At 37.9% G+C, this 121896-nt stretch overlaps 2 protein-coding genes across 2 annotated transcripts in view; both read right to left on the bottom strand.

The window, feature by feature from the left end:
• Positions 1-453: 453 nt before the first annotated feature.
• FANCC (FA complementation group C) lies at positions 454-66418 on the bottom strand. Its single transcript, XM_008505886.2, has 15 exons — positions 66375-66418; positions 62007-62180; positions 60308-60392; positions 53690-53784; positions 30083-30202; positions 29203-29267; positions 26775-26939; positions 21592-21748; positions 16034-16086; positions 12985-13084; positions 8982-9057; positions 8087-8168; positions 4811-4982; positions 1767-1967; positions 454-597 (listed from the first exon to the last, which is right to left on the bottom strand). The coding sequence occupies exons 2-15, from the start codon at positions 62169-62171 to the stop codon at positions 454-456; spliced, it is 1680 nt and encodes a 559-aa protein (XP_008504108.1). The 5' UTR covers positions 62172-62180; positions 66375-66418.
• Positions 66419-102871: 36453 nt separating this feature from the next.
• The window catches only part of PTCH1 (patched 1), a 62159-nt gene continuing 43134 nt past the window's right edge, over positions 102872-121896 (bottom strand). The window contains exons 16-24 of the mRNA XM_030467650.1: positions 118740-118882; positions 116503-116686; positions 114741-115021; positions 113061-113198; positions 110621-110763; positions 107561-107660; positions 105962-106216; positions 104499-105018; positions 102872-102998 (exon numbers count right to left, since the gene is read on the bottom strand). Coding sequence (XP_030323510.1) covers positions 104500-105018; positions 105962-106216; positions 107561-107660; positions 110621-110763; positions 113061-113198; positions 114741-115021; positions 116503-116686; positions 118740-118882 — 1763 coding nt within the window. The 3' untranslated portion in view covers positions 102872-102998; position 104499. The remainder of the gene's footprint in view (positions 102999-104498; positions 105019-105961; positions 106217-107560; positions 107661-110620; positions 110764-113060; positions 113199-114740; positions 115022-116502; positions 116687-118739; positions 118883-121896) is intronic.

Here is a 121896-nt window from a genome sequence, read left to right as displayed (position 1 = left end):
TTCCTGAGAACATAGAGTGCACTAACCATGAATCATTCTCACTTGAGACCATCATTACTTTCACAAAACCAGAATTATAGAACTACCAACCAAGCAATTGGGTACAATTTGCTAAAAAAAAAATGTGCAGTTTGGAAGGAAAGCTCGTCCTCAGCCAGATAACTAACGAGGAGATGAGTGAACTGCTTTAAATCACATAGGTCTCTTGACAAAGCAGGTACTCATAACAAAATTTTCAACCATCTTCAATATTTACTCTTATGTTCTAAAAGGTTAATATTTTAAAACAAAAGTTTATTTGCATAAATATACAACGGAATACAAATTTGAGGGATATCCTTAAGTAGGTGTTTTTCTACCCTGGGTAACCTGCAATGCAAGACTTAATTAAAGTCTGACACCTGGATAAGGATCTGATTTATTGTCTTGACAAATAGATAGCATTAAAAAAATCTAATTTTTCAGAGTTACTTTTTGAAGAAGTTCATTCAGCAGCTTCACAGTCCTTTGGTTTTCTTCTCCATTACGGTTAATTCTGTATGCTGTACGGATAAGAAGACTACTAACTTCTTTGTTTGTACCAGTTGCTTCAATAATCTGAAGGCAAACAGAGAAGATAGGAAATAATGTAACTATGTTGGAAAGTGCTAAGAATCCTCCACTAATGCCTGTAATAAAACCACAGTTCTGTCCCTCACACTGAATTCAAAAGCAACTTCTGCCCAAAGTGCTTCTTTTCATACATCTTAGCGGAACTGAGCAATTTTGAGATTTCTAATGTTCTCTCAAATTTAAGTGAAAAAAATATATAAAGTATAAAAAGTTTTGTAAGGAAACACATGCTAGAGTGCTCTTGGCTCTTCTTATGTTGAAAAATGTTATGTCTATTTGGTCTGCCAGAAGGAATAAGCTAAGGCCAGAAGGAATAAACTAAGACAGGTTTCCAGTTCCCTGTGTCATAAAATTGGAGATAATAAAAGAACACATTGCTGTTGAAAGGAAGAAGCTCTGAAATGCAAAGACCACACACTAGCCCTAGGTCTGCCTTCACAGGAGGTTTGCACTTCTTAAAACAGCATGGTTTCATAGTTAGAGATGAATAAACTCCTAATATCATACTCAGTATTTAGTATTTAGTACTCAAGTATTTAGCTTGAGAGATGCAAAAACATTTTACTGTTTGCATCAGTGTATGTCAGGGGTCTCATCAACAGCAGCTTGATCCTGTAGCACACTTTCAACATTTTACTTTCCTCCCCTTCTGCTTTTTTCACATGCCATGTGATATTCTATCAGGTCTTCATTCTTTTTTTGTTTGTTTGTTTTTCTTACTTATCACACCGTTTTCCTAGCTGGCTTTGCTCTTCCTCATTAATGCTAATGTTTAATGACTACCTGTTTTACAGAGACTGTTCCATTATCTCTGCAGCAGCTCCATAATTAAGGGAGTGATTTATAACTGGGAATTGCAAAATGCTATCTATGCCAGGTGTAAATGTACAGAAGGCATACTTTAAGTTACTACTCAAACTATTTCTGCAGCTGCATAATCAGGGTAGCAGTCTTTTCATTGTGATCTTGTCAAGAGGGAAAATATTTTGACTGTAGGTGAAATAGATATGTTGGTAATAAAGTATAGTTGCTGTAGTTATGGTTTTCTTTAATTTTCTGTTTATTAAGAGGTAGGAACTTAAATCCAAAATAGTAAGTAAATAAATACATAAATAAATGTTTTACTTACAATGAAAAAAAGAAGAAATACTTACATGGTAAATAAATGCCTGGGCAATCGTATGTCCACCAGAAGAAAAGAGCAAAAAGTTGGTAAGAAGATGTGTTATAAGATGTGGGTTACAGCACTGCTCTATATTGGTTACACTGTGTACAGCAGCCTCCAGGTCTTTAACAGAAAGGACTTCACAATTGAAGAGCATCATTAGATGACTATAGACTGCTTGAGCTTCTACCTGTAGGAAACAGTTTGAAAGGGTGCAAAGGTCATACCTAGGGTACTTTTCCTTTGGATTTATTCACTAACAGGAAACTGAATCCTTGGTGGAAACTACCCAAACATGAAAAGAACTTGAATTTAAGCGGCAGGGAGAACAGGGAAGGAAGGGCTGTACACATTTCTTTTATAGTGATTCACAAAGACAGGAGTGGACAGAAGAGATTTTTTTTTACCTTTTTTTGGTCTTGCAAATTAACCAGGCAGGGCACCAAGCCAGGATTTGAAAATTTTTAATAATAAAAGGAAATGGAGAAAGTTCCTCAGCAGAACATGGTCAGATTTTTGCATTGTGGGAAAAAGAACAGACACTCCTCAAGGGCTCATTTCGGTGGTGCTGCTAGAAATCAATTAAATCCCCTTGCAATCTGACCTCAGCTGATAAAATGTTCTGATAAGAATGCAGTTTTTTCCTTCTTCCTGTGTTGTTTGCAACTTGCGTTTCTACCTTTTGCACTAGCCAATAAAAACTAATTTTTACTGGGAGTAGAAAACAGAAGATTTTGGCACCTAAACAATGGAAAAAGAACTATAAGCAATGACTGCAAAATATCCTAACAATAATTCTGTTCACTATACTAAAAATAAACTAAACAAACACATAGAAAAAACCCTAAGTGAGTAAGTGCAGGAACAATAGAAAAATATGCCACTGCAGACCCAAAGGAAAAGGAGACCCACCCATTTCTCAATTATGTTCATTAGTACAATCTGTATCACTCATTTGCCTGACCTTGCTTTTCTCCTCTATGCCCAACAATGCCACATAAAATAACCTGAAAAAGCTGCTATTCTTGAATTATGTCCACAATTACATTTGAGGCAAAAAATGGTCCCAGAACCCAAAGAACAGTAACTAGAATTCTGCAAGATTCTTTATCCCTGTGTGTATCCTATTCTTGCTGTGCCTCCATCCCATGTGCCAGAGAGTGGAGACTGATAGCAGCAGGATCTGTTCTGTCAGCTCACATACCTCAGGAGGCTCATTGTTAGTGCCCAATTTACTATGGCCAGCCTTCATGTTTTGTTTCTCCAGCATTTATAATTCTAAAGGTATGGAAGGAGTCCAACAAATTAATAACTATTGAAAAGAACATTGAGTCCTGCACATTGGAGTGAAGTCTAGTCAATAGCAAAATTATCGGTTTTTCCTCTTCAAATCAATCTAAGTCTATGTTTTCCACTCTTGCTGATACCTAAAGTGAGTAGCAGGGAGACAAAATCTTAAATCATCAATACATGTCTTTCCATACAAAAATATGCTGAATGAAAATCCCTCCAGCTTGGTATCTCCCAGAAGTTCCTTTCTCATCTAAATTCTTTACTGTGAGAAAGGTAGAGAGGTTAAGGTAGAAACCCTTCCATTTGACAGAGCTGAAAGCTAACCTGCCAAAGGACAAATTCAAAAGAAAAAGCAAGTATCTAACCAAAAGCAGAAACTTTGCTTGAACTGTGGAAATGCTTCTAAAGTAGCCTGAGCTGTGGGTAAAAAAAAGAGTTTTACTTGAACTAAAGAAAAGAATCATAGTGAACTGAAGTACTGGAGCTCTGGGAACAGATGAGCAACTGCATGGGCTGTCAGTCAAAAAGGTTTTTTCTCACTTAAATTTGACATGTTATAGCAGAGTAACAAACGCTGAGAACAGAAGACACACAGGCAGATTATTTTATATATGGGACAATGTGATTTCATTCTATGGCACTCAAGTTTGAACAATGTTTGATATATGGATCTGCACCTATAGTCTTTCAGTTTCAGTCACTCGTGTTTATTGGTTGGGTACTGCCTTCTTTCCAAAACTGAATTCTAAAACCCCCACTGCTTTCTTTACTCCACTACAACTCTAATGTAACTTTGCTTAGCTAACATCCCAACTCTGCTCCTAGACTCTAAGAAATGAAAGAAGAAAAAAATTTAAAAGTGATTGGGATGTGACTTTGCATTTGTAGTGCCACCTGGGTTGCAGAAAGTGAACAGAAGGCAATAAAATATTATACAACACAGTCATACGTAGTCCATTAGATATAAAACAAAGCCATGAAACAAAGCCATGATATTTTTCTAGCATGGTGTACTGAGCTGCATTTTGAAATCAACCAGAATCAGTTTTCAAATTAATGATAACTAGAGATGCTGCAGCCAGATTTTGAATCTGGGCTTTGTAGGCTTTTGGAGGGCTAGTTCAACCTTGTATAGAAGGTCTTAACTAAGGGCTTTCCATTTGCAGGCATACACAGACACACAGGACTACTCATGAAGTTCATTGCATGAGATTAGAACACCGCTCCCTTCTGTCAGAAACCTGGGCATGTGGGAACATAACAGACTTGTTACAATCCCCAAAATCAGAACAGGTATGTAAGAGAAACCAGGATAGGCAAAGTTAGGATTCACGACTCTGTCTGACAAGTATCTTTACTGTTCCAATTGCTCTTTTGATTTCTCTTGTATTTCCTTCTCAGAAGATGCCATAACAGAGGGATGCCACACAGTGATCTAAAAATTAGCATTCCTAGAGCTGCTTTACTCCTGATTAAAAGCACTCAAGTTATAGAAAGATAAGAAGGTGCTAATATATGTGATATGTTTTAAAAAAGGGAAAAATGTTTTCTAATTGTTATGAACAAAATCCACAAAACTTATTTTTCAAGTTCTCCACAGCAACACAATGACAAGGAGATGCAATACCTTCTCCAGTGTAGATCTTTCATTTCTCTGATCTGCACTATTTGTTTTATAGCAATATGATATAAATGGACTATTGACTGCTTACTGCTGCTTAGTATCACTACATTACCCACCATTGTTTGAGTTCTTTGTTGATTTTCATTCTGAGGACAGTAGTAAAATGCCAGCAGCCACAGCAAAGCCTTTTGGTCTACAGCAGCCTTCAGTAGTTGCTCTGCTGCAGTATCAATCCATTCTCCAAAACAAGTAACCAAAAACCAGATTTCAAAAAGGTCAGCAAGGGAACTGGAAAATAACAAAAATGCAGTTAAATATTTCTTGTCATTTAGCATTTTAAAATGTCTTAACAGCGAAGATTGCTGGCATGAAACTAAGTATTTTTAAGCTACTCTTAAAAACATAATGTCTCACTTGCTAAGCATACAGGCAGGTACTACTATATGTAGTCGTGATTAAATGAGGCACACCCAGTGCTACTGGCAGAATCATTTTGTCAGCAGAACAGATTATGTGTAACACTAGTTTTAAACAGTGACCAAAAAAAGATATTTAAAAATAATATCATAAAATGAAGTCATTGCTTATACTTTCCAGTTTCAGGATTCTCAAAACTTTAAATCATACCTCAAGTGTTATATATAAGGCATACTGTTGTCTTCTATTGTCTTCCAGTTTCTCTCAGTTGTTTTCCAGGGTTATTTACTGGTTTTGGCTAATTCATGATGCATATGTTTTTTGGTAAATCATGAGGACTTACATTTAAGAGAACAAAATATAAAGTTTTTAAAGATACCTATCTCCTGACTTTCAAAGTACAGGTCTCTTCTACTAAAAATCTGAAGAGTATTTACAAGTGGATTACAGCAGTAAGAAAAGAGAAAGCTGAGGAAGTACCATGGCTCATCTCTACACTTTTGCACATGTACTCTTCTAATGTTAGATAAGACTAAAGAAAAGAGAAATAATGGGAAATGCAAACTAATAGCAAGCATCTCTGAAGCAAAAAGGAAACTGAGCACAGGAGGACAGACAGAAGTACAGCTTGAAGGAGATTAAGAACCAGGAAAAAAATATTCATATTATATCTGGCAAAAAGTTTGAAGAATAAGAGATTTTTCTTGTGTTTTATTCCTGGGGATTCCAAGAGCTGCTGTGCCGCCCTTCCCAAGAAACTCCTAAGAGATCTTACATACTCCAGGAGTTGAAGTTGTCTGATACCATCATGTCATCTTGGGAACATGATAAGGTCATAGCTGGAATAAACTACTTTATCTTTAAGACTTTCTGCAGAAACAGGAGGTAGAATTTTATGGATGAAGGTGTAATGTCTGCAGATGATATTCTATGTTTGGAGGACACTGGTGATTCATGTTTTCTACAGGTGGTCCTGTAAATTATATTCTTATTATATGCCATACAATCTCAGGGTCTCAAAATCTGTTCCTATTTGTGTTGGACACAAATCCACCACACCAGTATTTTTGGAAAAGAGTGACCACTGACATTAGACATAAGAGGCTGACATAAAGTCATAGAGAGAAAATAGAGTACTGACATGACTGCTGTAAGTCACTGTTGTTGATACTTCACAGCTTTTGGAGGGGCACCAGCATGGCTCAGTGCTGTGACAATATAAGTGGCTAGCTCTGAAACCCAGTGACGAAGAATAAAAGATTAAATTTAGTTAAGAGTTAATTAGTGAGAAAATATAATTAAGAGCAATATTGGCAGTATTTATGACTGGAAGTGCTTGTAGTTCAAAGGGTAAATTCAAGTCCTTAAACTTTAAGCATTAAACTGATTTTAACAAGTGCTTAGTAGAACAGAATTAAATTATTGCCTGGGGAGCTTAGATACCACTGCATTTACACCTCACTGTAACTTTCCTGTACTATCACAGTGCCTGGTTTGAACTCATGTTCCTTCCACTGCTGTACTCACTGCCCCATCTCTAGTGGTACTTCTGTCAATTGCTTCACAGTCATTGCAAGAAGTGTCCCTTTGCTGTTCTAGGGACTACCAGTCCCCAAAGAATGTACATCACTTTATTTCTGTTGTTAAATGTCACATAACATTTATTGTTCACTGAGATGACTACATGTAATAATAAATAACAGCACAGAGGCAACCTGTTGACTGAAAGAACACAGCACCTTGCTATAAGATTTTCATTTGGTGTAAAATAAAACCATTCAAGCTATACACACAGAGGGCACTGACTATAAAAACCAAGAGCATATGCTGTATAGTAGTATTTTTTGCTCCTCTGTTAATCTTATTAAGTAGAAAGTATACATAACCAGGAATAAAGCAGTAAAAGAAAACTGAATACAGATCTTCAAGAACATTAGAATTTTAAAACTTTAGCCAGATCCATTTTCTCTGTAACTGACAGGAGTCTGGTAGAAACACAGCTATTGCATGAGCTCCAAAGAAACTAAAATGATATTCTGGCAAGTACAAAACTACTTAAACTAACATACTAACAAAGCAAAGGGTGAAAAAAAATATATAGCAAGAAAGGGCTAGGCAACAAAAGGACAACAGACATGTTTCTATTATTGTAATACATTGGGATGGATTATATTTGTTTTATTTGTTTGCTCTAAGTTTGAGATATGTGTTTCTTTAAGAAGCCTGGGTCAGCTACTGGGCATATGACAAGGGTAGAAAGGTTTGGAAGACTTCTGGGATGAACAGGAGAGACATAGCACTGAACTGCAGCTCATACAGAAAGTAAGAAGCAGACAGCTCAGTCTGGGACAGAACAACAAAAAGTATTTTTCTGCCACACAACTACAAGACATGAGGCCTACACAGGTTAACTGAAACTAGGTGTGGATACAAATATCCACCTTGCAGGGCACAGGGAGATGGTTGGGTATCCTCTGCTTCAAGTCTGCCTGGCCTAGGCATTTTGTATTTCTGCTTAAATAGTTCAAGTTTAAATTTAAAATTAAACTGGTTTCTTTGAATTTAAAAGCTGTCCAATATCCTTTGGATAGCTTGCTCTCTGAGCAGATCTAAGCAGAATCATATCCAAACTCCAGCCAAGCCTGGTCTCATCACAGACCTCTTAAAAAAGAATAACAGGGGAAAAGCAAAGAAAGATTTATCTTTTTTTTGTACTTTTCATATAGCCCTAAAGCATCTGCTACCAAAACAGAATTCATGTAGACAGACACTGTAATTCATGATAGCAACTGTCTGGACAACAAAAGCTAAGGGTAAAAGGTCAGAAACCTGGGATATCAGCTCAAGCAGCAATAAACTGATACTTCAGTTTAGAGAAAATTATGAAATGTGGCCAATAAAGCCTTACAGGATGGGTTTTTTCACAAAGTATCATGTGCAAAGGATAGAAAGGTAGAAAATATAATATTACTTACCTATTGTTTGTATCCTCTACTAGTGCTCTGAGCATATCTGAAATATGATTCAAGTGTTGACACCAGAGTGCAGTTGGCAGTTCTGAGAAGGGAGGATAAAAAGAAAATTCCTAGAAGTATAATCCATCCAAGTAAAACCAATCAGTGAAATTAAATTAACCATATTAAGCTAGCATGAAAGATTTTGCAATTTGATTCAGTTATCATAAAGCATTTTAAGATTAATTTTTTTAGGCTTTCAACAATACCTGTTGCTTAGAACAAAGCCCATGTTTCTTAGAATAATTAATCGACAAAAATCTTTAAGAATGTACCACTAGGCATACTCATATGAGGCTGTGTAGCCTCGTGTAAATCCTACTTCAATATTAGTATACAGTCAATGGAGTAAAAGTCTCAGAGGCCCTTTCAATGAGCCAAAATTATTGCTGATGAAAAACTATTGGGAGGTTGTTTCTTTATCTATAAAAACAGGAAACCTAACAAAAATACTAGGTTTCCAGTCTGAGAGATCAGCACAATTCAAGCTTCAGAGACAAAGAGTGAGGCTATTCCTCACAATATAGAGAGAAAAATTTTCATAATAACAATTACTAATATTGTAAGATTAGTATTTTTACAATCTCAGTAACTTCTAGTCCCTCCAAAATGATGCACTCTTTCTTTGTTATGCACTTCTGGTTTAGTTTTTTTGAGCTACATCTGCATTATTGTTGCATAAGAATTAGATGTTTGTGCAAAAAAATACATTAGGAGAATATTCTGAAAATTGCTAAGTCAGCATACCCTATTTAGGAAATGGCAACATTTTGTCTTCCTACTTTCAAGTTATTTTAATACAAATATAGATCATGCGGGTTGGCTAATGCTGCAAATAGTTAATTAAAAAACTTACCAAAAGGATGTTTGAGTAAAGCTGTTACAAGAGGCTGGTGATGGCAAGAGAAGTAGGCCTTCAGTGGGAATTTATGCTAAGATACAAAATAATTATTTTAAGAGCTTTCTCGTCAGTTTTCAGAATAAACCCACACTGAACCATCTCATCTAAGTTAGTAATTAACAACACAGAGTGAAGCAACAGAACACAAAACGCTGCACTTAGTCTTAAATGTTGCATAAAGAAAGAATAGGGATATTTAGGAGAAGCCTGCTTAACAAAGTAGCTATTCATAGATTTCTAAAGAAAATGCATGAAAAAATATTGAGAGTATGAAAAAAATGACATCTTAAGAATACTAAACTTTTGAGATGCTAATTAGCTCAATTTCAGTTTCCAGTCTGTGGAATCCAGGTTCTACGTTCATGTATTGTATTAAATTAGGAAATAATAACAAGTAAAAAATCAGAGGGTGTGATGTAGATTATTGCCTTATGTTCAAAAATAGAAACCCTAAAATTCTTAGGCTATGATTCAACATCATGTAGGGTAGACATAGATAATTGGTCTTCTTCTATTGATCTGGAAAAATGTGATTTGTGTACTGTGAATGCTACTGCTTGTTTAACTGAGACTAGCAGCAGCATACCTTTTATCTTTCTGTCCTGCAAACATCTACTACAGGCATCTCTAATCCACAGCACACCTGTGCAAATGTAACATGAACACCATTTGAGGTGGAATTGTCAACTGCCTGAACGTCCAGGTCCAGAGGGTGCTGATCACTGACTCAAAGTCTAGCTGGAGGCCACTACCCAGTGGTGTCAGTACTCAGGACAGTCCTGTTCAACATCTTCATCAATAATCTGGATAAAGAAGCAGTGAGTTCCTTCAGCAAGTTTGCTGATGACACCTAAATGGGAAGAGGGGCTGATACAACAGAGGGTTGTGCTGCCATCCAGAGGGACCTTCACAACCTGAATAAATGAGCTGACGGGAGCCCCATGAACTTCAGCAAGGATAAAGTATAAAGTCCTGTACCTGGGAAAGAACACCAGACACCAGTTCATGCTGCGAGCCAACCTGCTGGAAAGCAGCTTTGCTGAAAATGGCCCACTGGTCCTGGTGGACACCAAGGTGAACATAAGCAAGCACTATGCCCTTGCCACCAAGGCAGCAAATCCTATCTTGAGCTGCAGTAGGCAAAGCATTGGCAGCATGTCCAAGGAGGTGAATTCTTCCCCTTTCCTCAGAACAGATGAGCAGCCACTCCAGCAGCCAAACCTGGAGTGCTGTGCTTGGTTTTAGGCTCCTTAGTACTAAAGACATGGACATACTGGAGAGTTAAACAAAAGGCCACAAGGACAATTAAAGGATTGGAGCATCCCTCCTATGAGTAAAGGCTGAGAGAACCTGGAGAAGAGAAGGCTCAAGGAGGATTTTATCAATGTATACCTGGAGGAAGGGTGTAAAGAAAATGAAGCCAAGCTCTCTTCAGTGGTGCCCAGTAACAGGACCAGAAGCAATGGGCACAAGAGGAAAAAAAAAATTTGAGGGTAACCAAGTGCTGGTACAGGTTGCCCTGAGGGGTTGTAGTCTCTTCAGTTCTTGGAGATACTCAAAAGTCACCTGGATGTGGTCCTGGGCAACTGACCCTGCTTGAGCTGCAGGTTGGACAAGATAACTTTAAGGGGTACCTTAAATTTCTTTTAATTTTCTTTCATTTCAGCCTTCAAGTCTACATACCAAGACCTTAGAATTTTTCTTTCTCCTTTCTTTAGGAATAAGAGTCTATACAGTAAATAGATCATTTCTTGAAACACAGACTGGGAATACAGATTCTAAATAACGTGAATACATTTCTAAATCCAATTAAGAGTAAATTTAGTAACTCATTTCTTTTGGGATATACATGCATGGATCTTATAAACAAATGGAATGACATATTCTCATGATGGTTTTTCTCCTGTAAGTAACAGCTAACTGAAACTGCAGCACACTAATATATACAGTATTCTCAAAGAGTCTATGTATCACTAGTATGTGATCTAAAAGTCTACTTCCCACATGGAATTAGGTTAATTAAAAATTAATAAATAAAGCATGCATGTAGGCAATTAGCTTGCACTGAAAATCGCCACAAAAAAGCAGCCCTTAGGCACAGTTGGTAGTAGACAAGATGACCCACAGCATGAGTTACATATGAAAATAGTATTGAACAGTGGAAAACAGTTTTTAGCATACTGTTTAAGCAAAAAAAAAAAAAAAAAAAAAAGCTTCCTATCATACCAACACAGCATTTTAGGCAGTTCTTTCTTACATAAGCCATCTCAAAGTACAAAAGGTACAAAGAGGCAGAACAAGTTTGGACATTATAATAGTTGCTATGATATATAAGAGGAAATTAAACTTGAACACTTCCTTTAAATATTTATCCAATTATTTGAAACAACATTCCCAGGTCAAAATCACTGACAATTCTGAAATTATCGAGGGAAAATAATGCTGGAGGAGCTTATAATTTCCATCAAATAAACCCATGAACTTTCAGCTCATAAATTTACTAGTGTGACCCGAATATCCTTAGTTCACCTTTCACTTACTATCACAGACTTAAAGGAAATCTGCTTGTACAAAACATGGAAAGGATTATCCCAACAGTGATCACAGTACACCCATTCTTATATTTCTTATTCAATAACTACACAAATGGTTTTTTTCCCCGAGTAGGTCTAAACCCCATGTTCCATTTAAACCTTCTTCAGGTTTAAACCTTAGAGAAAACCCAGCAGCAGTGTTTTTTCACTCTTCATGTTTTTTTCTGCCCAACCATGCTCCCTGTGAGTGGTTTACACAGTTATTAGAAAAGGCAGCTATTTCCAACAGATGCCACACTGCACTACAGAATCATTTTCCTATCTTGCAGCTGCCAAACATGACCTGGTTATTTGGAAAACGTTGTAGATACAGCTGTCTACCTAGACTTTTTTGAATCAGTTCTACTATAAATTTCTGAGGTATCAGGGGACCCAGCAAGAATCCTCTCTATCCTCAGTCATTAATGGGTTTACCATTACTCTATGGAATGCTAGTGGAGTAGTGGAGCACATTATGTCATATCAATTTAATCTAGATACCACAAAGAAGGATGCCTTGTGAATATATGTAATGTAGGTATAACAAAAAAAAAATACAATCTGACTGATTTAATCAAAGTTTAGGAAGTTTTCTGTGTTGTCATTTTTGTATGCCAACTGTTAGTTAACATTGTAGTTGACTTAAATGTGAAACAAGGGATTTTAATTTCTGATATTGAAGATATTTTAATTAGAGTCTCATGAATTAAACTGTATACAAGTTAAAGAGAGCAAACCTAACATTTAAAACCACTTCCAAAAAGTGAGCAACAGTTCGTACTGAAATGCCAGCAGGTGATGGACTTCCACCCTGAAGCAAATGCATCTTCTGCACTGTTAGTTCGTGGTTGTCTGATGAGTGTGGAATCTTTACTTGTGCTCTCCACCCAGTCACCCTCACTTGTGTCTTCTACCTTTTGAACAGAGAAATCTGACTATTTGGTGTTCTACTCCAACTATTTGAAGAGTTGGGGTTATTATGGCTGGGGTTTTTTATTATCAGAAACCCTGCTACAGCAAAAGAAAAATGCATCTACAGGTTTTTATCCCTTCTATCAAAGATGGATGATCATGATCATGTTTAGCATCCAGGCAGAAACTTCACCACAAGGGGAACTGCCTCTGTGAAAATCACAGTTTAGGTTACTGGATTACTCCAGGGTAAAGTCAGGTAAATTATTCTTACATACTGATCTCAAACTACAATGTTATTCACAGGTGAAAATGTTTCGGCTGAATTTTGGCATGTATATACAGCTGTAGAGAGATGCTATTACTAAACTTATTATATTCAGTCAGCATTCTTAGCAGAAGATTAGTCATTTTCTTGTGAATTTCATATCTTCTCACTGAAAAGAACTATTAAGAAATAAATCTTGACTAACCTGCTCGTTTTCATTTTGGTGAGCCTGTAGGAAGAGCTGCGTAAACACCTGTACTATGGTCATAACTTCTGGAGTTCCATCAGTTTCCAGCAGAGCATTCCTAAGCATTGAAAAGTCAGATTACAGCAGATCAGAAAAACAGTCTGTCCACCACACCACTGTTAACTGAAATTAGGAAAAAAAGGTACATTCTTTGTATTCTGTAGATTCAAGCTATGTCTGAGCTCATTATGCCTGTGTGGAAACTAATATATAAACTAACTTCGTAGGTTATTTTATTTTATTTTATTTTATTTTATTTTATTTTATTTTATTTTATTTTAAATTTACTTTAAAAATAAGCATTTGCAACTCCTACAAAAAAACTACATTTAGTAAATATATAAAATATACAAGCAGGCACACATAATTTACTCTAACTATAAGGGGGGAAAAGTATAAAATTAAAAAAGAGACAACCATTAGGCAAATTTGGCATTTGAACAGTCTGCCTGGTTTCAGAGCAACTATTCACACGCCTACATTTAAGCATACTTTAAAGCTTTGTGGGACTGCATCCCATGAGCCATATCAAATTAGAGAGGGAATAAAACCTAGTACAGCCTCCTAGGATATGGTACCTGGAGAAAAAAAAATATAATAATTTTGACTTAAAGTGCTAAGTGTCACATTCCTACTGGAGTCAGGTAAAAGAAAAAGACAAACTAAAATACAAGTTGATGATCAAACTTAAAAGTTACATATTTTTAAAACTACACAAGGAGATTGAACTAAATAGTACAGCTGCTTTTCTGTCACTGTGACTCAGTGATCTTTAAGCAATAAATTAGAAGTAAAACCAGAAATGAGTGTGTATCAAAGGTGTACTTGAGGTAAATAACTGCTGCATATTTATTTAGGGACCAATGCATTCCAGTGTCCTTTCAATGGTGAAATCATAAAGTCTGCTCTGGAGGTTCAGGAAGGGGAGTGCTTTAACTGGCCTTCTGTAGGACATAATATAATCTTGATCAAATGAAGTAGAAGAATACATGGGCAACATAGTATAATTTTCATTCTCTTATTTGAAAGATATATAATCATAACAAGGAAAAAATGTTCAAAGTAAACTGCCACTGAGTTACAATTTTTTAGTAGAAAATTATTTTGTTCTTCCTGTAATGATCTAAAAGATAAGAACACATTACTGTAACCAAGAAATTTCACAAATCTGCAGGCAAATATCATCACTAATATAAACACAAGAAAGAGCATGTAGAAACTCAAGACATCCTAGATGTATGGTCTTCTATATGGCCTTCTTGTTGTGCACAGCAACAAAATAACCATTAACTTTGGAAATAAAAACAATTTAATATCCCTGAGATAAAACAATTTAGCACAATCAGCCTCAAGAAAAATCATGCACATAGCAGCAAAAGTTATCCCTGAGACACAATGCTTAGATCTGTGCTTGCAGAAGAACATTAACCCCCAAACCAAGTTTATTTCAGCTGTAGAAACATAACAGAGTTTCCAATGAAGTACAAGTTATTTATCAGCAGTTCTCTTAAATCCCACATGTGACTAAATGTGGCATAGCATCTTAATGCCTGCATACCACTTGATCATAGTTGGAAAGATGTCAGAGAAATACAACAAAAACTAAAACAAAGTTGCAGAAACAAATTGGCCTACAAAAGCCAGCTAACATATACAGCTTCACTTAATACCAAGAGGACCTGAAATATAGTATTTAAAAATATATTAAGGGGAACAAATATAGTAAGTAGAAACAATGGAAAGCCAACTAGGGAGCATAAATGTAGGCTGAGCAACAGGAAAACATGATGAATTTCTAAGATGACATAGAACATTAATGCAAGTTCAAAGCTTAGTTAGGAAATACTCAGCTGGAAAAAGTCCTGCATTATCTGAGAAACAGCATTTCATCCATTTCTATTGTCTACCAAATGGAAAGAGTGCAAAAGAGTTATGTAGTCTCACATTATTTTTCGAAAATATTTTACACATCATGACCCTTAATAAGCCACGAAGCGTAAAACAATCTTGTTTCCCTATAACATCACAATATACAGTCTCCAGACATGTCTGTTTTCAGACATGATGTGCATTCAAAATGCACATCATTTTTCAAGTGCATTTTGCTTGGGGAAAGTGACTGGTCTCAAATACTCACAAAATGTGAGTACACACACTTTGGACCACAGCCACAGGAAGGACTGACACTATTAGCCACAGCTGCTGAGGGGTTCCACTCTCACAGTACAGTGGGGTCTGCAGCTCCTACAGTGAAGGCTCAGTGCCAGCACAAACCTAAACACAAACCTAAACGTGCACACAGACAAATTCCCCCCCCACACACACACGTGCACCTTGGAGCCCTTAAAAAGGGGAACACCCGATGAACAGAGAATGTCAGTCACTAAAAACATTCTTGTCCAGAAACTGTAAAACTGATCACTCCAGCAGCAGACCTAAATAAAACCAGTGTTACAATAACAAGTCAAGTGAAATGAAGAGAAAAAGACCCTGAAAACTAAGTACGAAGGACTGGTAGAGCACATGTGGTAAACAACTACTGCTTCAAAATAATCTTAAAGCTCTCAAACCCAAACTCATTATTAACAAGCAGTCAATAGTTTAATGCCATTGAGAGCACATCTGATACAACCATTATGGCTATCAATGGTAAATGCAAATGCTTTAGCTAACTTCCACCTTCATGCTGACATAAGGCAAGTCTTAGCATTTATAATTTTCACCTCAGAATCACAGTACAACCATACATCTCTACTGAAGTATTAAATAATATAATTTTCTTTTTGCTAAAATATGTGTTCAACTGTAGTGTAATTATTATGCAAAGTTAAGATTTTAACATTTTTCATTATTTGCAGTACATTGCACAGAAAGGGACACCAAGGCATGCATCTAAAGAAAGACACATTATGATATATCCCAGATTATTACACTCCTTCTCATTAAGAAAGTTTCAATGTATAAACTGATAATTTGAAATACTGCCCCCTGTAATTTCAAAACTTACTTGAAAATTTCATTAACAACTCTGAAAATGGCAGGATGACTTGCTGCTTGTGGCTATTGATTAAAAAAAAAAAGAAAAAAATCAGTCATTAACAAGAAACAACACAAACATCTGCCACTGTATAATTTTACAGCTTAAGTCCTGGTTGCTATTACACTGCAATTATTAAATTTAAATCTCAGATCAACTGTTACTAAAGCATCATATTTTCAGAATTAGGTTGTTCAAAATAATTACATCAAAGTAATGGAAGGAGATTCACAGTAATACCAAGCAGGCCAAGCAGCTGATGAATGCAATTACTCAATTGCAATTTCCCAAGCTGTTTATTAAAACAATCCCTAAAAATATTTAATAAACTATTAAAGGTGGAAGATAGGAAGAACAGGTTGTTGAATGCAATAACTTGAAGGAAAGAGAAAAGGAACAGATTTTAAAATAGCTTTTCTCTTCTCTTCACAGACAGTCCCCTTTTCATGTTTTTTGAGATTCTTGCTACACCTTCAAAATTAAATTCCAGAAATTAAATTTATTTTTATCACTTTGTCTTTTAATACTACCACACACATTTTTCTCCAAGACATTTTTCACTGTATTATCTTCTGTGAATTTCAGAATTCCCAGTACAAGGTAAATATCTCCGTGAATAAAAATCTATTTTCTAAAACTTGTGAAGTTTTTTACTATGCTAGCATGCAGAAGTTTTAAGAAAGTTATTATATTAAACATGCACTAGTAAACATACTGCTTTCTAACCCTTTATTCTTAAATTCTCAGATTTATTTGTCTTTGAAAGATCAAAAAGAATAAATAGCTACTTAGGACATTTGCCAAAGTATATTTGTCTAAGTTAAAAAATAAACTCATGATCTGTGTTTCTAAAGTTAGCACCTGATGATTTCATGAGAATATAGATCTTGAACAACCCAGTGTAACGCATGCTTAATGAATGGATTCTATAAACTTCAAGATGCATGAAATGAATAGTGTCTGTCAATGGCATTTATTGTAGCATCTTTGTGTGCCTGATGCACTATTCCAAAGAAAATTTTTATGCATTTGTTTCAACCTAAAAAGTATCAAGAAGAATAGAATTTTTTTCTTTTTCATTGCACACTGGCGGAATGAGGACTCTGTATGAGTAACTGCAGAGAACAGAGACTCTTTAGTACAAACAGTCTAGAAGAACTTGTTTCTCACGGCTGTCTTTACCATACTGGCAACATGAGGTCGCACCTCATTTTCACGTTTTACACTTCCCCTTTGCCACACGGCTGTGCCCGCGTTGCGCTGTTGAGCGTGTGCCATCTAGTGATGGAGAGCATCCACAGCCGCTGCTTTGCAAGTGTGAGAAACAGCGTACAGCTTGCTGCAAGGCTGCCTCCAAACTTCCACGAGTGGAGGGAGGTAAAAAAAAAAAAAGCAACAAACGGGCTAGAAGAGGCAAGAAAAGAGCCATGTTCGTCTCTTTTATTTGAAAGGAAAATTGGGACTAGACGGCCCCCAGAGGTGCCTGCAAACCCCAACCATTTCTGCACTTCCGTGACAACAGCAGAGCATGGCAAGCATCTTTTACAGTCCTCTGGACTAGATGGTTGAATTCAGGCATTTCTCCACTGTCTTTTCAGATATTCTGCCTACCTTTGCACACATTTTTATGATTACGTTTCAACCCACTGTTGCTTAAGACAGGTCAAGTATAAACTAGAAAGGGTCAATCAGCCTGTGGCCACACGTACCAAGCTCAAATCGCTTATTTTGAACAAGACCAAAATCGAAAGTGCTGTGTGCAGCAGTGAAAAACTCTTCAGCCTCTCCAGCCAGACAGCAGCAAAGCACAGTATTCACTACAAGAAACCACAGTTCATAGTTCCTAGTATTTAATCTGTACTGCTGAAATCAGTATGAACCTCATGACTGGTATTCAAAGGGGAAAAGAAACAAACAAAAAAACCCAAATGCCACCACTATTAGCTAATTCTTTGAGATTTTGATCAAAGGACTGGATGGAATTAATCTGCATGCACTCAATGTAGGAATGTTACCGCAGCACCAAAGCCTCCAAGGCAATATGCAGATGTGCCTGTTGAGTAGCAGGACTCAAGCAGACTTCACAGTTCTGCTGTGACCAGCAACAATTCTGTAGTTTGGGAGGGCTTACCAGTTCCAGGAGGGATTCTCACAGGTTTTTCATGTTGCTTACAATTATTTTTTTTAATAGAAAGCATTTTACATTTTAATAATGCTATCTGTGATGATGCTCTATTTTTTACAGAAAGCTCAGAAATCCTGACATGCTCTCTACCAGCAGCTTGTTCCACCACCTTTAAAACACACACAATACAGAGAGCACAACATAAACTAAACCAAAAAGATCCAGACACAGGGAACAGGAGCTGCAGCTGTGGTACCACAGTTACTCATTTTAAGAATGTGTACCTCTTCAGAAAAAAACCCATATAAAAACACTGTGAATTTTTTAAAGAAACAAATTAGAAAAGAAAAATTGTAACATAAAGTGTTAGAAACCTTATAGTACTACATTGCTTCTGCATCAGTATTAACATTACTATTTTGTAATTAAAAATCCAGAACTGAATAAAGCAAAAAGAAAAAATGCATTTGTATCTACATGTGTTTACATGAAAGTAAATGGCAGAAAGCTGAACAGACTAAAAATTTTACACTGTGTTTTATCCACATCATAGAATGCTCTCTAACAACCACGAGCAAGAGCAAAGACAGGGGAACAAACTGTGCCCAGGATCACACAAAAGATTTGAGCAACACTGCAAGTATCAGTTCTTTTGACTTCCAGGCTCACATGCAAGTAATTGGGCACAACACACCTACAATTAAACACCTTTTCCTTTAAGAAACTACCTCACTATAATACTACACTATTTTATTTCACACATCTGTATTTCTCCAATACTGAGGGAACTAATTACAATGTATGGAGAATGTATTACAACAAGGAAAAAAACGTATTATTTATTCTCTCTAGCCTTCCACCTTTCTCCCTTGTTCATTTCATTCTGCAAAACCTTCTGCAAAACAGCTTCAATTAGAGGAGCCTTGGAATACTGGTGGACAAGTTATCTGTGGGACAGCAGGGTGCTCTTGCTGTCAAGGTCAATGGTATCCTGGGATGCATTAAGAAGAGCGTGGCCAGCAGGTTGGGGATGGCTCTCCTCTTCCTCTACTCCACCCTAGAGTGACCACAACTGGGGTATTGTGCACAGTGCTGGTTCCCCCAGTCGAAGCAGGACAGGGATTTACTAGAGATAGAGTCCAGTGGAGGGCCATGAGGATGATCAGGGCACTGGAACACCTGCCATATGAGGAAAGGCTGAGAGACCTAGGGGTGCTCAGCGGGGAGAAGACTGAGAGGGAATCTTATTAGTGTTTATAAATATCTGAAGGGTAGGTGTCAAGAAGAAGGGGCCTGTCTCTTTTCAGAGGTGCTCTGTGATAGCATGAAGGGCAATGGAACTAAAATGGAACACAGGGACACGTCAACATGAAGAAGAACTTTTTTACTGTGAGGGTGATGGAACACTGGAACAGAAAGATTGTGAAGTCTCCTTCACTGGAGACTTTCAAGACCCATCCAGAGATGGAACCTCCACCACCCCTCTCAGCAGCCTGTTCTAGTACTCTATCCTCAAACCAAAGAAGTTTAATTGTTAATTTGTTAATTTGTTTCTTTAATTTGTTAATTGTTAATTTGTTTCTATTACTTCATAATAGAATTCCCAATATTAATTACAGACTAGCCCCAAGTCTACAAAACTAATAGCATATCATAAAAACCAAGCTAGTGCACCATCATACTACAATAACTTTTTGAATTAACACAAAGGGATATTGCATTATCAAGTTTCTTTCATGATAGAAGTATGGTGGTTTACAGCTACCGGGGTGCCATAGGTCTCCATGAAGTTGAGGTACAGTTTGGTTGCCATTTCAACATATTTTTTTACAGAAATGGCTCTGATACTGAAATTATGAAAGAGCTTACTGAAACCTCTTTCTTAGCATACACCATAACCAAATCACTAACAAACTTCTGCCTATTGATACTCCAGAGGTTTTCTTCCAAACAGAAAAAACCTTTTAAATCAGGCTTTGGTTCAATTTTATATTTCCATAGCCACAAAGTAAAGTGAGGTCACATCCTACAAATACCATAATCCAACTGCCAGAAAAAGCATACCCATATTCCTAAATAGTCAAATGTTTTTCAGGCAGGATAAACTAATATCCTGCCTAACTAATCCAACTATTAAACTAATAATAGTTGGATTCAGAGTCCTAACTGATACAGTAGGACACAGTTATCGTTATATTACTTTTATTGATTAAAATATCGTTATTTTAGTACTTAATTCTGGATCCAATCTTTGTCTTTTATATCACCTCTCTCATGCTTCCCATCCTGTTCTCACAAATAGGTATTCCATGTCCCATTTATGCACCCTCCCTCTTATACTGAAATTGTTTTCAAGGATCAGAATGTAAACACAAGGTAAATATGGCCATTCTTAACACACAACACTAAACGTAGTTTTAAACAAAGATTTTATTTATTTATCTATATTACCTAGGTGCTTTTATTTTTTCTTTAGCCATGTGTGGTACCGTATATTGTATTAAACTCACAATTTATCTGATAAGTAAAATTAGGCACAGACTTTGTGTATAGCCTTGCCTTCTGGAATGCCTAGATCCCCAGATGACATGTGAAGTGCTGGTGATGAGATCTGCAAATATTATAATGGATCCCTAAAGTAGAAATTTGATTGATGATTCAGTTAAAAAAGAAGAAAATATAAAGGTATTGTTCCTTTCTAAGACAGATACTCTGTAAGTGTTTTCATAGGCTGAAAATAAGTTACCATGTGCCATTTTTTAGTTCTATCCATTTAATGAAATACAGATTTTAATTATATATCACATATGTTGTTTCACATTGTAATTACCAAATTGACATTTAGTGTTGCAAATTAGCTTATTATTTTTGAAAACATATGGTGTCATGCTTTCTCATAGGAAAGTTTTTTGGTGCACTGCATTTAAAAACAAACTTTAATTACATGTTAGCAAATGTTTTGTATTAAGAATTATGTTCAGGTGTGCAAAACAAACCAACTAACCAAGTAGTCCATAATAAAATAATGTACAAGGAGTTTCAGTTGTTTAAGCTGCTGAACTCCCAAGGTACAGGGATGGAAGTAAAACCACATTCAAATATTCTCTGGCCAGTGTTTATAATTTTTCAATATTGAGGCAGTACTCGGCACCACCACCAGTCAGATTTTCATCTCTTCATTCACTCTTCAGCACTGAATGAATTTTTTTTCTCTCTTTTACAAATTCAGTGTAAAAACTAAAAAAATTTATGACATTTGTATGACTCAAGATTTACCTTTGCCTTAGCAAATTGTATGCCACAGGACAGGCATTTGCCTCAAAGATACTGAGGTGTTTGGAAACTCTCATTCACTTCTGAAGCACAAAAGAGATGTATCGGACATACTACATGTTTCACATACCAGTAACGAGTCTTTTATGACAGAAGCCACTTCTTCCAGTGAACTCAACTGAGCAGAAACCAACTGGTCTAAAAGACAAAGTGTAGCTTTTTCCAGGCTTGGTAAGTGACGAAGCCAAAGGCTGAAGATGCAAGATTCAGAGAGGGAGATCTTCTTCCTGGTTTAGAGAGAAAAATAAGTGTTTTCTCCAAGAAACTGTAAGGAAGACAAGAATGTACCTTTTTTAATTAAAAAGAAAATCAGACTGGAGGAAAAAAAGGACAAAAAAAGGTCAGTCTTCAGAAACAGAAAGAAAATCTTGTTTACATTATTCTGCATAACAGGGAATTACCATCACAGACAAATGAAACCTTACCAAATGTCTTTAAAAGCTTAAGATACCATTATGATGGATCCCAGCAGATGGAAACAGAAGGTTTAGGACTGGAGTTCCCTTCCTCTCTTGAGTAAGGTTCTGCCCCACACTTCTGCTCTTTCAGACCCAAATGCTTTCTGCACACCCATCTACACAAAGTGTCAGCAGCTGATAGACAAGCAGGAAGGTCCTGGGAAATTTTGTCACTGCCTAAATCAAAGCATTACCTGTCTGCAGAAAAATTTTTAAAAAAGCCACCAAAACCAAGGTAGAGGTAGGTAAGTGTTCGGCCCACCAAAAATGACAGGGGACTTTTAAAAGATAAACAGTTAAGAATTAATATCATCACCTGATTTTTTCAGCTATATCTCAACTGAAGTATAGTATTGTATTGGCAGGAAATAAAAGGCACAGTTTATTTTGAGACCCTAATGTATGGATCAGCACAAACCTAAATATACTAAGGTAACTACCCAAGAAGAGATATAGCACAAATCATATTGAAATATTTGTGCAGCAATCATGATAGATGCAAAATAAAAGGTTTTAAACCTAAGCAAAAACAAAAATACATAAACAACAAGAAATATGTCTTGGTTTTGAATGAATTTAAGATTAAAACATCTAAAATTAGGCTGGACAGCACAAGCAAAATAAAGCTATTGATAAAAAAGAACTGGCAGGAAGGAAGACGTAACACCATTTTAGGATCTGTTTTCAATGTATTTTACCATACATTTGTTTAAATATCAGCTTTCAGAATTTTTATTTCCATTGAAAACTCGTATTTTTCTTCTAATAATTATGCAACAGTTTATCTTAAAAGTGCACATCTGTAGACAAGAAATATATTTATGTAGAATTTAAAAACTGTAAAGCAATCTGCCATTTCAAGATGCTTTTTACTTATCACTATGAAAGCACATATGCACATCAGAGTAAATTGAGATTATTTAATTTGGCCACAATCCTCTTTTCTGTTGCTTTTGTGGTACATGGAAGTCATTACTATGCCAGGAAAAGACACCTAATAAGCTTTCATGAGGCCATTTAAACTCTGAGATTTAAAAACCATATAGGAGGTAAACTGTATGCATTAACCTTCTGTACTGAACTTGCAGATGGTCCCATGGGGACAAAGGTGAATTCTGTGGAGCACTTTAAATCTCAGTACTTAGTAAGCCTGTTTTATGGAACAGGCTTCACTCTTGTTCAGAAGGAAATCAAGTGTTTGGAGCACAACAATGGAGTTAGAGAACACAAAATTCATTGTTAAAGTGGAAGGAAAAATACAGAAGCACACTCATGTTAAGATCACCTGACCTTGAGTGACAGGCCAGGAGTTTACTATGCAAATCATGTATAAGCCTTTATGTGCTCTCAGCAAATTGATACCATTTTTTCAAGGGCACTGCAAGAGTAATTTAGTCACGAGCCATATGAACTGAATTTTTTTGCTCTTTGTCATAAAAAAGTAGCTCAAAAGTAAAGGGACGTTTATTTCAGTCAGAAGAGTAATTCATGACCATCTAAAGGATGCAGGTTCACATGATGAAGTAGCAAAAGTATGCCATGACAGACTGACCATTGTCTCACTGACATCATAGAATCATCATAGAATCATAGAATTGGCTGGGTTGGAAGGGACCTCAGAGATCATCGAGTCCAACCCTTTTACCACCGCTGCGGTTGCTAGACCATGGCACTGAGTGCCACATCCAGTCTCTTTTGAAATATCTCCAGACACGGAGAATCCACTACTTCCCTGGGCAGCCCATTCCAATGCCGGATCACTCTCTCCGTAAAGAAATTCTTTCTAATATCTAACCTAAATTTCCCCTGGCACAACTTAAGACCATGCCCTCTTGTCTTGTTGAAAGTCGTCTGGCAAAAGAGACCAACGTCCACCCGGTTACACCCTCCTTTCAGGGAGTTGTAGACAGCGATGAGGTCTCTCCCGAGCCTCCTCTTCTCCAGGCTGAACAGCCCCAGCTCTCTCAGCCTCTCCTCATAGGGTCTGTGCTCGAGTCCCTTCACCAGCCTGGTTGCCCTCCTTTGGACCTGCTCCAGGACCTCAATATCCTTCCTGAACTGGAGGGCCCAGAACTGGACACAGTACTCGAGGTGTGGCCTCACCAGCGCTGAGTACAGGGGCAGAATCACTTCCTTGGACCTGCTGGCGACGCTGTTCCGGATACAGGCCAGGATGCCATTGGCCTTTTTGGCCACCTGGGCACACGCTGGCTCATGTTCAGCTTCCTGTCAATCCAGACTCCCAGGTCCCTCTCTGCCTGGCTGCTCTCAGCCACTGTGTCCCCAGCCTGTAGCGCTGCACGGGGTTGTTGTGGCCAAAGTGCAGGACCCGGCACTTGGCCGTGTTAAACCTCATCCCGGTGGAATCAGCCCAACTCTCCAGTCTGTCCAGGTCCCTCTGCAGAGCCCTCCTGCCTTCCAGTTGATCAACACTCCCCCCCAGCTTAGTGTCGTCTGTGAATTTGCTGATGATGGACTCAATCCCCTCATCTAGATCCGGGCCCAACACTGATCCCTGTGGGACACCACTGGTGACCGGCTGCCAACTGGATGCAGCCCCATTCAGCACCACTCTCTGGGCCCGGCCCTCCAGCCAGTTCCTAACCCAGCACAGGGTGCTCCTGTCCAAGCCACGGGCTGATAGTTTTTTCAGGAGGATGCTGTGGGAGACGGTGTCAAAGGCCTTGCTGAAGTCCAGGTAGACCACATCCACAGCCTTCCCCTCATCCACCAGTCAGGTCACCTGATCATAAAAGGAGATCAGGTTGGTCAGGCATGACCTGCCCTTCCTAAACCCGTGCTGGCTGGGTCTGATCCCTTGCCCATCCTGCAGGTGCTGTGTGATTGCACTGAGGATGATCTGTTCCATGACCCTGCCAGGCCCTGAGGTCAGGCTGATGGGCCTGTAGTTTCCTGGGTCCTCTTTCCGGCCCTTTTTGTGGATTGGCGTGACATTCGCCAACTTCCAATCATCTGGGATGTCCCCAGTGAGCCAGGACTGTTGGTAGATGATAGAGAGAGGCTTGGCAAGCTCTTCTGCCAGCTCCTTCATTACCCTTGGGTGGATCCCATCTGGTCCCATAGACTTGTGGGGATCCAAGCATCTCAGTAGGTCACTGACTGTGTCCTTCAGGATTACAGGGGGGGTGTTTAGATTCATGTCACTTTCTATGAGCTCCAGAAGACATCAATCTTCAGGATAACCTGTGTTTCTGCTGAAAACTGAGGTAAAGAAGGTGTTAAATACCTCAGCCTTTTCTTCATCTTTGACAACTATATTCCCACCCGTGTCCAGTAAAGGATGGATATTTTCCTTGCCCTTTCTTTTGCCGCTGATGTATCTGTAGAAGGACTTTTTGTTATCCTTCACAGAGGTGGTGAGATTCCGTTCACATTGTGCCTTTGTCTCTCTGATTTTCTTTCGACATGACTTAACAATATTCCTTAATTCCTCCTCAGTAGTTAGCCCTTTTTTCCACAATTGGTAGGCCCTCTTCTTAACCCTAATTTCTTTCAGAGTCTCCCTGTTCAGCCAGGCCGGTCATCTTCCCCGCCGGCTCGCCTTTCGGCACACTGGAACAGCCTGCTCCTGTGCTTTCAAAACTTGTTCCTTGAAGTACGACCATCCCTCCTGTACCCCTCTGTTTTCAAGGTCTGTTTCCCAGGGTATACTCTGAACCCATCCCTGCTGTATCTGTGAACTTGCTCTGAAAGCTTTCCAAACTGCACTACTTCAGTGCATGGGACACGTTCAGTTTGAAGCCACAGAAGGTGACAAGTGAGATAGAGCTCTCTCTTTTTTGGGACACAGCTCTCACTAAAGACCTTCATATTCCCTTTTTACTTGTTTTTTTTCTGCTTCTAGTAACATTTGTACAAACTCATAACTGTGCTTTCCCATTAATTATTTATTTTTGCTGGAGCCCTCAATGGAACAATATAACAATCCACCGGAACATCTCAGAAATTATAACGTAGTGTACAGTGGAAGCAATTAGCACTTTGATTAAAAAGGAGACAAATGGATAACTGAGATAAAGTGTTCACACAGAACATTTTCTTGTACTGAAAATACCTGGTTTTAATACAGTGTCTCAGCTAAAACTTGAATAAAGCAGCTCTCAACCAAAAGCAGACTCTGGTTTCGCTGACGTCTCTCCTTCCTTGGCATAGCCAATCTTGCTGATGTTCAGTTTCACTCATCTGGTTTTCATTCACAGACTGATTTTATCAAAACTGATTTTAGTGGCAGCAAAACAAGGAACGCTGTATTTCACAAATTGCTCCTGTCAGACTAATTAAAAATGATCTGTTGAAAAGCAGGAGAATTTAAAATCTTGAGAATCAATTTCACACACAAACACACACACAGACAAACAAACCAAAAGAAGAAAAAGTATGGAACCAATCAAACACAGGATCTATCTTGTACCCAGAAAAGTAAAAATGGCTCTCAAAATGTCAAGTTGGTAATGTTGATACATTTATATGACAAGTAAATAGCATTTGTATGAAAACTGAAAAAATCTATTGAAGATTTCAACCTCCATTTTAGAAAAAAGTGCAATAAAGTTCCATCCAATATTTAAAGGTCTTATGCCACAATTTGTACATCAGCAATTTAAAATTCTGGTTTGGACAGCAATCCAAGCTCTGCTGTTCAGATGAAAGAGAAATATTTCACTCTAATGCAGGAGAGGTACAGTGCATTCAGCACACAAACTGAGAGAAAAGACATTTGCATTAAAAATCTTTATGAAAAGAGCATAAGAATAATACAGATCATGCTACTTACTTTAAAAAGGCCTCATTCACAGCCTCCAGAAACTCTGAACTAAGAATTTCTTCTGATGCACCTCCGTGGTAAAGAAGGAGAGCTTCCAGCAATGGAGCTACATCAGGCAAAGTAATGAGAGGAAGACAGAAACAGGACACAGCATTCACCCGATGGGCTGAAACACTGAGGGAAAAGTAAATACAGTTTATATTTCAGAAAAGTCAAGACTTAATTTCTAACTGACAAGGTTACAGAATGATAAATGTAAGAGATGCAGAAAAAGTATTTATTGGAGTAACTGTTGAAATGTTATTACATATTCTCTGAGGAATCTTAATGAGAAAAAATGTTGATATTTTAGTGCTCAAGGCAAACCACACGATGGGTATCAATCCAATTCTGAAGAGCAGCCATTGTGTCCCTTCCTACCTGAGAATACATTTATTTCCCCAGGGTCAGTGAAGTGCAGGTTAGGAAGACTACAGATTTCCAGCTCCCATGTAGGTTTGCTAGACCCTCACAGGAGCCCACCTAGCTGGCTTTAAGGCTTTCTGTTGTTTTCTTGACCTCTGTCCTCTCACCATGACAATTGCTATGAAGGAAATATGAATATATATGAATTTTGCTGTCTTCAAGTGCTCAGTTGAAAAATGTTTCTCTTACAGATCAACAGCTGAAGAAATATATCACACTTCTGGAGCTTAATATGCAAATCACTCACTTGACCTGCTCAGTAACACTACACACTTGGAAATCACTGAAGACAATGCAACTTGGAGCATAAACATAAAGGAAAATGGCACATAATATATAACATTTGCAAAAAAGAAATACCAAGTTTCCCTGGGTATATATAATAGTTTCCTGCATATGAAACTGCAGATGCAGTTTTGACAGGGAGACATTTATGAAGACCAAGAACGCTGAAATACTTAAAATTAAATACCAGCAAATCAAAAAGTGCTAGGTTCTTTAAAAAAGGCTTCCTTGAGTTGCTCCAAGTTTTTCTGGATTGCTTTGTTCACTAAAAGGAGTGTGTTCTTTCCAAGAACCCAAAGCAGTTTCCTTTCACAAGCTATCAATACAGGCTTTAAAGAGCTGAGACAGGAATTACACTACAGGATAAGAGAGCAAAACTTTGTAGCCCTGCAGGTATTAAAGCTACACCCAAACATGCTGCTTAATGGTCGCTGGCACATGTAGTGGCAGAAGTGCTATTATCTGTGGACAGAGGATATCATTGTGGTTTCCATAGAGACATAAAACATGACACGTTTTCCAAGATTTCTCTGTATCTAGCCAACGGTGTGTTTAAAAGTTTCTTACACTGAAATAAATTGAGAAGCAGTTTTGCTATGGGAAGTGTTTCTGTAGAAATAGTAACTCTAGTGGGCTGATACTTATCGTGTGTGGTTTTTGGGAGACAGATGTGAAGTTCATAGACCTGACACTCTATAAACCATTCTTCTTTACAAAATTCTATTTCTAATGCCTTATCCGGGATTAGCAAACTTCAGCACTTTATATTACTCTTAACTTCAGAAGGAACAACGTGCAAAGGCAGTTTTCTTCATCTTTAGAAAACAAAGCCAAAGAAGCAGGGTGGAAATATGTGCTTGGGTACACTTAGTTTAGTGTACACAGTATTGCCACAGTACTGTTCAGTACCCGATCAAGGAACTAATGGAAGGAAAATTAGAGGTTTTTAAATAAGCATGGACAAATCTCATTATTAATAATGTGCAAAGTAAGTACTATTCTGTCATAATTAACTATCACTCTTACTCAGTTACTCTCTTACAGTAACTGCCAGCTAACTTTGGTTATAAATATGCATATAGCATTCAACATTCTGATTATGGAATTCAGGAGGTTGAAGAAGACCAAGTGCAAGGTCCTGCACCTGGGTTATGGCACTCCCTGCTATCAGTACAAATTGGGGCTGAGGCGGGGTTGAGACCAGCACTGAAGAGAAGGACCTGGGGGTGTTGGCTGAGGAATAATTGGACATGAACTGGTAATGTTTTAAACTGAAGGAGAGTAGAACTAGGTAAGATACAAAAAAGAACTTCTTCGCTGTGAGAGTACTGAGACAGGGGAACAAGTTGCCTAGAGTGGTGGATGTCCCTGGAGGAGTTCAAGGTGAGGCTGGATGGGGCTTTGACCAACCTCATCTGGTGAAACATGTCCCTGCCTGCAGCAGGGGGCTTGGACTAGATGATATTTGAAGGTCACTTCCAAACCACTCTATGACTCTCAAGTATAAACTATTATGTGAAGCCCAACTTACAAGCTTCTCCATATCTGAAAATATCTACATTTATATTCCAGACTTTCCAACTGAACATAAGCTAGCCAAGACTTCAAAAGGTCCTTACTGAACTGTAATGATCCAAACTAAAATAAAAATAAAAATAAAAAAATAAAATGTTTAGGTAAGACCTACCTCCCTCGAATGTTAAGTCCATTGAACTGATATCCTCTGAGTTCCATTTCTAATGAGTGGACCATCTGTGAGTGGTAAAGTAAAATAAGATAAAAGTTAAGATTAAATAAATTATGCATGCTGCAGATAAGAGGAAATTAGTTGCATGGTTCTCTGTGTGACTGACATAAAATGGAGGCTCATAGACTTCTCTGTTCACTCAGTTTGATTTTTAAATTTTTTAATTATTGGTCCTAAATTAAAGCTGCACAGCTCACTCACTAAAATATGCTGAAAAATGTTTTTTAACACACATTATGTGCTTTCCACATTTAAAAACTGAAAAGTTAATTACTTTAGCTCTGCTGCTCCAAGAGCTGTGGCAAAACTTTCAGAAAAGATGTAATAAGAATTTTTTAAAATCCTTTTCCAATTTAGGTCAACATTTGATGAAACATTATTGCTACTATTTTTATGTATTAAATGAAAAAGACATTATTTACTAAGCTTTAGGCTTCGTCTACCATTTTAAATGCAGTGCACACAGTCAAAGAAAAGATTCCAAAAGTTATGTTTTAATATATCAAATAATTTATACACTCTAAACTTCACAAGGAAAATAATGATAGGACAGATTATTTTTTTGTTGTTGTTATAACAAAGCAGCAACAGGAATTTTGTTTTTTTGAACATCTATTATATTATAATCTAATAAAAAAAAGCCTTCTCATTTGTTCAAAGATCTCCTACTTAATTTTTTCCCTTAAAAGGCTGTGAAAGTAACGGAGGTAAGGAAAGATAAACAAAGTTAAGTTCATCCTCCTTATAAGAATGACAGATCCACGTAAGTGCTTATAAACTGGTGATTTATTATTAACAAAATCAAAATAGCACAATTTACCTCTTTAACTAAATGACAATAATAATCTGCTGATGTGTAGCCAAGACTCGATACAAATGCACTGGTTTCAGCTTCATTACTTTCCCACTTAGAAGAAGAAAGGAGATGGCACAGCAAACTCTGCAAGAGGTCAACAAAAGGACCAAAAAAAAAGTATTAGGCTACAAAAAGCTGTGTAAAAAGAACTGACTGTAATGGTACTATCTGTGGGGTAAGATCTTTTGACTGGCTGTGGCCTTTTTACACCATCAACACAGAGGAGCAGACAAGTCCCATCAATGATGAGGAAAATGCTGCAGCTGCTACAATCAAATGTAAGGTCACTCACCATGGAGACCATTTGTGTCAAAACCAGACAGATCTTTAGGTAGGTTTTGGTCTGATATCATCTGGATAGCAGCCCTCGCGTTGCTACACAGCAAAAAACTCACCTGTACTCTTGATCACCTGTATTCTTGATCATGACCAGGAAGAGAAAGGATGAAGTTAACATACACTTTCCCTTATCATTCCTTAAAGAGGCCTGGTATTTTTGGGAAGATTCAGTGTCTGGCCTCTTAATTTAATTTACTTAATTTTAGTTAGGCATTTACTTCTTGTTACTCGGTTTAATTGCTGGGAAAGTCCAGGCTGGACTCCTGGAGTCGGCAGCAGTCGGGAACTGGAGGCAGGAACACACAGATATGGGCTGGCACGGATCAGGACCACAGGCAGACGAACGGACGGGATCCTTCCAGGATGCCGTGTGAAGGAAGGGAAGCAGGAAAGGCAGGAAGGGCAGGCAACTGGAAACTGGAAGCATGACTTGGCCCTCGTGATGCCTCAAATTTATACTGAGTATGACATATATGGGATGGAATACTCTATTTGGTCAATTCTGGCGTCTATCTGGTCCGTTCCTCCCCAAAGGAGGGCTGCAGGTGGGACCTCTTTATCCTCCTGGAGGGTAAAATATTCCTCAGAGCTGAGCAGTGTCCTTGGCTCTGCATACCAGTCTCTAGCAGTAACTATAAACATCAAGTGTTATCAGTCCTAGAAGCACACACTGTCTGAGAAACTTGCTGTTAATTTCAGCAAGTGCAACTACTTACAAGAGACTTAGCTAAAAGCAAAAGTACAAGACAGAAAATCACCTTTATCCTGGCCCAAACCAGGACACTTCTCTACCAATTTCACTTGGAATGTTTTAAGTCACATTTTAAATGCAATAAAACATTTTAAATGTATCATACAAAAATCAAAAGGATCCTTTGATGATGAAGTCTGATTAACATATCTGATACACTGGTTCTGCAGGGGAGCAGAGGGAACTTGAACACAGTACTCTGTTTTCTTATATTCCCAGTTGTTAAGCACTATACTAGAGCTCTGCTGTTTTTTGGACAGATCCTACATCCCAGCACCTTTCCAACTGAACTCATTACGAAAACTGCTGTGTGAAATCAGGTTTTCCCATCCCGTTGTCATAACTCAGCAGAGGTAGATTCATATTGCTTATCAAATGATCAACTCTGACTCTGTTTTCTTCCCGTCTTGTATTGCTATGTGCTGATATAACAGTTTTGTTCCCTATTCCATATGGCATAAGTATAAAAACCTCTGTAACAGAAGGTCAGGATTAGCAAACACTGAAAAGCTCCATTTCAAAAATATGTAATGAAAAGGAAAGTTCTATGACTTCCAACATCTTAGGGGGTTTCACTCTATGCAGTCTTTTAAAAATAGGGATCTGACGAAAAAATTTTGACTAAAAAAGTTTAAAAATCAGTTAGCTCAGTTATTGCTTTCAGAAATCTAAACCAAATAATTATGTACTCTTTTGTTGAACAACACTAAGCAACTGCCTCAAAGTCCTGGAATTAGATGTATTCCATTTTTTATTAATTTGAGAAAAAAAAATACCATCAGGTAAAGGCAAACTAGAGTTCTAAGAAAATTGATAACTATTCAGAGTAAGTAACAAGCATTTGGGACGCCTTCTTTATTGTATTTTTTTTCCCAGGGTTATTTTACTACTTTGCAGACTTAAGCTAAATGCCTAAACGCCTGCCTCCTTCATTGCAAACCCTTTCCCAAAACCAAAACCGTCACTGAACAAGAGGGTTTTACCGCCATCTAGTGACTTCCCCAAAACTACGGAGGAAGGAAAATGCTGTGCCAGCGCTGAGTTTCAAGGCAGTCATTTACATGAAACATTTGTATTCTTAGGAAAAAGATATTAAAAGATGGATTTTCAAAATTTAAAAGCATCTAAATATATCAAAAGCGAGGGCTAAATTCTATTAAACTGTACAATCCTCAAACATCCCTTAATCAAATTGTTAATATGGAACCATATATGTTATTGTTCTTTGCAACAACTATTCAAGTTAAAATTTGTTTTCAGAACACCGTCAAGGGTTCAGACAAGCAGTTCCTACAGCATAGGATGGTTTGCAAAGCAGAATGAGATAAGGGATCAGACTGCAAGTTGAAAACAAAATAAAGGAGGAGTTAGCAACACCAGACTTAGGATGCCAGTTTGAAGTAAGAAAGTAAGGAAGGGGCTTGAAAAGAACACAATTTTCTTCAAAGTTTGAGTTTGTTCACCAGTTTACTTCACCAGTGAGCAGACCATAAAAATCTCTGAAAAGCATTTGACACATTGATATGGCAGCTAACCACAACTAAATGACTAAGCAGCTTAAAACCTCATATATTCAGCTGTAACACTACAAAACACATTATCTAGTGACCCCCTCTGTAACCAAAACTTTCCTCGGGATAAAACTAATCAAACACTTTCTACATGAAGACTAATTTCAAAAGTACTTCCCCCTATCCTTGTGTAACTGTCACTGTTAATCAATGTTAATCAACCAACAGAGGAAAATAGAAGACAAAATTACTACATTTCATCAGTCTGCATATGTCCTGCAAAACTTCCCTACATTTTTTTTTCTTTATCTGGTTGGTGGTTTGTTTGGTTTTCCTTTTCTGAGCACTTTACTACATCCATGCTATGACTTTACAGATCATTTGTTTTTTGAACACAAAACCCCTCTGAACTGCCAGAAGGGGGCAAGGGAAACAAGAAGAGATACTGTAGTTAAGATGAAAGGAGGTATTAGGAATGCATAAAATAAAGCTGCTATATGTTAAAGGTGAAAAACATTTAGAATTCAGCTGCCATATTTTTCATTTTACAGTTGCTATTATTGCCAGTACAAAGCCTAAAACACAGCTAAGTGCAACACAGATAAGAAACTCAGTAACAATAACTTAAAGCATTTATCTTGTAAGGTTTAAATGCTTTCACTGATCCAAAACACGACCAGAAAGCTCTTCTCTCTGGAAAACATAGCTTATTTACTGCGCATAGGTCTGGCTGTAGGTAATAATTATTTTACTAGTATATACTAAAATATACTTTCTGCATTAGCAGAAAGCTGCCTGAAGGAAAAGTAAAAACTGACAATTCATTCTTATATATGATTAACAGACTGTTAGATGGATAAGGAATTCCAAAGATTTACAGTCAATATCTCAGTGTCCAAGTGGAAAAAGTAACATGTGGTGTCCTTCAGGAGTTTGCTCTGGGACCAATACTATTTAATATCTTTATCAATGGGATAGGATTAATTGGAACAGTGGGATTAAGCACACCCTCAGCAGCTTCCCAGATGACACCAAGCTCTGTGTTGCTATTCATTCCCTAGAGGGAAGAGTGACCTTGACTGGCTTGAGACATGGACCTGTATGAAGCTCGTGAAGTTCAACAAGGCCAAGCACAAGGTCCTACACCCAAATGAGGGCAACCCCCAGTATCTATGCACACTGTTGAATGAATGGATGGAGAGCAGCCCTGCAGAGAAGGACCTGGGGATATTTGTAGATGAAAAACTGGCCAAGAGCCAGTAATGTGCATGACAGCTGACAGTCCCTTTCAACCCGCACCATTCCATGATTCTAGTACCTGTACAAGGTGATTTGTTTCTTGGAAAAACATGCTTTCAGCTATTCTATCACATAACCCTCTTTTAACAGTACACTTCTGTGTAAATACACAAATAGTGTGGAAGGGATAGTATAATGGCCAGAAATAAAGCTTATAACCAGTAAATTCCAATTAAAGACAATTTTTTTCTGATGTTTTTTTTCTGCCTCTTAGCAGGTAAACTGGATAATGGAAAAAAACTGCTGCAAGATCCAGTCAGAACATGGAAGGATATAACCAGCAACTACTCCAAGACATACTCTCTAAAGAAACAAACTGACCATGAACAAAAAGATCATCAGACAATTATTTTCCTAAGAGATTTGTCCATGCTCTTTCACCCTACAGATCATTAACTTGATTACCAAAAGTACAATGTAAGCCAGGAATGCTTAATTCTTAACTAACTGGCATTGAAAACTGCTGTTTTCACCTCAAGATTCAAAGTTCACAATGTTTAAATTCCAGTAATTTTCAGATCTAAACAGACTGTATCAGTAGTTATTTCATACCATACTGCAAAACTTTGCAAGAACCAGTTTGGAGAGCCAGTATAAAATGTTTTTTTCCTTAGATCTGAATATGTCCTTTCACTTTTGAAATCAACTGTTTCAGAAAATACTACAGAGAAATCTAGAAGATTTACAGAGATTTTCTCACAAAGGTTTTTACAGGATGCTATAGCAATAGCCAGAACTAGTAATGGGTTCTATTATTTCTCCCATAAAGCACTATGGAAATAAATAATAATTAGAAAAAAATTTATTTAGCCAGAGTGTGGATTCCTGAGGTCAGAGAGATCGCTAATTTTATTCTAATGACTTTTAAGGATCCATTTCAAATCTAGTAGAAGGTATCCAAGAACATAATGAAAAAGCTGTCAATACTAAATACCTTCTTGTACTGATGATCTCAGTCATGAATCTTAGCCTATTCCAGCAAAGTATACAATTTCAGATCTACACCATTGCTAGGTATTTCTGGCAGTAAATTACTATTCACTGTCTAATCCACTAAGGCCATATTCTACGAGCTAGAAAAAAGGCAGATTGTGACAAAAGTGCTGCTTTCAGAACAGAAAATATAAAGATGTAATGATTCTGAAAAATAACAGCAATCAGGCATATTGTGATACCAGAAATTATTTCTTTATTGATTTCCCTCAGTATTTAAAGTAGAAAGCAGGAAGAAACCACCTTTGTACTATTTGCAAGAGAACACATCCATCCTTCAGGACTTGGATTAAAGGCAACATAATCCCTTTCACCCTGAAAAGGAATTAATGGCTTCTCATAAAGCCCTCACAATACCCAGCTTCCTTGAACAACCTTGCCAGTAGCTGTATTTTACTGATGAAATTTATACTGAATAATATTCTAAGTCAATTTAAAATCCAGTGCAGCACAGAGATTTCTAATATCTTTAACAATCATATAATCTTAGGAGTATTTGCATGAAGACACAAAATTATTAATTTTATCTATCAGGTTTCATAGTGAAGGAGGCCTGTTTTAACATTTACTCCTGTGATTTAAAGATTCTGCTATGAATCTTTTTAATCCCTTTTTAATTCACTCAGAGAAAGTGGAAGGAATAAGAGCAGTCTTGAAACTAGACTTCTGAGAATACAAATGGAGAAAACTAGACATTATGCTTCCTAGTCACCACCCAAATATATATAAAGAAGACTAAGCAAACAAAAAATATTTCTGACATACTACTTTCCAATTAAACTAAGCCAAATTATTTGATAATTCTCTGCAAGTAATAAAAGCTGATTTCCATGTGCTACTACGGATTTGTGGAGTTCTTCCATGAACTTTGTTGCTCAGAAACAACCACATCTTGAACCACATGTGCCTATGAAAGTCTGGAAATTATTTTCTTGAAGTAAAATTTTCTCCTCCACTGAGATGAGCTGCACAGCTGTAGGCATATACCAACTAAGATAGTGCTCATAGTTTCAGAAAGGGGGAAGATGTACTTTAGCCATCTGATACTGGCTTTACTAAGCAGGGATTCAAAAGCTTAGAAGCCTTTTTTCCCTTCTTTCTCTAAGAGGAACTATCTTCCTGCTTATGTTGGTGGGAAAGAATATAGAAGCCTCAGCTAAAGGTGTTTCAAATTAGACATCAACACAGAAATAGCACCTGATTTTTATTACAGGACCACATGGCAAGTTTTATGCTAGTAGCTATATTCGTATAGCAACTGTCCTGGAATTTATGACACAATTTCAAAGATATCCTAGGAAACCAGATAAACCTATTTGTATCTGGAAACTTCTCAACACACTTTCTTCAAAGTATTTATGACTCTCAATGTCCTCAGAAGCATATGTGAAAATCTACACACTGCAAGGGCAGCATGTTTTGGAGAGAGATGATAAATAGTTTCACTGGGGTGAGCTATTCAAGCCTGATACTGATTATAACTTCCCAGTGACACTACTGAACTCTTTTTGTCAACTCGGACAAGTCAGTCAAAGCAACAAGTGGAGAAGGACAGAACAGAAGGATCTATAATTTATACTAAAGGAAATTTCCCTTTAGTATATTCTCCTTGAAACACAAAGTGCCCTTAATTTCTTGAGAAGAGATTATTAATGATGCTTTGCTGAAAATTATGATCAATGTGAATTTGTTGGAATCCATTCATAGGTACCCAAGAGTAAATTTCTAAAATCTGGTCAAGTATTTAGGCTTATTTCTGACCTTTCCATCTGTTTCAATGGGAACCAGATTTTCTCAGCTCTGCTAAGACAAAAAAAAAAAAAAAAAGCAAGTATAAGAAAAAGCTACATCTTATTCAGAGGATGCATTAGAAGTGCTATTTCCTCTTTGTATTTTATCAGATTTTGGAATGATTATTTCTTGTATGGCAATGATTTCAAGTATCTGTACAACAATTTTGTTCCTGGGAGTTGCTTGAACAATCAGATAGCCCATTGCTTTCAACAAACGTCTAGAAGAGAGAAGATGAGATCAAATTTTCAACCTAGCTTTAAAAACTATTTCAAAACTATGTAATCAGTTACAACATTAATGAGAAATTAGATAATGTTATTTCAAACAATTATTAAAAATATATTTCTAGTTACATATTACATAATGCATATTTTATATTATGCTATATACACAAGTACATATACTATATATATGACATAGTTTTTTAAAAGTATCTCTTTCTTTAAATAATTAGTATTCTAACACTCCAAATTACTTCCAAAATTATTTAAGTAGAGTCAGCAACAAAATGCCATCAAGTCTGGTATTTTTAGAACCTTTTTACTTGGAATAAATGGCTGTTTTTGGAGAATCATAGTGACTAAGTCTGTAACAACAAGACAGCATGCTCATTTAGAGTCTGTCTCAACACCAACTGTTTATGAAGGCAATTCTGAGACATAACACAATTCCCTGACATAACAAAATTCATATTATTTCCACAGGCTTATCCAAACATAACAAATTGCGTGAGCTTTAATTTTGTTTACAAGATCTCTTCCTGACTTGCTCCTTAGTTTCCAGAAAAGATGGAAAATTAGTTTTCCACAAACCAAACCCAAAATGTAGAAGAAATTAAGGAAGTAGAACAGCATACAGATTTAAGCATAATGTTGCTTTCAAACTACTGCTTTAGTCTAACCAACTTTTTCTCAATATTTTATAAAAATCTCAGTGTATAAACAATGAGAAATCAGATGGCGCATATTGTCAACAACTTTATTATCTGTGTACAAGAATGTGTTTTACAAGCTATTAAAAAAATCTTTAACTACTTATCATCAATAACACAATTAAAATATCCAGTGTCTGCTTCAAAATTGTATGTATACTATAATGTTTTCTCTATATGAAATGCATTTAACCACACATATTCAATATTAGCTAGTCATCGCAACCCTTCACTTAACCAAACTGAGCCTATTCCAGTAATCACTCAGAGGTTTTGCACACAGGAATTACTTCAGTTTCAACTTAACTTTAAGAAAGATCAGAATATTCTCCAGTAGTTCACTGGATGATGGCCAAAGTGCCCAAGTACAGTGTAGGGAGGGATTTTCTTCTTACATTTCTTTCTGACATTTACTGTCAAGAATTTTTTTTTTTGTTTTGGCATGGCTTATGGATACATACATTCATGGGATGGTTTTCATTAGCTAAATTCTATACCAGCACACTAAATAAAATGGTTGGCCACAATTACATGTTTAGGATTTATTGGAGCTTCTAATTTTTCTCCTTATTCACTTGGAATGGCAACCTGACATCTGCCCACATCTAAATCCCCATTGATAACCGCGAAAGTCCAGTCGATTGTAAACAAATTGTTGCTAAACACTCCTACAGAGATAGGAGTCTTGCCATTAAGGCATGTGATCAAGTTACAGAAAATCATAGAATCATAGAATGGTTTGGCTTGGAAGGGATCTTAGAGATCATCCAGTTCCAACTCCCTGCTTGGGCAGGGTCACCTCCCACTAGATCAGGTTGCTCCAGGCCCCATGCAACGTGGCCTTGAACACTTCCAGAGAGGGGGCAGCCACAACATCCTTTGGCAACCTATTCCAGTGTCTCACTTAAACTAAACTAAAATTTATGAATTACTTCCTAATGTCTAACCTGAATCTCCAAGCCTCAAACCACTGTCTCTTGTCCTCTCACTACACACCTACGTAAAAAGCCCTACCTCAGCTTTCTTGTAGGCCCCTTCAGACATTGGAAGGTTGCTATAAGGTCACCTTGAAGCCTCCTTTTCTCCAGGCTCAACAACTCCAACTTCCTCAGCCTGGTTTCATAGAAGAGGTGCTCCAGCCCTCTGATCATTTCAGTGACTTTTCTCCTGACATGTTCCAGGAGCTCTGTTTCCTTCTTATGTCGGGGACTCCGGAACCAGGATCAGTTCTCCAGGTGGGGTCTCACAGGAGCAGAGCAGAGAGGGAGAATCACCTCCCTCAGCCAGCAATATGTGCTTCTTTTGATGCATTCCAGGACACAGTTGGCTTGCTGAGTTGCAAGTGCACATTTACATGTATTCATGCATGGGATTGCCTTGACCCAGCTGTAGAACCTTGTGCTTGACCTTGTTGAACTTCATGCGGTTTGCACAAGTCCTCTTCTCAAGCCTGTGTAGGTCCCTCTGGATGGCATCCCTTCCCTCCAGTGTGTTGACTTCACCACACAGTTTGGTGTCATCAGCAAACTTGCCTAGGGTGCACTCAATTCCCCTGTCCATGTTTCCAACAAAGATGTTAAACAGCACTGGTCCAAGTACTAACCCTTGAAGAACACCACTCATCACACATCTCCAGTTAGACACTCAGCCATTGGTTGCAGCTTTTTGGGTGTGACCACCCAGCCAGTTCCTTATCCAATGAGTGATCCATCTATTGCATCCATATCATTCCAGTTTAGAGATCAGAATGTCGGGTAGGACAGTGTCAAATGCTTGTCAGACTTGATTGCTTTTCACATAGTTCCTGACAGGAAACTCATATTCTATGAAGTTCTTCACAATGCACCTGATGAAAGAGCCCTTCACGGTGTTCTGTCCCCAAAGCATATAAGCATGTTCACCTCAGTCAATGTTTGTAGTAAAATTGCTCAAGTGCTCTTACTTAGGCCAGTTTCCTTATTTTTTCTCTCATAATCACCATTGCAATTTGATTTTTACTAGAAAAAAGTACACAGAAGGACCAAGAAAACCTGGACTGAAAAAACCTCAAAAACTCCATTCAGAGAGATAATGCTTTTTCTTTAGAAACTAATGTATGCTATGAAGTACATTAATCATGCTGATAAATGTTGCTTATTATAAAGTTAAGGTTCATATTCTACCTGCTTCTTTACAATGGAAGAAAAACGCTACATACTTCAGTACAATTCAAAGTTAACCTGATTCTAATTTTCAAACAAAATGCAGGAAAGAAAATAATGGGAAGGAATAGGAGACAGAAGCTGCATTGTTTTTCCCTCACCGATTCAAGCTCAGTTAACTTCTGTGAAACTAGTATAGGAAAAGTATGTTGCACTACTGCTGTGGCTAAGACCACACAACTTCTTAATGGATGTGTTCCAAAGCCTAAGCTCCATCTGCAAATCACTAACAAAACCCTTGGAAATCATACAAAAGAGCTGAAGAGTTGTGATTTTGGCAAGCCTTGGGCTCAGACAGGAAAAGCTATTTCAAATTTCCTTCTCCTTCCTTTCTCCTGTCTCTTTAAGAAACATCCACCTATAAAGTGCTATTAATCTATATTTAAAAAGGGGAGGTTTTTGCTGCTGAAATAAAACATACATTTCCACTAACTTACAAAAGGAAATTCAATACCTTTACCACAGTCAAATATAAATATTTTCTCTTTATTTTTTTTTCAAGCCCTCTAGTTTAACTACCCAGAGAGTTAGAATTTCCCACTTCCCCCTACAATTTTCAAAGGCCAAAATGCAAAAGCTTCCCACAGAAAAATTCCTTAAATCCACACACACACACAAAAAAAAAAAAAAAAAGTGGAAAAGAGGGATGAATAAATTTAAGTTTAGAAACAGTGGATGAATCATAAAATTGTTTTGCTGCTGGTTTAAATCTGAGCTCAGTAGTTTCTAGAAAAAAAGCTAATAAAAAACTTCCGCTTTTTTCAATAAATGAAATGTAGCCAATGTCAGGTTTTCATACTTCCGATTGGTACAAATTGCAAATACCCAAAGATCAACCTACCCCAGATTTTATTCAGGAGAAATTACTTTTAATCCCTTGGTTTTAGACTTCATAAGCATCAAGTGGTTATAAGTCTTAAGGGACAAAAACATTCACTGAGCTTTTTACCAAAAAGCACAAAATGCACCTATAATGGTGGTACAACAACTGCTGGGTCACTAATTATATTAGGTTGAGCAAAAATATCTAACACTAGTAGAATTTTCTTCTTTTTCTTTGTCAGTAACAAATCATTATTCTTTACTAGAGCCAGCTGGCAATACCAAATTGCTCTAAAAAATGTCAGCTGGGTAGCAAATTGTGCCACTTGCTGTCAAAGCTCAAGCAGCCTTGCAGGAAAGCAAAATCCTTAACTCTCATTTTGTTCTTTGAGATATTTAGCTATTATTTATTTTGGCCCAGAAGCCAAGAAGTTATTTATATTCGTGTTACCTTAGTATTGTTAAAGAACTATCTATTTGAAAAAGAAGTCTGTTTTTCCCTCAGCCAATTCATATTACTCTATTCTTTTTAATTAGAAGAATATAGTAATACTTGCAGTAAATGCTGCAAATTCTCTTATATTCTACCAATGAAGTTATTTAGAGGTAACTAGAGAAGGCCCAGCTTAGAAAGTTGATTCACAAAGGGGTTATTGATTGAGAAGGCTAACTAACAAACTCAAGTTTAATCTTCAACAGCTTAGAAATGACAAAAAAGTACCACCAGTTGACTTTCAAAACTGAAAGAACAACAACAAAAATACACAATAAACTCAGTAAAATTTTAGAAATTTTAGAAATATAAGCATCAGAAATCGACTATGTGTTTTGTATGAAAACCCATCTTCATTCTTTCACAACTTTAAATAAGAGCCCTTTGTATGGCTATCTCTAAGCAATTTCAATCATCTTTCTGTCCTGTATCTATAAAATTGGTGTAGAATGAATTCTATTTGAATTCTGGAATATATACTATCACTGTAACAGCTACTTACTCATCTTTGCTTCACAGGTCAATACCAATTTTCACTACATTCCTCCCCCTGCCACAGGAGCAATACACACTATCCATACCTACAAATCTTGCTTTTTAACTTACTAAAGGCAGAACTGCATATTAACAGGATTAAGAGGCAGATATGTCACATCTTAAACTTGCATTGCTGAGCAAAGTGAGTTTCTCTGGGTGTGTACCCGGCACAGTCACACATTCTTCAACAGCACGTGGAGCTGAACAAAAATGTTAAACAATGGTTCTGAAATCACTCTGACCCACATTCTGCATATGCACAGGACATACACACCAAGGACAGGAATAAACAGGGCCCGCAGCTCTGAGGAGCTTGTTTCCCTTTCCAGTTTGGTACCTGGAACACAAATCACAAAAGGACCTGAAAAAATTCCTTTCTCACTCATTACTCCCTCAGGACACATTGCAAAGCAAGCAGACTTGGTTCTCAAAAAGGAATTTTAACAAGTAATTTAGAAGTTGACAGTTCCCATATCACACAAGGAGTTCATTAAATCACGGGGCTCTAATTAATGTTGTCTGATTTAAAAGTGTGCATGTCTCATTTAACAGTCTAATGACTGCTTTTTGTTTTGATTCAAAGGAAAACTGACTTTCAACTATCAGTTACCCAGTGAAACCTGTTTCTTTCAAGTTAATTTACATAACTATTTCCACATATGCTAAAATAGAACGAAAAAAATCCTCTAACAAAAGTTTTCCTTTCATGCTCGCACACTTATACAACAGAATTACAGTATCTGTCCTCACTGCAGCTGACTTGCAAATACTCCAAAAGGCCTGCAAGTGCTGAGTAAGTATTTGCATGACACCAAGTTTGCATGACATTTTTAGAAAATGGGAAGAATGAAAACAACAAAGACTGAAATATTTTAAAAACAATTGAAACATTTTGCAGCACTTGATACAAGTGCAGAAGTTACTTCTTATTGCCAAAAACCCTAAACATTCAGGTTTTAAACATATTTTAACAAAGCAAAACAACTTGAAGAGTCTATATATACTACATTATATAGTGTAACTTCAAGCAGAACTGATTTGGTAGGAAGCATGACCTGTAAGGCTATGGCTGTCAGAAATGAGCATCAAAATGAGGGGCATAGGGAAGCTATACTTTGTCAAAATTAAAACCCTCTGATAGTCTTTGGAATGCTGTTTACTTCAGCTCTGTTTTACAACCACTGCAGCATGGAGAAGGGATTGACTGAAATGTCTGTAGCCTGTGGCCACCCACACTATGGGAAGCACTATGATTAAAGAGACTGCTATGTTCTTGTATCTGCCCGCAAAGTCTGCTCCATGCTGTAATTATTATACTTGCAGTCTTATAATTTATTGCATCTGGTGTGGTAAGTCCTTACGTTGTCCAACAAGAAACCACTGAACATGAATAGCAAGTTGATTTTAAGGTACACAAATGTCTCGAGAATATGGATACTTCAGATACTTCTCTTTTAAGTTTATGAAAATATTTTGCTTTATGATATAGCCAGTGCCATAGTGAAAAGAGATCTACCACTAAAAATATTCACTTTAACCTACTTATCAAGATACAGTCTGACACACCACCCTTTCATCCCATATCTTTATAATGACGTGTCATTGCTTTAGATTTTTAAAGATGAAAAACTACATGAGCTGTGTATTAGACATGTACCTAAAAAGCAATAAAATACTAGTTCCATCTGTCACTGCATGAAGTGATTTTACACACATTGAACATAGAATCATAGAATCATAGAATTGGCTGGAACATTTCCAATGACTCTATGATTTAGATGCATTACAACTTCTTTTCTCTTTCAGAATGTTTAATACCTCATAGTAAGTTTTAAACATAAAATAAGCCCTAAACATTAAAATAAGTAAAAGTTCTCTCTGTAGATTTTTTTTAAAATGCTGATCTCTGCAGTAGGTTGCAAACAAGTTTAAAAGTTATATTCCATGCATTCTCCTGATGTTTGGTTCTTTTATCACCAGATTAAGCAGTTTAATGCTGTTGTTGGAAGCACAACACAAAGCTGTTATTACTCTCTTCCCAACCAAATTTATGAGGCAATCTGTACCATTTTAACAAGTTTGCCAGGAACTTGCTGCACAGATGCTTCTGTGAAAAGCACAGATTGCCTACTGGCTATAAATACGAAGCACTACACTAACCAGAGTGCCACCACCTAGCAAAGGAGGGAAGAGGGATGTACCAAGAGTTGTTGAATGAAAAATTCAGTTGGCTGAATGAAAAAAACAAGGACTGACTGGGTAAAAGTCCATTCATCTCCACCCACTCCAGGCCACTTCCTGAGGAAATGGCTTCAGACATTCTTTAATATAAAACTTCGATTACAGGCAAAGGTAAATTCTATATATAGTAACTGAGGAAAAGTGCCACGATGATTCCTGAGGGACCAAAGAAAAATACAGAAAAAATTAATAGTATAGACAAGAGACACACTTTAATCACCATCTGATGTCTATCAACTGAAGAAATACACTATTCTTTGCAGAGATCAAGGTTGCTGATTATTATTTGCACAGGTTAGAGAAGGAATAACAACTCTTCTTTTTCAAACATACCAAAAAAGCCATAAGATCCCTAAAACCACGGAAGTAAGTCTCAGAAAGTGATAAAATAACTCTGAGCTACTTTGGCCTCCAGGACTTTAACATTTTCCATTTCTCTCTTGGATGCATGCCCCCTGGAACACAGACCTCATGCTTCCCACAGCTGTGCGGGAAAGCCAGATCCCCTGGTCCCTGCCCCCGACCCTCCTTTCTCCATAAATTTGCATTCCCTTTTAATTATTTTGTATTTTATTTATGGTAAAATATTATAGTGAAATTTTTACAAAGATAAGAAATAGTTTAAAGCAACCACTGATTTATCTTAGTATGAGAGTATTACCAAAATTAGTGTTTTCCCCTTAAAAAGAAGAAACAAAAAAACAAAGTTTCAAATTTATTTGTGATAAAACCATGCCAAAACCTATGGTCTATAACACAGATTCTTTCTCCTATAACTTTCTCAATAATAAGTAGCAGGTGAAGTATGTTCATAATTTAAACTCAGATATCTCAGTTCATCTCTTAATCTCCCTCTTTCAAAGCTGTCTTAGATAAGGAAAAAACATGATTCTTGGTATGACCTCTAGCAATTCTTAAGCCTTTTAATGGACATATTACCCACATGTGTCATTATTATAATATTCTTATCTCAGAGACATCATTTCTTGTAAATCCAACATCTTAACATTTTTTTGCATCAAAAGGCCTTAGGGACCATTTGCCTTATTGGAATGACAAATGACAGATGATTAGGCACTTCCCAATTTAATACAGCAGACTGAAGAACAGATCTAGAGGTTCAGTAGAATTTGTGCCCTAAATATCTTTGCGTTACCTTAAATTCCCATCTCCAAGAAAAATGTGAGGTTGTAGATTTGCTTTTATGAAGACAAGAGAAAACTTCACAAACAAAAGAAGATAAAAGCTTTTTTTACTGTATTTGGATGATTCTTACTGTAACATGTTCAGTCCTAACAACATTTCCTGAGGTGTTTTTGCAAATAATTAGTCCTATCTGCAGTTAGTTTTTTAACCTTGAAAATGGGTGTTTACTTGGTAAACTGAGGGGTTTTCATTTTTATGAGGCATACTTATTTAATAATTGCTCTTACTTGTAACTGAGAATCAAAACTTTTGTAACATAGAACAGCTTAAGTGATCTCTCACTACTACCCCCAGTGAATGCTCATTGTCTAACAACATTATTTTATACCCATTATTTTGATTTATAAATTACATATAACTTAAAGTTGTATTTAACTTGAAGTTAATCAAGTTTAACTTCATCCTTCCTCAGAGGAGGCACTGATCTTTATCTGACATCATCATCATGACAAATTTGACAAAAGCAAGCTATTGCAGAATATTTCCTTTTTGACAAGATACACCCAGATAGAACAAGAAAAAGGCCATTGGTTTAATCCCTCATCTCAATTACCCTACTCTTTGAAAGCAGCGTGTGAGACAGCTTGTTTCTCCACATGTGTGTTTGTGTGAGGTACACCCTGGCGACCACTTCATACACAGAGTGCCATCTATTGATGCTTCCTGGTATGATTTTTAGCAAATTAACAACACTTGCAAAGCTGCTGTGCTAATGCACATTGCAAAAGGCTTACTCTTAACAAGGTACCAGAAACAAAAGAATGGATGCTTCATTGTACCTGATACTGTGGGTGGAGCCTCATGCCTACAACAAATATACTTTTGAAACCAGCAGCACTGACAAAGGAGGCAGAATAAATAATATGATGACAGACATACAAAAAAATTCTGATATACATAGATGACTTTTTGTCAAATATGCAGTGCATGCCCATACATAAATTGATCATCATGAAACCATGTAATAAGGCTTGCTTAGGGAAAAAATAGGATGACCTATAAAAAAAAACTACGCTGTTCAAAATACTACTGTGAGGAAAGAAGAGGCTGGAGGAAAGGAATAATTCTTTTTGATTCTTTTTTCTAAGTCTCTGAGCATGATGAATCTTTCATTGTAACCACTTCAGAACCAGGGCTATTTTCTAAACCATTGGTATTCAGTGTTTAATATAATAGCTCCTGGCATACAAAGCCTGCTAAGTTCTGAAAAAAAAACAAAAATATGAAGAATTACTCATCATAACACACGAAAACACAGGTAGGATCCTTCCACATCTTCAGAATTACTATGTGCAAGAAAAGAGAAAAATCAGTACAAGTAAGTGCATGCAGTGTGCATATAGGAAATAGTGAGTATCATGAAGAGTAGCCAAAAATTTCAGGAATCTTAAAACAGAACTTTCATGAGTGCAAGCATAAGTAGACAGCTAAAGCTCAAAATAATGCCCCACAACACAGGCAGCAGTGGAGCTGGCTTCCAATCTAGAAACTATTCTTAACAGAAAATTTTCATCTTCCCTTAGAATTTGTATTAGAATGCAGTGAAATTGAAAGCTGTGATCATATTAATATAAACCAAACATATATAAAACCTGAATATAACATGAAGAATTTAATCCATGGGTATGTAAGAATATACACCACTGATCATAAATCAGTAAACAGCCATAATAATAATCATAGAATCATAGAAAGTTAGGGGTTGGAAGGGACCTCAAAAGATCATCTATTCCAACCCCCCTGCCAGAGCAGGGCCACCTACAGCAGGTCACACAGGAATGTATCCAGGTGGGCTTTGAATGTCTCCAGGGAAGGAGACTCTACAACCTCCCTGGGCAGCCTCTGCCAGTGCTCTGTCACCCTCACATTGAAAAAATTCTTCCCAATATTTACACGGAACTTCCTATGCTCTGGTTTACAATCATTGCCCCTTGTCCTCTTGTTAGGATAAAAAAATAGAAATATCTTTGGTAATCCCAAGTAGAATCCAAAATAAATGGAAACATGCACATAAACAAACATTTCACACTCTCTGACCATTTCTTAACATTACTTTCAATATTTTTTCTCAGCTTTTCTTTCTTACAACTTTCTTGTAGTCCCATTAATGTCTGCTCCCTTTTTGTCTTGTAATACTAGTTCAATTTGTTTGAGATTTCTTCAGAAGTAACTAAATAGTGCTGCAAAGTCTCAGTAAAAGAATAAGCAGCTGTTCCCTGATGACAAAACAGTAAGTCCACTTACATTCTAAATTTTTATAGAACTTTCTTTACTGAACTTCTGTTTTCATATGTGCTGTTTTTCTTCTACTCCTGCATATTGCTGCCTAACCAAAATACATGTCAATAAATCAAACTGTTAAGGATGACTAATATGGTGACACCTGATCAGTCAACTGGATGGTCCAAAATACAAGTATAGAAGCCCCAGACATCCGAGAAGGAAAGGAAAACCACACACAAGTGCAAGTTTATAGTGAGAGGTAACTAAGCATTGTAACAAAGATGCATCTGTTCCAATAAGTAAATAATGAACATTTTCATTTTGACCCATCACTGAGGGATCCTTTCAATGTTAACTCATCACACTCTTAGATACATGGTTACACAGAAAACCAACACCTTAAAACCCCTGTTTGCTGAAAATTCTCATATGGATTCAGAAGTAGGGCTGAAAAGGCAGGTGTTCCATTGAGTGAAAAAACTCATTTAAAATTCCAGTTTAATTAAAAATTCAATATGAAAATGAACAAAAACAGGTCAACCAGAGAATATCACTAAAATGCTCACATATCTCGTCCTTAATTGGCAGTAAATTTCTTGATCTGGCCCACTTGAGTAGCAATCCCCAGCAAAATGCCTGATCACAAGAGACAGAGCTCCATCAAATTTCATCTAAAAGAATACAGCTTCAGGGTACATCAAAAGGCTGGCAGGCAGAGGACAGGTGTACATCTGAGTTCCATTCTTGTGGAATACAAGGCATCCATTCAAACATTTTAATGTGCTCTCCACAGGAGGCAAGTGTAACAACACTAAAGGGGACACAGGGCCTTGACATTGTTTTCAGATTTATAACTCAAATTTTAAAAAACATTCAAAAAACCACAAACAAACAAAACACATTACAAATTACCAAAAGACACCCCACAAAATGCTTTTTACCAGAAACATTCTAGCAGTGCTGCACAAGCAGGGGTTCTACTAAACATGCACCATATTAAAAAAACGGTTTTCAAACATGTTTGAAAATAACATGATATGTTATTCAAAAAATAACAAGATGACACTGAAGTTCCAGTATACCTTCTATTTCCTAAAAAAAGAAGAGAAACTCCACAAGCAAATGGTGCGGTTTTACTTCAACCATAAATTTGGCAAAATGGAAATCCTTCATCTAAAAAGACGACATTTGCATTCACAAGCAGTGAATTTTATTCATTGAGTGCTGACAGCATCCAAAAGAAATAATAATATGGTCTCTGCTTTCCATGGCATGCATTTGGAACTAACTGATATTCACCATTTGTTCAGTTTAGCAGAAAATTGAGATGTTAAAGACAAGAGGAGGAGTCAAGGACTACAGACGATAATTCAAAAGCCTGATCTTACAGCAGAAATAGCTGAGAAACATAGATAAATGATAAATAAAATTTTAAAGGCTTTTTTTTTTCTAAATCAGTTTCACTGCTTTCTTTATAGCATTATTTTTACACAGTTTTATTGAGCAACTACAAACTCACTGATGCAATAACAGGAAACTTTTCTAATTAAAAATGTTTATGTCAACTTGGCATCATGGTACCATCCTCAATTCAAAAATTGCCCAAAATTCCCAAAGTAACACTGATAAGATAAAACATGTATGAAATCTTAATGAGAAAAAAAAACCCCACAAGTTTCACTGTGTATTTTTTTAAAATATAACCAAAACCATTTTATAATTCCAGTGCTATTAAAAATTACTCTCACAGAGCACTGATTACTTTGTGGCCATTAATATAATGTGCCTTTGCACAGGGTAGAGATACCCAAAAGAGCGACATGTTTCCAGAAAGGAAAATTTGGCCAAACCCAAAAACCACCTCTAAAAACACATGCCACAGCTGATAGACCTTACACATCTATGTTTAACTTGTTATAGATAACAGTCTTATTCCTTTGAATTCTTTTAAGATAAATCAGAATATTAAAAAAACCAAAACACAACAACACAGATACAGAGAATTGTTTGAATTGGAAGGGATCATAAAGATCATCTAGTTTGATGTCAAGGGCAGGGACACCTCCCATGAGATCAGGTTGCTCAAAGCCCCATCCAACATGGCCTTGAGCACTTCCAGAAAGTGGCAGCCACAACTTCCTTGGCAACCTGTGGCAGGGTTTAACAACCATCACTCTAAAGAATTTCCTCCTAATATCTAATCAAAATATACCCTCTTGCAGTTTAAAGTCATTGTCCTCTCACCCTATCAGTACATGCCCTTGTAAAAAGCTCCTTTCCAGCTTTCCTGGAGGTTCTCTTCAGGAACTGGAAGGCCACTATAAGGTGTCACTGGAACTCCCTCCTGGCTGAAGACCCCCAATTTTCTTAGCCTGTTTTCATAGGAGAAGGTGCTACCGTTCTCTGATCATCTTTGTGGCCCTCCTCTGGACTTGCTCCAATAGCTCCATGTCCTTCTGGTGCTGGGGACTCCAGAACTGGGTTCAGTAATCCAGGTGGGGTCTCATAAGGGCACAGACACCACTGTGGTTACCAGACCATAGCACTGAGTGCCACATCAGTCGCTTCTTAAAAACCTCCAGAGATGGAGAATCCACCACCTCCATGGGCAGGCTGTTCCAATGCCTGATCACTCTCTCTGTAAAGAATTTTTTCCTAATATCCAGTCTAAACCTCCCCTGGCAGAGCTTAAGTCCATGCCCTCTTGTCTTACTGGTAGCTACTTGGGAGAAGAGACTGACCCCCCCCCTGGATCCCACCTCCTTTCAGGGAGTTGTAGAGAGTGATGAGGTCTCCCCTGAGCCTCCTTGTCACACCCCACATATCAGGGTGTGGCACTGTCACATCTCACAGAGTGAGCACAGCTCCCCAGATGTGAGGGCGAAACAAAATATCACATCCCACGGAATGGACACAGGTCGGGTTCCCCAGAGTGGGGGCCAAACCAGGGAGATTCAGACTCAGATTCAGACTGGACCCCCTTGCTTTCTAAACTCCCTCAGAGAAGAGCCTGAGGTACAGCTCAGGCTGGGCCCAGTCCTTCTCCTCCTCTAATTAATTTATTTTAACAACCCATTCGGCAAGATTAACTCTGGGAATTCTCTGTACAACTAAGATTATTACCCAAGAGGTTTGTATTAAAACACAATTTTACTTAAAAGTGAATAAGATGATAAAGCATGTGAGATTACAGCTAGCAGAATTAGAAATTATGGTACTTTCAAAGCAATGGATTACAATTTAGCAAACTTAAGAAAGTTGTCAAAAGAACAGATTACAACTGACAAAACTTATCTGCATTACACATTTCTCCTAATTCTTCCTGCAGAAGCTGAACAGCAGTTCCTATATATAAACCCCTTCCCCATGACTCCTGTGCTAGTGTGCAGACTTGACAGACAGCCCTATTCTGTGTGGTCATAGATGACTTTCCATCTGCACCATCCATAGAAAGCTTAAATACCTTGGATAACCTATGATTTCATTCCAAGTGCAGGTAAGTTTTCCATACTACTAAACGCCTTTCAATTAGAAATCAAATGTCAGAGCTTTATTTAGAACTGAGTTCTGGATTTCAATTGCCTTTACATTCCATAGCCACAAAATTACCTTCCTCTCCAACCTCAAGAATTGTGTTTCAGCTGTATATTCAGTATATAGGTCACTTTTTCCACAATGTGCCACAGTGTATTTGGCATCTTAGCATCAGAGAGGGAGTTTCTTTGCTATGAAGAGCTCCCACCATATTGCAAACAAGGCTGGGGGCAGATCAATTCACAGCAGAGTTTAGTCATCCAGTGAATAAGAGAACAACTGATGCAAGCCTCAAATTATGGCTCTTATAACAAATATATCTTGATCCCTTTTTGTAGGATCCTCTTTTGAGACATTTATGATTTGGAAAATAAAGCAATTCAGGAGGAAACAATGCTAAGCATGCACTAGGTGCATCAATAGACTTAATTGTATGTTTATTTCTTTTGAAAATATAAATCATTACCACATATGGCAAAAGAAATCCTTCAACAGAAACAAAATATCTTACTTGGATTGTTCTGTACAAACAAGCATCATAATCCTTATTATATCAAAACTGCGAGTGATAAGAATTACAGTGCTGATTAGGAAAAGGAGATAAACCCAATCTGTCTTCAAAAAGCTTTGTGATGATACACGCTGGATAATAAGAAACCACAAAGAAATTCTAATGACTGTGGAAAACAATTCATCAATATCCTGTCTTTTGATCTTCCATCTCAACTTCTGTATATTTTTGCTGCACATTTCACAACCTCCTTTACTTTTTTTTTTTTTAATTAGAAGCTTTCTAACAGGTGATTCTTTCCCTCTAATCAAAATATTAATATTAGATTTGAAATCACATTATGCTACACCCACTTTAGGCAACTGAGGAAGTGCTGAATGACGAAAATAACTAGGAGGACATGTTTGTGTTTTGAAATCCTCCATGCTCTCCTCCCTACCACTTTTATGTTAACTCTTGATTCAAACACAGTATGTGGAAAAATTCCTGCAGTCTATAGTGAGGCTTGAATCAAATGCTTTTATGTTGGTCCCAATCTAAGACAGTTTCAAGTGTCAGTGCTGCCAAAAGCAGCAGTCCCAGCCTCATCCATCCCCAGCTCTTTGTTCTTGTTTAGTTGATACTTTTTCTTGTATCAGCAACTCCATCACTTCAGTTATATCAGTCACATAATGTGATTGATCTAGACTAAAACACCTGTTATTTTCCCCTCCCAGAAACAGAAGCTACCTGTAGAAAATTGTCAGGGTACAACTCTCCCTCCCTACTTACCACCATTAACATATATGCTGCTCCTAATAACAAATAAAATTACAAATTTTGCTCTGTTTTAATAAAAAATGCATTCTATTGCACCTCTCCTATGTCATTAGGAATAATATATCTGACCAGAAAACTACATTAGAAAAGGCAGAAAAAATTTTATTTCAACACTTTACTTTGGTACTCAAGTACTGCTGCATTGTGAATTCCAGATATACTGACCTCAGGAAAAGTCCCCTAGAAAACATTAAAGAAGGAAGAAAATATGGGTGATTTTAGTTAGCACTGCATTGTTGAGAATTTCATGTGCATGGTACAACCCAGCATATTTGGTACATGCACCAAGGACGTCTGAAAGTTTCTGAGAAGCTACTACTGCTGAGAATTCCTGCAACCAGATCATCAGTACCACACAGTTAGATACACTTATTTACCAACTTAAACATCTGAAATACCATTACTATCTTATAGCAATTTGAACATCCTAGTTTTACATGCATACCAAGATAAACTGACATGTACAACATCAACTAGGAAATAAGAAATTAACTACTTAGAGAAGCCTAGAATTATCTCCAGCTTTAGCAGACACACATACATAATAATCAGGCTGCTACATTCTCACTAGTGGTAAGGAGTGTAACAAAGTTTAAAAAAAATAACATTTCCATTAATAATTTAAACTGTATTTTGATATGGACGCTCAGAGAATCCAATTACTATTCAGCAATGTAGAGCATTAAGCATCAATCTGCTGCAAGTTATTTACATGGTGATGCGCATTGCTAGGTCAGTGTGGAAATACATAAAATATGAACAGATGTGCCACACAACCCCCTAAATTTGGGATTAAAATAAAGGATTCATTATTCCCCAAATAATACATACATACATACATACAACTCCCCACATGAGCACTATCCCTTCACTCCTCCCTCGCCTTTGAATAAAGTTTGGATACAATTAAATTCTTTATAGGAAGGACATTAAACAAAAGCAAGAAAGAATAAAATTAAAGACCAAACATAAGCTGTTTAAAAACAAAACAACAACAAAAAACAACTATGGCATTTCTCCAGCTTTTTTATCTTATCCTAATTGAAATATTTACTTGCTTCTCTTCTGGCTTGTGGTCATTACTCACTATTTACAGTTACTACACTCAGCAAATCTAGTAGGTTTAAAGCTATCAAAATTAGCCACTTTAAAATGCCACATCTTTTTAATATTTCAAATGACAGACTAGCACTGACTGTTTTATAATTAGAGTGATATATTAGAGTGATATATACTTCAACACAATATGTATGCAAGTTGTGTTTGGAGCAGTTCCTTAAATGACAGTTTCTTTATACTATGGATGCTGCACCTTTAAATAATCAATTTAATTGAAAGCAGTCCTGGGAAGGATTCATTCACTTACCCGTATCCAGCTGTTGGCCTTCAATTCCACAGGGTTTTGTGGTTCACTGCTGTATAGACAACATAAGCACCACATCAGAGTCTTCTGGCTTTCATCTGTAGACAAAAAAAAAAAAAAAAAAAAAAAAAAAAAAAAAAAAAAAAAAAAAAAAAAAAAAAAAAAAAAGCAAATAAGGACATATTTAGAGGGGAAAAAAAAATAATCAAAACACATGCAGAATTACACACAACAAACCCTATCCATCCACAAAATTAAAGCTCCAAATAACAGTCTCAACTCATGTTTCTATTCTACCAAATTCACAGAACACATTTGATATTATATGAGTTCCTGTGTAATCATTTCCTTCAATAAAAACTTAAAAGGTATCAAAGAATTCAAAATACATACAACATTTCGAAGGTCTTAAGAAACATTCACTTGCATAAATAACACTTGAAGCTATCATGAAGAAACTTTCAAATCAGTATCTAAATAATATAATTAGTAATAACCAATAATAAACAGTAGTAAAATAGTTCTTACACTGTGTCCAAAGCTTGGTCACTTCTGGAAAATTTAAGTTTGTGAGATATTAAATCATTCATAACAAAACATCATTTTCAGTAAGGATATATGGACATTCTCATTGCTTAGCAAAATGACATTTCTGCAGATAGCAGAACAGCTACATGCCAATGGAGAAAACCAACTACTATGATTTTTCTGTTCAGATCAAGTTTCGTTTAATTCTAACTCTGCGTTGGAAATCATTTGCCTTCTCTTAAAAAAACCTATTAAACTGAGAAATACTGTTGTTCAGATGCACAGATATTATCAGAGAGGAACTAATTACTTGGAATAAGCAGTTAAGAGCCATTTAACTCATTATTATTTCCCAGAGCTTTGTTTGCAATAGGCTTTTTAAAAAATTGTTCTTCAGCAGATACCACAAGTCTCTACACTGCATTTCATTCCAAAATAAAACTTCATGATTCTAATAAAAATTATGTAACTTGCATATAGTATTATAGCTTTGATATAATATACAAATTAGTAAATTAAATTATTCTTCTAATACAAATACAAATTTGTTTCAGACATTATATTAGGACAAAATTTGATTATCAAGCTCAACAAATTACTTCTTTTGTTCTCTGTTCATTTGCTATCCAGAATGTAATAAATGATACTATTTAGAAGTACCTCGTTGGCAAAGCCTAAAAAAAAACAAAAGCTCCATCAAGTAATGCCTGAATTTTCACCAGGTGACCAGGGATGTGAACATTGATTTAAACCAGTATTTCCCAATAAATGTCCAAGAAGCCTGTAGGCCCTTACTGGCCTCCCACTGACTAACAAACTGCACAGAAATGGTTTCTCAAACTTTTACATTTAACTGGCTACAATTTGAGATACTCTGCCATTATGTGTGTGTGGGTTTTTTTTTCTTATATAGATTTTTACAAAGCTAATTATATACTAGGTTAAGATAGGAGTGAATGGAGACATCTTGCATACTCTTCATCAGAAATTCAAGCCTAATACTTTAATTGTAACAATATCTAGCTAGCACTGGATATCAGCACTAACAGGCAACTCAATCTCCTAAAAAAAATATTTTACCTAAACTATGATATGAAATTATACGAGAGGAAAAAATAAATTAATACCATTTCATTTCTTCAAATGACTAAGTGATAGTAATTTTCTTCTTGGAAAAAAAAGATCTTAAACATTATTGATTACAAGTACTAAAATACCATCTATTCAAAAAGCCTGGTTTATGTGAATTACAGTTATAAAAAATCAAACTATACAGAAAAAGAAAGGGGAAGGAAGAGAGAGGGGAGAAAAATCAAGTTGAAATTGCATATACTTTATTAAGTATAAATAAGTTCAAATAGTATAAATAATAAGTATAAATAGTTCAAGTATTACTACTTTTGACTCATCCTGCTTATATTATGTATCTACTGTAGGCCATTAAGTAATTTTATTTAAGTGGGAGTTTTGCTTTGATTTAAAAAATAAAGAAAAGAGGTGAAAAGAATGCATGGAACTGCTTAACTATGCTTCTGCATGAGAAGACTTTTTCCTACACAGGATGACTTTCTGTTTAATATAAAAGAAACTGCGTGTATTGTTGCCTGTCAGAAACGTAAATCAGTATGATGAAAGCTAAATTGATGAAACCAAAGCTTAGATAAATGACATAATGGCACAATTTGCCAACCTAGTGAGTCTACACAGATTTTGCTAGATAGATTCAACACTCAACCTATAGGCAACCAGATATTCCCTAAAAATAACAGGCTTGTACAGATTCACAATTTTAAGATATTTATGGCAGCTGCAGAATATAATCACATCAGAAGACCAAACACAGCAATAGAAAATGTACTCCTAGGTTTTTTCTGCCCACTTTGCTGGTAACTGTGATCCCCATGGAAAACAGACCATCACAGTATGCACTGAACACTATCAGGACACAGACGAAGGCATTCGATCTGATTATGGCATGAAAGAATGCTCTTTACCCCCCAAAATCCTCATTAATACATCCAGAGGAACACAGTTAGTAACTCGAAGATGGGAATTGTATCTCAAAAAAGGTCACCAACTATCTACTCAACTTGTTAATTAGATGATATTGTAACTTCAACAAAAAGAATGAAATTTTTCTGTATAAAAATTCAAGACAGCTCAGAAGCTGTTTTACAAAAAAAAAACCCAAAACAAAAAACAAAAACAAAAAACCCAAAGACCAGACCTTTAAAAAAGGCAAAAAAGAAAAAAAAGCAACGAAGGCAACGAAGGCAAAAAAGGCAACGAAGTAAAAAAAAAAGGCAAAAAAGGCAAAAAAGGCAAAAAGGCAAAAAAGGCAAAAAAGGCAAAAAAGGCAAAAAAGGCAAAAAAGGCAAAAAAGGCAAAAAGGCAAAAAGGGCAAAAAGGCAAAAAGGAAAAAAGGAAAAAGGGAAAAAGGGAAAAAGGGAAAAAAGGAAAAAAGGAAAAAGGAAAAAAGGGAAAAAAAGGAAAAAGGGAAAAAAGGAAAAAGAAAAAGGAAAAAAGGAAAAAAAGGAAAAAAAGGAAAAAAAGGAAAAAAAAAGGGAAAAAAAGGAAAAAAGGGAAAAGGGAAAAAGGAAAAAAAGGAAAAAGAAAAAGAGGAAAAGAGGAAAAAAGCAGGAAAAGAGGAAAAAGAGGAAAAAGAGGAAAAAGAGGAAAAAGAGGAAAAAGAGGAAAAAGAGGAAAAGAGGAAAAAGAGGAAAAAGAGGAAAAAAGAGGAAAGAGAGGAAAAAGAGGAAAAAGAGGAAAAAGAGGAAAAGGAAAAGAGGAAAAAGAGGAAAAGAAAAAAGGAAAAAAAAGGAAAAAAAGGAAAAGGAAAAAAGGAAAAAAAAGGAAAAAAAGGAAAAAAAGGAAAAAAAGGAAAAAAGGAAAAAACGGAAAAAACGGAAAAAACGGAAAAAACGGAAAAAACGGAAAAAACGGAAATAAACGGAAAAAACGGAAAAAACGGAAAAAACGGAAAAAACGGAAAAAAGAGGAAAAAACGGAAAAACGGAAAAGAGGAAAAAAGGAAAAAAAGGAAAAAAAGGAAAAAAAGGAAAAAAAAGGAAAAAAGGAAAAAGGAAAAAGGAAAAAAGGAAAAAAGGAAAAAAGGAAAAAAAGGAAAAAAGGAAAAAAAGGAAAAAGGAAAAAAAGGAAAAAAGGGAAAAAAGGGAAAAAAGGAAAAAAAGGGAAAAAGGGAAAAAAGGGAAAAAAAGGGAAAAAAGGGAAAAAAGGGAAAAAAGGGAAAAAAGGGAAAAAAAGGAAAAACAGGGAAAAACAGGGAAAAACAGGGAAAAAAGGGAAAAAAGGGAAAAAAAAAGGAAAAGAAGGAAAAAAAAGAAAAAGGAGAAAAAGGAAAAAACCCACAAACCCCACGAAAAACAAAAACCGAAAAAGAAAGGAAAAGAAAAATGTAATGTTTTCCTCATAACACAGTGTGCTGTCAATCATCCAACGATACAGTCAGTTAATAAAACCCTGTTATGAACAGTGCCATATGCAAGCAATGAATAAGAACACCCTAATCTTACTGGCAGAACTTCCATTTTAGAGCCTGTTGTAAAGTTTAGTTGGAATATATCAGAAAATATTGATTAGCTAAAACACAACTTTCTGTGGAAATGAATGTACACATAAGCATGCATGCTTACACACATACAATGACATAAAGAGCCACCAAGAAATTCCCCAACATTTATAGTATTAGTTTGGGATTCAAGTCATTTGGGCTAAAAACTCAAATCAGGAGGGTCCTACTGAGAAGATAATCCCTCAGCCCACAGAAAAAAAAAAATCATTGGAATTCCTTACCAAGACTGAATTCCTCATGTATCCCTTGTGGTTTTTGACCACAAGTACAGCCATGAGGTTTTCTTTGGTTGTGCTTCCTCCATATTAGTGTCTAATTAAGGTCACCTCCTGTTCAAGAGTGTTTATGAGATTATTTTCCCTTGGAGACCATGCTTCCTACACTGAGTGGTCAGCCACATCAGCCTCCAGCACCAACAGACATTCATCTAAGGTGACAGGTATTGTGGTTTGGCCATGATGCAAAAGTATAAGGTTTTTCCTCCACCACTTACTGGTATGAAAAATTGAATTGAGCAAAATTAATTCCTTCTACAGCAAGGGTGGCCTGGCCTCAGACACATGCTCGATTGAGCTATTTATCTAAATGAGAAACTACACAAAACCCACTTGAGAGTCAGCATTTGCTATAACCAGCACTATCTTAAACAATATCTTCAGAAGAAGTGCCAAACAAAATGAAAATCTGCTGAATCTTAAAATGCCAGCAGTGCAAGGAGCACTCCAGCGGCTTTATAAAGAGGAAGTGGTGGGAATGCATACACAGACATCCTCAGGTCTATTGATTTCAGAAAATCTCCTTGACTCATCTTTTAAGCACTGAGGTGAAGGATTCCATTATGAGCAATTAAACTTCTTGGAATCAGTTTGCTTGCAACTTTGAGACTGAAAAAAAAAAAACCAGCCCATAGTAAAACTCCATACTCTTGCAGTCTTCAGAGGTAATTATCAATTTGCAGAAAGAGTGCTTTGCTTGGTTGAGGAAATGCTGAGGGGTACCAAAGAAGAGGAAAGAAGCAAAGGAAACCAAGACCTTATTGCTGGGATTGTTGTGAAAAGGAGTCAGAACCAGAAACAGATGGCTCTCAACTTTAATCAAAAATAAGGATGAAATTACTTCCTATACCACAATATATCTCAGAAAAAAATGATCGTCTAAAGATATTCCAGACAAAAATTTACCAGAAAAGCACGTGTGTCTTTGTAAACATCAACAATTATCAATATTTTAAAAATACTAGAAATCATTGAATAATGATTAAAAAGGAAACCAATGTAAAAAAAAATTCTATAAAATATGGAAATGTTTTTCTCACAAGAAGCCACAAAAGCACACATTTCTTGCTTTGCAGCAGTGATATATGTCTAAATCTATGGGTCTTTCCCAAATTTTCCTCTCAGAGAAGAAATGCTGACATAACACACAGCTGCCATGCGCTTTGCAGGCAAGTTAATCCTGCCTGTGCTTATAGCTGACTAGAAGAACATAATGCAAAACCAGAAGACACATGATCATTTCAGCCTCGTACTGTGCTTGCATTAATAACTCCTTCCAGGGAAACACAAAAAATTGTTCTCCTATATTTCCTCCAAAGGAAGCATAAAGAAGAAAAGACAAAATGCAATTTTTTTGTAGTAGCAGAATACTGGCAAAGGAGTATTTTAAGGGGCTCACAGAGAAGCTCAGAATTAGTTTTCTGCTTGAAAGTAGATTCCAAGTCATTTATCAGCTTATCAATATCTCAGTTCCTGAAAAATGTACTGACAATGCTAGCAAGGTAGAACAAGTGATGTCTCCTTCATCACAAGAGTTTTCCTGTTCCCAGTTCCTTTTCTCTTTATTCTCACCTATAGACATATATACACTAGTAATATGATGCTTTTGGATTCTCATACCTTTTTTTGCTATGTTACCTCTTCACTGTTTTGCTTTTGCTCATATGTGCATTTTCATTTGTTTGCCAAATGGAGGAAACACACATTTGGAATAAACTCAATAAAAACAAGCACAATCATAATTTAGCAGTTTTACACCATAAAAAAAAACCCAAGACAAGTATCAGAAATATTAGTTTGTCTGTATTAGCATATTAAGTAGAATATTCAGATGCTTAACTGCAAGAAATTTCTGCTGAAAGTAATCTGAAACACTAGATCTAGTATATTTTGAGAACCTAACAAAAATGTAGTTAATTTAGTAAGAAAATAAGAAAAACAGAAATTATAATGCATATAAGCACTCACTGCATTTAAAACATATTGTTCCCAAGACAAGATTCTGTAGCTAATGAATGGAATTAGCTCCAAAAGTAAATTTAAGATTTCTCAGTGCCATATATTTTAAATATCTTGGCTAACCTTTTCCTGTCAAAATTTTACTTAAGTAAAAAAGAGTGCTGTGTTTTTATGCAAAAAAAATTAAAATACGTAACAAGTTTTATTTTCCTAACTACTATGGAATAAAGTTTACAGGGCTGATGCAGAAATATTACATGCTCTTACCATATCCTACAACAAAAGGATTCCAACAAAGCCTTCCTAGAAGCTGGCCAATTAAAGGAAATTGCTGAATTGCTACAATTGAATCCTGTTAAAACATAAAAACAAACAACAAAAAAATAAATATACTGCACATCAAAAGTAGGTTAGGAGAACTGCTAACGATACAGAATATTGTAAATTACAATCCCAAAATTTTGCTGTGAAATTCTCTGGAAGCAAAAGACCTGCAGGTATGTAATAAAAGCAGAACTTCCTGAAATTTCCTATAATGTTGTCATTCAAATAAGCAAAAGCTTAAGTAAGTCATGACCTAACCTAATACTTGAGTAGGGTAGAAAATTTGTTCATTTGCCTCACAACCAGTACTCAGAAAACAGTATTACTAACATTGCAAAAGATTTCATAAAAATAGAAATGCTATATAGAAAAACTATATTTTTGTTGATCCTCATTGCTTTAATATAGTCTCACAAGTTTTCTGAAGAAATTAATACCTACTATGCCATAAAACTAAGTATCTATTACTTTCACTTGTTTTTTTTAATTTAAATTACATAGAACTAGCCAGTGACAAACTGCAATTTAACTTCTAAACAAATAGAAAGCAGCTTCACTATAAAAGCAGTAGACAACATAGTTTATATACAATCCTGTGTAATCAGTCTTATTTTTCCATTTTTGTAGCTTTACTATCTCATAAATGAAGGCTTTTAAAAATGTTGCTGTACTGAGATAACATGCAAGAACCAAGAATGATAACCATCTCCTGCTGTTGCAATAAATTCCTTACATTTGCCCCACATTCAGGGCTAGCCCTAGACTTTCTGGGGCCATATTCACAAGGTCCATTTAAAGCAAGCCTCAGCTTACTTGAAGTAGCAAGTTGGGGTTTTTTTTCCCTCAAGAAAAAAAAAAAAGTATAAATAAGGGAAGAAACACCACTCCCTAGAAATCTTTTATTTGAAAAATAAAAGTTAAATTCAAATAAAAGTTAATTCTGTTCAGAAGAAAATAACAGCTCTGCAGTCTTCAGGTAAGAATAATATTTTAAAATAAGTATGTCTTTAAGAAGGCAGCCTCATGCCATAATAATATGTTTCTAAAGCTAATTACACTGAATACATATACTGAAAATGCAGCGATCAGAAAAACATTTACAGGGCTAAAATGAAACTAAATATTACAAAAAGCACTCTACTGAGTGCAGACAATAATTAAATTATGAAAGGGAACAGCCAGCAGCATGTGCCAATGAGCTGACCATGCTACTAGAACTCACTGTGTGTGCCACAGCACTGGGGGTAATGTGTCAACAGGCTCTCCAAGATTTAAAGGATCAGTTACAGTTTTCCATGTTAAGGCCTTTAAACAGTCAGATTTATGATCCGACAGCAAGAGTCAAATTCTTTAAAATAAAGAGTTTTTTAAAAAGGCTAAAGCACTGGCTGAGCAATCTCGCGTGACAACAACCAATCAAAAAAAAAGCTCCTTTCACAATAAATCAGGGAAACAAGAAGCACACTCCTGTTTGTATTACCTATGACTACTTCCCCAATTTGCCTCATGGATCCACCAATACTTTCGGTCAATCACACACACCTCTTTGCTACTGTCTACATCTGATTTTGTCAAAATGTGGTGTAGATTGTTTCTGATGGCATCTTCAAAACAGGTCAGTCTTCCTTTTAAAGTCACTTACCATATGTTTTAAAGTTTCATAAATCTGATGTAGAAACTCCTGGAGCTGGGGCAAATGAAGGCACACATCCTTCTGGGATTCCAGTGTGGTGGCTTGACCCCATTTAATAGCTTTATCCAACCAATATTCCAAGCTCAGTTTGGTCACTGTAGTGTCCTGGGCCATTCTTCAATCCTGAAAAAAAATATTGTAGCTCCTCATCAGGCAGCACTAAACACTGGCTTCAAACCAAGAATGAAAATAGGAAGAAGGATTTCTGCTAATTTTGTGTGTTCACCTGTGAAGGGGGATGCGGGGACGTGGTTTTGTATTTACATCTCATAAGGGTGCCAATTTTCTTTCCAGTAGCAAGAGGGTAAAATAATAACCCCATTGTGACAAAGTAGCAAAGCACAGTAATCAGTAAATTACTGTAGAATGTACCACCCAGCTGTGCCTCAGCCTTTTCTTATCTGAATTCATTGTCACCAATATTTCACTCAAAAAAAGTATTAGAAATATGTGAATGTGCATTTGTTTAGAAGGCTTCGTATGATGAAAAACTGAAAATGCCTATTTCAAAATAAACAAAAGCATAACATAGGCTGAATCAAAAAAAATGGGCCTTTGCTTGTTTTAAGTTCTACATTTGCAATTCATCATCTGTTTTAAGTCCAAAAAGAGCATTCTCCTTAAAGGAAACTAATAAATTTTCTACTTCAGCTCTTTCTTTTTACTATAATACAAAGAAGAGGGAAAAAATACGACCATATGCAGCCTCATATATAACTCGTTTCTGAATAATTGCTGTACCATACATAATGTATATCCAGTGGCATTCTTTACTGTAAAAACTGGGTTTTTGAGAAATGAGCACTGCTGCGAAGCCAGAATACTAAGATCTAACCAAATTGCCCCAGTAAAATTCAACAACAACAAAAAAAAACAAAACTTTTTTTTTTCTTTTCTGCTCCGCTCTTAATATTTTTCATTGGAAAAAGGACAGAGAATAGCACAGCAGGCACTACACCAACCTTTAAAACTCTTTGAAAGAAACACCTCATAGGCTGAAAGAGCAAACGAGTCCTTGCAGCCACTCAATTATTGTTCTTTATGTCATGACTGGAAAGACAACTGTCAATTAACACAAATGTGGTGGCAGTTTTCAGAAACAAACTGTTGCCCACTTGTAGACAAATTCAGACACTCACAGAAGCAAGAGAAATTAGCATTTACCTTTGTAAGCTACATAGAGCTACAGATTAAAAACCCAACCCAAACCTGAACCTGACATTAAGCTTGCTTTATACAGCAAACACTTACAATCACATCCCTTGTACAGCATGCTATTCTGAGCCAGATAAAACCTTGAAGATCATTAATAAACTATTTAAGTTTCTATGAGTAATAAAAAAAATATTCTATTAGTAAAAAATAAATATATAAAACTTCACTCTGACTCACAACTATTATTTGACTTTGGATCATTTCCAGCAAATAAAGGAAGGTAAAGCTGCTGGCTTGCCAGAATTCACTGCATATTTGCCCTGAACTTGCTCAAAGTAATACAAGCAAAGCCAATGCTTTCATGTTATTAGACTCCCATTTCTACCTACAACTGTTGCTGTCATCAGAACTCTTAATGGACCAGTGCAGTGTCAAGATTTTACTGATCTTTTATGAATATGAAAAACAGGCTTCAGGAATTCATCACCATAGTGACATGGGTCAAGCACCTAGCAGCAATCAGCCAAACACTCATATCATCACAGGGGCATAAAAAATACTTTAACAAATTAAAGCCAGGAATGAAATTTACACATTTAGTAAATTCGATGAGCCTCTCTGATGTTCCCAGGTAATATTAATTCTCCTGAATAAGTGAAAAATGAGTCCCCTAACAAAATCACTTCTAAAACTTTCAGAAAATGCAAAAGAAAAGAGAAAATAATGAAATTAAATTAATAAAATAAAATAAAAAAAAAGATAAAAATGAAATAACCTATACAGACACTCCAGGATTTTGGGGCAGTCAGATGAGTTGACTGACTACTAACAGAGGTGTCAAGATAAGCAAATCAAGTAGTCGTATCTCCTATACCAGCTACCTGTAACTGCTATTCCAGGATGCAGAATGGCACAGACATCACAGGCTTTTGCCAGAAGTATGAAATCTCAGCTCCACTCTAAGAAAGGTGTTTTATCTCCTTTCTTAACTACAGCCAAGTAAGCAAGATTGCTGGTCCAGAAAGACTCCTTAGCAATGCTGTAGCTGTTCCAGAGCCCTTGTCTTATACAAAAAACTGCCCAAGGCTAAGATTCACATTCTTATTTTAACTAAAGAGAAAGGAAATCCTAAAAGTAGATCTATTCTATAAGCTCCTGGCTGCAAGTATGCATTTTTTACAGTTTCTGATATATAACGCACTTAAGATACCTGTCCTGAGTATCTTGGGTATGATCTAAGCACTGTTCCATCAACATTCTTCTGTTAACCACATGAGTTATGCTCCTTCCTACATCAAGGAAATGAAGTAATTTTGTGTTCAGTGCTATTAAAAAATCATGGAGTCACAGAATCATCATGGTTGCAAGCCATCTGCAACTGAAATGCAGTGTTTTTCACTGTTGTCTTATTCCATGAAAGCAAGATCACAGAATGACAGAATGGTTTAGATTGGAAGGGACCTTTCAAGTCACCATTAATGATTCCAACCTCCCTGACGTGTGCAGACTCATCTCCCACTAGGCCAGGTTGCTCAAAGCTCTATTCAACCCAGCCCTAAACATTTCCAGGCATATATTCCATCCCATTATTAAAGTAGAATAAGAGACAAATGTATTTTTCTGTGCAATTTCTTCTCTGAAACTGCTCAAAATAGAGCAAGAAATAAGGAGCAAGTGATCTATATGGCTACAAGAACAGGTAACCCACAGTACATATCTGCACCAAACTGTGGTGTATACACTGAAAATGGAAAACTTTTAAGAGAGGCATGAATACCAAATCTTTTTTTGCACTCTTTTAGGGGGAAGGAGGCAGGGCTGAACACTTCTGTAAAGCTTTATACAAGAATTACTTTTATTAATTCAATGGTAGAAGAATCCCTTACAGCAACTATTAGGAACTGTATGTAGATTTTTTTTTAAATAATCACCACAAAAATTATTTAAGTGCTTACATTATTGTTACTTTATGTTTGGGATACAATATAATTATACTCTTCCAAAAATTATCCTGGGATCTACAAAAGAGTATATTAAAGTGACATTTTGAAGAACTGCTGCATTGTTCAGCTTCAATGCAACCTTGATCAAGAACATGCTTAATTCAATATGCATTAATATTTTGCTACATCACAATACTGCTTTTGCCTCACTAAAAGGCAAACAGAAAAAAAAAAGGGTTAATCCAAGCACCTGTTCTAGCTGCAATACCATGATTTTTAAGCTGTACTTATGCGTTTGTTTTCCTCAAAAGTCTTCAATGAAATAGCCATTTTATTCATTGCCTAGTTCAACTATAGCATCTAGTCCTGAAAAGAACAATTTTACTAATATAGTTTACTCCTGTCTTTACCTCAACATTACTGGAAAGCATCCAGTAAAGTGAATGAATGTATAAATAACACAAATAAAAAGAAGACCTAACATACTAAACCAAATATGTGCAAATATTTTACATCAAAAACTGTCACAGAATATATTGTCTAGAGAAAAATAAAATTAGTTAATTAAATGTAATTTAAACTTTCAGATCCCAGTAAGATACAGAACATAATAAAAGACTTACAGAAATTACAGATAATAGATTTGATTAATAATATGACTTGACACACTGTCAAGTATATTCCTAAAGTCTCTTTCAAGTTCATTTCTACTCTCTTCAGTTAGTTAGGACAACTTTTAATTCAGATGCCAAAAATTAAAAATAGGTTCTTATTTATGAGTATTTACTCTGCAGTACCAGGAACTCAGAAGCTGTATTTGCAATGAATAGTCTTAAGTACCCTTTACCTATAGAAAGAAAGGGAAGAAATAATCTTTAGTCCTTCTCTCTCAGAACCATTAGTCAAACACTCTTGGTCTTGTACTTTCAAGCCCAGGAACCCTGTGGAGCTCAGGCATGAGGGTACTTGTTATATCTTTCAAAAGCTGAAGGCAGCATTTCTAACAAAAAATGGATTAGCTTTATTCTGTCAAGTGACCTATCTGGATTAGTGTCTGAAATGTAACACTTTAGTCAGTAACTTTTGTTACCAGATTTTGAGGCAAAGCCCTACAGTATACCAGGGCACTCCACCTAACAACAGAGTTACTGCCACATCCTCCAGAACACACACACACAAATACCAAGCTGCTGACAGAGCCTCCCAGGGAAAGACATACCTGAATGCACCTCATCTGTAAGAGTGAAATATTTGCAAGGGTGGAAGAGACAGCATCTTCAGAAAACTTCTCATAACTACCTCCTTACCTCTACTCTGAAAATGAAATATCTGTGTATTCAGCACTTAAGGTAGTAAAAGCATGAAGATTTTTTTCTCTGGAACTGTAGAAATAAAATCTCTGTAAGTAAAACAACAAATGGAAGCAAAGTAACTTCTTTACTGTTGCAAATTCTGAAACTCAAGACTCATCCATAAATATAAGAATATGCAGTTGCTGAAACATTAAAACTCAAAACCAATTTCGCTCAGTCATAGAAAATCCAGAAACAAACTTCCATAACTTTCAGTGTCCCCAAATCTGGCTTTAATGGGTTACTAAAAATTACTAGTAAAATTCATTACTTAGTTTGTCTTCCATCTAGTAAACTCAAATGCCTTCTGTCACAGCATTCCAACCAAATGTGACAAAAACTTGCACTTAAAGTATAAAGCTTTAATTTGTATGCTTTTCCTTGAACCAGTGATAAGTAGCTCCACACTCAAAACGTTGACTTCACTTTCCATTACTCCGTCTCCTATCTCAGACTTCACCCATCAGCAACCTCAGCTTGTGAGGAAAAAAAACCACAAGGGAACAGTGAAAATACTTACATGACACCAGGATCCAAAGGCCCCAGGCAGAACAGGTCACCAACCTGAGCTAGCAAAACACACCAACAAACATTGCAAAGTCTAAATAGTTTTTAGGGTTGCTAACACTTACAAAACCAGTAAAACATTAGTTTTATGCAAACTTATTCCTCTAATAGATATGAGGAGAGTAGAACTAGGAATTAATAGGCTGGATATTAGGTAAGAAAGTCAGTATATTGTATAATCAAAAGATACTATGATTTTGACTCCTTCGTTAAGTACTGCTTGATTATGATGCAGCACAGTTGATACACAAATAGAGCAGAAGCTGTTAATTACTATTTCCATATTTTAAAGACTATAATAATCATGTCACAAATTCAGTACCTAATGGATGATATTTTGAGGTTATGCCAAGAGAAAAAATTAAGTAGCAGTTATCCACACCATGGGCGATACCTATTAATTTATTATTTTACTACATAAAGTACCTATTAGGCTTTTTCACTTTGCTCTCGCAGTGTATTTCTCATCTTCACCTCAACAACTCTCCTTTTGCTTGCCAAGGAAAAAGTAGAAGATCCAATATATAACTTATTAGGCAGCAAGATCAAAAACAATCTACTATAAAGAAAGCCTATTACAGCCACCCAAAAAGAAAGTGGAGAAACCTGTATTAGGAAAAAACAGAATAATTTTTAGCAGCTTCAGAAAGGTCCAAGAGAAGTAAAGACTGTGAAAATTAAAAACATACTTTAATCCTGTCATCCTATTTTTCACGGAGTCCATTGTTAGGAAACTAGGTTTAGAGACTCATTCCTAGTTTGGTGTTAAAACTAATCTACACTTGATGGCAGCCTAGCAGTCATGAGTATAATAGAGAACAATTCCACCCTTGATTCTGGACAGTGTGATTACACCCAGTGTTAATTAGAGTTGGTTTATTTATTTAATAATTTTTCAGATAAGAGCAAGTTTACTTTTTCTTCTGTGCCTCCACAGATATGGTACAGCAAGAACATTACAGAAAACTGCCTCTATATTTACATACTTTCCAAATTAAAACAAATTACATGCAAAACCTCCCTTCCCCTGAAAATAAAACTACAGAATAGTTTTGCCAAGAAAAGAACCAGTATTAGCTAAGCAGCATGCAAAATCTCATGAATCAAATAGCTGTGAAGCAGATGGCTGGCATTATCATACCACATTTAGACTAACAAAATCTAATCACAAACCACTGGAATTCTTGCTCCTTCAAGAAACACACCAGGTTATTTAGACTCCAGCACCATGAGTATTTTTGTAAAAGATAAATTTAAGAGGAGAAAAGAGAAAATGAGGGGAAGTACCTATATATTTGTGACAGAATAGTCTACACAGTTTGGCAATGTACCCAACTATAGCATATCCTAATTTCTAAGAATTTTACCGTCAGCAATTCAGCAAGGCTCACATAAAGCTATTCATACCACTAGGCTGCAAATTAGATGCATGTGCAAAATGGAAATTTGTTTCAAGGCAATAAAGCAAATCCCAGATCAACAGGGACTTAGAAAACAAAAGCCAGACATGAAAGAAACTGGGCTTCTGCCTTACCCTTTAACTTCTTGATTGTCCTTCCATATCTGAATTGCTTAATTCTCATCAGTAGACAGTGATCTATCACAGAAAGGTAACAAAGCCATACGACAAAATACAGCAGAAGCTAGAAATTACATACTAGGTATGGTGAACTGAAGCACAAAATACACAGCTTCCTAAACTTCTAGAAATGAGGGTGGGGAGTGGAGAGAGGAGCCATGAGGCATATGTCTTTTAAATACATTTCCTCAGTAAAGCAAAAACTTACATATTTTGTCTTGCACAATCTAAATTCCAAACCTTCCAGGATTATTTTCGGAACACTGATGCCAATGTAATGTGTCAATCTCTTTTAATGCTTGAGGGATAAAGATTTTTTTGAGATAGCTGTACTGAAGATGATTGTTAAAATATTTTTGATTCATTTTGCTGGGCTGAGCCTTTAAATTCAAATCAGTTAATTTTCTTCTGACTTCTGTGACAGTACCTGCCATAAAGGCCACACAAACAAAAATGCACCTAAGATAACAATGAAAATAGTTTAAATGCAACTCTGGAAAGAAGTATTAAGTTGATTTAGCCTCTGAACTACAGTAGGCAGAGCTGCTTTTGCAGAATATGTGCTAATATAAAAATAGAATGAACATATTTTTACACCACTGTACATGAAGTCCAATCATTGCTAACACTACCTTAGCTTCACTATTGATAGTAACATCACACATCAATTGTGCCTGATCCTCTGATACCATTTGTCTAAACACTACTTCTATAAGACCTTGTTTTGCAGGCTACAGGTAACGGAACAAAATTCTGCCACCTCTGCTTACAGCAGTGGCAAAATATTTTTAGTCTCACTGCAGCCTAAATTTCAAACGGTTCATTCAAGACACTATGAAACTTATACATGTACGACCTCACTTAGTCACTGCCTCATAAAAGTTAGACCTACCAACAATAATGGCAAATACTTGTTAGATGCAATTTGTTGTCCCCCTTTGCCTATACCAAATCTGCCAGCTAATGTGTCACTCAGTACCTTGTGTGCTACCTGACACAAAATTTATAGCCAAAGTTTTTATTATCCTTTTCTGGCAACTATAACACTCCCACATAGCTCCATGTAAGACAAAGCAAAGATGTGAAAGAATAATTACCTAAATAAAGACGCATTTTTGTACCACATACACTTTCTCAGTGAGAAAGTACTTTTCTTCTCCAAGGTAAATTTTCCTCAGTTAAACACTTACATCTGGTTATTACTGTCTTCTCCAGCTTAAATCCATTATTAGACACTCTGCTATAACTAAGGTCTACAGGGCCTTCTTCAAACTGTTTTCTATACTTGACTAAAAATAAAAGATCTGTGGGTGCTGGTGGGCATCAGGCTCACTGTGAGTCAGCCGTGTGCCCTGGCAGCCACAGGGGCAACCCACATCCTGGGGGCATCACACACAGCATGAGCAGCCAGGGGAAGAGGGGATTATCCCACTGTGCTCAGCACTGGTGCAGCCTCACCTCGAGCATCGTGTGCAACTCTGGGTCCTCAACTTTAAAAAGGATGTGAAGGTCCTTGGGTGTGTCAGAAGAGGGCAACGAAGCTGGTAAAACGGTTGGAATGCATGGGCTGTGAGGACTCTGGGTTTGCTTGTTTGGAGAAGAAGCTGAGGGGCAACCTCATTGCTCTCTGCAGCTTCCTGAGGAGGGGCAGTGGAGAGGGAGGTGCTGAGATCTTCTCCCTGGGATCCAGTGACAGGACACGTGAGAATGGTTCAAATCTGTGCCATGGTTCAAATCTGTGTAGGTTTTCTTTACTTGTGAGGGTGGTTAAGCACTGGGAGAGATTTCCTAGAGAGGTGGTCAATGCCCCAAGCCTGTCCAGCATCAATGGACAATGTCCTTAATAACATGCTTTATCTTTGTCAGCTCTGAAATGGTCAGGGAGTTGGACTGCACTGTTGGTCTAGTACCCAAATACTGGTCTACTCTATTCTGATCTGAACATAAAACCAGTTATCTAAGATTGCCTTACCATTTAGGTTTTTTCTTTTTTCTGGGTTTTGTTTTGGTTTTGTTTGGTTGGTTTGGGTTTTTTAATTGCTTTCATATAAACACTAGTGGTAGCATAAATGTAAGTAAAAATTTCAAATTTTCATTCTAGCATCAGTTGAAGCTACTGAAATTCTGACGTGTTCATATAGTCCACATATAATAAAAGCAATTTTGCACATGAAAGAATGTACTTCTCTTTGGCATTTAAAAAAACCAAACAAAAAAAAAAACCCCAAAAAGACCAGAGTCTCCTACTTTTCTCCCCTGTCTCCCTGACTGTGTACACCCAGAAATATACCAGCCACTGAATAAAATCTTCTGAAGAAAGATGGTATTTTTGGCATGTAAGTAAGTCAGACAAAGAAAATTTGATTTTTCAGAACAGTACAAATAACTTCATGATACCCACATCAGTATTTACACCTTTTCACTGTACATTATTTTAATCCACTCCCACAGACGCTTGTCTCTGGAATCCATCTACAAGGTTTTATACTACTCACAGGCATTAAATCAGGCTACTCATTCTTCGCAAACAAGAGATGTTTCCCCAGAAAAATTTAGAGCAAAGACTTTCAGTGATTCAACCAAACTCAACCTGCAGCAGCAATTAGCTCCAGTTTATACTGGAGACAGGGCACTAGCATTCACGGTGATGAAGCATTATTTTGAGATTTAGCAGTCAATTATTCCTGCCTATTCTATGTGCATGTACTTTTTAACGCATCAATAGTGGACTCTGACTTGCCAGTAAGATTTTTTTGTTACATTTGTTCATTAAAAACTCACAATTTGGCAATGCTACTCTTAGCATGAAATTAAAGCTATATACTTCTGGTATTCTATGGGTAAGGAGTTCCTTGTGAATTTGATACAGTTGATGACAGATGAGAACTTTTAATGTACAACATAGGAAAATAGTATTAGTTAGTGGTATGTCTCTTGGCCTCTTCTCCTCAGACACTCATATATGTCAATTTAATTCTATATTATGATACTTCATTATAACCATTGTTTGGAATATTTCAATACTGTCACATAGTTAATCAAGATTTATAAAATAAACATGTCTAGTGAATCTACCAGTATGGAGGAAGGACAGCCTTGCAGTTTGGCTCCACGAGTCAGAAGCCTAGGAGTCTGATTACCGCTTCTGACACATCTCACACATGACACTTGAAGAAGTAATTTAAGATTCCCAGGCCTGTCCTACTTCATCTCTACAGAATCCTGATTAGCACGGCTCTCCCTAATTTTAAATAGTACAGTGTAATTTCTTATGCCTTTTTTAAAAAAATCAGACCAAAAATACATGGCTGATAATACAAGGTTTGCTACATTTGCTAGGAAAACAAATTCCTCTCAAAGATTTATAAAGTTCCTTGTGCTATGGAAGGCTTGTGGACTTTATTTCACCAGATTACTATAGCTGACACTGTGCAGGTTACTCTTGAGCAAGTCATCTGTCTTCAGATTGTGTCCAATACTATCAGTATAATTTATATTCCTCATTACATCGCTTACCTGCAGAATTTCTATTAAAAGTTAAAAATGCAAGCAGAAGTTCTGTCTAAGAAGACTGCAAACATGTTCAAGGCTGACAGTCTAAATAATAATAACAAAAGACTCCTGCAGATAGCATAAGTTTGGTAAGAATACATCCCTTGCCATTCCACAGTTAGACTAAAAGCAGTTTTGAAAGGATGTTAAAAAAGCTGTAACTAAGACTTTCCAAATTTGGAATTCAATTTAAATTATAATTATTATATTATGATTCTTTATGTTTCTTTATTAATTTGACTATTTCTGATTAATTTTCAAGTTTAGCCTGAGTTGTAGGGAAAACTACAAGAAAGGGTTCTTCAAATACATAAATAAGTAGAAAAAGAAGGAGAATGTTGGCCCACTGTTGAACAGGAGAGATGAACCAGACACTAACAACGCTGAAACGGGAGAGATTCTCAACACTTTCTTCACCTCTATCTTTAAAACCATTGTTGGGTCCCAGGCCATGGGATCACAAATCGAGTTTGATGCACACATAGACCCAGTGCCAGTAAAGAAAGAGCTGGCATGGGAATCATTGCAGGAGGCTGACCTGTACAAATCATGGGCCTGGATGCCATCCACCCAAGGGTCTTCAGAGAACTGACTGATGCCAGTACTGTCAGGCTGCTCTCCATAATTTTCGAGAAGCCATGGAGATCAGGGGAAGTCCCAGATGACTGGAAGATGGCTGATGTCACCCCCAACTATAAGAAGGGTTCAAAGGAGGGCCCTGGTAATAACAGATCCATCAGTCTTATTTAAGTCCCTGGGATAATTATGGAACAAATTCCACCAGGGACTGTCACAACTCCAGTGAAGCACGTGATTGGCAAAAGCCAGTATAGATTCACCAGGGGCCTGATTGCCTTCTACCTGCTTGACTGATGTAGGACAAGCAGTAGATGTTGTCCACCTGGACTTCTCAGCTTGACCAGGTGCAGGACAATCTCATCTAAACCATGCTTCTGACCAGAAAGGTCAGATCAGATGATCCATGAGGTCCCTTCCAACCTGATATTCTGTGATTCTATGGTCTATTTTATGTCCATGCTTAATTACTTCATAATTAATACATTACTAATAAAAATATTTTTGTATTCAAGACACAGTGTTGAAATCATCACACACCATTTGTCATGGCCATCTAAAATTAGTACTATGTCTATAGTAAAATACATAACTAAATCTTGCTAATTTTTTAATACTTCTGCAAGACCCAGAGGCTTATTGGCACTAGCCAAGGAGAAAATATTTAACATATTCTACATTCCTATAACTTACAAAGTAGACTATGTATGGACTCAGAAGTTAATGGGATATGCCACCAAGTTTCAAGACAAAAAGGATTTCTTTAATTCCAGAGCTACATGCAAGAAAATGCAGATTTTTAATTATCATTATCATTGTCTTCATTTCAGGAACATTAATAATAATAATGGTCTTTTATGATAACCCTAACCAGAAAATTTCATCTGGGAATACCATTGTTGGTACAAGGTAAATTGTTTAACTCACGATTTTACTTTGCAAGCTCTTCTGCTATCTATATACATTACGAGAAGCTTACAACTTGGCATACTTTCATACATTTTTTAGATCAGGTTGGCACAAATTATGTTGTATTCATTTTAAAAAAAACAAAATCTGGTAAGTCAAAGACTGAAGGGTTTTATTTAGGATTTATCTCATGCAATATATGCATCTTCCTGTAAACATGAAAAATTATTCCATGTATATCAAAGGACTCTAATACTTTCTAAATTGTTGTTTCAGGAAAAAACTGTCTCACTCGTCCTTCACCCTTCACAAGATTCTTCACCCATATTTTAAAAGACATCTTTGTCAAAAACAGCACCTTCACAACTGCAGGTAAGTATACTGAAATAAATGATGAAGGGAAAAAGGCGAGCAATTATGGTTTAAAAGTACACTGAGCACACAAGCTTCTTTACCAGAACAACCATGTCTGGTACTTCATAGGTAGGTAGACAGGTATCCTTTGTTCCTTTAACTCTCCATAACATCATGCTTAAGACCCCAGCTCCCACTGGTGTCCCTTATGACACTTTCACTCATGTGATTCCATGGTTAATTTTGCAGGCATACCACCCACCTGGCTCACATGCACGTGCTGACTGGATGGAGAACTACTGACAAACAAAAAAGTGGAACAACAGTCTCTCCCTTTGACCCTGCCCTCAATTTTTAGAAAATAAAGAGGAACAGAATTGTTTTCAACCCTTTATCCTGCTTTCAGAGTTGGTTAAAACTGACTAACATGTTTAATTCTCAGTGGCCAAAGACATGGAGGTGTGGAATCATGGAGATCTCATGTCCTGAGGAAATAAGGCAAACAGCACAGAAATTATTATCCAACACCATCCATGCCCATAAGTGAAAAGAAAACCTTCAGGATGTTTCCAAAATATACAGACCCACTGCCATGTTCCCTAAAGAAAAGGCTTCACAGTGGAGCGAGCACAGTGGTGTTTATATTATCTTTACAAACCAGCTACAGGAGGACATCACAAACGTCCTGCAGGCCTGTTTCTATCCAAGAGATGGCACTCCTGAACAAACATCCACACGGAGGAGGAAGACTGCAATAGGGAAGAAAAACCGATAAACGAGAGGGCTTACCAGCAATGCTAAAGGTTTGACAGACAAAAGATTTTTTTATAGCCTGTCAGTAGCTCACAGTATAATTTGATAGTTATCTCAATTTCTCCTTCGAGTATTATATGATGATGAATTCTTAGGACAGAATTTTGAACCTTGAGCAAAAGGAATATGAAAATAAGAAGTAACACAGTGAAAGATCCATCTACCTCAGAAACTACTGAATGATGACCATAGAGAAAAGCTTTCCTTCTTTAAAATAATAATAATTAAAAAAAAAATAAATTCAGGGTTTGCACCAGGCAAATAAATAAATAAATAAGATCCTTATAATTATGTATTGGGGAAAAAAACCCATTCTTAGGATTCTCCTGGTTTTCAAAGGCCTGTCATTAGAACGTTAAATTCCATGAATTTTACCTAAAGAATTCTTCACTGTAATATAGAGGAATAACTATTACCCCACTTTAGCTAGTCGTTCACGTAAAAAAAGGCATTTGGAATTTATTTTTTTGAGAGAAGCGGAAGGCAGTGGTTTAACTACCCACATCTGTGAATGAAAAATAAAAATGGCAACATCTCACAACACTTCCAAGGCATTGGCCTTGCCTAATTAGAGCAGAGCTCCGCGAGTGACAGATTGGCACCTGTGCTAAATCAGAAACAAAGCTGCAAACTTTTAACTCTCCCTTCCTGCAAACCACTCAGGACTGTATCTACGTGTAAGAGTTGCACTGATCACACACACCGATCACAAAAGGATATTCTGTTTCCAGAGCTCCTAGGAACACAGGGAGCAGCAGGATGAAGACAGCACAGATGTGGAAGTCTCCCTCTTTCCAGATACGCGCGGAGCCTTTTGCCCGCGCCCCTCTCCCTCGCCGGCAACCACCGAGGCGAGGCCACGGAGGAACGAGGCGGGCGCGGAGAGAGCCGCTCCCCTTTCAGTCAGTGGGGAGGTCTCGGTCCCGGCCGCCGTCGCGGCTCCGGTGACCGCCCCCGGGACCCCCGCTCCCACCGGAGCCGCCACCGCCCCTCAGCCCCGGCCCCGCCCCCTCCCCAGCGCCTTACCGCGCGGCTCGCGCTACCGGTTTGGAATTTTCGCGCGCCCTGCCCAGCTCACGGCGCTCCCTGCGCCTGCGCGGAGACTGCGCCTGCGCGGAGAGGGTGCAGGGGGTGTGGCGGTGGGGGTGTGGCGGTGGAGGGGTGGGGGTAACGGGGACGCTCCCTGCGAACCGGCCTTGGGATGAGCGCATCCCACGGGGAGCTGGAACAGAAGCCTCGCTGGTCTTCACGGCTGATGGGCGCAAAGGGCTTCTAAAGGCTGGGAACCGAGATGCTTTTGTTATTTACACATTCCCAAATTTACTAGGTGAATCAGAGAGAGAGAGATAAGGCCAGTTTTGATTCCCCGTGTCCAGCTAAGGTAACAGGTGGGCAGGAAATGAAAATGGAGGTGACACTGTGGCCCTGATGAGTCTGCCAAGGACTCGGTGGTGGTGGTGGCCAGGTGGAGGTTCCAAGCCCACGACCCACCTTCCTGATCTCTGACCATAAATAAATAAAATCCTGCAAGTTTTTCCCCTTCTGGTAAGGCTAAGTGCCAAACCTGTTACACTGTTGCTTGTTTTCAGTTCTGTCAACATTAATAGCTATCTTCACTCATTTCAGGAAAAGGGGAACAGCATGGGCACAGACATACAGAAAAGAACATACATAAGAAACTTTGCTCTGAATTAACTCAGTGCTTAAAAAAATACCTGATTTCTTTAAATGAAATCGGTGCTGGTGCTAAATTGGGAAATACATGCATGGTGCACCTTGCTAGCCCTCAGCTGGGTAAACAGCATCAGTACTAAAACTAACAAGAACTGTATTCTGTCTCTTAATCACTGTTGGCATTACACAGGTTGTGGCAGGGTGACCCTGACTAGCTGCAAGGTGACAGGGGAGAGGTAACAGAACAAGGAGAGGTTGAGATAAGGACAGGGAGAGATCATGGCAATTGCCATCACTGGCAAAACAAGGAGAGGTTGAGGTAAGGACAGGGAGAGATCATGGCAATTGCCATCACTGGCAAAACAGACTCACCTGGGGAAATTAGTTTAATTTCTCACCAATCTCTCCTTTTTTTGGGCTTAACTTCCTTCCTAATTTCTCTACCTCTACACAGCAAGCAGAAATGGGGACAGGGAATGGAGGTTATGGTCAATTAACCAGCAGTTTCTTTGTTGCTCCTTCCTCCTCAACTCTCGTCTCTGGCCCCAGTGTGGGGCCCCTCCCATGTCCTGCCAGCGAGCCTCCTCCTACAGCACGGGCACCTCTCTCCACAGAGTCCCAGGTCCTACTCCAGTCTGGGCTTACCACAAGTTCCCAGCCTACTTCAGGCATCCATCTGCTCTGGTGTGGGGTCTTCCATAGGCTGCAGGTAGGTACCTGCTTCACTGTGGACTCCATGGGTGCAGGAGAACAGCTTGTCTTTACCATGGAATGAAGAGAAATCTCTGCTCAGCTTCCTGGAGCACCTCTTCACTTCCTTCTTCACAGATCTTAGCGCCCACAGAGTTGTTTCTCTCACTTAGTGTCACTCCTCTCTCTGCCTGTGGCTGCTGCTGTCCAAGTAGCTTTTTACCCATCTCCATATGTTGTCACAGAGGAGCTACCACCTTTGCTGATGTGCTTGGCCTTGGCCAGTGGTGTCTCTGGACAGACAGTGGTGCCTTGGAGACAGCTGACATGGGTGTGAGGTTCTCATCAGTGGAATTTTCTTTCCCTCAAAAGACAATTTTAAAGTGAATAAAGTTGGCTGGAGAGGAGCTCGCTAACACTGATAAGGACTGGCACCTCAAAGATGATGAGAACTGACAAGGTGGGTGGAGATCCCCTTCAAGTGGGCCTGTCTGCAGTGGCCCTCTCAATGTGGCAATTGGATCCCCTGGGAGGCAGCATTCCTGAGGGACAGGCTTCAGTGGCTCTGTCCCTGGTGGGGAGAACACCTTGCCTGATAAGCTGGGTGGAGGTTCCCTCAAATGGGCCAGTCCTCAATGGCTTTCTGAATCTGATGGGACACTGATTGACTTATGCTAATGACAGCTCTCCTCCTGGGAAGGAAAGATGGAAACAGTTCTGTGAACAAAGGAGCAGTGAATCTTTTTTTGTCTGGAACTTTGGGAATTTGGGGGCATATAAGCAACACTGAGGTCACCATTTTGTCTTCATCCTTCACCAACTGACTGTCCTGCACTGGGCCCTGTCCAGGATCAGAACACCATCTTGAACAAGAAACCTTCACCAGACACCTCTGAACCCACGGTGACTTTCTCTAACTCCCTCATTCTTTTCTTTCTTTCCCCCTTTCTCACTCTTTTCTCCCCCATCTCTTTCTCTCTCTCTCGCTCTCTCTCTTCCTTGGATCTTCTCCTTTTTCTATCTCTCTTGCCCTGAAACATATTTACCTTCACAGTGTTCTATCACTTTGCTTGTTTTAATTGTCAAATAAAACTTTATGCTTGCTTGGTTGTTGCACTTAGTTTCCGATGATCCAAAAATTTTAAGTTACTTCAAACCATAACATTTGGCATAGTCAGCAGCATAAGAACCTGCAGACCGTAACAACAGGCTCTTTAGACATGGGTGAAGCTCTGGTGATTTCTCACAGGAGCCCCCCCTGGAGCCTCCCATTACCAAAACTTTTCCCTGCAAACCCAATACAAGTAAATCCTGCTAAAAATACTGACACTATGCTATCTACTCAGTGCAGTTTTGCTCATCACGCCCTAGTCCTTTCTTCATCTTTTACTCTATCTGCTCAGTTCTTCCTCTCAACCCTGGTAGCTTTAAAACTCCTAACTGGTTTTAGCTCCACAGTCACTACTTACGCTGAAGAGCTGGTAGGAAATAGGTACAATATTTCCACTTGTCTTTTTCTTGAGAAGCCATCAGCACTTAAAAAATTATTTCTAACATCTTCATCCTCCCAAATATGAATATTTATGCTTACACCATTCTGCCCTTACTCTCTCCCTGAAGAAGCTGTGAATAGTCAGGCTCTCGTTGCAATTACCTAAAGAAAAACAAATTGTTTGCAGGAACTAAGTAATAATGGGAAAAGCTCTTTATCTTGAACCTAAGTTGGAATGTATTTTTTCAGATTTGTTTTAAACTAGATCTACTGACATCATGATTTTAACAGGCTGGTTTGTAGTAGATTTGTGTTCAACACTTGTTCTCTACATAAATATAGGATGACCCCTGCTGCTAAAACTGAAGTTGCTCTTTTTCCCTTTGTACCTTACCCAGTCTAGCTAATGTCCAATCTCCTTATTCTCATTTGGTTTTCATATTCTTCTATTCAGGTTTTGTGCAGTGTGTCATCTTTTCTGATCACCACTGCTTGATGGTATTACTTTCAAATGGCCCTCAATTTAAATAGTCACAAAGTGGAAATAATATGAGTAGTGTCATGAATTAGGTACTACAAATCAGGCAAATGTGTATTCAAATGTTGCATTTCTCCAGACATTCTTTATGCAGTTTGCCGCCCTCCTACTTTTTATAAACGCAAAACATTTGAGTGTTAAGAAAATGTTACAGGTACTAATTTTTGTGGCTTTGGTCTTTAATAGCAGATAATACTACAGATAGAGCTGATCCAGCAGTCTATTCTTAAACAGAGAATTACTCTAAAAACTCAAAAAACTAAGTAAATCTTAAACTTCCAAAAATATTTTAAGTCTCTGAAGGTCACCAAAAACAGTACTGCTACAGATCAGAGTGTCATGATTTAAAACCTGAAAACTTTGGAAAGGATCTTCCAAATAGCAGAGAATTTGGTATTTGAATTTCTGGCTACTCCCAGAGAAGCCTAGCAATCTCTTCCTCTGTGGAGTATGTTGTATAAGTCCCTTGTTAAATTTTGCACTTTGACCAGATATTGCAGATAGTACACTTCAGCTCAGGGCAAAGTATCACCATTTTGTCTTTTGGCCAGTATTCAGTTGATAGGAAGAAATCCCATGCTGAGGGAAAAGAAATACGTATTTGATGGGTTTCAAGATGAAAAAAAGGACATGAAAAAAATTTCCCAGCTCTTTGAAACTGCTGAGAGGTTTGGAGTGTAAACACAAATACTACGTATCAGATGTAAAACTAAGAAAATTAAGAGAACTTGCTCAATACATGATTTTCCACCTAATAATGATAGTATTTCAAATGATGACTTCCACTGTGCCTATTAAAAAAAAAAAAAAAGTAATAAGAAAATATCAAAAAGTCACAGAACACAAGAAAAGCAGACTGAGTGAAGAACCAAAGAGAAGGTACTTCTCATTAGTTTCAATTCAATCTCATGTGGGCATCCTTAGCTAATCAGTCTAAGAAGTTGTCTTCATGATCTGTATTCTTCAGTGTTTGCTTAGACTTGTATATGATCCTTTTTTCTAAGTAAGAGAGGCAAGTCTGGTAGAGTAGCCTTTGTGTCTCCTCAGAATACCTGGGGTTTTTATAGTGCTGCGGATGCCTGCCTCAGAAAACAAAAACAAAACAAAACAAAAAACAAACAAACAAAATCCTTAAAGTAGGCATTCTCTTCGAAATGGAAAAGATCTCCACTTAATGACTATTAAACAGTTGGAGCTGAAGATCTTAAAGGTCTTAAAAAAAATAGTATATAATTCTATGATTCTAAAGTATCTACAAAAATAGCATACAGAGTCTATAGAATTACAGTGATCACAATGTTAGTCAGACCAAGGCTGAAACAATAGAGCTCTGTGGTGGACAAAAAGAACGGCAATATGTGGACTGCCAACTTTGTCCCCACATTCTCTATACATTACACTAAGACCTCATATTTTTCATTCCTTCGTTTAGTTTATTGGACTCTACAAGATGGTGCTTCTTTGACCTCCCAGAGGAAATATAACTCCAGTATTCTAGTGCCTTCACTGCTTCTTTAAACAGTTTGTCATTCACACTCCTTTGCCTGCAGTACTCACAGTTGCAAATCTGTGGAATGCACTCTTTCATAAATCTCCTCTCAGTTGTTTTAGCAATCCTTCTTCCTTTATTGGTATTAACCTTTCTTTAACCTTGTCTGTCTTCAGATTTAGTCCCTTCCTTGTAACATCGTAGGCACAATATCAATTTGTTTTCTATCCTTCTTGCATTAAAATAGTGTTCCTTTGTTTCCTTAATTTCCTTACTGCATTAACTGAATATTTACATTGGATAACGGTTAAACGGTCTATAATTTAATATACTGAATCTGATTAACAACTGATAATCATTTACATGCATATAATGCATATAGTTCAAAAGTACAGCTATGTACAGACCATGTAAACCTGGTTTAATGGCACTGTTTCAGCTATCTCTGTAAATGAAAGATGTATATGCAAATACTATACATACTAAAAGAGCAAAGACAAGCTTTGTGCTACGATGGAGTTAAGGTTGAGAATATGTATCTGTAAATTGCAAATAAACAAATTTAACACAAATTCTGTTGAATTATCCCAGATCTGAGCCTCACATTGTAAAGTTATTAATTAAGAGCACATATGAAGTAAATAAAAATGCATTAAGAAAAGCAAAGTGAGAGCCAGAAATCTCATAAGGCTGTGCAATTGTCACAAGTTTAAGGCATAGTGTTTGTTGTGTTTTGTACAAGATTGTATTACTTTTGGAAACAGTTGCTTGCCCATGGTTTTCTCTTGTCACCCACAATGTCACACCCCTGGTTTACTCTCAGCAGTGTCCCTGGAAGCATGCTTAAAGAGCTTTCGCTCAAACCTAGAGCTTAACTAGGTATTTCCTTATATTTAGGCACTTCTTTCACTTCATAAGGCACTTTCATTCATTTCATAATTCTGGGGGCAGCTACCATGTCATTAGAGGTTCTTTCATATTTGGTATCATGAAATAGTTTTTGTCATATGATAGTATGATATCAAACAAGAATACAAAGCTGAATCCCCGTACCACTAACTGCTACCATGTGAATCTCATAGTGACCTGAAAGACCTGAAATTAAACTCTTATCTGATATTCACTGGTCTGGACAAAGCATCAAATAAAGAAATAGTGCAGGGAGCCCCCATACATGAAGCTCTGAGGTGTCCATACTCTAGGTGCTTCTCAGTTCTCTTGTGTTTGTCTGCCCAGCTGTGAGGCAGGATTGTATGAGGGAGCCTTTCAGTTGCTGATACCTGAGCTGGTGTAAAACCACAGAATCCACAGTGAGCAATAAAGCTTGTGTAAGCAGTTCTGCATCCATGAATAACAGCTCAGAGTTACATATCAATGGGCTACAGCAGTTACCTGATCCCCCTTGGTAATTTCTATGCTCCTATACTATGTTTCAGACAAATGAGAACAGAAGAACAATTAATATATCCAACCTTAAAATTTAAGCATTTAGAAATAATAGGTATTCTTGCTTTCCTAATAATTTATAAATAACAAGGTTCTTCAGTTGATTGGATTGCATAAGTTGACTAAATGACCAACTACGTTTGGAAAAACTTAGGAAGAAGGCAGTATTTGACAGAGGTTGTTCCCTGTTTCCATATGAGCTGCATGTATGTCTGAATGTAAAGTATGTCCAGTCTGACCTCAGCAAAAAGCTAATGACCTCAATACCCATTTCTGTCTTATGCAGAAATGTTACTTTTGCCTTGAAGTCATGGTGCTTTATATACAAGAATATAATAAGCAGTAAACTGATACTTAAAATCCACCTAGTGAGCAATGGATTTTGTGAAGAGTGCACCGGATGAACCATGAGTCTTCTAGGTGGCTGGCTGAAAGCATTTTATTTCATTTCTCCGAGTGTCAATTTTACCCTGTCTGGTAAATGAGAAAAATTATGCTGGCATTGTAAAATGATTAAGGAATGAGGACTAAGAAATATAATGCAAAAAGTAAGTCAAATAGTTATTACAGAGGCAAAGACATTCAAATTTTACAAATCACGAAGCCTGGTTCCTCGGTGTCTTCATTAATTTGCTTTATGATTTCTAGGAAGTCATTAATTAGCCTTCACCTTTTCCATTCACCAAGTACTAAAAGACCATAATTAAAAGTGAAAAAAAAAAAAAATAAAGCATCAGGGGCTTTAGTAACTGAGTAGAAAAAATAAAACATCACTCAGAAAGCATCTAGCACGGAAAAAGGCTTCTGGGTGGTTTCCCAGTGAGCATATTTGTCAGAAATATGTGGTATAAAACACTGAAATGTTCTAAACATGCTAATACATACCTGTATATTACAGCACATAAAATGCTGAAAAAAAAAAAAAAAAAAAAAAAAAAGAAGTAACAGAATTAGGTATGGAGACATTGTCTATCTTTAGTCATACCAACTTCTTTAGTACTCTACGTAAGGACTGAAGCATTACTTGCCACCTCCCAGAAAACTCTTCTTTGTGCCATGAGGTGAGAGCCAAGCTGTCGGTGGGAACAGATGGCCGAAAGGACAAAGAAACTGGGAGCATGACCCCTGTCTGGAACGTTTGTCAGGCTGTAACAAGGGTGGAGTGACAACTCCACCAGTGAGGCCTTGTGCCTCTGTTGTCAGAGCCGCCCTTGTGCTGCTGCTGACATCTTGATGATTCACACTTTGCCAGGCACTCTTCTCAGTGATGGCTGCTCCGTAGCTCCAAGGGGAATCAAAAATGGAACACGATTAAATCGTGCCCTGAGCTGAGCCAGTGCACTAATGGTAATGGGGAAGACATGTGAAGACTGATCTGTAACTGTATAGTGGCATGATACCCATTTATCATGGAATAAAGAAAGCCTAATTAGGAAACATCAGGGAGAAAACACAAGGCCTACTCTTTTAAGAAAAGTCTGAAACAAATGGAAAAAAAAAGTTTTACAACATCATCTAGTTTTAACTGCCCATTGTTTAAAATACAGTAAAATTTACTAGTACTTTCAAAGAAATTTTAACCCTGTTAGGTATAGAAAAGTCATAGTAGGCCAGTTAGAAATAATATAATTTAAAAGGTCAGTGCTGTGAATATACTCTATCAGAAAAACACTATCTTTCTGCCGGTTGTGGACTTGAGATTGTGAAGTCTCTGCTAGCTTTCTGCTCGTTACCAGTTTCATTCATATGCCCAATAGAGTTCCTTAACCAACATGTGTGAGAAGTCATTAATCATATTATGTTTAGCATGGTTAAAAATCTGTAGTATCAGTCTCCTGTAATTTTAAAAACATTTTAAACATTTTAAAACAGGTAGGTTAAACAGTAGCTTGTGAAGGAATTTCAGGCTCCAGAAACTCCATTTCTGTATAGTACAGCTGCATTCCTAGCAATGCTTTCTGTACAGCCTGTGCTGGTAGCCAGATCCTGCAACTAAGGTTAAGCAGATTGTTGTGGCAAGTGGCAGTGCCACTGATGTGCATGCTGTTAAACAAAAGTTTACACAATTTCTCAGCATTTTGGCTAGTTTCCTCAGCACCTCACTAGTGCTTGTGGTATGGGAAATGCAGGCCCTTTGAACACGCCAGTGGAACAGAGAAAGCCAGAAAATCTGGCTTCCAGACATGTGATTCCTCTGGTTTCTCAGCTACTGAGTCTGTCTCTTCATCCTTCTGGTTATTAATGTTTCTATGGATGTTCATGAAGGCATGGCAGGAATTCTTGTCTGGTTCATCCCTTTCTGTAATCAAACATTTTCCATCATAGACAGAGCTAAGCTACCTTAGATGTTTTAAGACCTTGATACAAGCTTCTTACATAAGTAGGAAACCTTCGGGGGTTTTTTGCATATTGGAGCTCTGGCAGCAGATATTTACAGATTTTTGACATGTTTCCTCAGAAGACTGGTATGCAAAATTCAGATCTTCTTGGTCACAGACCCTATGAGGAGAGGCTGAGAGAGCTGGGGCTGTTCAGCCTGGAGAAGAGGAGGCTCAGGGGAGACCTCATCGCTGTCTACAACTACCTAAAAGGAGGTTGCAACCAACCAACGGGTGGACGTTGGTCTCTTTTGCCAGACGACTTTCAACAAGACAAGAGGGCATGGTCTTAAGTTGTGCCAGGGGAAATTTAGGTTAGATATTAGAAAGAATTTCTTTACAGAGAGGGTGATCAGGCATTGGAATGGGCTGCCCAGGGAAGTAGTGGATTCTCCGTCCCTGGAGATATTTAAAAAGAGACTGGATGTGGCACTCAGTGCCATGGTCTAGCAACCGCAACGGTGGTTCAAGGGTTGAACTTGATGATCTCTGAGGTCCCTTCCAACCCAGCCAATTCTATGATTCTATGATTCTATGATTCAAAAGCCACAGCTAGAAGAGGACAATGCTTCTCTAGCCTAAAGGCAGAAACACCAGCAATGAGACACCCTAAAGGTGTCTAATTTCTCAGAGACATACCGGTAAGATGTGTTTTCTTAGTCCTTCTGGTTATGAAATTGGCAATTTTCACAGCAAAAAGTCTTATTTTTTTACAGAACATTAAGCTTGTAAATATCTTGCAGTCTTTTCTGAAGGAAGGTCCTATGTGCTTTTAACAGTAACAATATTTTCTCTGCTAATACCTATTTACAGTCTAGGTTGTCATACCATTAAGAGGTAACAATCAAGGAACAGAGCATTTCCTAAGAATTAAGGGATGGCTGGACAGAGTTTAAAGCCTGGGGTACAGCCAGAGGCTATTAACTCCAGCTGGTCATTAAAAATCCTTTGGAAATACCTTGCTCTAAGGTCAGTATTACTGTTAAAACAGATGTAAGCAGATGGATTTATTTCGTGGATTGCATTTTCAGTTGGTAGGCATGGGGCTTTTCTGGAGACTTTACACCTTCTTCACATTAACCAGCCAATTACCCAAGTCACCTCTCAGCATTCCAGTAATACAGTTTTAATTATTCTTATTATGAAAAATGGAAGCAGAACACTCTAACAACTTTCAGAACAGTTTATCTGATTATCAGTTCTGATCTGCTGGCTGCTTTGTGCCAAAATGTGCATATATTCACCAAGAAGTAAGTACTTCACCACCTTCTCATTTTCTACTATGCTTGCACCAAGACATCATCGTTCAAAATACCAACTGGCCAACAGGCCAAAATGAAAATTTAACAGAGGTAGTATTTTATAGGCTTTAACAAGAGCCTATAAATAATAAATAATTCCTTTTAAAATATCTTCTGGGGAGATAGTGTAGTAGCAAAAGAAGAATCCAAGAGAATACATTTGGAATTAATTTGCTGGAACAGAAAAGGAGGACTCAGTGGAAGTATACCTGCTCATAAGTGGAGATGGTTGTAATTCTGAATAAACCAGGAATTGATTTAAGCTCTACAAACTACTGAATACGTCTTGAAACTTATGTGTCTAATAAGGTCAGTTATCTTTCAGATTAGCCATCCACACATGGTTTTATATTTTTGTAATATTCTGATTTCGAAAACTAAAAACAAAATGTAGTAAAAACGTTGTCATTTAAGTATTGCGTCTGGAGAAAGGAAAAAAAAAAAGAAAAAAGAAAAGAAAAAAAAAGGAAATTCTGGAAGTTTAGTAGAAAGCATTTTTTTCTTACTATTCGATGTGTTTGTACTGTGATAACACAAATAAGCCCGGATACAGATAAAGCTGAAGCCTCTCACTCTCCCAGTTCTTCAATATCTGAGTCTTTTATCTCACTACTGATTTTCAGACTGGTAGTCAGATGATTTATTTGAAGCCTCTGAGCTTGAGAAGAGCATAAAACCACAACTTTTCAGTTGTGGTCTCGCTTTCCATACACATATATACACATACACACTTTATAGAAAAGCTGTTCCATCCTATTTTGAGATTATTTCCAATAGCATATGGATTTCTTCTATTTCACTTTCAAAAATGTTTCAACTCAACAATGTGCATATGTGTACCTTAAGTCTTCTGAATATATCAAACCTGACCTCCACTGAGCTTGGCAGGATACAGAGCAAGTTCTGAGGCACAAATCCTGCAAACAGGTACACATCTACTTAATTTTACAGACTTAAGAGTGCTGAGAGTTCAAGTCTGAGAGTTAAGCACTTAGTAAACACTCATAAGACTAAAGCTTAAGTATTTCTTTATTGTAATATTTTATTGTGCATGTAGGAGTGTGCTTATAGCCCATGACTGAGCTGTATGTTCAAATGCAAATTTTCCCTCTCAGCCACCCTCTGAACCACCTTCTGATAGCAATAGCTAAATGTAATCTATGAATCAGACTTGATTTCAAGACAGTCTAAGAAATGCAGGTTTCTCCAAAAGAAAAAGGTGTTTTACCAGTTCAGGCTGAAATAGTTGCAAATGCTGCCTGTGGCTGAGCATGAATTATGGACTTTTGTGCACTGTTTGAAAATGTGTGCTTTTAGTGTAAGAGATAGTGTGTATAAAACCAAGTTTTGTCCTTCTAAATATGCTTTCGAGATGAAACATCCACCCTCTGACATTAACTAGATAAGTTGCAGCAGTTTAAGTGAAAGGATGCCAAGACTAAACTATTTACTTAAAGGATTCCAATTTGTCCAAGCACCAAATGGCTTAAGTCTCTCAACCAGACAATTAATAATAAAACCACCATTCCAAAACACAATTTACCACCCCAGATATAGACTCAGGTTTAGCAGTATCTGATTGTTCAACATGTTGTACATTGCTCTCAACAAAAATGTCTTACCAAATGTATAGCTTCAATTCTGAAATCTGTATCAGATGTTCAGGAGGTATACTGGCAAAACATTTAAATGCTGCCAGGTTTTGAACTTTAGCTTATCTTGTTGCTGACAAATACCAAAAAAAAAAAAAAAAAGTATTTTTGTTTTCACTGGGGTATTCCATGACTTAACAGATTTTGAGTAGACTTCTTTCCTTTCAGTGGCAGCTAGATGACACTCAATTGGGTAGAAAGTGCATTTTTCCTGAGCTGAATAGGCTGCATCAAAATAAAAAGAAGCTTTCTTGTATTACTGCACCTCATCATTTATTTTCTCCTTAGAGGTCCAAACTCAGGTGTTTTGGTGTGGACAGAAGACTAAAATTCAGGGAAAAACAAAAATTCATGTGAAAAATATAAGTGAACATATATAAGCAATACTGGTCCAAAACAGAGTACTGGTAGCCAGAAGTAAACACAGATTTCTGTATTTTGATAAAAGAGATGCAGAGAGATACAGATATTGCAGCAAATTTCAGAAGTCACAGACCCTGGTAAGAACTATTTACCAAAATAATTTCATAATTCTGAAGTCAAACCATTCAAAATTTTAGGTTCTTACATGATAATCTGGTTAGATTCCACAAAAGATTAAACTGATTTATGCCCAAAGTTCTGACATCTTACTGCAATGGCAGAACTACTAACAATCATTCCAAGAATAACCTTTTGGATGAATGCCTAGTAGAAAGATGACTTACTGAATGCAGCACACACCTCTTGAATCACAGCATTTCATGAAGAAAGCAGCACATCCTCTATAAGAGGATTGCAGATGTACTTTTATTTATTGCCAGAGTCTTCCTCAGATCCATCTTTATGTGATCTCATGTACTGTAAAGATATTTGAGAGAATCTAACTGAGGTGCTTTTGCATGCATTCCTTAAATGTGTATAAATTGTTGCATATGCAGCATTCAAAGCTGTAAATTTTCAGACTTACTGTCCTCTTTCAGCAGCTTGTGAACAACATGCAATTTCAAATTTTGTATGCTTTGGAGCACTGTAAATCATTGTGGCCAGGCTATGACAATAAACTGCTTAAATGGGCATGTGCCTAGACATAACATTTTAATCAGAGAGTGTGGGAAGGAGGATCTGTATTGTGTATGTGTTTCTGCTGACCCAGTGAACATCTGTTTTTCAGCAACATGTTTTGCAGCCCATATGAAGCTCAAGATGTAAACACCTGATCGGTCTGCGTGAATTAGAGACTGCATAAGCATAAATCCTGCTATCAGATTTCCAAATTCACCCCATTTCATCTCCACTCATTACAGAAAACTCCTTTCTCAGTGCCTCCTCCTGAGCTGCTAAACATGGAACTTTCCTTCCACGGAGAAGTACAAGAGAATCAAAACCCCGATAAAGATATGGAAGAGAGTTTAAATCAACTTTGTGTGAAGCTTAAAATCCCACATTTTAAAATTATTGTAAAATGTTACACTGCTGGCCCATTTATCATTTTCTACTTAGAGGTATCTCAAAATCCATTCATATTAAATGAGCAATAAGCCGTTTAGAAAAAATGTAATGATAATGAGTTAATCTTTAAAAGCACTGAGTAACTAATCCAAAAATGATAGCATAATTTTTGTTTAATGTCCTGTAACAGGCAGATCACAAATCTATGTTTTCCATTAGAGTGGCAGAACAGATCTTAATAAAAGGGCCTCATTTATGAAATATGCTTCAGCTCAAAATTCTCCGGAGAAGATTCTCTGACCCTACAGTGCTGTTTAGGAAGATCATACTGGATAAAAGGTCTGCTGGGATATGGAGCATCTGTGGTGGATGAGAGGCTTAGCTTTTATCAGTTATTTTAACATATAATCATGAAAGAATGGGAAAGGATTCATGGCATGCAGTTAATAAGATGTGTATCCACTTCTAATTTTAAAACAAAGACTAAAGAACTCTCCAATAGCAGTATTTTGTGCAAATTACTACTACCAATTATGATTTTCACATCTTTTCAAGTGACAGTACAGCTACCTCTGATGACCTGACATCGCAGCACTGGGTGAGAGTCTGAAAACAAAAAGCACCAGTTAAACAGATGAACAAGTGTTGAATTTAAGCCATGACTTACAACAGTGAATGTTTCCAGAACCCACTTCCTTTGGAACTAAGTATAGTGAGAGAAAAAAAGAGAAAAAACTTTGATAGTTATTTTCTACCTCTGTAGGGTAGAAAAAAAGGGGCCAATATCCAGCAGAGAAATCATAGCTGACTTCTCTGACACCTCTGAAGATCTGGTACCTGTATAAAATTGTATGATCCCAGAGAAGGCCACGAGGTAAACAAAAGCTATAAGGGACTTTTGAAAGGCAGACTTCACTATCTGATTTTCATAGTTCCACAGCATCACTTCTTTCCATCATGGCTCTTTCCTGCTTGCTATTAAGTGGTGTTTTGTTCTGCAAGTTTTAGACAAGCAAAGGTTTAGGATGGTTCTTTGGTGAGAAGTGTTCTCTGACTGTAGACATGGATCTACAAATCTGCAAGCAGAATTTCTGAAGTTAAGGAGTATCTTTAATTGTCTGTTCTTACACTCTTACTGACACCCTATGAAAAAAAGCTTATTTGCCTTTTAGAACACTATGAAATTTATGAAGAAAGAACCTGATTGTGGCCAAAATATGAAAAAAAAATGCAGTGCAGATTTTAGTGTAGCAGAATTTTGGAGGAAAAGGTTCTAGGAAAGGACTGACCCACTGTGGATTTTGGATTTGTTTTTTATTTTTTTGTGTAATTGAGAATTACGAAAAATTTGCAGAAAAATGGGCAAAAGGTCAACTGAAGCACATTTTTAAGAGAATATAACCTTCAGTTTGCCCACAGAAGACTCCTCTCAGTTCTATGAACTGCTGGTGTGTTACTTACCCTGGTGATTGTGGTGACTTTCAAACAAATTCTTAGTCTTCTGTATTTATTTTAGCTACTGTAAGGTAGGACTATTTAATATAATATTTGAACGGAACAGGTCATAACCATTCCATGCATTTTATGAATATTTAGCAAGACCTGATTTCTTCTGTTAAAACATAATAATTTTGATGTTGTATTGTAATGGCAGTTGCATTGTTTTCTCTCTTTGTGCAGTATTTAATTAGTTTCTGTCAAAGTTCTATGAACATTCTTGCTTTGAATATTTTAAACTGCAGAAGTTGGATTTATTCCTCAGCTCTGTGGTTTGCATTCACCTTTCAGTACATTTTCATTGAAAATTTCCCATTTCCCAAGCTGATCCCTGCTTCTTGAGCTCTCCAAACCACCAACCTGTGCTCCCATCTCAGAAGTTCCCTGCTCCTTCTAACCCATCTTCTCCTGGCTTGAACTCCTTTTACTCTTCCTCAGCCAAATCCCCAGCTTTGTAACACCTCTCAAATCATCCTTGTCACTGCCTGAAAACAAAGATGGGCTTTCATCCCCAGCTTCTGTGGCAGTGCAAGGGAATACTGTTGCTGCTTTCCACAATTTAGACCCAGACAATGCCCTTTCTGGCTTTCTCCTCCCCATCTGCCACTGTCTTACTGGCTTTCATGGCTAGCCAAGTACCTTCACTCTTTCATTTCTTTTTGACCAGAGTGCAGTGTTTGAAAAATGCACATCAAGATGCATGTAGCAGAGATCCCCACAGGATGCATGTACCATTTTCCCCCAAGGAAAGCCATGAAAAGCCAGCACAACAGCCAGAGTTCCAGCTGTCCCATAGGCAACAGCCTCCTATACACCCCTACTGCAATGCTGCTTCACACAGTCTTCCAGAGGCTTTGCTTTTTCACATACCTAGCCTGCTGGTGGTATGTGAGGAAAAATACGGTGGTTATTAGGGGGATAAGTGTTCTCTGGGACAGGAAAAAAGTATCTGCTGGGCCACAGCCCACTGCTGGGTCTGACACACTGTTCCAATGCAATAAAATTACACATTAGTCCAAGTATCTGTGCAAAGAACACCTTGAAGAGAAAGGTACTCAGAGAACAGAAAAACTTATTTTAAATTACAGTGTCTTCATTTAAAGGCCTTTTCTCATCTATTGCATATACATTAAGGAAGCTAACAAGGCCACCTCCAGTATGTCAGCACCCTTCCATTCTGCTTGATTTTTCATGCACTCTGAAGAAATTAATCAAAAGGATAGGACTGTAGGAACAAGATCTAGAGACTTCCAGAATCCGAAGGCCAGCGCAGAATAAAATTTTTAGGAAGCCTCAGTGAAACCAGCCCCCAGACAAAATACTTGTCTAGGGCCTCTTCTTCTAAGCTTCCCTTCAGAAGCTTGCAAAACAACAAAAACTAAAGCAGGAACAGCAAATGAAGTGATGTACACTGGGAACATCCACCCCAAGAAAATTGTGAAACCCCAAGTGACACTTCCTGCATTTTGGAAGACTTTTGAAACATTTCAGGATGAGAAGGCATATGCAAAAATATAAGCCTACCTGGTATTTATCTTGGACTCAGTGCTAAAATAACTTGCCAGTAGTAAATTCCACACACTGAAACCACAGTTCTTTCTACACATTTGCGTGTTTCCCGTCATACACACACACACACACATACACACGCACACATTGCATAGAAAAACATTCAAAAAGCCAGCATCAACATTATAAAAAATATCCCTCAAAGCAAGTTATCACCTCCCCTATGAGTAGGAACACTGGGCTCTTATGTTCAGCATCCACACACAGCCACACCTCCCTTGTCCAGCAGAATGACATCCCTAATCATTTTACACAGAGTTCAAATGCACCTTTTAAAGAAACTCTTGTGAGTCTGCCCACATGGGCTAAGGTATAGTTCTCTCTCATTTTTTCCTTCTGTTTCACTCCTGTTCAGCACACTGGCTTTTTCACTTCTGTGTGTCTCAGTATCCCCTCAGCCTACATCAATGTATGAAGGCAAATGAACAAGAACCACAGGGTGTGTGTGTGTATTACTGCATGCAAAATATCCAAGTTCCATGTTGTCAAGCTCAACCTAGTCTCATAATTATTAGTACTAGAACTCAGACTTTCTTATCTGTATTTTTATCAGTTGCAACTCTCGCATACCATTTTTGTAGGTACTTGAGCACTTATTTAATTTTTCTGGCTAGAATAGTCTCCCAGCTATCACTGTCTTTGCAAAATAAAGGACTCAAATGTTCAAGGGATCAGAGCCCATGTCACTTTTTTTTAGGAGGATCCTGAGTTTTCTGTAAAAGTACTTTTTATTCTAAATGTGTCTGATACAAGTGACTTGGCTTTCAAAAATGGGAAACTCCCCATTAGACTCATACAAAGCCTGCACCATAGAAGAAATTGTGAAACAAAGCTGAGAAAGAAAACAAAGTGTAAGACGTGCAGGTAGCAATTTCCCAGATAACATACTCCAAGAGGCTTCTTAGAGAAATTTATTTTTTGGGATTCCTTAGGTCTGCCCAGTTCCAAATTTATACTGCTAATGGTACATGAAAGGTCTTGTACTTCTTTTCTGTACCAGCTGTTTTCATTGGCTTTTTGGAGCAACTCAGTTCAAACTGTATACCAAAAGTATCTCTGGGCTTAGCTGCATTCACCAGCTTGCTATGAGCTAAGGTGGATTTCACATTAATATCTCCATGATATTAAGCAAGGAAGACGTAGAGCAAAGAGATGAGTAAGTGTTGTGGTTGTTAATAACTTAATAGTTCATTGCAATTAGGTTACAACAATTTTCTTGATATTATTATTTTTTCTAAGATTTAAACAAAAGGAAAATAGAAAGGTGATAATTTACTACAGAATGGCCAAATCATTACACAGTTATAAAATAACACAGTAATGAGAGAAAGACAGGATACAATGACAGTGACCTGGAGGCCTAGGACTGATATTCACAATCATGTACCAGCACAGTTCTGCATGTTTCAGATGGGTGTAAGGTAAAAGACAGACAAAACCCTTTGCTTGTTGGTTTTCCATTCACAACTTTCTGATTTAGACACAGCTCAAAAGAGCTCCTGACATATGCAAATCCATTCAGGCAGTCCAAGACTACACTGACAATGGTAATATTCCAATTTACAATCTAAGGGGGTAAAAATCCTGTTTTTTTTTACTTGATTCTTACCCTCATCTACGGGCTTGTAGCTTAAGCATGACCTGAAGCCTCTGTGGTCAGAAAGCTGACTGCACTTTTCACTGTACACTCTATGGACCAAACACAAAAGGATTAATACAAACACAGATTTACCCATGTGTAATTCCACCAAAACCAATTAAAAAACTGTATTTGTCTAAGCCTCTTAAAGACACTTTCTGACTCATAGCTTATTCCCATCAGATTTGACAGGAACTTCCATGTTCCCTGTACACTTCCTTCAATTTAAAAGTGTTTAAATGAATAGGATGGCATAGGATACGGAAGGCTAGGCTAGGCTAGGCTAGGATGGGATAGGAGAGAAGGGAAGAAAAGGATAGGGAGGGGAAAGGAAGGGAAGGGAAGGGAAGGGAAGGGAAGGGAAGGGAAGGGAAGGGAAGGGAAGGGAAGGGAAGGGAAGGAGGGAAGGGAAGGGAAGGGAAGGGAAGGGAAGGGAAGGGAAGGAAGGGAAGGGAAGGGAAGGGAAGGGAAGGGAAGGAAAGGAAGGAGGGAAGGGAAGGAAGGAAGGGAAGGGAAGGGAAGGGAAGGGAAGGGAAGGGAAGGGAAGGGAAGGGAAGGGAAAGACCACTTCAGGGTTGACCAAAAGTGAAAGCATGTTGAGGTTATTGTCCAAAGGCCTCTTTTTAAGGCACTGACAGGCTTGTCGCACTGACTGCTTCTCTAGGAATCCTCTCCCAGTGTTTGACCACCCTCTCTGTAAAAAAATTTAACCATTCAACCATTCTCACATGTCCTGTCACTGGATCCCAGGAAAAAGAGCTCAGCACCTCTCTCTCCACTGTCCCTCCTCAGGAAGCTGCAGAGAGCAATGAGGTTGCCCCTCATTCTCCTCCTCCCCAAATGAGACAGCTCCAGAGTCCTTTCCCTCTCCTCACAGGACATGAGTTCCAGCTCTCCCACCAGCTACGTTGCCCTCCCCTGGACACATTCAAGGACCTTCGCATCCTTCTTTAATTGTGGGGCCCAGAGCTGCAGACAATATTCCACATGAGTACAACCTTTTGAGCCCTGCCTTTCAGCCAATTCTTCACCCAGCACACCATGTACCCACTCATTTCACTAATGGACAACTTGTCCAGAAAGATGCTGCCAAGGACAGTATCAAAAGCCTTACTAAACCCCAGAAAAACTATCACCACTGCCTCCCCTTCATTCACTAGGTGGGTAACCTTATCATAGAAGGGTATCAGATTATTTAAGCTGGACCTTTCCTCTATCAACCTGTGCTGACTGTACCTGATGGTTGCATTCTCCCTGAAACGCCTTCCAAGAGTACTCAATATGGTAATTCCCATGATTTTCCAGGCAGTGAGGTTAAGCCAGGAAGCCTGTTGTTTCCTGGGCATTCCCTCACATGCTTGTTGTAAATCGTAACAACACTGGCTAGCTTCCAGTCAGCTCCCCAGACTCCCAAACCTTTAGCAGATGCTCTAGAGGGGTCCTGCTGTAACCCCTGGAATGAACCTCACTGGATCCCACAGATTTATAAACATGCAGTTGATAAAGCTGCTCCCTTACAATTTCAGGATCCACAAATGGAAAATCACTGTAGCTAGAGTCATGGGCTTCCAGCTTAGAGAAGAGAGCAGCCCAAGGTCTATTATTATCTTTAAAGACAGAAGCATAAAAAGCACTGAATACCTTCTCTTCTTTTGCATCTTTGTTTCCCAGGTGACCATCTTCATTACCAGCCCAATATTTTCCTAAGACTTCCTCTTGCTGTTAAATAATTTTAAAAGGCCTGACAAGAGGTTCTGTCAAAATATGGTGAGGAGGAAGAAACCAACTATTTGCTTGTTTTGTTTTGCTTTCAAAACAAGTTTCTGCAGTCAAAAATATGTCACAAAAGCAATGTAAATCGAATTCTGCCATCATTTGATAGTTCACTGGAGTTAATATGATCTTGCCCCCAGCTGAGAAGGGAACAGCAGGACAGGGGTGTGCAGAAACCGAAAAATAAAATGGAGGAATAAAAATAGAGAAAACTTGAGAAGGCAGCACTGACTGACGTAGGACTGCTGAAGCAGATTGCATGAGACCAGACATGAACTCCTGAGCCTGAGGAGTGCAGGGAGACCCCATTAGATGCCCCTGAAGACAGCTGCTCTCATGGATTGTGTGGTCTCCAGAGACAGCCTGGTCTTGCAGCTGAGTTCTCCTCCCAGGGCAGACCTCTGGCTCCCTGTGCAGTCCCAGTGTGGTGGGGCCTGCCCTGCTCTCCTGCTCTCCCTGTGTTCTCCCTGCCTGCCTGCAGAGCCTCTCCCTGCTCCCCAGGTTCCTGCTGCATGCTCCTTTGGAGGCATTCAGATACCTTCACATCCATCTTAAACTGAAGTGTTCCTCAGAATCCATAACCAACTAATGTGTAAATCCTCTTTAGCTCCTGGGCTAGTGATTCAATGGACTGTAACAGTTACTTTGGAGCATTACAGTCTATTGCATCAGAGAATATCCATCAAAATTGGTTTAAATCCATGTACTATCTAATTAACTGGGAAAACTATTTATGAATGAGATTAAAGCTTTCACAGACAAAGTGCTTAAAAGCACTTCTTGACCACACACATTCTTCCTTGGTATTATAATCATTTAAAGCTGAACCTGTTAGTTTTCTGTAACACTGCAATATGGTACAGAAGTACATTCTATTAGCTATCAAAGTAAGTTCTCTTAAAATAAATAGGCTGTTAAGATTATTGCATAATAGTCAGGCAATAAAATGAAAGAGGTTTGAATTCTCCTATAGCAAATGCCAGTTATTTGGGGTGACAGTTGTGAGCTTCCTATTTATCCCAGCTCTTCTACCAAAGCTGATACTCAAATGTTTTACCTTAATAGTATTAGCAACTAATAAAATATCCAGTCCCTTGCTTAATAAGAAGAAATAATTTGGCTCAGACAGGTAAACTGTAATTTGAGATGGGTAATACATTTGGTAGATAGGAAAGGGCAAATTGGCATTTTAACCTCAAGATTATTAGTTTAAATCCAGCCATCTCAAAGGTCATTTATCACCCACGCTTGCTGACTTAGAGAGTCACATATACTCCCAATTAAGCCCCCTTAACTGCCACTGCCAGTGCAGTGCCCTGTGGTGACAGGCTCTCCACCTAAAAACAGCACCTGGAACTGGCAGACCAGAGAGATACAACTGCTTGTCTTATGGGCAGGAGTCCCAAAGGAGACAAAGGTGAAAGTTTTCCCTTCATCAGAGTAACAAAAGCTGGGGGAGCTAAAAAGCATACTACTTTTCCTTTCAGTCCTTTCTAGTTACCAAATAATTCTTATGTAACTCCTTTCCCTTCTCCTGCCTTTCAAACAGCTGGCCAGACATTCCTCCAGGCAAGTAAATCTCAGAAAAAAAATTCCATGGCTACTAAAGCAGACACAACCAGACAGAAAAATCAGTTCTACCTAGACTTAGAAATGCATTTGCAATACCATTTTGGGTCTCCTACATCAGATGGTGGAGCTATCCCCCTTCCAGAGAACCCAGGGTCTGTCCCTTCAGCCATATATCACATTCCGAACACATCAATGGTTTTTCCAGCTCAACAGATGGGGAAAACCACCTAATTCATTCACCTGTGAATGAAGCCTCACCCCTGCTTCCCAGTCCTTGTTATTCAACCCAGGCAGAGACCTCCTTTTGCCTGAGAAGCAGTTTCCAACCTACAGCTACTTCTAACCCCCTGCCTTCCTGGCTGCTGTGGCTTACAGCCTGGTGGCCCTGCAGTGGCTGTGGGGTCCGCAGGCAGATGGGAACTTGCACAGGCAGCCCCACTCCAAATGTCTGAGTTCAAGGGATGCGAAGACCAGATAGAAAAGCCATCCGCTTTTGTGCTCCATTGTGCAAAAGCGCATCTCCATCATGTGAACAGGAGGCCCTAATTCAAATTAGCTGGCTCAAAAGTCCAGAAACTCATAACTGGTAGCTTGAAAGAAGGCTGGAAAAGAGCCTCAGTGGATGTTCTGATCAGCAAAACAAATTAAAATGCATGCTGCCTTCCACCCAGTGCTTAGGGCAAAAGAAGTCATACTAGGTTCACTAACCCAAGGAAAATACAATTTTCTCCACTGTAGCCTTACCCTGCATCAGTGGCAAGTTAAGTATAGCTGCCACAGCAACAAAAACACTATGGATATGTGCAGTTAAAGCTGTCAAAATGAGGATGAAAATGTTCCAAAGAAGAGCCACTGTAGGGTGCTAAGTGGCCTGGATTCTACTGCAGATAACCAAAAATCTGAGGTAGAGATTCCCTTTTGTTATTGTAGTATCCACACAGAGGCAAAATGGTTTCCGCAGTACTAAATATGCCAGGCTATATATATTAAACTTTTTTTGTCAATGCACCAGTGCCGCTTCATTTTTGTGATTAATTAGCTGCAATTAACCATGTAAAGTTAAACTGGGCACGTATTTTTTTCAGGCACTCTGAATGGGTACTGCAGTCTCCTGGCACTCATCCTCTTTTAGCAGTAAGGTTCAACTTGTCTGCAACAAAAAGGACAAGAATGATTAAGTGGACTAGGGAATAGTAATTGTTCTCATTACTTCAGCAGCCATTAAAAGTAATTACTATTTGGCAACCAGGGTTTTCAGATATAAAGTCGGTGTCTCAGATGCTCTTTGGGAGTGAGTTCACAAAAATGAAACACCTGGTCATACATCAGAGCTGCTGCAGTTTAGCAGCATGCAGCATTCCTGAAGCTGTTAAATCCATGCATTATGCCAACAAAAATTTGGCCAAATGTTTACTTAAGGCCTGAGTAAATATGTCAAATCTTTGAAAAAAATCTGATCAAGGCCTTACCTGGGGCTAGTAGGACTGACAGCAAGAAGAGCTATTTATAAGAAACCTAAACACGATGAGTAATGTAAGGTAAATTGCTATCGTTGGTGCAAAAGGGAACTTCTACAGAAAAATCCTGTGTTCTGACTGGCAGAATGTATTGATTTATTCATCTGGCTTCCAGTCCTGTGAATGGAGCCACTCCCATGAAAGACTGGATCTGTGAGGCAGTCAGTGAGCTGTGCTAATGCAAGACTTGAGTGGCCACTGCTCTCACAGGCTGTAGCCCAGCGAGGGCAAATCTGCAACCTGACCCAGTCTGGCTAGTCCTGAGGATCTGAAGGAGAGCAGCAAAAAACCCCCATGGGTAGCAGTTTTGCAGTTCAAGTCCTTTAACTGTATCTTTCTCTCTCTTTCCAGAAAATACAAGATAAAACGCTGTATTTCCTCTGACCATGAAAAACTGAGGCTCAATTATAAATTATCCTAAGACACGTTTGAGCTTTTTATGAGAAATTTAGAAGGCTCATGAAAAAAATCATGAAAGAGTATAGGACAAAGTAAAAGACTGATGTCTCTGTAGCACTTTGGCAAATGCTCAGCAGAAAATGCTTGCACAGCATAAACCACACCAAGGTTTAAGATGCAACTGACTTCGGGCAAATATTGCTCCTTACAACATCACTCTGCTGCCTCCAGTAGCCTCTCCTCCTCCTCCTTTCCTCAGCAGTGTCCTGGCTTGAAGTTGCCAGCACAGCTTCCTGAATGAGTTTTGTTCAGAGTCTCCCTTCTTCAAGTGAAGAGCTGAGGTTTTCAGAATTCATATTTATTTACTTTTTTGCTCCACAAAATGAGAAAATCAGACTATTTATGTAATCCAATTTAGGGAGCAACCACAGAGACAGAAGAAGACAAAGAGTTACCTCTCGTTTCTAAGCAGAAATAACCTGTACGTAAACTGGTTTATCCAGGAGTTCAGAGTCTACATAAAATACTTTGTTCAAAGTGAGAATGAAAGTTGTGACCTGGTCCTAAACCTATCATCTGAGACATAACAAGGGCAAGAGAATCAACAGACAAGCACCAGCATATTACAATTTTGACAGGATTTTAGAACTGGCCCCTGCTCCAACATGGGCAAATCTAAATCTCCCAAATATCTTGATCACTGAAACATCCCAAGTTCGTGCTCCAAATCAGGACAGCATGGCTGTACTTGCACCGCTGACCAGTAATACATAAAGAAGCATTCTAGGAACAACCAAATCTGTAACCAATAAGTTATAATATTTTTTATTCATGTTAGAGTTTCTATCAGTGTTTGAACATTAATATTTAAGAGAGTTTGTACAATTTCCATCGAAAGTTTAAATTGAAAACCACACTAGATCACAAACGGTAACTAAAACACAGCTCAGAATTGTATGAATATTCACACTCGCTTTCTGTTAACACTGTTAAACACTTTCTTTTCTGACAGGGGTTTTACAAGGAGAAGTGTGCACCGTAATCATATCTCAGCAGTGTTCCAAAACATAATGGTATTATCATTACATATAAACTCTTTAAAAATAGACTTCTGTCAAAAGACTTGATGGCTACTATGTACACTACAAAAATAAATTTTCATATAAATAAATTATATGGCATAATTTTATCTTTGTAATTGAAATGACACAAACCCACTCCTACCAAAACAAGTAGGCAATGAGACCCAGTTCAAATATTTTTTCCTTTTAACTCCTTATGCTAAAAGCTATGGTGAGTCCTTAATGTAAATGTTATATACTCTTTCCTATTTAACATTAGTAAGCCCTCTATACAAATAAAAATCCATTAAACAGTAAAAACATAGCTGTAATAGTGTTTCCAGTAGACATAAAATCCCTGCATCTTGTTTGTTATAAACTGGCATGACAAATACTGTAAGAAAACATTCTTATTATACAAAAATATAAATATCACCTATGATTAAAAAAGTTAAAAAACAAAACCAAAAGAAAATAAACGTTGCCAGCTACCAAGTTCTCCCCTCACCAATGTGACTATCAGAGGAGGGTCTACATCGTGCAGGAAGCAGCAGAAAGCTCAGCCACACACCAGCACACAGGAGAGGACCCGGAGAGGGGCAGGTGGGAGGCAGAGTGTCTGTCCCAGGCTGTCCCCCTCCATCCCCAGGCAGTGCAGGGAGCAAGGCAGCCGCCGCAGCGGTGTCAGCAGGAGGGAGCCCTGCCGACCTCTGGCATGGGCACACAGATGCCCGGCAGCTGAAGGGAGCTCCCAATTAGTATCATACAGTTTTGTTGCAGAGCTTGTATGATCCGAGGTCACTGCACTGCTAGTGCTAAAGTGGGGGCCCCTCATCTTTTTTGTCACGAGCAGTTTTCACACCAGACAGTGGACTGGACCAGTAGGCAGTTGCGGCGTTAACCCTCAGTGTGCACTGAAACAGCAGCTTATGCATCATGGGAATGACACCAGGCTCTCGCCACCTGCTCTTGGAGAGTTCACATTGGAGAGCTGTAAACAAGTGCCTCATATCAAAGTGTTTTCAAGTGAGCAAAAAAAGGCATGGAAATCTGTGCATTCTAATTATCCCCATTTGTTATGCTGGCAAGGTCTGTCGGCAAAGATAGATTCCCTGAAGCCACTGGAAAACAACACCCATCAAAGAATCGGCTGCTGCTATTCAGGCATCATGCTCAAAGAAAATCCCCACCAGTGCTGCATTTAGAAACTGAATACTGGTTGTGGTTGTTTGGCTCTTAGTATACGACTGAACATCTACCTGCTCTAAAAAAGAAAGCTAGGAGAAGGGCAAAAAAAAAAAAAAAAAACAAAAGAAACAAAGAGAGAGGAAGAACAGAGATAATGAAAACGCCTGTTTTTTAAAATTAAACTTCTCCATTCTTAAGTGTATCCAACTGGAACACAGATTGTGGTGTTTTTTTCAGACCCTTCACCTGCAGCAATCCCCTTCAGTTTAAAAATAATATACAAAAAGCTAAATTAGTTTCGCAAAGAGATCCCAGTTTAGCTGTTTTAATTAAAAGTGCCAATGCAGGGAAAAAAAAAAACAATAGAGAAAGTAACAACCCAGGCCTTGTGTGTCATTACAGTCCTGGACCTATCAGAAAACCATTTATATTTAAAAAGTGAGAACAGATTTTTTTTATCCTTCCATTTGATTTATATCACTTGCTATTAACTCCCTTTCCTCCCATGAAAATAAGGTGAAAATAAGATACTGCTTTTAATGCTGTGAGGACACAGCTGAGCTGTAGTTCACCATCAAACAGCTCGATTATCCAGAATTACCATTCTAATGCCACTCATAGTTAACAGTATCAAAATAAGGCATATGCTCATTGGAATTCTATAACCACCAGCACCTCTCAATATACAGTACCTTTGGAAGTGAAATATAATGGTTATAGTGTTTACACTTACCTGGCACCTTTTGCAAAATAAAATAAAATAAAATAAAACAAAATAAAATAAAATAAAAAATTTTAAAAATAATAATAATCAAAGCACTACATAATTAAGCCTCACAACATTCCTGGGAGGTAGGTAAGTGTAATTATGCCCATTTTACAGAATGAGAAATGGAGGCATGGGGCAGTTAAGTGACTTGACCAAAGTTACATGAAGCAAGTCATTAAGAGTGTGGGAAACTGAACTGCAATCCCAAACCTCAACTCCCTGCCCTGTCTTCTGTTTTAGTTAGGCCTTTGATGATGGCAGCCTATGCTAAGTGCTGGTGAACACCAACACAGTTTTCACTAGCATGTACTAACAGGGAAACCCAGACTCACATCAGCATCAGTGGGTTTACCCACTAAGTGTAACCATACAGTAAAAGAGAAACTACAGTACACCAGGAACATACAGAAAAAAGCATACACACTTCCAGATGCACACGTGGATACACACAGCAAAACAGAACCTGCACATAGCTAAATCTGTTTAAACCTCCCAGATTAACTTGCTTTTCTTCATTATCTGCTTATTTTAAAAATTATCACGCATAGCGTGTTCGAAAGTTAACAGTAACGTTTCATACTACCACAGGGTTGTGATACGCAAATTTAAAATATTTTAAACAGACATGTACCTTTTTAAAAAAAAGAACCCTATTACATAAGCAATATTTGCATAGAATTATACAAGTAAATTATACAATATTTAAGCAGCAGCAACTTATGCTGAAATTTAAAACTAGATTAAGCTTAGTTGTGGCACAGAAATCAATGTACAGTAAGTACAAAGTGCACACAAACTGTCCCCATTCTATTGCCCATAGGCAAATGACTCCAGATTATACTACTTTACATTGTTCTTTTGTATATTACATATGTGTACATCTTTTAAATACTTCAGAAATATTTAACAAAATAATACAATAGGTTACAGTAACAGTGAACTCTTGTTCTGATGCAGCATGTCCTTTTCTACAACTTCAAGAAGTCCTCCCCTTCAAGCAGTTCTTCCAGCAGTTCTGGAAATACAGTTTTCCATCTTTGGCCTCTTCTTTGCTTCAGTTATTGCCCTTTAAAAATAAAGGTAGAAGCAAAACATTAATTAAAGGTCAAGAATTGATGAACAAATCAAGCTAATCCAAAGATCATTTTATGGTTCTTGTGGCTATAATCACCAATCAGAAAATGTGAGCTCTGCTTTCATTTCAGTCTTTTATTTCCCAGTAAAGAAATACTGATGCCAGTTTAAAAAATGCAGATGCTTTGATTTCTGAATTCTCATTTTTAGATACTTGAGAAAAATTCAGTCAAACACAATGAACACTTCAGGGAGAGATCTGCTACACTGAATACTGCATGCAGTTAAGAATCTCATATTACAACATGCAGTTCTGCTTGAAAAAGCTAAGCCCAAGTATTTCCTTTTTCTAAGGATACTATTACTTGTGACATTTCTAAACTGTGTGGCTGAAGGCATTCATGTCTATTTGCACTTTGGGATGTATAGAGAGACATTTTATAAACCAGAAGGTGATTTGACCATGAGTCATCAAAACTTTTCCATCAAAACTCTTCATGTGTGTGCATGTGTGTGTGTACATGTAAAATAGTTCTACAACAAAAAAAAAGAGTAGCTTGTTCTGGTCAAACTAGTGTCTGACACTGAAGAGCTCTGCAAAGCAAAGAGAGAAAAAAGGGATCCACAGCTAAGTACCTTTTTAAAAACTTCCTCTTTCACCCAAAAGAGAACTCAATTGGTTTCTCCCCTTCAAAGTATTACCTATAAAATTAATGGAAAATTAAGTCTCACAAGTTTTTGAGCATTTTGCTGTTTTACAGGAACACATTAAATGTCCTGCTAGGTCAGGTCTACCTTATGCAAGTCTGCAATAGCAAGTCTGTAGCTGTGCCTGGCTAGGGAGAGACTGGCCCACAGACTCCTGGAGCATGTGAGTTCTCTGGGTTAGTCTTTGAATGCTGCCAAAGCACAGGGGACATTCAGTAATGCAACAGGCATGGTGGCTTCTAACTTCCCATTAAGCCCATCTTCCAGAGGGATTCAGTCCACACTGTGGACTTCAAATTCCATGAAACAATTTTATTCAAGACAGAACAGCTCTTAAGGTACCTGTTCATTTACTCTCCTAGACAAGGTCATTCTGCATGATGTTACAGAATGTGCCTGAGACACGGATCAGAAGATAGGAGAAGATAGGACCTGTCAACAGTAAATGCAGTAAATGCACAGCTTTGGAAATGTTACACAACACCTCTGCTTAATTCTCCTCATCTGGTAAGCTAGGGCTCCATGTTGTACCAACTCACAATGCAAGGCCCTCAGAAATATTTCATGTCTGAATTCACTGCAACTTTTCTGTTTGGGAAAGTACTATGTTATCCAACCTGATTTCTATCGCCATATTTGTGATCAGCAGATTTAAGATGATACCAGACCAGATGATAAGTAAACCTCACTAAAGGAAAGGTACCAAAGATTTCTTCTTTCCCTGCTTTAAATCACACCACGGCTTGGTGGAGGCAGAGCTTGCATCCACAGGGGACAGACCTACCTTACTGCGAGCTGTTGCTGGGTATCCTTTCCTCACATTCAACATCTTGCAGTTCTATAACTTCTGTTTTAGAATTTCTTCTTTCACACGGCACATTAAAAGGCACATGGGGATCCTCAAACGGCCCGTGGTCAGCTTCATGGTATCCCTCACAGGTAGGAAAGCTCCCACCCCGGGAGCTGTGGCTGTGCACCACGGGGTGGACAGCAACAGTCACTGAAGCTGAGGCGGTGACAGTGGTGATGGGCTGGCAGTATGCTGGTCCTGCCCCACTGAACGCCGGGCTCCTCATGCTATGAGAATGGGCCCTGTGGCCCGAGCGATCCCTACTGCTAGGTTTCTGCTGCCCTTCAGCAGAAATTTCAAAAGCATCCCTGCGAGGGCGGTAAGGAGGTGGCCGCAGCTTTTCCTTGGCTTCCTGCTTGGCCTGTCTGCCCTGACGCCAGGCCTGCTGTGTGCCGGGCTCCAGGTTCAGCTGTAACCTGGGACTCGGCTGATGCCCTGTCTCTGGCTGAACCACCTGAAAGAGAGACACAAGGTTATGCATCTGACAAAGTAAACCAAACAAATGCTACGGTTATTTATATTTTATGCAGAGAACACTTCAGAGAACGCTGTCTTGGATCTAACTTGGATCTAATAGTTTTTGTCTGAAGTTACTAAAACCTTGAAAGCATACCTTCAGAAAAACACAGGATGATAGTTGAAAGCATTATTGTAAGCTTCCTACATAACAGTCCATCTTTTCAACGGGAGGGGTGACAAGCACTTGATCTTAACGCGTTCAACAAGCAGAATTGCAGGCATTTGGGAAAGGTTCTGTTCCATGCAGGGTACATAGTCAGGATGTTAGCAGGCTAGTTTGTATAGAGAGTAGGAATCTGTTTTCTGATTTCCGTGAAAAGCATGAAGCACAGTGGCCACATCAGTCAATAAACCGTGACCGACTTCAAATGTGGCTGTGCTTGTACCTATTTCTAGGCCTCTGCTGAACAAAACCAGATCTGCACTGCAGCTCAGCATGCAGCATCAGCAGGGGTAAGAGACAGAGCTTTTTCACTTTCCTTTGAAAATGCAGTTATGCCAAGCAAGTAGCAAGATGCAACCAGCCCAAGATTTGGTACAACCCTGACACTATTTTCTTGTAGCTCTATTGATATTTCTCCCCAAAATGTGCTGTCAGTGAGGGATAAAATGGTGATACACAAGGAAGAGGTTTGGATCTTTAATCTCTCCCTGTTCTCTCTCTGCAAAGAGTATCAAACGGACTGAGAACTCTCTCTTGTGGCTGGTGCTAATATGATGTAACAGCAGTTACGCATGCCGAAGACCTCTACTTTCATACTGTTATTTTACTCCCAAGTTTATTCTAAAGGAGCCGGTGAGGAAAGGCTGTACTCCCTGCTTACAAATTCTGACACTAAAAAACCCAAACACCACCTGTCAGTACATGAACTACTCACAGTGGATCTTGCAAAGACAGGGTTCTCAGTGGCTTCCACAATTACTTGATGGACTGGTGCCCCGGGACCTTGGGTGGCCTCATACTGACGAACTTCTTCACTGATGCCAGACACTGTAGTTTGAGAGCTGTACTCTGAATCAGAGGAATCTGATGCATTACTTGCGTGTCCAGGTGGCAGTGCAAACCTCACTACGCTGGGAGGTGGCTCAGGAGATGGTGTGGGCAATCTATTTCGTCCATTGGCTGGAGAAACCTGATAATACATTCAGTAGCAACCAGTTAGCATTACCCTTTCCATCATAGTGCTTGACATTAACGTTCTTCTGCCAAATACACCCTCCCATGACACAAGAACTTTAGTGATTGTTTTCTGATTAATATTTATTCTGAAATAAAAAAAATAATGAAAGAAAGAGACATGATCTCTATCTGTGGATATGTATTTAAACAGGGTAAAACAGATTCTTCTTGGTGTCATTGTCTTAGGAAGTGCATGTATGTGTCTGCATTCAGGAACTTGAACTTATAAAAATAATATGTGGACTTCACTTTTCCTTCAGCATACATTTATCAGTGATTTAATAAAGTCACCTCAACTGTGTACGTATACTACAGTTCAATGTCTTTTTGCAAAGAGAGGTGGACACATACATAACAGCAACATAGGTCCTACCAACATAAGCCCATGTATATTGGTTGAGTAAGGGACATGTAATATTCACTGTTAGGAATGTAAGAGATTACATACTGTTATCAAAACTGTTTTACTACTAATAAAAAAATATATACTTTTGAAATATTACTAGTGCTGGTTACACATCTTGTTTTGTATTCTTTTACCCACACATACATATATATAGACATGTAAGCATATCACACTGATTCTGCTGATATGTGTAAAGATAGCCCTATGTAATGCAGTAATTGTGTTAATTGTCATAATGAATAATCAACACCCAACTACAAATTCAGTATCTGTTACTCCTTTTTGGCTGTAAAGTTATTAACATCTAAGTGAAGCCTTCCACCACCAAAAGTGTTGTTGGGGCCAAGAGCATACCACAGGGAGTAACAATTGGACAGGGGAGACCTTCTGGCAGGCTGATCATCATTATCAAGGTGTGGTCTGTGGACCACCACCGGTGTATGTTGGCCCACACAGGCCTTCCTGGTGGTCTGCTCAGTTAAATATTTTGAGGAAAACAACAGGCAGTGAGGACTCTATGTGCACGAAACAAACCATCTATTGAAAAATATTGGGGAAATTCCTTAATTTACAAACTAGTTTGCATAGCTCATTATGCTTTTTTAAGCACAGCTAATAATATGTTTTTATCATTTGCTGATTGCAGCCTCTAAAACAATACTTATAAAAAATACTTATGAAAATATAAGTAGAAGATCAACTAAATAATAAACAGCATCTCTAGTAAGGATTAAAGAAAAAAAACAAACCACCAACCTAGAGCAAGAAACTTATTAACTAAAAAAGTCCAAGGTATTTTAAAAACAATGAATTTTTAAATAAGGGGGGTGATCTGGGGGCAGGGGCTCAGTTGTAGTAATATTTCTTTCATTCAGCATTCATTTTACTGACCTCAGGGTATGGTCCAAAGAATGAAAGAAGAACAGGAAGCAGCACCAATCCATTGAGAACTCCCAGAATGGTTAAGATTGCCAAAACAGCAAAGAAATACCTGAAGGAGGGTTTTAAGGTGGTTGGGGTAAAAAATAGGCAAAAATATTGTTAGAAATAAAGGATTACAAGATACAAATACAGACGTTATAATGATATATATACTAATTTGAATCTAAAGTATTACTATTCTTGTACTAAGTAATTGTATCACTTTCCATATACAGATATAGGGGTTTTTACCTTTTGAGTTAGAGAAGCTACATTCCACAACCCAAAGTGTTAGTTGATAAAGGAAAGAAAAAAAAATTACATTTGTTAATTTCCCGGAATCTGGAAGCACATAATGTTATTTATGAATGTGTTTCACAAACACAAAAATATGGAATGTGCTGTGAATAGCTGAATGGATTGAAAGCACAAATACAATGAAAAGGGGCCCCCATTAGTGAAAACCAAGCAGAAGCAAACAAATGAAGTGAAGGGTGTAGAATTTAAACAATTTAGCCTAGAAGGAAAAGAAGCCCTCTTCTCCCAGCAGCTAATCCACTGTGAAATGCTTCTGCATCTTACAGCAGAATCTCTAATTAAATCTCCAGTGTATCAGGTAAGGGTTTTCCTTGCTGTTCATTAATCACAACTTTCCACCTAGAATTCTGTGAGTTCCAGTTTTACCAAACAGCTCCAACTGCAACCCTTTTACAACACAAGAACCTGCTTTCTGCAAAGAAAGTGCTGCCCATTCTATAGCAAGCTTCAGCATTGTACTGAGTAAGAGCACTCCACAATGGCAGAGCTGCATTGCAGGCTAATCTTTTGTTGAACAATTTAGCATCTCTGAATACTCTTGTTTTGCGTCAGCCAATTCAAACATAAAGGCTGAAGTACTATGGAAGAGAAGGAAAGTGCACAAGTGGTTGTCCTTTCCCACCACCGAGGGCTAAGGTCTGCGATCCTTCATGAATACCAAGGTAAACCTGTCAGCATAAGGAAAGCCCTGCTAGTTGGTATTCGGCACAGCTGGGGCTCAGATTAAACTTAAGGCTGCCTTATAATTAATGATTTCAAGGACTCAGTCTTGGTCGATTCCTGGAGGAGAAGGCAAAGGAGGAGAACAGAGGGCAAGTTTGCTACTAATGGGTCTGCTGATTGTATTGTCTAGCTGGCAACAAACTTTAATGCCTCCCCGTTTCCACATCTGATCAAATATATCAGACTTCTGTAAAACTACAAGTATCCTGCTATTGTAAACATTTGGGCATTTCTGATCTGCATCAGCAAAAATCAGCAAGCCAATCGACTCTACTAACATAAACCACCAGAGCTTTAGACTGGGACAGAGATCAACAACAGGCATTAAAAACATTTGCATCTCATCAATCTAACCCTAGGATAAACAGGAGGATTATAACTCTGACCACTTGGTGTATACAATGTCTGTTAATTTACTTAATCTTCACCACTGTTAGACTAATCTATCGCGTTCCGGAAGTTTGGGATCTTCTTCACCCGCTATAACAATGCTCGGGCTCCCATAGTTTATTTTATATTATTTTTTAAACAAGGCAAACTAAAGTCAGATTGTGCTAGGAAATGAGAAAATGATGGCCCAAAAAAGTAAAATAACATAAGTTGAAAAGTTGAAAGGCTGGTTTTATAAACTGAGAGAACATCCAATCCAAATTTGGTGCGAAGGGCTGCTACAATCTTCTAGTTGCTATGACATAAAAATATGCTTGCCAAAATCTCATCTCTTAAGTAGCTAAGTAGCATGCCAAATGTACCCCTATAAATTTTGGTTAAATTTATATGTAACCTATATGTCAAAGTGTTTCAACCCTTATGAAATCAGGTCCTAGAAGAATAATTCAACTTTATTTCTTCAAAACCAATAAAGTAAAAAAATACTGACTTGGGAAAAAACCACAAATTCTATTTCAGGACATGAAATAATTGTATAGTAATAATCCTCATGTAGATTTCATGAGGTCTCGCTGTGAACTGCCAGCTTTCTTCACATCTCTTACATACATAAACAAAACATCTTGATGAGATTTAGCAGCCATTTTCTCAGTTCCTGCCCCTGACATTTTGTTGTTCGTTGTCAAATGGATGTTAGCTAAGTCTAGTCATCTATCCAGCTTATGTCCACCTAAGTCGTTAAGTCATCTTTCAGGGCATTTTTATTTGGCCAGTTCTACCTCAGTTCCATTTTAGGACTTGGATTATTTTTTTTTTCACGCTCTAGTTTGCCACAAAGAACCAGTGTTACTTCTAAGATTAGCCATTTTGCAGAGCTCCACAGGTTGTTTGGAATAGAATAGGATCTGTTTCATTGCACTTCTCAAGTTACCCTGAATGAGAAACTTGCTTTCCTCTCATACTTGACAAATTCACATTCTTAATTAAATTCAAAAGAAACAGTCTGCCCATAGTTCTAAACAGAAGGGCCTTCAGGCTTTGCTTTACAGAATTTTAATATGAAGTTCTGTGCTCGTACTTATGGTTCCCCAGCTCCCAAACAGGACTTTTTTTCCTCTCCCTGTTATATATCACCGTAAACCCCATATAATGATAGAAGGAGGAAGGCCTGTAGAGTCTCTTGCAGCACAGTTGCAGCATGTTTGTAGGTTCATGTGTTCTTTGCACACAAATTGTTGTGCATACAAGGTGCGTGGAGGACCTAAAGGTTAAAGGTGACACCCAGCTGATACTGGACTATACCAGATGGTCTGAACTGACTCAAACCTAGAATTAGACAGCTTTGCTAAAGAGGGCCAACTTTGTGTTCTTTCATGGGTGTCAGATTTTCCTGGAATGGATTTTAATACCAGCAATGGAAACAGCACAGTGTCTAGCATGTAACAAGGAGTTAATAAAACAGAAGGAAAGCAGGACCATGACATAAGCACGCTTGACACACCATGCATAGTAATAAAATGACAGATACACTGAAGTGACTAAAAATTAAAAGCATACTAATTTTATTTTTTAAAGACAAGTCACACACAAATGCTTTACCTGACAATAAAATCAAACTCTGATCCTGCGAGCATTAATACTCCCAACAGAGTGGACACAGCCCCATCCAGCACTGGTGCAAACATGTGTTCCAACGCGAGGACAGCCCTATGGCTCCTGTCTCCTATGGCAGTTAAAAATGCCTGTAAAATAATGAAATCAATTTCCTTAGACAGATGCATACAGCCTTCCAAACCGCCTCTTTCATAGCATGCAGGGTTTTCACAAGTTAACTACTTCAAACCACAGGTTATGAAAGTACCTTCTACAGCTGGTAAACCTTTACAAAAAGGCCTGATTCTGCAGTCATACCATGTACCTGCTGCTGAAGTCACACAGCCACAGTAAGCACTGATTACAGAGTCAGACCACAGTAATAATTTCGGAAAAAATGCCCTCTTTGCATCAATAGGCTTTTGTCTCCAGTTTTGCTTATTTCTACTTGCAAAGAATTAATTTCAGGGTGAAAGCACTTCAGGGGTCAAAATTACAGGGCTACTCCTCTCCCTTTTGCGGGGCTACATCCTCTATGACACTTCTATTTTAACTCAAAATAGATGTTTTTGCAACAATATGAAGTTGCCTTAGCAATTAATAATGCGGAACATGGTAGTGCCTGAGCAACAATATGACTCGTGAAATGTCTTTCTACAACTCCTTAGTGAACAAGCTGTATTGTGAACACTCTGCTGAATTTTTCTTCTCTGTGTATGACTTAGTGGTTTAAGAAGAAAAGAATCTGGCTGACTTTTCTTCCTGTGATTTGTAAGGGCTCTATCTTTTCTACTGCCTACTAAGGTATGAGCTCAAGCACCTATCTTGTTCCTGGTCATGGAATACAAGCCTGTCTTTCCCAGTGGCTTATTTTCACTTATCTGACAAATCTGGGGTGAAATAAGTCAACATATTAAAAAGTTATCTGGGTGACAAGCAGACCAAAAATGGGTACATGTGGAGTGAGATTCCTAATCCTCTTTTCTGTATGCAGCCAAACCACGAATTACTGATCTTCAGTATTGGATTAAAAGATGTATGTGGAAAATTATTACTAGGGCATTTTAAATAACCATATACATAAATGGATAAAGAATAACCCACAGGGTAAAGGCAGATGTCAGTGAGACTCACATGGATGGATCTGATTCAGAATATACACACATATATATGTGCAATTAAAGGACAGATAGTGCAAGAGTCTACTATGGAGTCAGAATTTGTTTGCAGAATTAAAAAAAATGAGGTCATTATATACACATATATAATAATATATTTGTCCTCTAAATTACATTAGTTTCTTCCCATTTAGAAACAACTAAATATTCTGTCTTTTTTATTCCAGTTTTCCTGCTTCAAATCTTCAGCTCTAAGAAACTGACATTTCTTTCACCCTTTCATACATCATTAGTTTCTGGCACTTCCCAAACCACTGCAAGCCCTAGCAAACAGCTTTACCTCCAAAAGCCTAATAATCTACAACAGGAGGGAGAAAAAAAACAGATGTCACCACTCCTCTTTCATCTTACCATACTCCTTCTATGATTTTTCTAAAATTAGTCTTTCCATTCTGACACCTTTATGTGCCCAAACTCTCAAGTGTGCAAAATGTTGGAAAGATCAGCTCTGATATTGTCAAATGTAAATAATAAAATAGCTTTACTCTGTTCTTTGTCACCAAATAAACCAAGTTTTGTGTACCTTGAACACTCAAACTGCCCCCTTTCAAATGGGCTGTTGTTTCTATGCATTTTTGCACATCAGGGTGACTAAGATGGGTAACTAGGTGAACTCTAAATTTGAGCACTTAACCTTGAAAATGTTGAAAAACTTTATTTAAAACATACTTCCCCCCTGCTCCTCCTTATCACATGGTCGAACTAGTTTCCTATAGACTACATGTTTGTGCCCGTTTTTAGTAGCCGATGGGTTCTGAAAAGAAGGTGCAGATTTTTCAAATGGAAAATTAATCCAAATACATTCAAATTTCAGTGGTCCAGAGAGATCAAATAACACTACATCTGGTTTTCAAAATCTTCTTTACAGGTTTCTCTTCCACAAGATACAGAATCTACACACAAGAGGGAAAAACTGCTACAAAGCACTAAGGCAACTGTAGTCAAGGGACAGGAGAGTCTGGACTGAAGTAAAGTGCATTACTCTGCTCTGCTCTGTCTGTATATTTGCACCACTCAAATAACTAGTTTTTCACAGGTATATTGCATCCCCTCTTATGTCCTGGGAGACAAACTCAATAGTGAAGAACTCCCTCATCAAGTTCAACTCTGCTCTATCAAGACAACCTGAATGCTACACAAAATTTTGCAACCAATTTCTTTCTGAGAATCATGTCACTCACTTAGGAGACTAAGTAATTATTTGTTATCCTAGCACAGCCAACATTTTATTTTAAATTGTTTTGAAAATGCTTCCCGATTTTACATACCAAAGCAACATGAACAGTGAATTCCACTCCAATGCCAACAGAAGCAATCAGGATAACCACAGGCACTGCACTCAGCTTTATTCCAATTAGACCCATCATGCCAAACAACTCCACAGTCATCAGAGCCAGCACCACCACCTAGATGATTTGAAACAGTTGTTAGTAACTTCTTACACTCCAGACACATGACGAGAAAGACATTTCAAAACAATATGGCTGCTATAAAACATACTCCTCAAAGCCATCCAACAGGATGCCTTCCCAAAGGCAAGATGCTTTTCCTTGTTCATTGTGCACAACAGCAATGACTTGCTCAAAAGACTGTTTAAACAACTCCCAAGAACCAGTTGAACAGACTAACCATCTATTTTTCACTGGTTACAACTTATCAGTGATCCGAAAACCAGCTTATTATTCCTTATTATGGATACCCCCAGAAACATTTTTTTTTCTCATTTTCACCTGTTTATTGGACAATCCTTCCCATTCAACTACAATCCAACATTCAACTACATGTATTGGACTTCTTTTTGTAGGACTGCAAATCTAAGTGAGGTTAAATTTTGTGTAGGTTTGAAGCCCAGAAGAAAGTGAATGCCATAATCAGCTGATGAGTCTCAAGTTACAGAGGGTCTCTTAAGCTTTTAAGATACTTTTGGGGGTTGACATGGACAAGGTGAGTAGTTAAATCTGAGAAAAAGCTTTTATTTTTCTTTCATCTACCTTTTAAAGAAAGCTGAGGAAAAGGGAAGGGAGGAAATCTGTAGAATCAACTTTAAAAGTTGCTAAAGCCATGCAGGAAAAAAAAGATAGACATATTCATAAAAGTATGTCTCATAAAGTGCCTTTTCCAAGGGAAAAAGTATGCACTACAATAAATGATTTTATAAGCTAATGAATCAAGAGTAATAACATAAATTGCTTGATTAAGTGCTATGAATAATATTCTAGACTAAACATTTACCTTTTAACATACCTGTCACAAAAATGTACATTACAAAAACTAGTAACTGTTTTATACTTTTCTACTTCAGGTATTTTATAAATTATATGATAGTTTATGGAATTTAAATATAGGAACATCATCATTCAATTTACTTGACTGTTTACTGAGAGGCTTATGGTGCCTTGCAGAAACCATGGAGGAGTATTCTCTTCAGTTTATAATTTTATGGCACTTCCTCCTCAATAGCTCAGTTACACTCTTTCCCCGGTGTGTACCATACAACCTAACCACTTCAGTTTTTCCAGAAAGACTGCATTCAGAAATCAGAGTGAAAATTTACAGGCAACTTAGTCACAAGCAACTGTCTTGAAAAACAACTGTCTCATAAAAGGGAGAAGGAATAAATATTCAGAAATCATTTTAATGTTTAATGAAGGTCTTAATTTTCCTCCATGCCTATTTCTCATGTTAGTGTGCATCTGAGCAAGGGCAAAAGTTTACATACATTTCTAAGAAACCTTTAAAGCTGCAAAAAAGGTGGCTAAAGGATTAAGGTTATTAAGGTTTGTACCTTTAGCATGAACCCTGCCTCCTCAAGTTGAATAAATATATAATGAATGATGCAATATACATACTCCACCAAAGGCCCAGACATAAACAAAACCTTCCCGACTACAGCAAGAGCTATGCTGAAAGGAATTTGACTTCAACAAAGACCCTTATAATAAACTTACAATGATCCCAGCCGTCCAGGGGTTTAGAAGGAAGAGGGCACACACCAGAAACGTGCAAGCCAAAACCACGCTGATGGATAAGAGCAGCCAGTGACGGAGCCCAATGTACTGCTCCCAGAAGAGAAACGGGTAACCATTTGGGTAACTGGAGATCCCCAAGCTGGTGTAGTTACTGCAGATAGCTCTCACTTTCTCAATAGCCTCCACAAAGTCAGCAGTGTCACGCAATCCATTGAGGTAGAAGGGAAACTGAACATATTCTATGGGCTCAGCTGCTGGAACTAGGAAAAGCAAAACTGTGTTAGAATTTGTGTTTGGAAATAAGATACACAGATAGCATGATTAACAAAACACTGTGGACTCCTCAACAAAATGCTTAAAGGTGTTGAATTTAAATTTTACTGATTTGGAACAACAGATATTTTAAAAACTCATCAATAAATTGAAAGCTGAGGCAGAATAAGAGATCACTATATTTTATCATACAATGAAATGGGATGAACACAGTAAACAGCAAGTCCCAAAACAAGTCTATCTAATTTAGCAGATATACTTCAGTACATGTATTTAATCCTCAGGGTTACAGTGTTTTTTTACTGATAAACTGGCCAAGAGTCCCTAACTGCACTATCAACTTAAACATTTTATTCAAACACTCTTCTTTTATGCAAGTGCACTTCCTTCAAAATCAAAGGCCATTTCCCTGAGACTAAATGAGGTCCACTGACACAAAAGCAGAGAAAAATTATGTTTAATCAGGCTAACTGTTTTTTAGGATTTCTACTGAATATTCTATTGAATATTTTGAAAGTCCAAATTTCTAAATTATGGGGCAACAAAGTAACATGTAAATAATGGTTTAGTGAGGAAATATATAAACTTTATCCTTTAAAAATATAGCAAACCAACACTCTTCATAATTCTTTTTGAATGTAATGCTAAGTCTACCGTGTGAGAAGTTAAAAAAAAAAATCTTCCACAACAAGCATTTTGTTACTGACGTTGTGTGTTCCAGACCCTGCAGGGTCATCCAGATGACTTGCTAAACATGATTTGCCTTATTATAATCTCAACTATAAATTTTCATTAAGACAAGACTTGGCTGACTGCCACAAAGCTCTAGGGTTCAGACAGACTGAAGCACAGCTAGCTGGTTACCCAATCACATTTCCAAGTGCACCAGTCCTCCCCTGTGTGCCCTCTTCCCGTACACTCTGGTGTCCAACTAGCAGTCCTCCTGAGAAATTGAAAGCTGAAGCAAAGCAAAGCCAACTGGCATTGGTATACAGGAAAACAGTGAGTGACACAGATGTGACTGCTCCCCTTCTTAAGTAGCTCTCCTACCATATCGCTGTCAGTAGCTTAGCATATGAGCTAACTTGATAAAAATCCCTTAGGTATTAAGAAACAAGAATAAACATAATCTCAGTAATGAAATTTCAGAATTACCTAGACAGGAATTTCATGCAATTTCCATGATTCTTTCACAGACAGGACTACCAGGTGACAGGAATAAGCAATGCTTACTGTTAAGTTTTTAGAGCTTTAAACTGTTACACAATTCATTTTGCAACATGATAAAACACCTGCATTGGTGTCACATTTCTAGTAGTGCAAAGCTCTAAGACTACAGAGGAACACAGTATACTGTCCTGGTTACACCTCTGAGCCTTGTGCTGCATCAGCCAACTACAGCTTCACTGGGTCCTGAAGGAAGGAGTGTGGGGTTTACTGCAAGGTATGAAGATGAAATGCTACTCACTCCTCAGCCTTGTCTCAGGCATGTAGTCTGCTTTGTCATGGACCCACTCGGGGCGATGAGGCCGCATGTTGGCTTGTGAGGCAGCATAGGCCACAGGGTCATTGCTAACCCAGGCTGTCAGGTAGATGTAGAAAGCATTTGGATTAATGATTCCATCCGCATCCACCAGGCGCTGTTTAGTCAGCTGCAAAATGGAAAAAATTAGAAGCTTTTCAGAACAGGTTTTGCTTATGGGCTCTTGCTGTAAAGCTTTCAGCAAACAGCCTGGAGATGCAACACACATACAGGAGAGGAAAAGCAAAAGCGTAAGAATCTTCACTTGAAGTGACTTATCAGTAAACTATCTGACAATGAAAAAAACCCTGAACTACAGTGACAGCAGAAAGTGGTTACTTATAAATTAGTGCTCATATAATACTTACAATAATCACTAAATCAGCAGACAGTTCCAGAATAGACTGAACCAATTAAATCCAAATTCTAAAGGCATTGCAGTCAAAAGTGAAAAACAACCAAGTTGGAGAAACATATTTAAAATCAGGGGAAGAAAACCTGGCAGGAGTCCCTATACACGTCTGTGTGCAGTTAACCTCTGCTGTTAACACTGAAGGAAATGCCACCCAGTAAATGGAGGAGAGCTATAAAAATAAAACAACATCTGTATAGATTTTGCTAACACTTGCCTCCTATGACCTATGTATTCAGAAAATGCCCAACCTCAACAAAGCAGATGAGTGCTCTGTGTCATTTGGGTCACTGTGGCCAAAAAGCATCTGTGGGGTAAGCAGCAGTGGTACACTTCTAGGTTCTCTAGCAAAATCCTGAACAGCTAGAGCTCTGACAGAGGACTCTGTGGGTGAAAAGTATTACTGGGGTTTTTTGGTTTATTTATTTAAAATTCTGGCTCAGCTCCAGTTTCAGGTCTTTCTAATGAAATGAAAAACAACAGTGACAGCAGTTTAAAAAAAAAAACAACTAGATTCCAGGGATCTGGATTCAATTAGTCCACAGGATATGCAACAACTGTATGTCTTCAAGCTGTCTCTGGAATGGCACAGTACAGCACTCAGCCCCTCTGGGTGCACGGCACTTTTCTCCCTCCCAGGCACAGGAAATTATATCAGCAGCTGCAGTCCAATCGCATTTGTTCCACAGTGTACCTGGTACACTTTGCTAAATAAAATCTCACTGAGGGTTTTTATTTCAGCTCCCTTTCTTTGCCTAATTCATAGCTGAAGCTTCATTCAGACTGGACAGCATGTTGCTATACAGCACTGTGTTTTACACACCATAGTAACTTTGAACAATGTACTCTGTAAATCTGTCACCTTTAATGCCAGGAAAAAAAGAAAGACGATAAGCAGATCTGCCAAGAAGCTCATTAGAAAGACTGTTTTTCTGCCTGAAAGAACAGTGAGTCAATGATGACTCTAGAAGAGGGGAAGTCAAGTTATTGCAGAATTTGTTCTTAGAGGTTTGATATCTACTTTTAATGTAGGGTGTCAAACCTAATGTGATTCCAAAAGAACAGAGCAACTTCAAGTCATATGCTATGATAACCTTGCAAAAGAATCTCAGACATACTTTATTTAGGCATCTCAAACAAGTGCCATTCTTAGTTCTGCAACAGTATAGCTGTATTTAGTGATGATGGCACAAAAATGTGATCCAGCATGTAGTGATTTCAGTCCCCTTCCACTACCATTCATCGACATCTTTTTTAAAATGTTATGTTTTGCATAAATTAGTAGGAACTAGCAAAATAACTGCAAATGCTAGATTCAAAACCACAGCTGAAGGCTGAACAGAGGTCAGCCCTATAAAGGCAATCTGGTTCAAATCAGAAACAATGCCACTTCGGGCAAAGAGGCTAATTTTGGCACAGGACCAGACTCCATCTACTGTGCTCAGCCTACCTACGGATGCAGCAAAGCATTTTTAACAACCATTTCAGTAGAAACTGAGTGTATCTGACACAGGACCAGCACTGAACACATACCAACCAGTAATAATCAAAGGCAGATATTCCCAGTGTTGATTTGAACATTTTGCAACACAGGTCAGACAGCAGCTAACAAGTAGCTTTAGCAAAGTCAGTGAAGCCATGCATTAAGGTGTAACTCAGGCATTCAATTATCAAGATGAAAAAAGAGACTACAACATGTTCTTTGCATCTCCTCCAACTCCTGATGATTTGTGTATTCCTATATAAACCAGTATAGGCTCTGATACAGTACCTGGCTGATGTCAATGGGTTTTGCTTGGTTCCCTGTTTGTACTAGGAGTTTGTAAGCCAAAACAGCATCATCAGATCCATTTTTGTAATTGTTGTAAGTGATCTTCCCAGTTTCCCAGTCACTGTCAAATGCATCCTGAAGTCCTGAAGAATTAAGGGAGGCAAGGAGAAGAGAGAATATGCAGATAAGATGTCACTCTTACAAGCAAATTTCGGCAAGAAAATTTAATCTCATTTAGATTCAGTTACTTAGAAAAATAATGTTGTGTCTTTCCATGTTGTGCAGACCAGCAGACCTTAGCTAGCAAGCTGCATACACAAAGTGTTAATCAGCTTCCTAAGGACATCTTGGATGGGATTAGGACCTTCTGGTCCTGCATCCTGCTCAGACCCTTTGAAAGCAACCTAGCACTCTGCTGAAAAGGTATGTGCGGAAGAACTAAGATGGTCTAGAATAAAAAGTGATTTTCTTTGTGAACCACAATTCCAGAATCATGGCACTCAAAACTCCGTAAGTATATTTGCATTCATCACTTCTTTCATAGACACCCTCCTCAAGAACAAAGTCAAAGTCTTGCCCTGTCCTGGATCGTGATAAAACAGAAGAGGGTGGAGTTCAGCCCTGATCCAACTTCCAACTTCCCCTTGGACTTAAAAGTAAAGGAGGCATTTCAGGTCGTTACCTAGAAAGGAAACACTCTCTGTACTCCCCCTCTGCCTCACCAAAGCCCTGGCTGAGCATGCTGGAGGACACACACCGCTCTCATTAACTGTTCTGGGCTACTGCAGAGCACTGAGGCAACAGCTTCTACGATATAACCAGAAATTCCACTACAAGGGGTAAAAAAACCACACTCAAACTTTCAACTTCAAACAGCAACTCAGCTGCTCTTTGAGCACAGCATGAGTGAACACGATTTTGTCAATTTGTTCCATCTGTTCAACTTGTGCAGCTAATACAAGTCGTGAGATCTGCTGCCAGCACATGTAAAGATCACAGCCAACACCTATTCACTCTTGAATTATTTTCCTCCTTGCCACCCTTCAAGGGGGAGGGAATATCTCACAGCACAAATTTGGATCAGATTTAGTACAGGAAGCCACAGGCCCATACAAGGAGGCTCTGTGCATGCAGATGACAAACCGCATGTCCAGGGAAAGGAAGGAAAAGGCCAGGGGAGTGGTGGTGGAGGAAATTACTGACCCACCTCACAGCTGTGCTGAGGAGCCCTAATGAAAACCGTCATTACAGACTGGATAGGTTAGCTACAGCTGTAGGAAGATAAGAGCCTTGGAAGAGAAAACACACCCGGGCTCACACCGCCTCCAGGCCAGGGTACCCACTGATGAAGCCAACAGGCTGAGAACCAAGAGATTAAGGAAGCCTGCCAGATCTCCATACCAGCCCTCCAGCACCTACCCAGGAGGAGTGGACAAATTGCCATCCGATTTTCTGGCATAACCGAAGGATTTTTTGGCCCCCCCTTTAAAACACATTGTTTGCTGGTGCCCTTGGAGATAGGAAAACATTGCTTAGGACATGCAAAAATGCCAGTGCATTCCCATCTCCTGTGCCAAGTTAGCTCCACATCAGCCTCTCAAAGTCACCAAGTGATGACATTTGTGTTGTTGTACCAGTCACGCGAAAGATGACATTGTGAGGTGAAGATAAGGCTGTTAAAAAAGCACATGGGAAAGAAGGAGACCACCAAAGACTAGCTAACTTACAGTGAAAAATGTCTCCCTTCAGCAGGAGCATACAAATTGCTATGACAGAAAGCACGTGGGGCAGAGATTTCAGACTAACTTCCAACCTCTGTCAGGGGGCTCCACAGATACTCAGTAACAAATACATCCATTATTAGGCTGTGACATTACCAGACTGTGGTTGCAAGCTCTCTCGCATCTCCCCAGTTTGCGCTGCTCCTTTTTATATCTTTATTCCTTAGCTGGCTTAACCACTTTGCGCTCTGGGTTATTTACTTACTGACCTTGCTGAAACTGAAAGTCTGCAGAAAGAACACCAAAAAGCCACTATCATATGTGCTTATTTTCTAAGGAATTTCAAAATTCCAATAATTACAAGTTCCTGTAACACTTTGAAATTAATAGCAGAATTGCTACTTTCAAAGCATATAGTGCTGTCGTTATAAATTGTTCATACCGGTGATTTTAAAAGACATTTAATCTTTTAAAATGGGATTAATGAAAAATTTCTGGGCAGAAAGATAGAAATAACTTTTTTAACACTCTCTGCACAAAAGTTGTAAAAATTAAGGGAATTTAAAAAATCTTATATATGGGATTTTTTTTGTATCAGCAGTCACTTTAGCTTCATTCTTCTTAAGAAAGTGAATCCTCCAGTATTATGTGGGATGCAGGAATGGGTGTGAGGAAGGAATTCCTACTGACTCATGTGAACAGCTGGCACCATGAAATGCCAGATAAGATTACCCTTTGTGAAAACAAACCCAACTACAAGCCATCAGGGAATTCAAGCTACCTCATTTAGACTCAGTCACCTAGAAAAATAATGTTAACATTTCCAGTTTAAATGAATTAGTGTTAACTCTTCTTCTGTTGTATTTTCAGTAACAGAAAATATAGTAACATGGTAAGATACCAGAAAGCAAAATACAAGGGAATCTCTAAAAAAAGAAGTGGGCTAGGTTGAAGGCACTCTACTGCTAGTAACCAAGGAAAAACCTACAGGTAAGATCACGGATGCCTTCTTCATAAGAAATGCTTTTATTCACATGCTGTTGCTTCCCTCATACTGCCAGAAAACATGTGTGTGTGTGTGTGTGTGTGTGTGTGTGAAGGTCATCTTGAACCAATGATGTCTAACACTGAATTCCCAGTCAAACTTGCAGGAATCAGCCATGAACTTCAAGGCTGTCCCTACTTTTATTCTGCAGCTCCTCCACTATACAAAAATGAAGAACTGGTAGAACTGTTCGCATCACACAGAGGATCACCCCTGAAATCAACCTGTACTTTCTTTGTGAATTCTTTTTTCACCTTCCTTCCCGTTTACTTGCTCAGCATCAGCCCCAGTTTTTAATGATCGAATATTGTTCTGTCTGTTAGTGGCTGCACCTTCAGATAATTCCCTAACTACAGCAAGTATGTCAGCTTTTAGTATAACTGTGTAGTTC

Source organism: Calypte anna, chromosome Z (assembly GCF_003957555.1).
Source record: "Calypte anna isolate BGI_N300 chromosome Z, bCalAnn1_v1.p, whole genome shotgun sequence".
NCBI classification, from domain to species: Eukaryota; Metazoa; Chordata; class Aves; order Apodiformes; family Trochilidae; genus Calypte; species Calypte anna.
The sequence above is the reverse complement of the archived record's forward strand: the minus strand, read 5'-3'. Positions and strand labels throughout refer to the sequence as shown.

Excerpts from the sequence above, each read along its gene's own strand:
- FANCC (XM_008505886.2), bottom strand. The coding sequence starts at position 62,171 with ATGGCCCAGGACACTACAGTGACCAAACTGAGCTTGGAATATTGGTTG. Across the intron at positions 60,393-62,006 it reads ATGAAACTTTAAAACATATG|GATTCAATTGTAGCAATTCA; the intron begins GTAAGTGACTTT and ends ATGTTTTAACAG. Across the intron at positions 1,968-4,810 it reads AACAAAGAACTCAAACAATG|GTAGAAGCTCAAGCAGTCTA; the intron begins GTGGGTAATGTA and ends TGTTTCCTACAG.